The sequence below is a fragment of the Diabrotica virgifera genome, chromosome 9, assembly GCF_917563875.1.
Source record: "Diabrotica virgifera virgifera chromosome 9, PGI_DIABVI_V3a".
In the NCBI taxonomy this organism is placed as follows: Eukaryota; Metazoa; Arthropoda; class Insecta; order Coleoptera; family Chrysomelidae; genus Diabrotica; species Diabrotica virgifera.
In genome coordinates this window covers 2,625,093-2,751,197 of record NC_065451.1, presented here as the reverse complement: position 1 = coordinate 2,751,197, position 126,105 = coordinate 2,625,093, and the positions used below count along the sequence as shown (strand labels likewise).

The 126,105-nt window shown below is 33.6% G+C and overlaps 2 protein-coding genes across 2 annotated transcripts; one reads left to right on the top strand and one right to left on the bottom strand.

The window, feature by feature from the left end:
- Nucleotides 1–9,296: 9,296 nt before the first annotated feature.
- LOC114327012 (homeobox protein OTX2-A-like) lies at nucleotides 9,297–108,318 on the bottom strand. The gene is made up of 8 exons (XM_028275510.2): nucleotides 108,149–108,318; nucleotides 70,082–70,119; nucleotides 43,707–43,873; nucleotides 36,821–36,972; nucleotides 22,443–22,612; nucleotides 21,393–21,501; nucleotides 20,268–20,483; nucleotides 9,297–9,867 (listed from the first exon to the last, which is right to left on the bottom strand). Exons 2-8 carry the CDS (start codon nucleotides 70,105–70,107, stop codon nucleotides 9,787–9,789), a joined length of 921 nt encoding a protein of 306 aa, XP_028131311.1. The 5' UTR covers nucleotides 70,108–70,119; nucleotides 108,149–108,318; the 3' UTR covers nucleotides 9,297–9,786.
- Nucleotides 48,563–50,161, top strand: LOC126892939 (uncharacterized). Its single transcript, XM_050662880.1, has 2 exons — nucleotides 48,563–48,960; nucleotides 49,126–50,161. The coding sequence occupies exons 1-2, from the start codon at nucleotides 48,721–48,723 to the stop codon at nucleotides 49,666–49,668; spliced, it is 783 nt and encodes a 260-aa protein (XP_050518837.1). The 5' UTR covers nucleotides 48,563–48,720; the 3' UTR covers nucleotides 49,669–50,161.
- Nucleotides 108,319–126,105: the final 17,787 nt, after the last annotated feature.

Below are 126,105 nucleotides of genomic sequence, written 5' to 3'. Positions count from 1 at the left end.
CTTTCTTGTTTTTATCCACCTGTTAATATTTTGAATTTTGCAACGTTCTCGTATACTTCTGTTGCTTTGTCTGTCTCTTAATGATATGCCCGCTATTGATCTTAATACTTTCATTTCGATATTGTTGATTTGTTGTTTCGTCTTTCTTGTATCGGTCCTTGTCTCCGCTGCATATGTTAGGATAGGTCTTACTGTTGTCTTGTATACTTTTATTTTGCTTTCCGTGGTCAGATATTTGTTCCTCCATATGGTTTCTCGGAGGCAACCACTTACTCTTGCCGCTTTTGTTGTTTGTGTTGTGGTCTCTGTTCTTATATACCTGTCACTAGTGATCTCTACTCCTAGGTAATTGAATTTCATTACTTGTTCTACAATTTTGCCGTCTATTTCTAACTTGCATCTACGCGGCTCTTTACTTATCACTATACATTTAGTTTTTTCTACCGATATTCTCATATTAAATTTATTTGCTGTGAGATTGAAAGTGTGGAGCTGCCTTTGTAGATCATCCACGTTATCAGCAATTAGTACTGCATAATCGGCATAGCATAGTATCGTGATTTTATGCGCTCCCATGTGGTATCCATGTCGTTTTCTGACTTCGTGAATTATTTGATTCATCACCATATTGAATAACAATGGGCTGAGCGAGTCTCCTTGGCGGATTCCTCCTTTTAGTTCTATGCGTTCTGTTTCTCCTGTTGGCATTATAACTCTGGTCTTAATCAAGTATATTCAAATGGGAAATAAGCCACAATTTTACCTAAAAATGATTTTATTAACGTTTCGACGCCCAAGTCGGGTGTCGTTGTCAAAATACAAAATAATACTCAATAATACTGATAAAAATTGTGGTAAAATTGTGGCTTATTTCCCATTTGAATATACTTGATTATAAAAATGCCACAAGAAAATAGCTTCAGAACAACTCTGGTCTTGTTGTTCTTGTTAATTTCCTTAATTAGCCTTATTATCTGGTGGTCTATTTGTTCAGCTTGTAATAAATTTAAGATATCATTTCTCCTCACCCTGTCAAAAGCACTTTTTAAATCTACAAAGCACATGTATGCTGGTTTTCCATATTCAATAGACTTCTCTACTATTTGCCTGATAATAAAAAATTGCATCTATTGTGCTGCGGTTCTTCCGGAAGCCTTACTGTTCATCTGCCATATTCGCTTTTTCCTCGATTTTATCTTTTATGACTACCGTCAACAATTTTAATGTGCTGTTCATCAGACTAATGCCTCTATAATTTTCAGGATTTTTCGAGTCTCCCTTTTTGAGTATCGGTAGCAGGAGACTTTCCTTCCATTCCGCTGGTACTACTCCGATATTTATTATATCGACAAATAATTTTAGGAGCCATTTGAGTAGTGTTCTTCCTCCATATTTTAGCAGTTCATTATTTATCTTATCAGGACCAGGTGCTTTTCTATTTTTTAATTTTTTTATTCGTTCTTGTAGCTCTTCTTCTGATATTAGTACTCTATCGTGGGTTTCATTAATGTTTATTTCTCTGTTCTCTTATTCTCCTTCTCCATATAATTTCGCGAAACGCTCAGTCCATTGTGTCTCCGTAATGTTATCTATCCGTATAAATTCATTCATTTCTGTTTTTATCATCTTCCAAACCTTTTTCTGGGATCCATAGAGGTCGTATTCCATATCTTTGGTAAATTTCTCCCAGTGTTACTTTTTGATGTTATCTATTTCTTGGTTTACTCTATTCCTGATTGTCACGTAGTCGTCTCGTGCCTCCGGTGTCTTCACTCTTTTGTATGTTAGGAAAGCTTGTTTCTTTTGATTTGCTAGTGCTTTCACCCTTTCGTCGTACCATGGAGTTTTGTATTCACGTTTATTTTTGTTGACTTTTCTTTTACCTAAAGCTTCTTCTGCTGCTTGTAGGATACTTTTTCTAATAATTTTCCAGGTTTCTTCTATATCCTTTTTAGTCTCTAGGTTATGGCTGTTTAGCTTTTCTGTTAGTCTGTTTCTATACAAGTTTTGACCAAATCCCTTGGTCTTCTAAGCTTTCTATGTTTAACTTTTCTTCGACTTTTGTATTTCGTTTGCGTTGTGTGTTGATTTCTATATTTATTTTCCCTAGTACCAGGCGTTAATCGTTGTCAGCATTTTCAAAAATCAATAAAGTGAAAAATTTAGTAGTCCCATTGATTAATCTACCAGCATCAGTAGAATCAAAAAGAATGTGTTCCTCCTAAATTTACTCCAAATATTCTGCAACACAACATACAAATAAGAACACTTGTGATAAAAAAGGTTTGTAAGCTTTTAATTAAATCTTTTGTATTAAAATTTGTTAATCATATTGATTTTCGAAAATACTGACAACGATTTTAACAACTATTTATTAAAAAACCCCATTATAGCGGGGCAATAAAAAAAGCCTCAATTTTAGTTCCGCCGAAATCCACGAGAGGTCGTCGTTGTGTCTTAACATCTGCAATAACAATTCTAACTATTCGATCAAAGCTAAATAATCCTGTGAAACAGAAACACTGGATAACAGATGAAACCCTTAAAATAATTTAGAATAGAAGAAATCTTTGTCAAAGTGGTTTACGTAGTGAAAGGAAAGAAGCTAGTTTGAGAAACCTCAAAAAAGAAATAAAACGAAGATGCAAGGCTGATAAACAACAATACTATGGCAATATATGCAAAGAAATTGAGAGCCTCTATCAAAACGATCAACGAAGAGATCTATCTAGAAAAATGCGCTACATAACAAAAGAGACTAAGCAAGAACTTGGGCATTGAAGATCACACAGGAACCCTGACAACTAACAGAGAACATTATAGGAGAGATATGGAGATTATATTGCCGGGATCTACACCTTAGTTCACAAGTCTTTACCCGTGCGTCATTAATACCTGGCGAGATAAAACACATACTTTTTATCTAGCATCATTCTCTTCCACGCATGAAACTAAAGACAAATCAGCTACCGCCTGTTATTAAGTAAAATCACATGTTATTTTTATGAACGATCTAGACTCTACATTGAAAAGAGATAGGTACAGAAAAAGACGATTGGGAATGTTTTCAAATATTTTAAGTACAATTTCTGACGTTTTGGTTTGTTTACTTTTGTGGTTGTCAGTGTGTTGAATTTTTTGCTGTTATTTTGTCGAATTTTTGCAGTTTGAAGTAAACAGTTATTTTCGCAACTAATTTTATATTGAAGTTTGAAATTTTATGGTAAGTTTATGTTATTTTACGATTAATTTTGACAACGTACAAAGCTAGTCTAGAAATGCTCAAAGCCAACAGAAACATTGTCCAAAAATAAAGAACGAGGAGAAACTCGGCAGTGAAAAGAAAGCCCTAATAAAACAGAACATAAACACAAGTAAATAAACAATAAGGAACCAAGTAGGTACACACATCAATTAGAAAGGATTCGGCAAAATATAATAACGGAAATATCCAACAAACAATAGAGGCAAAAAAAGATATATAAGGTTGAGATGAATCTATATTGAAGAAAGAAAAGAATGGTATAGACAGAAAGTTGTACTGGTTGCATAACATATAGACCTTTATGGAATAACGCCCGGTTTCATAATCAACAAGTGAACATTAACTAAAGTTGACATTTACCCATATGAATTGCATTGATAAATATACCAACTTAAAATTTAAAGTCCACTTTAACTGATTATGAAACCAAGCGTAAATAAGCTAGAATTTAAAAATTGCTGATTTTTCGTTGCTAGACAAATAAAAATACTTTAATAACGATAAGTTTTGAATGACTTTATGGCACTAAAAAGTGTGTGAAACGTGAATTAAAACTCACCATTTTACCCGTACCTAATTAAAAAAAAAGAATGTGTGTGTACTTTGTACGCACGTAAGAAGTTATACTTCTATTATATGATTTCTTAAAAATAAATATACTTTAAACAGTTTGTTTTAATTTTTTTTAAACACCAAACTTATTTTGTGCTTACCGCTTTCAAAAAAATAAAAAAAAAGTATAGGATTGCTCCGGATTCGAACTCAAGACCTCTCGATATTTAACCGAATGCTATATACCAAATACGCTACGAGGACTGTGTATGTATCGGTTCGGACGTACTTAATAACAATTCACGGTAACAAAAAGACAAGGTGAAAGTATAATAAATATACAATAAAATGTTTTAATAATATTCATCTTACTCCTGAGGAAGACAAATCCAAAGACACAAAAATTATAATAAATATATTTACTAAAAACACTAATTAGTCGAGGCATTGAAGCACAAAAAAGGCCTTACTGTCGATTTTTGGCACAGTAAGACGGATTTTAATGCAGTTTGGATTCGTGAGAATGTCAGGAAATTTTGTGAAATAATGTAATGAATGAGAAATCTGAAATTGCATTTGTGCATAAGAAAATACATACATACATACATAATCGGTTGCCTCTTTTACCATTAGGTGTCGAGGATTCCTCCTTTATATAATACTCTCTGCAAATTTACGCCACTTCTTCCTATCTGCTGCTAAAACTTTTGCTTCTTGCCACGATGTTCCTCTTTTCTTGAGTATTTCGTTTACACTAGTGTTCCAGCTTTTCCTTGGTCTGCCCCTCCTGCTTTTACCCACTGCTTTGGCCTCCCATGTCATTTTTACTTGTCTCTCACCACTCATTCTTATCATGTGTCCAGCCCATTTTAACTTCTTTTCTTCAACTTTTTCGTTGAGCGATTTTACCTGTAATTCATGTCTTATATCTTCGTTTCTTCTTTTGTCTAATCTTCTTGCTCCCACCACTTTTCTTAAGTATCTCATTTCTGTAGCTTGTAATCTTTTTCTTTGTCTGTCATTAAGTACCCAGTTTTCTGCCCCATATATTGTAATTGGCATATATACAGTTTTATATACTGTCATTTTGGTTTTCCTCGATATTTCTTTTTTGTTTAGGAAATTTTTATACAGTGAATAATAAGTTCTCGTTGCCAATTTTATTCTGTTTCCAATTTCATCTTCTTGTGTACCTTTGTTGTTTAACATTATTCCCAAATACTTAAAGAGGTCTACTTGCTCGATTTTTTGCCCTTCGATTTCAATATTTACAGTTGCTTCTTTGTTGGCTATTGTCATTACTTTAGTTTTCTCCATATTTATTATTAAGTTGTAGTTTTTTAGTTCTTCAGCCCAGATTCTAATGTTATCTGCGAGAGCCTTTTCAGTTCTTGCAACTAATACAATGTCATCAGCAAATGCACAGGCTTCAATTTTTATTTGTTGCAAATTTCTATACCCTATAGCGCATTTTTTAGTTTTTTTCCAACACTTTTTAATAACTTCATCCATAACGGAAATAAATAACAGTGGGCTCAACACTCCACCTTGTCTAACCCCGTCGTTATTAGAGAATTCGCCGGAGATTAAGTTACTTGTCCTGACCTGGTTTTTTGTGTTGACATACAAACTTTTTATTACACTTACAAGTTCTTCATCTACTTCCTTGTTTATCAGGCTTTGCCATATTCCTTCTCTATTGACCATGTCAAACGCCTTTTTCATATCTAAAAACGCCAGGTACAGTGTATCGTTTTTTAACAGTGTTTTTTCAGTAATTTGCTGTAGTGTGAATATATGATCTTGTACGCTGTGTGATGGTCTAAATCCACTTTGTATATCCGCCAGTCGAGGCTCAACTATTTCTCGTAGTTTCTTTTCTAGGATAATTTCGTAGATTTTCAACGCTGAGCAGAGAAGTGATATACCCCTATAATTACTGCACTCTTTCGTGTCTCCCTTTTTGTGTATAGGCAGTATTATTGAAATGTTCCAATCCTCTGGGATTTTTTTGTTTGTCCACGCTAAATTTAGTAGGTCATGTAATTCTTGTTTACCCTGTTGTCCAAGATATTTCAATAATTCAGCATCTATTCCGTCGATCCCTGCTGCTTTACCAACTTTTAGTTTTTCTAGTGCATCTTCAACTTCTTCCATCTTTATTTTAGTTTCATAAACGTCTTCTTGCCCTCTTTCAGGTGTTTCGTCTGTTATCTGTGTGCAATTCTCTGCTGTTGTATTTTCATTGTTTAAAAGCTCCTTGAAATATTCTCTCCACCTTTCTATAATGGGCTCATCCTCAGTTATTATATTTCCGTTTCTATCTTTTATCTGCTGTAGTTTAATTTCCGTTTTACTTCTCATATTCTTTAATACTCTATAAAATAATTTTGTATTTTGGGTACTATTTTCTTCCATAGTTCTTCCAAATTCTTCCCAGGCGTTCTGCTTTTCTTGTTTTATCCTTGCTTTAACTTTGTTGCGCTGTTCCTTGTATTTATCGTATGCCTCTTGATTTCTTTTTTGTATGTACATTTTCCATAGCCTTTTCTTTTCTCTGACTTCTTTTTTAATATCGTTGTTCCACCAGCTTGTCTGCTTTTTATGATTATTTCTTCTGGTATACCCGCAAACTTGCCCTGCTGTTTCTAATAGTATTGCCTTAAATCTGATCCACTTTTCTTCCACATTTCTACTTTGTCTTCTCTTTTCAATCCTTGCAAACTGTTTTTCTGTTTTTTCTATATACTCATTTCTTGTTTGCAAGTTTCTCAGCTTATAGGTTCTTATTCTTCCGCTATAGTTTTTGTTTTGTATCTGTTTTCGGTCCTCGACTTTGTTGTTATTCTTGAATACTCCTTCTAGTAGATAATGGTCACTACCTATATCATAGCTTCTTTTCACTCTGACATCTTTAACTTTACTCCTTTTTTCCCGAGGAACAATTATGAAGTCTATTATTGATTTTTCATTTCGCTGGGGCATTGCTCTTGTTATCTTGTGTATTTCCTTGTGTTCAAAGAAAGTGTTGGCTATAACTAAATCATTATCTATACAAAACTCTAGCAATCTTTTCCCGTTTTTATTAATTGTGTGTTCTCCGTGCCTACCTATAGCTCCTTGCCATTTCATGTTTTCGTTTCCAACTCTAGCATTGAAGTCTCCCAATATTATGAGTGTTCCCTCATAATCTTCTACTGTCTGCTGTAGTTGTTCCCAAAATTGATTTTTGTCGTTTGCTTTGTCACTTTCGCCAGGTGCGTATATTACAATCAAAGTTATAATATCGCTTTTACTACAATTCATTGATACTTTCAATAGTCTCTCATTGATGAACTCCCAATTTCTTATACCTTTTACTTTATCTTTGGGTATCAAACAGGCTACTCCTGCTCTGGCCCATTCAGTTTCCTTTACACCACTGTATATTAATAGATTTCCATCTCCTATTATTTGTGTCCCAGCTCCCTTTTTTTTTGTCTCAGTGATGGCTATTGCAGCATAGTTTGTGTTGCTAAGGGTTTCTACTAATTCTAACTCTTTTCCACTTATTCCTCTAACATTCCATGTCGCTGTTCTCCATACTTCTCCTTTCTTATCTATAACTTTCAGTTCCATTTCTTTTTCCGTTTTCATTGCCGAATTTGTCGTCGTTTTGTCCGCCTCTGCTTTTATTAGTTTTTTGGATTAGCTCTGTTGCTCTCTTTTTCAATTGTGCCAGTTTCCATATTCCATTTCCATATTTCATCATTTATAATGATCTTCTGGTATTTAACTTTTACAACATTACCTTTTTGCCTCTGTTCATTTGCATATTCTCTTAGTTGTTTTTGAATCTCTCTTTCTTGGATCGTATAGTCATCATCAATAAAAAGTTTTCTTCCTTTAATATGTCTTAACTTGTTCTTATTTTTCATTATGTCTGCTTTATCACCATATGTACTCAATTCTAACTTGCACATTCTCTTATTCAGTTTCGTTATCTCTTTTATCTCACACTTTGTTCCAAGAAAAGTTTGCAACTGATTCTCTATATCTTCTTTTAGCTCTATAGTATCTCCTGCAGTTTCAAATCCGGTGATAATAATGTTATTTCGACGTTCTTTCTTTTCCATAGCTTCAAGTTTATATTCTAGCACCCTGATTTTAGTTTTCATTACTTCATTTTCTCTTCTAATCTCTTTTACTTCTTCCAAACTCTGCTTCCATTCACTTGTTAAATCTTTGACAATTTTTATTAATTCTTTACGCTCAGTTCTCATTTCTTTCATTTCATTTGCTATCTCTCTCATTCCGTTTGTTACTTCTTTAACCATCTCGCTCATTTCATCCATTCCGTATTCCTCTGATACGCCTATGGAATGTGTAATATGTGTTGCCTATCTGCTAGCGCCAACGATCATCTACAATTCAACCTTGCGGATAGATAAATCGCTACCCACAGATAAGACGCCACGTTATTTTGATTTCAGCCTACCTCGAATATTATTAGTCCTATTGTGTCACTAACACTCTCAGCACTTTGTTGTAGTATATTATTTGCTCACAGTTCACTCTTACAATTTCTAATTCTCGATATTTCCGAAATTCGGATGAAATATCAGAGCACTCAAAATTGCGTTGTTTATCAACACAGTGGCGTAACAGTCCATCTTGTGCATAAGAAAAATGCATTTCAAAAGTGCATTTTGAAATAGGCAATTATTATAAATTTGCAACTCGATAAATAGTTGGGCAACATCCCGATTAATTATTTTTAATCATTTTTTAAGTCCATATAATAGTCTAATATGTCAATAACCATTAATAATAAACAAAAAAATTTTCCTTATGGGGAATCGAAGCAAGTACTAACACGTCCGTAACTAGATACACATACCGCTAGCCTACGCAGACACTTGCTAGACACGTGCGATATTAGGTATAAAAAAACAAATAGGTAAGTAAAAATTGTAAAGAAAATTACTACATACTTAAATGTATTTTAAATTAATATATTCCTAAATTTTAGAAGAAACATTCGTAAATAGGTACATTTATACAAAACATTCGTAAACACAAAAGCATGTAGGTACCTGCACATAATAATTGCCTATTTCAAAATGCATTTTTCTTACGCACAAATGCAATTTGAGATTTCTTATTCATTACATTAGCTCACAAAATTTCCTGACATTCTCACGAAGCCAACGAACCAATCCGCATTAAAATCCGTCTTACTGCAAAAAAATCGACACTTCAATCCTTCAATGCCTCGACTAAATATATTCTTTTCACACCTTTTCTTGTACTGACATATTTATACATAACTTGAAAGATTCAGCAACTCGACGCCATACTGTCTGTGTGCGCATGCGCGCAATATTATGAAATTTTACTCTCAATCGCGCCTAAAGAAGTATAACTTCAAAAAAAATTCCCGCGGACACCCCGGTACCCTCCCCCCCCCCCCAAAATTCATGCCCCCCGAAAATCGGCGCTCCGCCCTTGGTGGCATACTTTTAAGTAAAAATAATGCAATGTTCGGAATTTTGAATCCTGAAATGGTTTTCATCCATTTCATTCATGTTCTGAACCCAGAACCTCGTAGTCCCGTCTTTCTTCTTGAACAGGATCACCGGAGAGACCCATGGGCTGGTAGAAGGTTCTATCACCTCATCTTTCTTCATTCATCATTTCCTGAACAATCAATTCAGATTCCTCTCTTCACCTGTGGTAATCGTCGAACTCTTTGACGAATTGGATTAGTGTCTCATACGTTGTTTGATAATGAGATAAAAAAGACGCAATACCACAAGCCATGTAGGCTTCTGACTCATTAACATTAGAAAGAGAAAACCGAATTTGATTCCACTTCCGGTCCGGTTGGGAATAAACTATAAAGACTCATGTAGGCTTAAAAGGACCAACAGCAGTGAGATCGAGGAAGTTTAAAAATATTTGCCTATCTTCTTGACCTTGATGCTATTTCATTTTCGATCCCAACTACTGTTGTAGAGCCACGAAGACTCGTCTCGGGATTTGCTCCAACTTGATTCCAAACTGTTCTCCTGAAAACATAATATGAGTTAGTATTATAACCCGGTCTACAGGGTGATCAACTTCTGTGACAAAGTCCAATATATCTGTTATTATACAATATATGAAAAAAAGTTGTTAATAAACGTTATAGACACCTTTAATGTACACATTTTAAAATTAGTCAGAAATATACAGGGTCATCCATAAAACGGTGCCAAACCAAAGTTATGTTTTTTTAAATAGAACACCCTATATTTTATTCAAAATCTGATGTCTCTACATTTTTCTGATTAAAAAGATATGCCACTTGTCTAGGGTTATACCGAGCGTTTGAAAGTTATGAGCACTTTTATTAAAAAATCATACTGATTTGATCGCCCTGTATGTTTCTAACGGTGTAATATAAACTGGTGTTGTGACTACTTTTGACTGTCAATATTAAAGTAGTTTTGTAGAAATGTACATTTTTTTATAATGACACAAATTGTATACAGGGTAAGTCAAAATGTAAATTAAAGATTTTCTTCATTTTTTTAAATGGAACACCCTGTATTTTATATTATCACCGAAAAGCTCTATCAATATACTTACATATCTTTTAAATATTCCCTATACCTAAAGTTATTAGTTTTCGAGATATTTTAGTTTTATTGTTGATAACAACATGTATTACTTAGTCATTAATAACAATACTTTAATTTATCAAGAAAACTAAATTAAATAAAAAAATATTCAACGTACTTCTTATATTTCTTATAAAAGTGGTTCAAAGTGACCTCCCATAACGTCTACACAGCCTGGAGACGAGTTTCGAAAGACCTACTGACGTTTGTAAGCATATGTTATGTGACACTTTGAAAGGCGTCTTTAATCCTTATTTTCACATCGTCAGCTGTTGTTGGAGATGTCCTATACACTACGTCTTTAATGTAACACCAGAAAAAGAAGTCAACTTTGTTCAATTCTGGTGATCTAGGTGGCCAATGAACTGGCCCATCTCTTCCTATCCATCTTTCAGGAAATAATTCATCGAGTTCACCGTTGACAAGTGCGTTGTAGTGAGCAGGAGCTGCAGGGTATTAAAGACGTAGTGTATAGGATACCTCCAACAACAGTTGACGATATAAAAATAAGGATTAAAAACGCCTTTCAAAGTGTCACATAACAAAAATGCTTACAAACGCGAGTAGGTCTTTCAAAACTCGTCTTCAGGCTGTGTAGACGTTATGGGAGGTCACTTTGAACAGCTTTTATAAGAAATATAAGAAGTACGTTGAACATATTTCTATTTAATTTAGTTTTCTTGATAAATTAAAGTATTGTTATTAATGACTAAGTAATACATGTTGTTATCAACAATTAAACTAAAATATCTCGAAACCTAATAACTTTAGGTATAGGGAATATTTAAAAGATATGCAAGTATACTGATAGAACTTTTCGATGGTAATATAAAATACAGGGTGTTCCATTTAAAAATATGAAGAAAATCTTGTATTTACATTTTGATTTACCCTGTATACAATTTGTGTAGTTATAAAAAAACTCTATATTTTTGCAAAACTACTTCAATATTGACAGTCAAAAGCAGTAAAAACATTAGGTTATATTACACCGTTAGAAACATACAGGGCGATCAAATCAGTATGATTTTTTAATAAAAGTGCTCATAACTTTCAAACGCTCGGTGTAACCTTAGACAAGTGCTATATCTTTTTAATCAGAAAAATATAGAGAAACCAAATTTTGAATAAAATATAGGGTATTCTATTTAAAAAAACATAACTTTGGTTTGGCACCCTGTTATGGAAGACCCTGTATATTTCTCACTAATTTTAAAATATGTACATTGAAGGTGCCTATAACTTTTATTAACAACTTTTTTTGATATATTGTATAATAACAGGTATATTGGACTTTGTCACATAAATTGATCACCCTGTATATAGACATTTCAAATAACAAAAATTGCCGGAGAGCCAAATTTTGGTGGAGAGCTAGGGTATACCGTAACAAATAAAGTTTTAAAAGTCCCCATCGATCCCATGTGTGCGTCAAAAGTTATTCGGGGTCAAAGGTCAAAATTTGAGAACTTTTGGATTTTTTTCGAAAACGGTAAGTTTTATCAAAAAAAACCTTAAACCAAAGTTGTAGATCTTAAAATTCTCTACAAAAATAGTCCTTACTATTTTTTTCCTAAGAGTTGCCATTCCTGAGATATCGCGATTCAAAGAGTCACATTATACATGATATGCACACGTTTCCACACCACCTGTGAGGTAGTGTACTCGGCGCGTTTTTTTTACCGTGGTTTCCCCTGTAGGCCTACTCCACTAACTGTTTTGACAATTTTAGGATAATTTAAGGAAACAATACCGGTCAAGTTCTAGATATTACCTTATTATTGATATTGATTATTGATATTGCTATTGATTATTAGGTTAACTATTGTTTTGATTTCTTTAGATATTTTAATCAGATTCATATTCTTGAAAGTCTACTTCAACAGTCAATCAAGTCTTCTTCGATTTCATCTTCATCCTCTTCCTCTTGCTGGATGTTCAAAAATTGTTCAAATGTGACTGAGTCATTGGTCTCTTCATTAAAATCACAGGAGTCTTCCTCTGTTGTACTAAACTGGACATTTGAGCAAGACTGACCTTGGCAGTTGGTACACAGTACACACTAGAGAACACAGCTACCCGACTTTTTTACATCCACATTTGGCACTACAACCTTTTTTGCAATTGCAAAAAATAGTGTTAAGGAGTTTTTCTGGAGCAGGTGGGAGTAAGGTTTTAATCGGTTCCAGAGTATTATCTATTAATTTCCAACCCCAGTCTTCTGGATTCAGTTCATTGCCTAGCCATGTTTGAACTTGATAATATACTCGATACAAATGTTGAAAAGCAGATGCTGATGTTGGAGGAAGACATGATAGTTGTACTTGTTTCTTGTTTCGCGTATTTTTTACAAAAGTTAAGTATCGGTATTTATCAGGACAAATAATTTTTTTTTGAGCTCCATAAACCGCAAGAAGCTGAAAGAAAGCTGAAATGTTAACTGACAAATTAATAGCTGCGAATATTGAAGTGAAACAAGCTAAAAATGACGCAGATGTCCTTATAATTGAGACAGCAATTGAAAAATTTAAGGCAACAAACACAACAATTGTAGTTGGTGAAGGTGTTGATTTGTTGGTACTGATTACTGCAAGGACTCCAGTAGATAAAGTTATTTATTTTCTGAAACCTAGAAGGGCTCAACAGCGAACAGAGATGTATTCTTCGAATAGTTTATCGGCTTATCCCAAATGCCAAAAGTACATTTTATTTTTACATGCGATAACCGGCTGCGACACTACGTCCGCAATGTACAAAAGGGGCAAAACGTCAGTACTTAAATTATTCGAAAAAAAGATTTGACTGACTGCTGTAAAGTTTTTACAGAACTTGATTCTACACCGCAAACAATAATTACGGAAGGAATTCGCTTTCTTCTTGCGGTGTATGGAGCTCCAAAAAAATTATTTGTCTTGATAAATACCGATACTTAACTTTTGTAAAAAAAATACGCGAAACAAGAAACAAGTACAAGTATCATGTCTTCCTCCAACATCAGCATCTGCTTTTCAACATTTGTATCGAGTATATTAATTATCAAGTTCAAACATGGCTAGGCAAGGAACTGAATCCAGAAGACTGGGGTTGGAAATTAATAGATAATAAAATATAAAGGAAAAGATTCCTCTCATTGGCTGTATACCATAATAAAAACTTACTAATGAAGTAAAAACCTCACATGTAGGTAGGTGGTATATAATTTATTAAAAAAAAATTTCTAAAAATGATCCAAGATGGATAAAATCACAAACGTTTTCGGACCAATCAGTCCATCATCAGGTGGTAGAAACTTCAGATCCAAAGTAGTTGGAACTAGCTACATAATTAGGTCAAAAGACCTTAATGTAATAATAATTATGCCATTTAGGCTACAAAAATGTCGACAATAAGTCGATGTCACAAGAAATTAAATTGCAACGGTATTACAAAGTGGTCTTCATCTTGGCCTCAAACTGACAGAAAAAATTTTTTAATAAATTATATACCACCTACATACATGTGAGGTTTTTACTTCATTAGTAAGTTAATAGATAATACTCTGGAACCGATTAAAACCTTACTCCCACCTGCTCCAGAAAAACTCCTTAACAGTATTTTTTGCAATTGCAAAAAAGGTTGTAGTGCCAAATGTGGATGTAAAAAAGTCGGGTTGCTGTGTTCTCTAGTGTGTACCAACTGCCAAGGTCAGTCTTGCTCAAATGTCCAGTTTAGTACAACAGAGGAAGACTCCTGTGATTTTAATGAAGAGACCAATGACTCAGTCACATTTGAACAATTTTAGAACATCCAGCAAGAGGAAGAGGAAGAAGATGAAATCGAAGAAGACTTGACTGTTGTAGTAGACTTTCAAGAATATGAATCTGATTAAAATATCTAAAGAAATCAAAACAATAGTTAACCTAATAATCAATAGCAATATCAATAATCAATATCAATAATAAGGTAATATCTAGAACTTGACCGGTATTGTTTCCTTAAATTATCCTAAAATTGTCAAAACAGTTAGTGGAGTAGGCCTACAGGGGAAACCACGGTAAAAAAAACGCGCCGAGTACACTACCTCACAGGTGGTGTGGAAACGTGTGCATATCATGTATAATGTGAATGTGACTCTTTGAATCGCGATATCTCAGGAATGGCAACTCTTAGGAAAAAAATAGTAAGGACTATTTTTGTAGAGAATTTTAAGATCTACAACTTTGGTTTAAGGTTTTTTTTTGATAAAACGTACCGTTTTCGAAAAAAATCCAAAAAATCTCAAATTTTGACCTTTGACCCCGAGTAACTTTTGACGCACACATGGGATCGATGGGGACTTTTTAAACTTTATTTGTTATGGTATACCCTAGCTCTCCACCAAAATTTGGCTCTCCGGCAATTTTTGTTATTTGCCAAGCATTTTGATGTCTAAGTTGACCGGATTATTATTATTTATTTCAGGTTATATGTTTCAAAAGCACTAAACCAGTGGAAACGTAAATGCCACGGTATGGGTATAGACCTCGTAGAGGTTTGTTTACATACCTTACAATTTGCTGATGACCAAGTCATTATAGCTAATGATAAAGACGATCTACATTATATGGCAAGAAAACTAAAGGGGGAATATGAACAGTGGGGCTTGGAAATTAATGTGGAAAAAACTAAAATACCTACCTGTAGGAGCTGAGTTATTCAATATCGAACTAGAGGATAATGAAGAAATCACATCCTGTAGTGAATACACGTACCTGGGAGTAATCTTCGATAGAACGGGAAAAGACGATGAGGAAATAAAGAATAGGGTAACACAAGCTAGAAGAACAATTGGCTGCCTAAATTAAATACTTTGGAGCTCCGAAATAGGGATACAGCGAAAATACAATATCTATGAAACACTTATTAAAAGCAGCCTACTTTACGGAGCAGAAACTTGGAGAATAACCGAGAACAACAGGAAAAAATTAGAAGCTGTAGAAATGGATGTGTTTAGAAGATCGTTAGGTATATCCCGTAGGGAAAGAGTTCGAAATGAGGAAGTAAGACGACGAATTGGAATAGATGGTTACTTAACAACAGACATTGAGAGGAAACAGTTGATTTGGTATGGTCATGTTCAAAGAATGGAAGACACAAGATTGCCCAAAAAGATTATGCAGTGGGTATCACCAAACCGCAAAAAAACGAGGAAGACCCAAAAAGACATGGTAAGAAGGGGTAACCAAAGCAATGAGTACGAGGGATCTTAGAGATGGCCAATGGGATGATAGAAGGACGTGGAAGTTAGGCATCGCACAACGTCGAAAGACGTTCTAAAACCGATACATACATACATTATTATTTATTTTATGTACACACACTTAAAGAAACAATAAATTGACTAATATAAATATATCTAAGCAAGATTACTACGACGCTCCGACTCATAACCGCCATTCTTCTCTATTTAAACAAAGATCTGGAGGTATTCCTCTTTCCCCTAGTTCTTTTTCAATTCCCTCCCTCCAGCTTCTTCCCGGCCTTCCCTTTTTCCTTCTCTCTTGTGGCGTCGACGTCAAAATCTGTTTAGGGATCCTGTCATCTGGTATTCTCTGTACCGGGTGTCCCAATAAGAATGGCTCTCGGCCATATCTCAGGAACCGTTTATAGTAGAGCTTTGAAATAAAAAATTTTATAACAAAAGTTGCCTCAGGAAAAGCCTGGAAATTATTTTCATAATTGTGGGACCACCGCTAGAGGGCGTAATTGAATATCAAAAATTAAAAAAATCTAAATTTTACAAAATTTTCCTAATGAAGGGGCACTGGAAATCCGATCGTCGTATTCTTCATAAAATTCTACGCATATTTGATTTGACAAGTTTAGGGCTACCTTTGGAAATAAGAGGTGGGGGTGAGTGGGAACCTTGTTATGAAAAACTGGCTGTGAGTCCGGTTCTGCTTAATCAAATTTTGCAAACTTGGTCTTGTTGAAGACAGATCTTTTTCGTCAATGTAAAAGTTATGATTTCCAACCAACTTACTTAGTAATATGCCAGCTAGAAGGCGTTATTTAATTTTTTTCAGAAATCTAGTGTTCCTTGGAAAATATTAAATACAAACATGCATTTTTAATACCATATTACAAAATTAGACAAAATTAGCAACAGAATAGCGAAAACCGCATGTTAATACCTTTTTTCTATCTCGAGATATCTTACAAAACGTGTAAATTAAAAAACATAACTGTTACTGTCACCGGTAAACGAAATTAATTAAAAGTAGTGTGCTATGGAAACAACAAAGAAACATTTTCCAGCTGTCAACGTATATTAGGTATTTTCAACGCTTCTCATTTGTTTCGAGCCTCGTTCATATCTCGTATATTAATATTATACACGGATTATAAGGCATATGACAGAGGCTCGAAACAAATGAGAAGCGTTGAAAAGCCCTATTACAAAGAAATAAAAACAACTATTTAGTGATGACATAAACGTTCAAATTTTTGCCCATCATTTTCGTTGCAAACATTTACTCTTTCAAGAGTAGATTGAACAGCAGTCTCAATTTCTGCTTTCGATATGCTTTGAATGGCGTTTAGTATTCTCTGGATAATGTATCCTAGAGTAGTGTATGATGGGCAACAATTTGAATATTTAGGTCGTCACTAAGTAGTTATTTTTGTTCTGTGTTATATTTAATTTTAATAGTATTGTTTCTCTTTATATTGTTGTTTTAATTAATTAAGTATATTTTTATACGTTGACATCTGGAAAATGTTATTTTGTTTTTTTCCACAGCACACTACTTTTCATTAACTTAGCTTACCGGTGATAGTAACATTTATGTATAAAATTTACACGTTTCTCGAGATATCTTGAGATAGAAAAAAGGTATCGACATGCGGTTTTCGCTATTCTATTGCTAATTTAATCTAATTTTATAAAGTATGATTAAAAATGCATACTTGTATTTAATATTTTCCAAAGAAAACTAGATTTCTGAAAAAAATTAAATAACGCCTCCCAGCTGGCTTATTACTTATTAGGATGGTTCAAAATTATCACGCTTACATTGAAGAAAAAGATCTGTCTTCAACAAGACCCAGTTTTCAAAATTTGATTTAGCAGAACCGGACTTACAGCCATTTTTTCATAACAAGGTTCCCACTCACCCCCACCTCTTATTTGCAAAGGTAGAGTTAAACTTGTTAAATCAAATATGCGCAGAATTTGATGAAGAATACAATCATCGGATTTTCAGTGCCCCTTCATTAGGAAAATTTTGTAAAATTTAGATTTTTTTATTTTTGATATTCAATTACGCCCTCTAGCGGTGGACCCACAATTATGAAAATAATTTCCAGGCTTTTCCTGAGGCAACTTTTGTTATAAAATTTTTTATTTCAAAGCTCTACTATAAACGGTTCCTGAGATATGGCCGAGAGCCATTCTTATTGGGACACCCGGTACATGGCCGTACCATATTAGTTGTTTTGTCTTGATGTCATCAATTATTGTATGCGTAACTCCCATCATTTCTCGTATTCTCTCATTTGGTATTTGATCACATCTTAATTTGTCTGCTGCTCTTCTTCAGAAGTCGATTTCTGTTCCTAGTAATATTTTCTCTGTTTTTTGTTTCATTGGCCAAACTTCACTGCCATATATGTGATTACACTTTTATGGTATGGCATATGAGCTTTTTGTTAGCTTTAGAATTTAGATCCCACAGAATGCCTTTCATCATGAATATGGCTTTTCTACCCTGTATGTTTCTGTCTTTTATAACAGCATCGAGTGTTCCATCTTGAGTTATCTTCATTGCCAGGTACTTGTATTCATCGCAGAATTAAATTTCTACCTCATCGTCTAATGTATTGGATTGCTTTGTACATACCTCCAATCCCCATGGCTTCTGTTTCCTTAATGTTGACTTCGAGACCCCATTTGTTATAGTCAAAAATAACAAAATAACAAGAAGCATATAATTTACTAATATATAACCAACATAACAAGGTTAGCCAAGGGTTAAGGAAAGAACAAAGGGTAAATGATTTAAAGCAAAAGCAACAGAAGATTGGAGAGAAGGAAGAGGCTAGAAAAAGGTATGACAGGTCTAGAACAGAGAAAGATAGGAGATATACCTACAAGGTAGCAAAGAAGGAAGCAAAGTGCGCTGTAGCTACTGCTAAGAAACGATCATCTGCACAGCTGTATGAAGAGTTGAAGGGATGAAAAGGTTACACAGCATTGCTAAAGCAAAGGACGACTCATGTACGGCAGATTAAGAAGCGATGTTGAAAGGTGGTATAAGTACTTTAGAAAGTTCCTAAATGAAGAAAACCAGACGAGAGACACAGGATACCGGATCCCAAAAGAGAGTGTAATACCGGGGATAACCAGAAATGAGGTTGCCTAGGCATTAAATAGGATGAAGAATGGTAAGGCAGTAGGACCTGATGGAATATCTGTGGAGGTCTGGAAGGCTGTAGGAGATAAAGGGTGCCCAATGCATGGAAAGAGAGTGTGATGGTATTGTATAGAGGTAAAAGGACATTCAGCACTGTGAGAAGTATAGAGGGAGAAAGTTAATGTCGCACACAATGAAAATAAGGGAGACAGCTATAGAGCCAAGGTTGGAGAGAAACATCGACAGGAAAAGAACGGTTTGGGTTTATGTCAGGAAGGACGACAACAGATGCCTTGTTCGCTTTAAGACAGTTGATAGAGAAATACATTTGGCATTTATAGATATTGAGAAGATGTACGACACAGTTCTTAGACAAGAGCTATGGAGATGTATCAGAGAGCTATGGGTTCATTAGAAGTACGTAAAGCTACTGAATATGTATGAGGGAGCTTACATCAATGCAAGGACTTGTGACATGTCGGATTGACCGAAAGTTTTCCAGTGACGGTTGCATCAAGGGTCTTCACCGAGTTCCTACCCGTTTAATCTTGTTATGGATACACTGACACAGAAGTTAAGGGAGGGGGTTCCTTGGTCAATGCTCTTTGCTGATGAAATCGTGTTAATAGAGGAGAGCATAGACATGGAGGAGAAGTTTTAGCGTTGGAGAAGGGCTATTGAAGAGGGAGAACTTAGCATTAGCAGATCGAAAAAGAAGAGCATGTGGTTGGGAGGAACAGGAGTGGTTGGGGACATAGAATATCTTGGCGAAAAAATAGGACGAGTCGGAAAATTTAAATATCTTGGCTTCTATATATGTAACCTAAAATGGGACACTAGATCGAGAAATTGTCCACAGGATGCAGGCTGGTTGGTTTACCTGGAAGCGAATGAGTAGGTGATTGAAAAATTGGGGAAGAGCTGAAAGAAAAGATATACAAGAGTATAGTGAGACCTGTGGTGGTGTACGGTAGTGAAGTGTGGTATATAAAGAAGATCCAGGAAACGAAGATGGAGGTAGCTGAAATGAAAATGTTACAGTGAATGCTGGGTGAGATTAGAAGGGAGAGGGCCAGAACGACTTGATGAGGGAAAGAATCGGGGTGACTACAATCTCTAAAAAGATTCAAGAACAAAAATGCGATGATTTGGTCACGTTATACATAGTAATGAACGCTACATGGGACGAAGGATAGAGCTGATAGACGAAGAGGAAGTTAATGGAAGGAGGGGTAAAGGAAGGCTAAGGCGAAAATGGATGGACTGTATGGCAAGGGACTTAAGAAAGAAAGGTTTAGGAGAAGAAGACACGATTGACAAAACTCAGTGGCTTAGAAGAGTAAGGAACAGCGATCACGGAAAAGGGAAAAGCTGAGAAACAAGAAGACATTTGGGTAAAAATGAGGAAAATGAGGAAAAGAGAACAATACTTACTGCAAACTGCGAGTGATTCATAGGCGCCGAACTCAGGTACTCCATGTTGGAATAGTAGGAGTAATTATTGTAGCAGTTCGTCGAGGAATTGGTGGTACTTAGTACTGAAGGTTGCGTCGATGTACACCATCTATGTTGGTCTATCGAAAAGGAATCTATCGATGCAGGAGACCAGATGCTTGAGTTCGCGCTATTTGTGTAGGTCGAACTCGCAATCTACAAATATATGAATTGTGCCGTAAATCCTGGTTTTAAGAAAGTTTGACGAATATAATGCATTGTCTAAATGTTCATTCGCAAAATATCAACCACCAAAAAGTAGATAGAACGACTAAAAAGTTCATAGACATAATATATTCGCACATATTCACTGTCACTGTCTAGGTGTCTCTTTAAGTGACTGTAATTCACCGAAAACATATTCATTGTGAACAATTCATCCCTAAAATTGTTCACAGAACTGTAATTCATCTAAAGGTGAAATTTAAAATAAATAGGTATATAAATTTTACAGTCAATATAATGTATGTTGGCACATTTTATGAAGGTCAAGAGACTATAGTTCCCTAAAGAACTGCTCATTGTGAACAATTCATCCATAAAATTGTTCACAGAACTGTAATTCATCCAAAGGTGAATTTGAAATTTAAAATTTACAAATTTTACAGTCGATAGTGTAAATTGATACATTCTATGAAGTTCAAGACTTTAGTTCTCTGAAGAACTGTTCAGTGTGATTATTTCATGGACAAAATTGTTCACAGCACTGTGGTTCATGTAAAGGTGAGTTTGAAATTTAAAATATCTAAATTTTACAGTCGTAGTGTAAGATGGCAGATTCTATAAAGTTCAAGAGACTTTAGTTCCTTAAAGAACTGTTCAGTATGAACAATTCATCGATAAAATTGTTCACATAAATAGTAATTCATCTAAAGGTGAGTCTGAAATATAAAATATATAAATTTTACAGTCAATAGTGAATTTTTCGATGAACTTCAAAACAGAGAACTTTACTTTTTATTCGATAAATTATGTCGGTGAACTTTATGATTGATGAATTTCATCCTATTGGGTACTATTCTAAAGCCTTATCATACTAAGGTGCGTTTAAGGTGAGGTACTTACTGTAGGTGAACTCGTACTACCACAGGTGGCTAACAGTTGAGGTTTGACATAATTCGGACTGTCTCGTAGATGGGGTGCTGTAGGTACTGACGATGGGCTTCCTGATGAGCTAATAATACAAAAAAGAGCATTAAAACTAATATTTCAAGCAATCGGAGTTAAAATTTATGAAAATTAATAAAACAAACGCAAAATTTGGATACGTCAATTAATTATTTGCTTTGGTAGAATCCTCAGTTTTATGCAGATTGATTCAAAACTTGTGTGGAACTATTTGGGTACCCTCTCTCAGGTTGGAACATGGACTAGATTGATACTAGTCTGACTTCCATGGAACAAAGGCTACGTAGAAAATGAGAAAGTTGTTCAATCGGCTTGAAAAGGCGCTTGTGTCCCTTTAATTGGCCCGGAGCCATACTTTCAAGTCTTTGGAATGGTGGAGAAATGCACCAAGACAAAAACAGAGCCAAGAGTTTATTAAGGGACATTCAGCCAAGTTAACAGCCGACTTACTTATCCAAAATCCCGATAAACCAAAATACTGATAGTGGGGCTGCTGACTATAACTTCAATAAGTATTTGAGTCGTATGGGTTTAATAGAAGAGGATACTTATAGGTTAAATCTAGAAGAGGAAACCGCTGTACACGTCTTATGTCAGATTCAAGGCCTATGGACCATTCTCAGGACTATGGAAGCGTATCAAAAAAGATAGGACAATATGAGGAGCTTTAAGTCAGAAAGAGAAGCACAATGTGTCAGGACAAGAGCCATCCGTTGGTAATATGCAATCTATAGCTTTGGTTTGTTGGGTTATTTATATATCTGGTAAATATTTACCAGACAACAAATCAAGTTTTGCGCATTACTGAATGAACTTTTGGGCATTTTTGAGGGCTTTACAACATAACAACATTGTAAAGTTCAATTCTTGTTCAGGTTCAATTACTGGATTGGGTTTATAAAAATTAAATATTTCATAATGGGATATAAAGCAAAAGATGACCAATTACAGGGCCTTCACATCAGATTTTGGGCCCTATTATCTTACCTGGTGCTGGTATTGTTATTGCTGGAAACAGAGACTGGTGTTGGGGATGACTTTGTTATCAGGTTGGTAGTGGTTTTGTTTTTTAATCGGGTGCTCTTCTCTACGCTCTGTTGTTGGTTGTGTTGTTTCTGTTGCTGGCGACATTTCGCTCGTCTGTTCTTAAACCAGACCTTAAAAATACACAGATAAGTACCAGGGTAAGGTGGGAAGTTCGAGAGCTATATAATAGATGGCGGTGCTATAAATGCAGCGACAAAAAAACGTATAATTCGGTCATGCTATATTATAAAGCGTAATATATTTTTGAAATGAATGTCGAGAACGATTCAAGCAAGTTGTTAGCTCAGATATATAAATATGAAACGGACGGCGCTTAGGAAAAATATTCCATCGATGCATCTCAGCTTGCCTATCCGAATCGTCATCATTTTTGTACTCGTATACTGAGTAAAATGTAAAACAAAATAATCGGTTTCGTTTTGATTCAAATTGAGTCTCTTGCCATCCTCTGACACAGTGTTTCTGGGTCTACTCGTTTTCAAAGAGGCTTTGCAAGAAGACTAATTTGAATCAAAACGCACCGAGACACCAAAAGGCTCCGGTGTAAATATTTGAATATTTACACCAATCTCTCGGTGCGTTTTGATTCAAATTGGTCTTCTTGAAAAGCCTCTTTGATAACGAGTAGACCCAGAAACACGGTGTCAGAGGATGGCAAGAGACTCGATTTGAATAAAAACGAAACCGTTTATTTTGTAATATATTTTTGCTGTATGAAGCAACATCCAACCGATTTTTTAAGTATCTATAGTTACAGTATAATAGTGCACTGACTATTTTATGTAACCTAAAAATTTATAATTAAACAGGTATTTATCATCTTCGTATCTACGACCATATCAATAATTACCAGTCCAGTCAATGCAGTGAAACCATTAACAAAAAGAAGGCTGTGCCTACATAGATCATTACCTATAGAAAACATAAACGTGTGGCAACAATATAACGCTAAATACCTACTCTAGACCGATTCAGACCAAATCGTACGGGTACGGCACAATAATAAATCAGAGTAGGAATAGAAGAACCAAGAAGGTGATCTATTCTGTTCTGCTAAATATATGAAATATACGAATAATATAGCGAACCAACACTAGCAGAATACACTAGACTGCAGAGATTACGGTGGACAGGGCACGTGGTCCGCATCCATGAGAACAGAATGACCAGAAAATTGCTAAATGCAAGGAAAAAGACCTGTTAGAAAACCAAAAATAAAATGGGAAGAGGAAGTAGATGAGGATGCTAAAACCTTCTAAAAACGAGTTCATGGAATAGAACAGCAGTAAATCAAGATGGTTGGAGAAGCCAGCTGAAGGAGGCCAAGGCCAGGTTTAGACTGTAGTGCCATTGGATGGATGGATGGAAGCGAGATCTTTTAAAAATGATATAAAGAGGTTGCTGAAAAATAGCGCCCTCTAGCTGGCTTTAATTCCGTCTTAATAAGATCATAGGGAGTTCGACCTCTAGGTTATTTAATAGAACACTGTCATATTATAGAACACTGCGTCATTTCGATGGCGAAAGGCTGAACCACTGGCGATTTGCAGATGACATAGTTCTAATAACCGACGACTTAAAGGAAGCCCACGAAATGCTGCAAGAACTAAAAAGTAGGTTTGGAAATAAACTTTGGGAAAACTAAAATGATGACCAATTTAGTACCTAGCGGACCATTGCAACTGGAGGGCTGCCATATCGAAATAGTAGAAATATGCGAATTATCTAAAAGAATAGCTTTAGGATGGGCAGAGTATGGCAAACTAAGAGACGTGTTCAAGGAAAACATTCCAATAAAGCTAAAAAAAAGCATTTAACCAGTGCGTACTTCCGGTGCTCACTTATGAAGCTGAAACACTGACCTTGACTAAAGCATCAATAAAAAAATTACAAGTAGTACAACGAAAAATGGAGAGATCCATGCTTGGCCTAACTTTGAGAGACAGAATACGAAATGATGAGTTATGGCGAAGAACTGGGTTGGAAAACATCATAAAACGCATTACGAAGTTGAAGTGAAAATGATCAGGACACGTCGCAAGAAAGAGAGACAACAGATGGACAAAGAAGATTTTGGAGTGGCGGCCATGGGCAGACAAGCGAAGTCGTGGAAGACCACCTACCAGATGGACCGACGACATTAAAAGAACAGGGACAAACTGGATTGCAGCTGCGCAGGACAGAGAAGTGTGGAGACATTTTAAGGAGGCCTATGTCCAACAGTGGACAAATTTGGCTGTGTGATGATGATGATGTGTCATTGACTAGTTTATCTAACCTATAAATTTGTAGCGAAGTATTTATCATATTCGTATATATATTCAACAATACCAATAATGACCAGTCCAGTCAATGCAGTAAACCATTAATAAAAAGAAGGTTGTACATAGATCATTACCTATAGAAAACATAAACGTGTGGCAACAATATAACGCTAAATACCTACTCTAGAAAGGCACAATAATAAATCAGAGTAGGAATAGAAGAAACAAGAAGGTGATCCATTCTGTCCTGCTCACTTGAATGCCTGGATCGTTAAGTTATTAGCCTTCTGAGAGGATGCGATGGCACGTTTCGCGATTGTTTCGCCCACGGCTATTGTGATGCTCTGGTTACATTGACACCCTCGTGTTTGGTATTTGGAATAGCGAAGTCTCGGTAGCTCCTAGGGGCGTTTTGGGACAGGAGCGGAATGAAGAATTTTGGGGGCTCGGTTTTAGGTAAAATTCGTTAAATTTACATATTATGTATATACATCACTCCTCTTCTACTGTTAGGTGCCGAGAGTAATATTTTAATGGTATAAAAACCTGTGCAAGAAGACAAGAAGAAAAAAGAGGCAACAAAATTAAAAAACATAATTTTAAAGATACATGGTTTAAACAAGAAGTACCTACCTATTTGCCGTGTGCAAGTACTCGGACAGGATATAGTCCTGTCGCCAGTGGGGGTACAACAGACTCCTTAATTCAGATGGACTTACCCAAGTTTTTTTATGTATTTTGACCCGTAGAACACGAATTTTTTGGGTAAAAGTCGATCCGGATGTCGATAAGATTGTTATAAACAAAGAACTTGAGGAATCACATAACAGCGATTTTTCGCAAAACAAAACATTGTTTTGTATTTTTTGGGTCATTCTAAGCAAAAAATGTTTTTACAAGTCTTTTCGTAGGATGCATAGTTTTCGAGGTAAACGCGGTTGAACTTTCAAAAAATCTAAAAATTGCAATTTTTGAACCCGAATAACTTTTGATTAAAAAATAAAATAGCAATTCTGCTTACCGCATTTGAAAGTTCAAGTCAAATTCTATCGGTTTTGATTACTTTCATTGCTAAAAATTAATTTTTTATTGTTAAACAAAGCTATAAACACATAGTGATTGAATGATGTTTTCAATGCATTTCCTATTTGAAATCGAACGAGTAGGCGCGCATACACACAATTTCTACGTAGATTACGTACATTAAAACGCATGCATTGGGCACGGGAAACACTATGTGTTTATGGCTTTGTTTAACAAATAAAAACTTAATTTTTAGCAATGGAAATAATCAAAACCGATAGAATTTGACTTGAACTTTCAAATGCAGTAAGCAGAATTGCTATTTTATTTTTTTAATCAAAAGTTATTCGGGTTCAAAAATTGCACTTTTTCGATTTTTTGAAAGTTCAACCGCGTTTATCTCTAAAGCTATGCATCCTACGAAAAAACTTGTAAGACTGAGAATCACCCAAAAAATACAAAAAAAAGTTTTGTTTTGCGAAAAAACGCTGTTATGTAATTCCTCAAGTTCTTTGTTTATAACAAACTTATCGACATCCGGATCAACTGTTACCCAAAAAATTCGTGTTTTACGGGTCAAAACACATAAAAAAAACTTGGGTAAGTCCATCTGAATTAAGGAGGCCCTTGTACCCCCCTGGCGACAGGACTAATACAAGAAACGATCGTGCGCTAAATCTTGTAACTTTCTTTATCATATTGTCAATTGAAATTTTCATATTGGCATATTTCATACCTACTGTCATTGAAGAAAATGGGATTTCGCAAATGCTGTGTTATAAATTGTGGAAATAAAACAAAACATTTTCAATTTAAGTTCTATTCGTTTCCAACTTCTAAGCACAAATTAATACAAAGATAAAAGTGGATTTCCATACAATGTGTACCTTTTAATAACATAAACTTAATCTTACCTTTTCTTCTTATTATTTTTGGGCTATGGCCTTGACAATTATTCAGTAACCAGGACTAATATAATTGGCCAATATAATTAAAAGTGCTAAACATGTTACTGAGCTATGAAACTAGGTGTAGCTCTTCCAAACTTGCACGGTCCAAATACCATAAATGCGTAAATACCAGAAAAAACGAGAGTAAAACGTGTATATCAGCAAGAACGTGCCAAATGCAAAACCGAAGCACAGTTTAATGCTAACAAATCTGTCAGCTCACTCTAGTCACTCTCGAAGTTTAACGGTTCCAATTTTGCAATTCACTCTTGAGAAAAAATTTTGACTGCGCCACGATAACGACCAATCACGACAAACGTAGTCTACCGTTAACTGTCATTCATCTGCGCAAAGGGCTAAAATTATTTATGAATTTGGTGACATTGTCACCAAAATGGAACATAAAGGAGTGATCCTACTGATGATTCTTTAGCATTATACTGTGACGGAAGTAGTAAACGCCAAAAATAAAAAAATGGGAAGACACATGTCAGGAGTTGGACTCGTACGTGGGAGGTTGAAAATCTAGAGAAGCAGGAGATTAATAAAGAATATAAGAACCGACACACGAGAAGACTCTGTCATAAACCCCATAGCAACAACAAGCATTACAAAACATTATTTATAAACAAACCCAAATACAGTACCGCATCACACAATTTAATCGAGGTCATCGGACAACCAAACAATCTAAACGAGGAACAGACTAAAAAGTAATAACTTTATTAAAAAAAGAATGTGTGTGTACTTTGTACGCACGTAAGAAGTTATACTTCTATTATATGATTTAAACGAAATTAATATACTTTTTATTTATATTTTGTTTAAATATTAAACTAATTTATACTTACTACTTCTCAAACATTTTTATTAGAACAGTGCCAAAAATTAAAATAACAAAAGAATAAAACACACACAAACACATTAAACAAGCCACAAATGATGTCTGAACATTAATTGTCGAAATTTTTTTTAACTAAATACGTATTTTCTGAAAATACAATTATATAATAAATATACTTACAATCATAAAATGTATTAAAAAAAAACAAAAAAGAAAGTTTCTATTGGGACTCGAACCAGCGCTGATAAGAGCGGTTGGTATTGGAATTCATTCGCCTTCTCCGCTTAGCCACGGACACTATGTGTCATTATTTACGAAGATCGACTAACTAAACGGATTAAACTTGTGATATTTTGATATTTTGAAAATTGATCAAATTATTTTAATTTTGAATTGAAATGATTTAGAATTGAAAAAATACAACAAAACATAGAGTAAAATAACAATATATTAGGTGAATATTGATAGAAATTTTGATGGTAATCAAATTATATAAATAAAAGTATTACATACTGTAGCAAAACAATGAGTCACCAGCCGCAAGGCGTAAGCCGAGAAAAGTCTAGATCGAGCACGCTATACGTGGAACCGATGCGCGGTTGTTGGAAGGTCACACGATAGTCGGAGAGCTGGCTTAGCCCGGAATGATCGAGAATAACGACTAGGATATATAAGGCATAATTTTTGTGAATAGAGTTTAGTCTTAAGCTAAAGTTGGTAAAGTAAACTTGTATAAATAAATAATAAAGTCGTATATAAATTACGAACCGCTAGTTTTATTGTAATTAGAAGTAATTACACTAATCACGTTACAGTTGGTGTCAGGTGTGGGGTTAACTTAGTGCGATATAAATAAGTGAATTACAGAGAGACTTTAAAAGACTTTTGAACTTTATTCGTCGGGAATAACCGGAGTGCGTTAATTGTTCGGTATTCGGAAAGACTTTAAAATACTTTTGGACTTTATTCGTCGGGAATAGTTAAAGTGCGTTGATTGTTCGGTATTCGGAAAGACTGTTAAAAGACATTTTGGAAAGTACGTGTGTGCCGACCAAAGATGTTGCTACAAGAACTTACAGTAAAACAGCTCCGTGAACAGCTAGAGGAACGGGATCTGGACAGCAGTGGGCTCAAGATAGTCCTACAAGCACGACTCGAGGATGTCCTCACGAAGAACGGAGAAGACCCAAAGACGTTCCACTTCCAGTCAGCAGAACAAGCAATCTTATCGAAATTAAAAACTGTTTCTGAAACGATCGATGAAACTTCTAGAAAGAACAACGAAAAACTTGAAGAAGTTAGTAGACAGAACAACGAGAAACTTGAGGAAGTTAGTAGACAGAACAACGAGAAACTTGAGGAAGTTAGTAGACAGAACAACGAGAAATTTGAAAGTGTTTCTCAAAAGATCGATGAAACTTCTAGAAAAAGCGACGAGAAATTTGAAAGTGTTTCTCAAGTAATTAAAGACGTTTGTAGACAGAATGACGAGAAATTTGAAGAAGTTTCTAGAACATTCGATAAGATGCAGAAAAGTGTAGAGACCGTAGAAGAAAAGATCAAACAACTAGAGAGCATGATAACCGATACAAAAGTACAACCATCAGTTAATGCAGCAGCGTTAGATCCTGTAGTGAAAGATGAACTACCGAGAGACGAAACGTCGCATAATATGAGATTCAAATTACCACCATTCGATGGAAAGTCCTCTTGGTCCATATATCTTAGACAATTTGAAGCTATTGCGACCGCCAATCATTGGACCGAACAGGAAAAGGCTGTTTCCTTGACTGCTGCTTTGCGAGGTGATGCTGCAGATATATTAAGATCAATTCCTAAGGGTCAAGAAAATTGTTACCAGACCTTGTTCACTTGTCTAGAAAAACGCTATGGAGATGCCCATCTACAACAAGTATACAAAGCACAACTGCGAAGTAGAAGTCAACGAGCAAGTGAGAATCTGCAAGAATTTGAAGCAGATGTGGCTCGTGTGGTGCGGTTGGCTTATCCAGAGGTGCCAGACAGCGTTTTAGAAGAAATTGCAGTAGATACCTTCGTCAATGGGCTGAAAGATAATGAACTACAGAAAGCTTTACGACTAGCAAGGCCGAAAGTTTTAGATGAAGCACTTGCTATTGCATTGGAACACGAAACGGCTAGTCAAACTTCACGAGGCCATAGAGTAAGAACCATTGAAGAAAGTGACGAACACAACGATGAACGTCTGGAGGAAATGATACGGAGAGTATTAAGTAATCAGATGCCAAAGAGACGCGAGCCTAGATGTTGGAATTGTGGAGACGTAGGCCACATTCGTCGTAATTGTAAGAAGATCGTACAGCCGTCGGAAAACTAGAGCGGGTCGACACCAAGGGGCAACTGCCGACCTCGAGAACTAGAGCCCCCATAGTAACTGTCAACCTCACGTCCTCCGGTGGAATCCACAACTTATACATCGAAGGTCGTATCAGTAATAGATGTAGATCATTTTTGGTGGATACAGGTGCAACGAGAACTATCGCACGTCCAGATGTAGTACGAGACCATAATAAATTATCACCTGCAACAGTAAAGCTTAGAACAGCGACTGGTGAGCTAATTAATACATATGGCGAGGCTAATATGTCAGTATCCATTGGCCAGACCACAGTTGAACATCAAGTATTAATTGCCGAGATCTCCGACGAATTCATATTGGGGATGGACGTACTAAGGAAAGTGGGGGCAATATTGGATGTTCAAAATGGAGTTCTCAAGATCAATGGTGAAGAGTTGCCCTTTCACGACGACAAAGAAGATGTCATCCGCTTACTTACTACATGCGACGTAACCATACCCGGTAATAGTGAGAAAATTCTGATGACCATGCTTGATGGACACTGCCGAGAGGGAAGTTTAAGGATGGTCGAAGATGTGGATAATGTCGAGTTCCTAACGGCGAAAACTTTGGTAAAAGTTCGAGATGTGATCCCTGTAAGAGTTATGAATTTAAGGGAAACTGCTATCAAGTTAAGTAGAGGAGCTTTGATCGGGCAGTGTGTTCCCGTGGCTTCAATTTGCTCTGTGAATACCAATGAGAAATCATCGAAGGCGAAGTATCCAAAGGAGCTTGTTGAGATGATCATTGAAAGATGCCAAGATCTTGATCATGAACGAACTGAAAAAGTGGCGTCTATGCTGATAGAGTATCAAGATGTTTTTGCTATTGACACGAAGGATAAGGGAAAAACAAGCATAGTGACGCATAAAATAAATACCGGAGACGCTCAGCCAATCAGACAACGGCCTAGACGACTTCCATTTGCGAAAAGAGATGAAGCCGAAGAGATTATCAAGGATATGGACAAACAAGGGGTAATTGAACCATCGAACAGTCCATGGACATCACCAGTAGTTCTGGTAAAGAAGAAAGATGGTTCAACGCGTTTTTGTATCGACTACCGCCAGCTCAATGCGGTAACAAAAAAAGATAGTTATCCTTTGCCCAGAATAGACGATACACTGGATACTCTCTCCGGTTCTCGTTGGTTTTCCACACTCGATTTAAAAAGTGGATATTGGCAAGTAGACATGGAGCCAGCCGATCGGGAGAAAACCGCATTTTCGATAGGATCAGGGCTTTGGCAGTTTACGGCTATGCCGTTTGGTTTATGTAATGCCCCTGCCACATTTGAAAGATTAATGGAGGCAGTTTTAAGAGGTCTAACATGGAAAACGTGCCTGGTTTACTTGGATGATGTAATTGTGGTTGGAAGGTCCTTTGATGAACATGCCAAGAATCTAATAGAAGTCTTTCAACGATTGAGGGCAGCGAACTTGAAGTTAAGTCCGAAGAAATGTCACATGTTTCGACGAGAAGTTAAGTATTTGGGACATATTGTATCGAGTAATGGTGTAACAGCTGATCCTGAAAAGATTGAAGCAATTAAAGATTGGCCAGTACCAAAAGATAAACATGAAATTAGAAGTTTCCTTGGCCTATGTACATATTACCGACGATTTGTCAAAGGTTTTGCCAATATCTCCAAGCCCCTAACAAAGTTGACGGAGGAGGGCAAAGAATATACATGGAGTGAGGAGTGTCAAAAAGCTTTCGAACAACTACAAAGGGCTCTGATCAGTGCACCGATATTAAGCTACCCGGGACAGGCAGGAAAATTTGTTTTGGATACCGATGCTAGCAACAGTGCCATAGGAGCTGTTCTCTCACAAATCCAGAATGGACAGGAAATAGTCATCGCTTATTTCAGCAAAGTCCTGTCGAAACCAGAAAGAAACTATTGCGTTACCAGAAGAGAACTGCTGGGTGTAGTGAAGGCTTGCGAACATTTCCATAAATACTTGTACGGCAGAAAGTTCCTTCTTCGAACAGATCACGCTGCTCTAAAATGGCTCATACAATTCCGTAATCCAGAGGGCCAGATGGCAAGATGGTTAGAACGACTGCAAGAATATGATTATGAGATAGAACACAGGGCCGGAAGAGTTCATTCAAATGCTGATGCCCTTTCGAGACGACCATGCAGTGCAAATTGTAATCACTGTGCCAAATTAGAGGAACGATTTTGCCCCGTGAGACGAACCACCGTAGTTAATGAGCAATGGCAGCCCCAACAGTTACAAAACGCCCAAGAAGATGATCCATGTATAAAAAGAGTATTGGATTGGATGCGGCAAGGTGAAAGACCTAGTTGGCAGAACATTAGTGCATGTAGTCCAGAAGTCAAGGCCTACTGGAGCCAATGGAATTGCCTGGTACTAAAAGATGATCTTCTGTACAGAACCTTTGAGAACGATGATGGTACAGAATCTAAGCTGCAGTTGATTGTACCTAAAAGTAAAGTGTCAGAAGTATTGCGTCAGTTGCATGACGGTACATCAGGTGGACACTTTGGTATTACGAAGACTCTGCAAAAGGTTCGAGAACGGTTCTATTGGGTGAACTGTAAAGATGATGTAAGAAGATGGTGCCGGAAATGTGAACTGTGTGCATCCGGTAATGGTCCAGTTGGTAAAAAGAGAGCACCCATGAGACAGTACAATGTTGGAAGTCCTATGGAAAGAGTAGCAATCGACATTGCAGGTCCATTTCCAGAAACCGATGCTGGAAATAAATACATTCTGGTAGCCATGGACTATTTTACGAAATGGACCGAGGCCTATGCATTACCGAATCAAGAAGCTGCTACCGTTGCAGAGGTACTTGTTAAAGAATTCTTCAGCCGATTTGGTGTTCCCTTGGAGATCCACTCCGACCAAGGGCGAAACTTTGAGTCAGCTCTTTTCCAAAACGTTTGTAAATTGATTGGTGCCAATAAGACCAGAACAACACCCCTGCATCCTCAATCAGATGGAATGGTCGAGAGGATGAACCGAACGATGGGTAAACACTTGTCCAAAGTTGTATCTGAACATCAGCGAGATTGGGACCAACACATTCATTTATTCCTGATGGCCTACCGCTCGGCCGGGAATGAAACTACAGGTCAAACACCAACCTGCCTGATGTTGGGTCGTGAAGTTCGTTTGCCCTGCGACCTAGAGTTTGGCTGCAGACCTTCCGAGGAATATGTTGCAGGCGAAGAATACGTAGACCGCCTGAAGTTACGAATGAACAACATTCATGAACTTGCCCGACAACACATCCAGATAGCCAGTGACAGAATGAAAGATCAATATGATTCTCGCTGTAAGAATGAAAGCTTCGAAGTAGGTGATCTTGTCTGGCTTTATAATCCACAACGTCGTCGAGGCCTGTGTCCTAAACTGCAAAGACAATGGGAAGGTCCGTATGAAGTTAAGAAGAAAATAAATGACGTAATATACAGAATTAAGAAGTTGCCAAACGGTAAACCAAAAGTTATTCACATAAATCGTCTCGCACCATATGCTGGCTCAAATGAAACAGAGGAAGCCGAGTCCTCCAACAGGAGATGAAAGATGCACCACAGCCAAGTTTTAAGGAATTTATGTCAAATTACGCAGAAAGAAAGAGTGCTAGATTCGGCGTGACCACAGAAGTTCAGCAAGATCTGTTTGGTGTTCCAGAAAACGTCTCTCTAGCCCACTGTGTTGCCCAAGACCTCGAGATGACTAAAGGAATCTCGTCCGTATTCAATAGAAAGTTCGGCCGCCTGGACGAGTTAAGAAATCAGCAGCCTAAAATTGGAAGAGTACTGCGATTGGAAGATGGTCCTCGATCTTTGCTGTATATGGTGACCAGGAAGTCTTATACGGACACGCCAAGCTATGAGAACATATGGCGTGCTCTAAGTAATTTGAAGAAAATCGTGTGTAATTATGACATCGAAGATTTGGCTTTACCAAAAATAGGCCATGCAGTAGAAAATCTGGATTGGAAGATTGTGAGAAGCATGCTTGAAGTGGTCTTCAGAGAAACTGGCGTACGAATTACTGTGTGTTGCATGAACCCGAAGATGTCGGATCCTTCAAAGACAGTAGACTGTTATTTCTTCTTGAAGGGTGTATGCAAAGCTGGAGAGTCGTGTAGATTCCGCCATCCTGGGCCTTCATCTAGAGTTGCTGATCGGGACGCTCAGATCTTAAGAGGGGAGCAATGTAGCAAAACAATGAGTTACCAGCCGCAAGGCGTAAGCCGAGAAAAGTCTAGATCGAGCACGCTATACGTGGAACCGATGCGCGGTTGTTGGAAGGTCACACGATAGTCGGAGAGCTGGCTTAGCCCGGAATGATCGAGAATAACGACTAGGATATATAAGGCATAATTTTTGTGAATAGAGTTTAATCTTAAGCTAAAGTTGGTAAAGTAAACTTGTATAAATAAATAATAAAGTCGTATATAAATTACGAACCGCTAGTTTTATTGTAATTAGAAGTAATTACACTAATCACGCTACAATACTATGTATTTTGGCAGATCAAATAGGTAGGTTTATACCCATGATACATTAACAATTATTACGTACCTGTTGCTTTTAAAAACTATTTAAAAGTCACTACAATATTATAAACTTTTTTGTTTCTGTCCTCACAACAATAAAACTAATATATAGTATTTTTACTACAAAAACGTTATTACGTAGGTCAACATTTTTGACGTAAGAGAACTGTCAAAACATTAGAATGTGACTTTTCATTATTGCCATGTTTATAATAAACATACCAATAATGAAAAGTCACATTCTAATGTTTTGACAGTTCTCTTACGTCAAAAATTTTGACCTACGTAATAACGTTTTTTTAGTAAAAATACTATATTATACATTTGTTTACCTTTACCTTTACCTCCAAACCACAGCTGCCATATCGGATAATTTTTGACATGTCATTTGAACATCCAATCAGAACAAAGTTATAATGCGCATGCGCCGGGCTGATAGGTTTTAACATATAAAAAAATCACCCTCTATCGCCGGTAAAGAAGTATAACTTCAAAAACGGCCGCGCCACAAGACCGTAAGGAATACCCGCAGAACTACATTACGGCTTACATCTGAACTTGAATAAAACCAAGTTTCTAATCTTTAGCAAGAAACTAAATAATAATGGCTAACTTATTGATAGCCAAAACATCGGACGTGTATATGTTATAGTCAAAGCCCGAATTTCAGGCACTCCTAGGTTTGACTAGGCAATCCTCAGGTCTGACTGACGCGACGGTCTTAGTCAAAGCCCGAAATAAATTACAGTTTCGGCCTTTGACTAGTCAAACCTATTAGAGACTACGTTGGTGAGGCAAAGGTTGAAATTTAATTTTATGAAATCGGGGTTTGACTAGTCAAATCCCGATCAGCTATTAAAATGTCGTAATTTGTTAGATTAGATTTAATAGAACGTCATTTTTTAATTGTAATGTTCAGTATTTTTATATTGTCGTAATTAAAAAACGTGTTAAAAAATACCTGTAAAAAATTAGTGTTTATTCTCGCATGTTGAGGCACTATGGCATTTAGAGTTGCACAATACGTTAGACCTTTTACACTTTAGAAAGATTTTAGAATGGCTGCGCAATCTCAGAGAGTGGTTTAGTTGCATGTCTAATCAGTTTTTTAGAGCAGCACCGAACAGAGGTCCCATAATCATGAGGATCGTCAATTTTCGAAAGAAGATTGGCTCAATGAGATCCATTTGAAGCTCTTCACATGTTGTTGGAGCAGATATACGACGTCTTACACGCCTTTTGAAAAGGCTCCATATATGCTCAATAGGATTAAGGTCTGGACTTTGAGCACGCGAGTCCATTTTTGGAATACCAAAATCTTCAAGATATTGTGTTACAATCCTTGCCAATAAACAGGACATCTTAAGAAGAATACGTTCCAGACTAAATAAATCGAATAATTATTTCGTGTAGAGATTGGCGATCATGAATATTTGTTTTAATTTATCTTAAAATTTAGGTAGCGATCTTTTGTAACTACCTATATTTTGTCAACTATCTACAAACCCGTACAAATTACTTAGAAATAGGTAAGAATACATACAGGCACGTATTCATAATCAATACCAGAGATTGTATACTTTACATGATATGTTCTTTGTTCTCATTTTCCACACGCATAAGGCTTCCTTTTACGCCAGAGCTAATCAAGCGGAAAGGCCATATTGATTTTCTTTTAAATAGAGAATTACCTGACATTACGACTAGAAAATTAAGGAACTAAGAATCATACGAACCAGCTGAAGTTTTCTCTATATATAACAATTATTATAATTCGCGAACTCAATCGACTATAGGTGGCAGTGCAGTTGCATGAAAATGGCCGATGTAATTGGGATATCGTATTTTTCTATAATTTATATTGTTATTGATGTAATTCATTAATATAAATAAATTACTTATTAAATGAACACATCCGAAAAGCTTTCAAACGACGTCCATACATAGGTTAACGGATGATTAGTTTATATTTTCATCCCAATTCCTCTAGTTCCAAATAAGCGGCAGCACCCTTGCTTGAGCTCGCGAATACGTAATTTTTATGTCAAAGCATCACGTTTTATGTCTAAAATTGTGTATTAAGTACGTCTATACATCAAGTCTTATGTCAGTTGTCACACAAACGTCATGTCTTACGTCTATACGTCAAGTATTATGTCAAATGTCGTATACAACGTCATGTATTACGTCTAAACGTCAAATATTATGTCAAATGTCATAGAAAACGTCAAGTATTATGTCAGGTACGTCGCGTACTCTTTTCGAGTGAACCTTAAAGAAGAATAAACAATTTTTAGTTTGGTTATATTTCTCACCTGTACTCTAGACTCGGGTAAATTAATTTTCAAGGCCACTTCTTCTCTCATGAATATATCAGGGTAACGAGTTTTTCCAAATAGAGACTCTAATATATCTAATTGAGCTCTGGTAAACGTTGTTCGTTCTCGTCTCTGTTTCCTTTGGTTACCTAAAAAAATAGACAACTTTGGATTAAGTATTATTAAACTACTATGCAGTATATAGACGATATCGTCGTTATAATGACAGACAAAGAACAATTAGAGAGAATGGTTCAACTGTCGCATTATAATTTTCTAGCTCATAAAACTTTTTGTAAGAGTTGTACTAATTCTTATTATATTTTGAGTTTTTATATCTGTAACTTGCGTGTGTTTAGTCTAGTTAGAAAAATGAGTAATAGTTATGCTCTGCAGCCACTTTTTTAAGTTGAAAACCGAAGTGTAATATAAACACATAAACTTTTATTAGTGAAAAAACCCGCAGTTTGTGGTAAGTTTAATTATTTCTCTAATTCATTTAAACATACTATTAGAAGCATTTTTCTTTTTTAAAGGGTTTTCTTATATGAAGAGTACAGGGGAAAAACAAGGAATGTCACATTTTATACATATTGAAATAAACACCAATAAACAATTCTTATGATATCTAAAAACTAAGGAGATTCTTAGCAGAATTCTAGCAATTCTTATTATATAATCTTAATATAATATGAATCTATATTAACTTATTAATTTAATAATGCACCAAAAAACTGTTATATTATATTCCTTATTTTTGTTCAGTGGCGTGCGGACAACCCTGGTCCTTCACCTGGATATAAATTCTTAGAAAATTTATACAGACTGATCTTTCTGTTTATTGTCCTGAATCGATAGCCTAGACCAGCGGCTCTCAATCTGTGGTACATGTACCACTGGTGGTACATATCATTATTTGCGATGGTACACAAAACACAAAAAAAATTAAAATAGTAGTTACTTGGTAAGTCTTGATAATACAATCTAAAAATGTAGGTGGTACCAAAAATAATGAAAAGAACTGAAGGTGGTACATGACTCAAAAAGTTTAAGAACCGCTGGCCTGATAGTACCTACTCAGTTTTTGCTACCACATGGCGAGAAAAGCCAAAATTAATGAAAAAGTGACATGCCTTGTTTTTCCACTGTACTCTTCAGCCTGTCTTTAGCAATTCAGCTCATAAATTTCCATATTAACGTTTTTTACTGTCTATCTGGAAGTTTTTTTTGAGAACTTCAAGAAGCATTAAAAATCACGGTTAAACAAAATACACATAGAAGTTAATGAATACATACATTTGGGATAGATGATAAAATTAAATAAAATTAACCAAACTATATGGTAGGGGAGCCCAAGCGAGGATTTTTGCAGTTACTCGAGTGCGTCAGATTATCACATGGGGAGAAACCTACTTATACCATATATTGGATCTTAATACAGAGAAGTTCGTTAAGGGGGGTCCGAAAAAAAAATATATTCTTGGAAAAACTCGAAATTGTCAGATTAAGGGACCGTTAAAGTATTACGTAACGCAGGTGGGGGTGGGGGGTAAAAAATCTTCAAAAATTGCGTTACGTAGGGGGAAGGGGGGGGTCAAAAATCGCGTTACGTAATACTTGAACGCTCCCTAAAATAAGGTAAGATAATTACATGCAAAACAGTGTATATTTCAAAGATCTGACGATTTGAGCGGGGCGTAAGGAAATGGGCGAGTCACAAAGTTTCAGAAAAAAAGCGAATATTTCGCGAAATTAACGTTAGATCGAAAAACTAAAAAATACGTGTTCAATATTTTTCAAAAATCTATCGAAAGATACCAAACACGACTCCCCAAGGAGAGGGGTGAGGGTAAATGTAACATTTTAAATACGAACTCCTTGATATTTCGCAAAATGAACATCAGATCGAAAAACTGAAAAATACACGTATTCAATATTTTTGAAAAATTTATCGAATTTCACCAAGCACGACCCCCACGGAGGTGGGGTGGGGGTTACTTTAAAATCTTAAATAGAAGCTCCCATTTTTTATTGCAGATTTGGATACCTTACGTAAAAATAAGTAACTTTTATTCGAGATATTTTTTTAGAATTATGGATAGATGGCGTTATAATCGGAAAAAACGATTGTTGGAAATGGAAAACTAAATTAAAAAATGGAAAGTCCCCCACTTTGTGGAAAACTTAACTTACCTTTTTTAGTTTTAGGACCTAATCTTCACAACCCAATAGGTCCCCATAACGCTCGAGTAACTGAAAATTTAGCATACTTTCCTCCCCTACTAATAGAAATAAATAGGCGAATAGCATTGGAATGACTCTCATTATGCTGAGTTGTTTTTTATTAAATATTTATAATGAATTTACAAATATATGTTTATTTTAATCATAAATACTCACGATAGATAAAAAATAATTTAATTAAATTTGAAATACGAGTATGTATATAAAAATTCTGTGGCAAAAAGACGCTTTGTCTAATGCCATCTCTTTCCACACACACACAGTATGTATATGGCATTTTCCATGGAAATTTATTAATTTGGACAATTCAAACATTCGTGTTGGGCTGGGATTACAGTTTTAATAGCTATTTGTATAACAAGGGAGGAAAGTGTAACTTTTCCTCCCGAGAATGAAGTTTACTGCCCGACGCGTAGCGGAGGGCAGTAATCATTCAAGGGAGGAAAAGGCACTTTACTCCCATGTTATACATATGGGTTTTCCACCTTCCTCAAATAACAAGTAATTTTTTCACTGTTACTTAATTTATTTATGTAACTAACCAACAAAATTTATTAGAACTAAAACAACAAGTAGGTACAATATAACTGTCAACTGTCAAATATAAGTCAAATTATTAATGTAAACATTGTTAAATCAAAATAACAATTTACTGTTTTTTACCATTCTGCAAAATACAGGATGTTTTATAAATAAACGTTAAAATGTATAGATACTTCGTAATAGAAAATAGATATTATACAGGGCGTCAATAAGTTATATTTCATGAATGAAATACCATGACGTCATTTTTACTTTTCCTCCCTAGGGAGGAAAAATATTTTCCTCCCTAGGGAGGAAAAGTACAACTTTGCTCCCTACAGTCAGGTCCGGAAAAGTATACTTTCGGTAGAGGTAGCTGGAAAAACATTTTACGGTTCGTGGTGGGAAAATTGTATTAAAAGTATCATTTCATATTGTCCAGTCAGTAGGGGAAGTTTTTCTGTTTGTGTTTCTCAGAAATCGGTTTGTTGTATGAACCCTTTTCAGATGTTATACCCACTGGATTAGTTATCAAGCGTTTTTGAAGCAATTATATACGTGGAACAAATAAGACATGAACATATTTAGGACTGTATTATAGGTGTGGTTCCAGTGGAATAGTTCGCGGCATCAATAATCGTCACATATGAAAGTTTCGCACGCGGTACTTTATCTCTGATAAAACTGATATGTCTTGTCTGTCTGTCTTTCGCGGGTACATATTGTTATGCTCTACTTTATCTCTTTATTTAGATTGATTAGCAAATTCTTAATTTAATTAATTAATCAATTACTTTAACCCATTTAAACCTACCGTCCTTTATAAAGGCCGGAAGGTTTCTTCTAGTACATTACATATTTCAACTTTTCAAATGTAGATGCCGCATTAGTTTTACAATCCTAAATTATGATATTACCCATGGAATACTATTATGAATCATTTAGTAAATGATTTCCAGTGTGTCAGGAAGTTTTTGTGTAAGAGTGATTTCAGCTACTTGAAATGGATAAAGCTAGGTAAGATATTACTGTTTTGTTTATAATTAGTGATGTCGGATCGTGATAAAATATAAAGTTTAGAGATGAAATATTTATTTAATGCATATACAAAAGAATTTTTGTCGGTAATAATATCATACCAGGTGCTCAAAGTATCATGTTCTTTTAAAAGGCCAGTAGGACAATCAGCGTCTATAGTGTTCTGTATTGCTAATATATATTTTTTTCTTTTTCTCAGTCGTTCGTACTGGAAAAAGCCCCTTACGCTAGCGGAGCTACTTGAAGAAATAGAAAAAGAAGATATTGACGTTCCGGATAGCATTGCGATTTTGCCTCCTGAAAATGCTAACGATGACGTTACCGATGAGGATTCGGGTGAAGAAGATAATGTTGATATTGAGAATTTACCTGGATGTCAACTAAGGGCAGAGTGTCAAGTTAGTGTACCAAATCAATCTGATTCAGATGATGATAAGTCATTAGCAGACTTTGTTGAACACAAACCTAAAAAATTTAAAAAATTCAAGTACTCAAAGCGAGATTTACAATCGAATTTCCCTACATGGATTCCAATTCAATCCGTAAACAATCAGCGTTCTCCAGCAACAATATTTAAATTGTTTATGGCTGATATAGTTGAGAAAATTACGGAATATAGTAATATATATGCCCAACAAAAAAATTCTGTAGGTGATATATCTACGGATGAAATGTTCTGCTTCATTGGTATATTACTGCTTAGTGGTTATTGCTCTGTTTCTAGAAGAAAAATGTATTGGCAAAATTCTGATGATACAAATAATAAAGTAGTTTGTTCAGCTATATCTAGAGATCGATTTCAATATATTATGACAAATATTCACTGCAATGATAACACCCAACTGGATAAGCAAGATAAGTTTTCTAAAATGAGACCAATCTTCGAATCTCTGAACAAAAAATTCTTCGAATATGCTCCAATAGAAGAAAACCACAGTATAGATGAAGCTATGGTGCCCTATTTTGGGCGCCATAGTTGCAAACAATTTATCCGTGGAAAGCCCATTCGCTGGGGCTACAAGTTTTGGGTTGGAGCAGCAAGACTTGGATATATCATTTATTTTGATCCATATCAGGGAGCATCTTCAACTCTACCACCAAAATATAGTCATTTAGGTTTAGGGTCAAGTGTTGTTCTCAAATACGCCGATGTTTTACAGAAGATGCCATTCGCGCCATTTCATTTGTTTTTTGATAACTACTTCACATCTTTGTCTCTCCTGAAAGAATTGAAGTTCAGAAACATAAAAGGTACAGGTACCATAAGAGTAAATAGAATTCCAGAATGTCCCCTAAAAACAACAAAAGAGATGAAAAAATTGGAGAGAGGTGCTTTTGATTATTTCATGGTAGATGATAATATGTAATTGGAATGATAATAGTGTCGTTGCTTTTGCATCGAACGTGTCTTCAGTTTTCCCCCTAAATAAAGCAAAACGATTTTCACAATCCGAGAAGAAGCATATATATGTTATAGTCAAAGCCCGAATTTCAGGCACTCCTAGGTTTGACTAGGCAATCCTCAGGTCTGACTGACGGTCTTAGTCAAAGCCCGAAATAAATTACGGTTTCGGCCTTTGACTAGTCAAACCTAGGAGAGACTAAGTTGGTCAGGCAAAGGTCGAAATTTAGTTTTATGAAATCGGGGTTTGACTAGTATTTGGTGACTAAAATAAAGAAAGAGCGGATAACGTGAGCTGGTCAACTACACAGGGCGAGGGATGAAAAATCCAATCAGAAAGTGTTTCTAGGTGGCACATGAGAAAGAAATGCAGACGAAGATGAATAATAGACGACGTGTAAGAGAACCTAAGGAGATTGAAAATCAGACTGAGCCAACAACAGAAAAAAAAATGGAGAGATATCATAAGGCAGATCCAGACCTTTTAAGGACTGTGGCTTGAAAGTTGTGTTGCAGTACATACGGGATAAGGAAAAAATTTTTACTCAAAAAACACCCCACTGACTAGACTATAACACGTATTCAAAAATAATATAATATCATATAGTTGAAAATATATATAATATTAAATTATTTAGTCAGCTATGATTCGTTTATTTGGTACACATATATATGTTTATTATTTTTATTTTAATTTGGTATTTGCAGCTGCCATTAAATATTCGATCCCTATATTTATTTAATGAAATATTTATTACAAGATTATAGAAAATGGTTATTTTTATTGATACGTATTAAATTTTCAAATAAAAGTAATTAATTAGTAAATAAAATATTCAGAGTTTATATACTATACATATAGATATTTTGGGTTTGTAGTAATTAATGGCCTTTAAGTATAAAACTCAAGGTTTGTTGAGCGTTGGTGCAACCATCTTCCCACATAAAAATATTCACAAGGTTACATAGACTACACCTGGTCATACAAGAGAAAGTCAAATAGACCACTATCACCATATTAAAAAGGTGGAGATCATCTCTTCTTGATGTACGTACTAAAAGAGGAGCAGACATCCCAAGTGACCATCATCTATCTATCCTAATCGGAACTATTTTACAATCTAGACAAACTAAAAACGCCCCTATGAAGACACATGTTTAGGGAGGAACTTCAACTTTTAACAAGAAAGCAGAGAGAAAGAGAACGACAGAAGAGAGTGGATATCAGATGAAACTTGAATTCTTATCGAGGAAAGAAAACAGCGAAAAAATATATCTGGTAAGCAAGAACTATAAAGAAAGAGCGAATATACAACAAGAATATAAAACAATAAACAAAGCAGTTGAAAGGAATGCAAGCAGAAACAAAATATACGGTGGGCTGAAGAACTACAAAACAAACAGAAACAGTGTTGCATAACACAACCGAACTAGAGGGCTATACCAAATTATTAGACTAACAAAATATGGGCCCAACAATTCGAACATTGTAAGATTCAAAACAAGGAATTACTTAAAACTATTAGACACTACAACTCCCAAGAGTCGCTTTTACGTTAGTGAATTAAAAAAAATAGAGTCGCCATTTAGATTACTTTATTTTACTCATACATTTTATGCATTTCCATTTCCAGAAATCTCACATTTCAATTAAAACAAACGTTGGTTTTTGCTTACCTCCAGGATAGCCCGCCATGGACGAGTGCAGCGAATCCACCGGTAATCCGTGGAGTCCCAGTCCGGGCACGGGATAAGGAGCCGACTTGAGGTAGGCCATGCTGGACGTGCTTCCGCCGCACCCACTTCCAAATCCCGGAAATGATAACTCGTTTTCTGGGTTGCATCTGGAAATGACAAGGAAAACGATTCGGTGAGTACGGAAGTTATAATCGGTGGTGGTGATTTTTTAATTTCTTTCTGTGTGTTCTAACTAAAATAATATATACAGCCTGACAAAAATATAGTGAATAAATATTGTTAAATAATTTTTATGGGGAGAATTTGAAAATAATTTTATGTCAAAGACCACGAGACCGTAGATTTTCATGACCCTGTATATGGTCAAATTTTGTAAATAAGATAATTTAGCCGTAAGAAGTATTTCGCCGAAGAGTAAAATTTTAGTTTCTACGAACATTTTATAAATTTCAACAGAACGGACTACAACGGTTGTTTAGAAACTTAATGTAATACGCGGTTGATTGAACAATAGACAGTGCTTTCTAAATGGTTTCCCACAAAGAAACGATAGTAAACATTTTTGTTTAGTTTAGGATAGAAGGTTTTTTTAAATTGTAAATAAAAATAATTTTAATATCTCCTAGTAATTGACAGGAAAGAAATTTTGTATACAATACTATTTTTTCTTAAGAAAAAAAAGTAGGGATATGATGTGTGGATAATGCTTGTAGTTGGCTATGAGAGCGATGGAAGGAGAATAGGGAGGTGAGTTTCAAATTTATGAGAGAAAAAGGAATTCATTGTGTATTTACCATCCAAAGCAATCAGTCCAGTTTGAAAGTAGTATATTTGTGCAAATTGTGTTGGAGAAGACAGTTGAATATAGGAAGAGCTAATCTCCTAACAAATAAATCGATACAGGTTGCCGTCTATGTTGATGACATCAGCAGTATATCTCACAGAACGGAAGACGCGGAAGAAATATATTCACAATTAAAAATAGTGGAAAAAGAGACATGATAAGAAATAAATATTCAAAAGATAAAAAATGTAGCACAGACAAGAGCTAGAGCACTAAGAATACAAAAAGAATAGTAACTGGAAACAAAGCTTATTTTACACTCTTCCGTATGATCTTCTCCAAAAATATACACCGGAAATCGAAAATCAGCGTCTACAAAACTTTTATCAGACCAAAAGACATATTTAAGATGACACTAAGTAGAGCAAGTCAAAATAATATATCAGAAAGAAAGGTATAAGATTTAAAAAATGACAAGAATAATAAAAAAGGAGTGCTGCGAAGAATTTGTAAAAAAAAAACTTAGAAGACATACGAGATTATTGCGAACTGAATGGAACCTTCTTGAATAAAATGTAATTTATGACGGTGAAAAGGGGGACAAAAACTAGAGCACTCAATATACAACTGAATAATCCATATCAGTGTAATATCACAATTAGAGATAAGGCACAATCTCACCAATTAAGCGAGAAGGAAGTATGTAAAAAAGAAACTTTAATGTATATTAACATTAGGGAAGCAAGTGGTATGGATGATATTAACAGAGAAATGTAATAAAGAAGCAGAGGTGTAAACAGGATGATCCTAAGGGGGAGGAGGTTACAACTACTTGATGGTCTCTGGGGGGTATGAAATAGTAATGGTGTTAAGCGTATAGAGCTCAAAGTACATAAAAAAGGGGGGTTATAACCCCAAGCCACCTCCCCTATTACGCCTATGTAACGAAGGCTAAATGACAAGTCGTACCAAAAAAACTCAAAGAAGAATACACAGGTTTAATTCCTTTTTAAGTCATAAGAAGCAGCTGAAAAAAGTGAAACTCACTAACATACAGAACAGAACACAAACAGAACAGAATACCACAAGAATGGAGATCAAGCATCCTTATACCTCTCTTCCAAAAGGGAGACAAATCGGAGGAGTTCGTTTATTTAACACAACACCAATTAACAACCAAAGTTATAACAAATAAATTGAATGAATTTATAACACTAGATAAATAACAACAAGGTTTTAGGTCGGGAAGATCATTTATAATGAAGCAGGTTCAAGAAAATCATAGAATACAACAAACCGGCATATTTATGTTCCGTGAACCTTAAGAAGGACGTTATCCACTTATTGTACGCAAGAAAGATACCTCTAGGAATAATCAAAACGATCGAACACAATAAAAGTAAAAGTAGAAAAAGAAGGACACGAAGTTTGATTTTTTGGTTGGCTCAATATAAAAATTACATTACTAGGAGCATGTATCGAGTAAACAATGCTGAACAATGCACCGCAAAACGATATGACTTTTTTAAAAAGTTTCCCTTTTAGAGTTGGCCCACTCGCCGCCACTGTCGAAATAAAAAAAGCCAGTGTGAACCGTCTCCATCTATGTCGCGCAAGAGTCCAGCTACTTGAGACCTAAAAACACTGCACCCCGCACATTAGTTGTTTAAAATGTATTATAATCCTACATAATCCGCCTGGGCCGTGACATTTCTCATTGTGTCCCCGGATTATGTCGGAGCTGACACCTCTTGGTAACTTTTAGAGAAATTCGATCTTACCATCAACGGGAATAAGGACCAACTTTTCTTTTACTTGTAATCGAACACCCAAATTTCGATGACAACATTCTATTATTTTTTTTAGTCGAGTTAAGCTCCAGTTTTTTCTTAGTTTCGTTTATCTTTCGTTTTTTTATTCATCTATTTTTGAAGGGGATTGTCTTGGTCAATGTCATTGAAGGATGGGAAAATTGGTAGAGTTGAGATGTTTTAAGAATAACTTTTAATAAATGTTTAACTAATCGACCGAATATTAATCAACAAAGCCAAAAGAATTTACATATTTCATATTTTGTTTGAGAATCAATGCACTGAGTTCTTTCCCATATCATAAAGGTGCCCAATTATTTAAACAATTGCTTACAGAAAAATATAGATATAAAATAGAGCTGTATATATATATATATATATATATATATATATATATATATATATATATATATATATATATGAAGGTGTATCTGGTTGTTAATATGAATAAGACTCTGGAATAGCTATTTGCATAACAAGGGAGGAAAGTGCTACTTTTCCTCCCGACTATACAGTACATGTCTATTCTTAATTCAGATATACTTTCCAGACGTCAACTTTGCAGTGTACGTCAACTTAACAAGAAAAGTTAGGTTATGTAGTTTGTTTGATTTTATTTATTATTGTTACTTATAATTTTGTTAATTCTTTTTATATTTGATTAAAGTTCTGTGTTAAAGTTTTTGACTGATTTTTTATGTTTTATAATGTTAATCAAAATTAATTGATAAACCAATGATATAAACTCAGATTAAAACAAGACATACGTAATTTTTTGCACGGCTAGGTTTGATTCCAATAATTGTGAATCGCTCGTTATTACAGGGGCGTTTGATAACGTTAACCTAGATGTTTTAACGAATAAACTGATTTCAATTGGACTTCATAAACAATTAGCCAACTTTATAACTTCTCTGTACACTAACAGAAAAATACATTTAAAAATAAATCAAGTAATCACTACACATAGAACTACAAACCTTAGGGCCGGTTGTTCGAACGCTAATCAACAATGATCATTATCAAATAATTAATTACTGTCAATGTCAACTTTGTTTGGGTTGTTAAAAAGTCTGTGGAGTCTATAATCAATTAATATAACAATAATTATTAACATAATTAATAATAAATCTCATAATTGTAATTAATTATGTTTTCAGCAACCGAAACAAAGTTGACATTGACACTTTTGGTGACAGTAATTAAATATTTGATAATGATCATTGTTGATTAGCGTTCGAACAACCGGCCCTTGGTCTTCCCCAAGGCAGTATCTTAAGTCCGCTTTTGTTTATACTATATACAATGGATGCCAGTGTTAAGCTACAAAACATACGAACAATTTTTATTATTAAACTTATTTGTTATTATTATTATTTTTTAAACCCTGTAATTTACGTAATTACTGTATATTATAATTGAAAAAAGAAAAGAACAAGAAAAAAAAAAGCAAAAAAAAGAGAAAAAAACCAAAATATGTAAACCTCCGAGATATTGAATCGGGTTTATGTCTTGCGTAGTAAAAAAAAGAATTAATAAAAAAATAAAAAAAAACAAATTAAAAATATCATAAAAAAATACAAAAAAATAAATATTTACAAAAAACTATTTACAAAACCAAAAGAGTGTATTATTTAGATAATAATTGTAATATGTTAGTTTGTTATGTATTTAGAGTTAGAAATACAGAAATAATTCCTCTGATTGAAAAAAAAATTGTTTGTTTTTAAAATAACAAAATATCTGGCTAATTGGCTCGGACAAGGCCATCAAATTCACACAAAAGAAAATGACTAAATTTATATTAATGCCATAGAAACAAAATACATGGAATGCACAGAGCAAGAATATGTAACGATCAGTGGGAAGACCACGAAAATGATGGAATGACAATTTACGGGAGGAGGTCCGTAAAGTTGGCTTGTCCACTTTTATATAACAATAAAATTTTCATGCCATAATTTAGTGCTCATTTAGTGCTAATTTTGTACCGCAGTCCCGAATTTTGTGCTCTTTATTTATTTAAAAAAGCAGGTGGACAAGCCAGCTTAACGTTAAGCTGGCTTGTCCACTCTTAGTACACAATGAAAAAATAAAATTATTCAGATTCTAAATAGGCTGTAATTTAGTGCTCATTTAGTGCTAATTTTGTACCATAAACATTATAATGAAAAGTTTGTTTAAACAATTTGTTATAAACAAAATTTTAAAAAATTAAAAAATCGAAAAATTTTTTATGCTAGAATTTAGTGCTCATTTAGTGCTAACAAAATATCCATATCCTGAATTTTGTGCTCTTTATTTATTTAAAAAATCAGGTGGGCAAGCTAGCTTTACGTTCAGTTGGCTTGTCCAGTCTTAGTACAGTTGTGCACAACAAAAAAAAGGGAGTAGTGAAATGTTGTGCAACAACTGCAATGCTGTAAACAACGTACAACAAATAATCGACTTAGGAAAAGAAGAAAATTGGCGTGGTCAAGTCACTAAGGCATCAAAAAATACAACTAAAAAATCGAGAACAAAATCTGCAAAGTTATCAAAATACTTGGATCAAAACCAAACTACTTTTGATTCACTGTTTCAAGATAATTTGCAGAAAGTGCCTATTCTGAAGAATGGAAATGCTTTAAATTTAAAGGTAAAATTAATCAGTTTATATTAAATATTACTTTGTGTTGCAAAATAGTTAATAGTGAATAATTACTTAATTTAAATGAACTCAGTTTAATCAAATTATGAATTTATTACGATAAACAAAATAATTAAAATATTTAAAATTTTATTCCGGTTTCTTTTATTCTAGGGTGTGAAAATTAAAAAACAATTGTATTCATTTTATAACACGTGTGCAATAGATTCAATTGTACAATCGTTTATTGTTGGAGCAATAGACCATTCTGAAGTCGAAAATGCATTAAAAACATTACAAAAGGATTGTCCATTTATTGCACTTGCACTATATATAAAAAAGATGGGAGTTGCACAATCTTATGTAAAACGAGGCAGAATTTTACTGGAGTTTCATGAAAGTGCTATACAGAAGACACTAAACAAAACAAATAATGAACTTCAAAAAGTAATACACGTAGACTGCAACACAAATGCTTTTGACATGATGTTAAAATTAATTGAAAAATTACCAATTAACAGAATAGTCATAAACTGTAATAATGGTTGCCCTCAAAGAACCCGAGAAACGAATTATTATTTTTTGGATAACTTACTCTTTAAGAAAGCTTTAAGCGAAGTGGAAATGCAAGAAGCATTAACAGCTGACAGAGGTTGTAGCAGAAGAGGATGCTTAGGACAATCAGAAGTGCAATATGATTCAAGTGGTACGTTTTAAATGATTAAAATCAACAAAACTATTTTATTTTTCACGTGTACACATAAATTAAAGAAAATCCATATACTTAAAATAATTTCTTTACAGGTCCAATTATCTTAATTCAATTAACGGACATCAGGACATTCACTCATCCGGATAACATCCCGATAAAATTTCCCGATGTACTTTGGACCTCTGATTATTATTTACTGGTAGGAGTAATCCGTTACATTAACAATGACCTTACGTCGACTAATGGATTAGGAAAACTGTCAATGGGACACTACACAACAATCTGTCGCAGAAATAATCTGTGGACCGAGTTTAATGATCTCAATGCAGGAACACAAAGAACTCTAACCAAAGATGTGGACAAAAAAGTCAACATAGAATTTCTAATATACATTAAAGTTGAAAAAACGTATAAATAAAATCAATTAAAACTGTATCACCATGCCTTTATATTTAGACTGTAATTCTTTTCTACATTAATAAAGAGCACCAAATTTGATCTCACGATGTCTTATTTAGTTATTTGCACACAATTTGCGCTAAATTGGATCACTAAAAATTTTCGTTTTTATTACTGTTTAAAATTTTAATGTTTTATAATAATCTTTATGGTACAAAATTAGCACCAAATGAGCACTAAATTATTGCATAAAAAATTTTCGATATTTTAATTTTTAAAAGTTTTGTTTATAACAAATTGTTTAAACAAATATTTTATTATAATATTTATGGTACAAAATTAGCACTAAATGAGCACTAAATTATAGCCTATTTAGAATCTGAATAATTTTATTTTTTCATTGTGTACTAAGAGTGGACAAGCCAGCTTAACGTTAAGCTGGCTTGTCCACCTGCTTTTTTAAATAAATAAAGAGCACAAAATTCAGGATATGGATATTTTGTTAGCACTAAATGAGCACTAAATTCTAGCATAAAAAAATTTTCTATTTTTTAATTTTTTAAAATTTTGTTTATAACAAATTGTTTAAACAAATATTTCATTATAATGTTTATGGTACAAAATTAGCACTAAATGAGCACTAAATTATAGCCTATTTAGAATCTGAATAATTTTATATTTTCATTGTGTACTAAGAGTGGACAAGCCAGCTTAACGTTAAGCTGGCTTGTCCACCTGCTTTTTTAAATAAATAAAGAGCACAAAATTCGGGACTGCGGTACAAAATTAGCACTAAATGAGCACTAAATTATGGCATGAAAATTTTATTGTTATATAAAAGTGGACAAGCCAACTTTACGGACCTTACGGGAGGCCCATTTAAAAACAGAGTCATAGCTACACAAAAAGAAGAAGAAGAGAAGAATAAATAGGTTACAGTCCGATGTTATATCGGCTTCAGAGTACTTTTTTCGACTTTATAAAGTCTCTGATACAATTTCTTTTGAAATGCTGTTTTAAAATGATATATTTCTTGCTCCTCATTATAATCACTTCACCCGTGCATCCTCATACAATAGCAAAAACACAAACAACTACAACCTCTACAGTGACAACGTCGTGGATTAATTCATCCCTTCTTTTAATTGCTTTTTTAAAGATCTATGAAGCTTAAATATACCCGATGACAGAAAAGAATCTCCGTAGACAGCATGGTCCCGTTTTAAATATGTACTAGAAAATAACAAAATTGATCATCTATGTAGAAAATACTGTTATTATGATCAGCTTAGGGCGGTATCTCTTAGAGGTAGAGTTTACAATAACTACGAAGGTCGGCCTCTTCTTTGTCAATTCGGTAACGTTAGCTTCATCCACCGTACGTGATTTAGTGAAGGAAAAATATTCTAATGGTGAAGAGGTTTATAATTTTTTATACGAGGCTTGTTCAATTGAAACTCATCTTCGATCTAGCAAAAATTTTTTTGGTAAATATATCGACAGATAATTACCACCAAAAATTAATACACACATCCCTTTCTTTCGGGTATTTTTACGGCATTTACGTGTGAAAATCACAAGACAATAAATCGGGACTGTAGCGTGGATGCTCCAATATCCTCCATGTCTTTCGTTGTAGATTTTGTTTCACTACTTTGACAACATGAGGCTGACCATGGCCGTGTAGAAGAAAGACATCATGTGAGAGCTTATCTGGATACAGGCCCGGCCCCAGGGGTGGGCGAACTGGGCGGCTGCCCAGAGCGGCAAATTTAGGGGCGGCAAATATTAGAGGACAGCCAAATTTTGAAATTGAAGAAATAATAAATTATGTTTTTAATATTATAAAAAATAAATATTATGAACAAAACCGGCAAAAATGCAGCTGTAAAAACGAGAATTAAATTAGTGAAATAATAATACATCTCCGTCTACGTCTGATGCCGCCTCCTCTCAGTCCAACGACAGCCACCTAAGACAACCATCAGCATCTACGTCAGCTACTGATGACACTACTACTGTCACAGGTAACAACCTTATTATGGATTATGATCCAGCAAATTGGCCAAATAAAATTAATGGTTTTATTTGAACAACTTTGGTAAAAAGAGACCAAAATTATCCGTTGCAGAGGCTCAGTTGTACCCGAAAGATAATTCAGATCGTAGATTCACAACTAAATACTGCAGTTACAAAATGTGCAATGGTGAAACTGTTGAGAGAAAGTGGTTAATTTATTATAAGACAAACAATTCTATTTATGGTTTTTCCGTCCAATGTCAAAATTAAATTGGGTGTTAATGGATATAATACTTAATTGGAAACATACGATTGCAGCTTTTTCCAGTCACGCTAAGTATACCTACAGCTCATCTAGAGTCACAGCCACAGTGGGTAGAACTTGCGAAGACTGAAATCGGGCAAAACCATAGACGAAGAAACACAAAAAGTTCTAAATTCAGAAACTCGTCATTGGAAGAATGTAATAGAACGACTTTTATCAATAATACAGTTCTTAGCACAACAGTGTCTGGCTAATTGGCTCTGCCAAAGCCATTTTTCAAGAAAAAAAAAACAGTGTCTTTCATTGAGGGGCGATTCTGATAAGCTTTTTGATCACAACAATGGTAATATCTTAAAGCTTGTTGAGATCTTTGGAAAATTTGATTCTCTTTTACAAGAACACATTAGGAGAACAACGAATGGTAGTAACAAGCAGCATCACTACTTGGGAAAAAGTATTCAAAACGAAATAATTTAGCTCATCCATAATGAAATCAAAAATGAAATTTTAAATTTTTTGAAATCAGCAAAGTATTATAGCGTTATTTTAGATTGTACACCTGATATTTCTAAATGACTGTTGTTGTACGTTTTATTAATTTAGGTTTCGTTCACAAAGTTTTAAAAATGCAGAATATTTTCTTGGATTTGTGACTGTACTAAAAACCAGTGGCTTGGGACTTACAGAAGTTATTTTGCAAAAACGGAATGAACTGCAAATACCTTTGTAAAATATGAGAGGGTACGATAATGGGATAAACATGTAAGAGAATAACTTGGAAGTTCAACACAGAATTTTGAAAATGAATCCTAGAGCATTTTTTTGTCCGCTGTTCTAGCCATTCACTCAACTTAGTCGTAAACAATGCTGCTAAAGCCTCACAGATTGCTGTTTCTCTTCCATAATAACAAAATTACAACTTTTTCTCAGCATCTACTCATCTTTGGGCTATATTGAAAAATCATATTGCTAGCCTAACATTGAAACCTTTGTCCGAAACTACCTTTGTGGATTGGAAAGTAGAATTGATGTAATTACTCATCAGACACCAAATTGAAGAAATCTATGATGCTCATATAGAAATCAGAGAAACACAATATGTGTTTTTAAGCGTAAATCTTTCAAATAAAGTGGAAAATGGTAATGGTATATTAAATAATTTTGCACAAAGCACACATCAATAAAAATACAATCATGATTTAAGTTGACCATCGCTGAAGGAAGGTGGTGAGTCATGGGTCTACCAATGGCGAGGCGGCGGCCGCCGGTCTTGCCCAGGGCGTCAAAATCCCTAGGGCCGGGCCTAAGATAATATAAGATAATAATGACACTTAGATTCGTTGCCAGTAATTTAATACAGTGTTGCCTTTATTCCGTGCGATGTTGCAAAGATAAACCGATACGCAAGCTTTTTTGGTCCTCTGATTGTCCTCAATATTGTCTGAAATTATGCCCTAAAACTTTAAAATCAATGTTTTAAACATTATTTTTGGCATTAAAAATTGGATATTTTTTGTAGAATTCGACATATAATTGAAGAATCTTCCACAATTTTTATTGAAAATAAGTCGTTTTTGACGTTCCGATTTCTCCCAAAAAAATGCATGATAAAAAATGTTTTTTTCTAAATTGTTATATTATAATATATTATAAGTAGCATTACGTTACACCTTCTAACGTCATTTTTAATCCCTTCTTGTTCCCTGCAGTCAGGAATTCCCATCCCCAAAAACAATAAACACAGAGACACAATGTTCTACTAATAGAGTTGTCTAGTATCTTAGTCTGATTGAAGAGAGGATAGTGGCCCTTCGGCCCTGATAGAGCCCTATCAGTGTTTGCATTCCACATGAAATAGTCTAAAGGATTCATGTCTGGTGATCGCGAGGGCCATTCGATCAAACAACGCCTTTCAATCCATTTTCTGGGAAACATATTATTTAGGTATTTCCTCATCACACGTGCTTAGTGAGTTGGAGCACCATCTTGTAGTCAAATATTGTCGTTTGGGATGTTGTTATTGTCAGAATTTCGAATAATAAAATTTCTACATGTTTCCATGTTAAAACCAAGCCAACTCTGGTAAAATACTGTTTTCTAATAAATCTAAATTCGTCGGACCATTTAATGTTTTTTTTTCAGTTGATCCGGACTACAAGGTTAATTGATATATCTGCTTTTGAACAGATTCTATAGTAATTTTAAGTCGCGACAATTTTTTAAAATTCGCAAAAAATACATGATTACCCTCGTTCTGAATGACGGCACTATTTTTTCCTTATGATTTAAGTACTACAAATCAAAGAAATTGGCCCAAAGAGTGTGCCCTCAAATTTCAAAATCAATGTTTTTAAGATCAAAAATGACTTCAAAATTGCTTCCTTAATTGCTGAAGAGAAAATAAATAGGTCGCATTCATCTAAACATAAAAAAAACATTACGTCACACCTCTTAACAGTCCTAACGTCTTTTTTAATCCCTTCTCGTTCCCTGCAGTCAGGAATTCCCATCCCCAAAAACAATAAACACAGAGACACAATGTTCTACTAATAGAGTTGTCTAGTATCTTGGTCTGATTGAAGGGAGGGTAGTGGCACTTCGGCCCTTATAGAGCCCTTATCACTGTTTGCACTCAAGTCCCTCGATGGCCATCACGGTTATTTTGCCTTTGCCGCTGTAGTCTTGAGATAACAACAAATGACTGCACACCCTTATCGGCGAGTCCGCCCTTCTGTTACGGGTTTCTTAAAGGACACATTGAGAACACTAACACGCTTTTTTTAGCGCAAAAATATTACACGTATGTGCGGGGTGGAGAAGATATACAATCTTAACAAGATTTTTAATGTTTTTATACAGAAAAAATAGTGGTTGGTTAAAATAAAAAAGAAATATCTCACAAGATTAAGAACGACTTAAAAAATATTCAAAAAAGTAACAAGAATACGAATAACGCAACCAATGGGACCAAAATCCTTTATAGGTTTAGTAGGCGGTACTGTATACAGGGTGTATCATTAAAAATGTCCATTCTTTGAGTTGTAGACTCTATACCTCAAAATATTAAGATTTAACTCGAATCAGCTAAATAAAATGTGGTTCCTTTCTGAGTTACTGAGTTATTTAAAAATTTAAAAACTATTTTAACCAGTACTTTAAAACTATTTGACGTATCCTTATAATACTTGGCAGAAAGTGTAGGTACTATACACCCTACTAAATTATGTTCAATAATCGTTTCTGGCTACTACCAGAGGCGTACGATAGGGGAAAGTGACTGGTCGGCCCTTCCCAAATTCTACGCCACTGATGGAATTGCTATTTTAGTGTAATTTTTAAATTTTCCAGTACTTTTTATGCAAATAATATACTCTTCATTCGTAACGATAAAATAATTAGTTTTCGAGATATTTGAAGTTAAATGAAGCGACACAATACATTAATTTTAACTATTTATAATGGGAAATAAGGCACAATATTATTAAAAAATGATTTTTATTAACGTTTCGACGCCCAAATCGGGTGCCGTTGTCAAAATACAAAATACTATTACCATAAACAAAAATGTTGTTGCTTAGTAAAAAAATTCTTCTAATAATTTATTTAATTTGACTCATTTATATCGGCAATTCAGATACATATGATACATTTTAAAGTAGAAGACTTTAAAATGATATTGCCAATATTTATGAGTTGCGTTCCTGGGACGACTTTACTGAAAGATAGACATGCAACGGTGACATTAAAATTCTCGCATTAGAGATCTCATAGTAAATCACGAGGGAAAACCAGGAAAAACCTCGCGATACTATCCCGACATCGTAAGTATTTGGTCTTACATTAAATTTACTCTCAAAATTAATACCAGATTCTGACTTTACTATAATTTTGTTTAAATTATAAATAATATCAATAATACATGGATATATTTAAGTAATACTAAAATATAAAATATGTACTAACTCGACTATGGACTTACTAATTGTGGTATTTTCTTTCTATTGACTTCCTCTTTCAGTATGGGTATCCACATCCTACTGCATTCCACCGAGGAATTTGCGACACAATTGGTTTCGTTTAGCATAATTAGAGCCGCTTCTTTGATTTTTCTCTTTTTACTATCTGTTTCTTTCAGGACTATACTTCAATCTCTCCACTGAACTCTATGTTCATTATCCCATGCGTGTTGACATATTTGAGATCTATCAAATTCTCTATTTTTAATATAAGATTGATGTTCACTTATTCTAACGTTTAATGGCCTTGATGTTTCACCTATATAAAACTGTTCGCATTCACAAGGTATTTTATAAATACAATTCTTTGTCCTTTCTTGTTCATTGTTAGGTTTAGTTTTAGATAGAATAGATCTCAATGTGTTGGTTGTTTTGAATGTTGTTGAAATGTTGAATTTATTTCCTATTGTTTTAAGTTTCTCGGATAGTCCTTTTATGTATGGTATTGATATTTTCCTCGTATTATTTCTTGTGAATGTTTATAAATAAGGAATTGTCAAGAATGGATCGAATAGAACAGAACAACATAGAACGGGATCCTACAACATTCACAAGAAATAATACGAGGAAAATATCAATACCATACATAAAAGGACTATCCGAGAAACTTAAAACAATAGGAAATAAATTCAACATTTCAACAACATTCAAAACAACCAACACATTGAGATCTATTCTATCTAAAACTAAACCTAACAATGAACAAGAAAGGACAAAGAATTGTATTTATAAAATACCTTGTGAATGCGAACAGTTTTATATAGGTGAAACATCAAGACCATTAAACGTTAGAATAAGTGAACATCAATCTTATATTAAAAATAGAGAATTTGATAGATCTCAAATATGTCAACACGCATGGGATAATGAACATAGAGTTCAGTGGAGAGATTGAAGTATAGTCCTGAAAGAAACAGATAGTAAAAAGAGAAAAATCAAAGAAGCGACTCTAATTATGCTAAACGAAACCAATTGTGTCGCAAATTCCTCGGTGGAATGCAGTAGGATGTGGATACCCATACTGAAAGAGGAAGTCAATAGAAAGAAAATACCACAATTAGTATGTCAATAGTCGAGTTAGTACATATTTTATATTTTAGTATTACTTAAATATATCCATGTATTATTGATATTATTTATAATTTAAACAAAATTATAGTAAAGTCAGAATTTGGTATTAATTTTGAGAGTAAACTAATGTAAGACCAAATACTTACGATGTCGGGATAGTATCGCGAGGTTTTTCCTGGTTTTCCCTCGTGATTTACTATGAGATCTCTAACGCGAGAATTTTAATGTCACCGTTGCATGTGGTTGTCTTTTTAAAGACAGATCACATGCTATGATTTTTTTGTGACGGATATTCTTGAGTTGGGGTTGATTTCATGTAATCGAATGAACTATCTTTCAGTAAAGTCGTCCCAGGAACGCAACGCATAAATATTGGCAATATCATTTTAAAGTCTTCTACTTTAAAATGTATCATATGTATCTGAATTGCCGATATAAATGAGTCAAATTAAATAGATTATTAGAAGAATTTTTTTACTAAGCAACAACATTTTTGTTTATGTTAATAGTATTTTGTATTTTGACAACGGCACCCGATTTGGGCGTCGAAACGTTAATAAAAATCATTTTTTAATAATATTGTGGCTTATTTCCCATTATAAATAGTTAAAATTGTAAAAATGCCACAAGAAAATAGCTTCGGAAATACATTAATCAAAATAACTATGCCGTTTCATTTTTAACTTCAAATACCTCGAAAACTAATGGCTTTATCGTTAACAATTAAGAGTATATTATTTACATAGAAAGTATTGGAGAATCGAAAAAATGGGCTAAAATAATAATTCCCCCAGTGGCGTAGAATTCAGGAAGGGTCAACCATTCACTATCCCCTGTCGTACGTCTTTGGTTGTAGCTAGAAACGTTTATTTATAATAATTTAGTAGGGTGTATAGTAGCCACACTTTCTGACAAGTATGATAAGGATGAGTCAAATAGTTTTAAAGTGATGGGTAAAAATAGTTTTTAAATTTTTAGATAAAACACATGGACACAAATTCAATGGACACAGGTTGGTCTGTGTCCATTGAACTGGCAAGAACCACAAGTTCTTACCGAGCAGGGAACCATTTGCCCTTTGAGCACTCCTAACACATTCAATCTTTTAATATCGACTTGGAGTCGCTATAAATATCATATAAGTATCATGTAAACCATATTTCTTGATGTCACCAATTTCATAAGGTTGCTAGTTTCATGTACTAAGCATAACGCACTGAAGATGATCTGATCTAGATCGAAAACGTTTTGCGAATCCTTTTGGATGACTTTTAATTGTTTTTAATAAACTTTTTTATACCATTGTACAAACGAAGCTTTTACTTCTGTATGATTTAATAATAATAATATTTTTAATATTATTTTATGTGCTATTAGATTGATAACTTAGTCTTTTGCTAGCAGTTGCCGCTAGGGCTCCCCTGTCATTTCGTTCGTTGCAATCCGTAACTGCACGCCGGGGTTTGTCCTGGTTGGGTCAGAGAGAGCAGCATATGTGCCTCCTGATGAGAGACTAATAAGTTTCGAAACCGGTAGAGGTGCTTGCTGCACTCTCTGATTGAACTACAATATGATGCGGCTGTAGTTTTGTGTTGCAACGAAATTGAAAATGGTTATTCATTTTTTATGTACATGTTTACGCTTAGCAGATGGGAGGTGAATTATAAATTGTAAAATTCTCTTATCTTCGTTAGTCTCAGCATCCGTTATGGCTTGCAAATTTTAGAAGCCTCGGAGGTGTAACCAGAGAAGGTTCCCATTGTTTCAATCTGGTGGGATGTAGAGTAATATTTTTAATATAATTTCATGTGCTAGTAGATTGAAAACTTAGTTTTTTAATATTATATATTATGTATATCTGTGTATGTTTGTTCATTAAAATAAGATTTCGCAATATGCTCAATCATCGTGCATAACAAATAGCAGTATAGCGCTGAAAGCTGTTTGACATCGTACCCATCAGAGTACACACATCGCAGCATAGGCCTAATTGACAAGATAGCCTATCTCGCAATCAGACTAATGGGCCGTCATTAATATTATCAAGGCGATCATCTTTATTCGATTGCCACTGCCACCCCTCCCGTTGCTCGGCGCTTAACCCTAATAAGGCTTTGCCAGTGGCAGGGACCAACTGACATCAAAAACTCTCGAATTAAATCACATCAACACTAATTGGCATACGCGACGGGATCTCGGCCTCTTAACTTTTGACAAATTAAATAATAGAGAGACCTTGGGGCGACAAACAATGATCCTGTTTTTGATTTCGGGAGAAAAAAGTGGCTCGTGAAATCTTCCGATATTTACTCGATAAAAAGTGGTTTTACGTAAAAAATTCTGTAGCACTTGTGTTATCAATTGAAAAAAATGTATTAAGTAAGGCTAACAGCTTGTTTCGTTGTCAATAAACATTTGCTAAGTGGCTTAATTTACTTTTCGTTGTGTGGTAAATAAATGTGTTGGTGGTTGGGATCATGTGCCTTTTTGGTCCAAATTAATTAAAACTCTATTTCTTGTTCTAATACATTATATTTTCAATCCACACTATCGATGACTAAACAATAACAACTTGTTTACAATAATAATATCGCGACCTAGCATAACATCGTGTCGACATCGCCTTTACGTTAATACTTAGATACTAAGTATAACTCTATATCAGCAGGGTAATGTTTATATACACCTTTGAATAATAACAAGCATGATGCTAACACGCATTTCAATCTAACTCGAGGTTACTGAATTTAAGTTGATAATACTTTGACTTTGAGTAAGATTGATATTCTTTTTTATTCAAAATCGAATGTTCAACATATTTTATGTTCATTATATTAAAGGTGGTTAATACCCTACGATAGTTGTACGTTTACGTTCGTTGTCTGAGTTGTAGATCAGTTGCTTGAGAATTTTGCTCGGATAGCCGTTGTTCAAAAATATCATAATGATGCATCAATGGAAAAATAAAAACTGGAAACTGGATCAGAAGTAATGCATAAAAAGTAGAGTTATTTGCTACATGCTTGAAAATATAGTCAAACCAAACGCATAACAAGAGGATGAAGAAAGATGGGAGGAACTTGTTCAATTAGAAGAGGAAATTTCACTAACTACTTACACCAAAACAAGTGCTTGTAGAATTGTAGAAATAAAGGAAAACATTAACTCGAAGAAAGATCCGGGCTATGATTTAATTACGGGTAAGCTGCTGAAAAATCTTCCCAGAAGAGCTATCGTAAAACTAACAAACCTAATTAATGCTGCATTCAGATTAAAATATGTACCAATGATATGGAAAATGGTCGAAGTCATTATGACTTCTATAAACCAGGAAAACCAATACATGAAGTTTCGTCATACATACCGATATCTTTGTTCCCTGTGATATCGAAGCTCTTTGAGAAACTTTTCCTCAAGAGAACTAATAGACCAATTATTGAAGCAAAAAAACATCTTCTTTTTTGGTTGATCATATCGGCCCTCAAAGGTAATCCATAAATATTATATTATATTAATACGTCGCTAAAGAGTTTTAAAAACAATTGCTTTTTATATAAAAGCAGCCTATAAATTTAAAAATTAAAGGAATAACACAGAAAACACAAAAAATCATCGATATAACTTAATTAACCTATGAAATGCCAATTGTGTCAAAATTTGATAAATGTCATTAGTGTCAAAATTTAATAAAAGTGGAGTAAACTTGCCTGCGGTTGGACCAATTACAAACAAGCATTACAGCGTGGTAAATTTGAATCACTCCTCTTGGTTTAAAAACAAATTATAGAAGAAAAGAAAGTCTATGCAACTGTCTTCCTTGATGCTGCACAGGATTTCGATAAAGTCTGACACGAAGGTTTAATACATAAATAAAAAAAATGAATGTGTGTACTTTGTACGCAAGTAAGAAGTTATACTTCTATTTCTATTATATGATTTCAACGAAATCAATATACTTTAAACAGTTTCTCTACTACTTTCCAAAAATTTTTATTAAAACAATACCAAAAATTAAAAAAATAAAAGAATAAAACACACACAAACACATTGAAAAATGCCACAAATGATTTCTGAACAATAATTGTTGCTAAAAATTTTAATCAAATACGTATTTTCTGAAAAAAATTATATAATAATATACTTACAATCATAAAATTTATAAAAAAAATAAAAAAATAACAACTTGCTTGGGGCTTGAACCCACTTCACGTCTACCGCGCCGTACGAGAGTTGAAGCGATTTCCCACTACACCACATTCGCGTATACGTCATGTGGGAATATACACAACCTAAACGTTTACACCATAAACTTTTTGACATTTTGTTTATTTATATGAATCAAATTATTAGTTTGATTTTTGTCGAATTAAAATACAACAAAATATAGAGTAAGAAAACGATATATTCGATGAAGATTTGTAAAAAGTTTGTTCGTAATCAGATTATGTAAATTAAAGCATTGCCTACTAATAGGTAACTACATTATTTTTTTACATTTTCCAAATAGATAGGTATGAAGATAATTTTTTATTGGAATACAACTGAAACATTTAGAATTACGTACCTGCGGCTTTTCAAAACTATTTAAAAAGTCACTATAATTATAAATTTGATTTTATTTCTGTCCTCACATCAATAAAAACTAATATATACAATATTTTTGTTTACCGATAACTTCCATATTGAACAATTATTGACAGATCATTTCAACACCCAATCAGAGCCCGTATAACAACGACTAATACCATACTGTCGGTGTGCGCATGCGCGCAGATCAATAAAATTTCACCCTCAATGAAATCGCGCCTAAAGAAGTATAACTTCAAAAATGTTTTGACCAAACAGTATTCACAACTTTACAGTCGTACAAAAATGAACGGTATTTTAGAATTAAGAAGACTTACTTAATTTTAAACGGAAAACCTTTGAAACCCGATTGGTCTGGCAACGTCGCGTAACCAAAGTTTTCTACCGGTCCGATCTTGGCCGTTTCATATATTTCTATCGACCTGTACCGATCATTTAGGAAAAAAATCCAAAATGGGAATTTAATATTTCAAGCAAATTTATACACTTTTGCTCGAGTATCATATCGACGATTGCTTTAATCTGTAAGCTGATTATTATTCATCAACAATAAACGCTAAATAAGTATAATTCTTTCCGTAACAACAACGACAAAGGTAAACCTCCCCCTTCATAAGAATGGGGGAAAAGAAGGTAAGAAAATCGAATGATTTAGCCATCATTAAATCAAACAAATACTGCACACGTGCGCCAGTTTGATCTGGTACCAATCATCAATGGTCCATCAACGGGCTTTTATCGTCTGCCATTAACTAGACAACCCTCTTTCCACCAACCCTTATCTGGCAGATTTTGCATAATAGTCAGAAAAATATAAATCCGCTTAACGGCTTAACGGGATGGGGGAGCTATAGTTGTTTTAGATTTATTAATTGGTGAATAAATCAGAGTGTGGAGGCACAGAGAAAGAGATGAAGAGAGAGAGAGGGAGAGGATGTCATAAATAAATTAGTTGTTTGGCTGAAAATAGAATTTGTTTCCGTTACAATGATTTTTAATTACTGTGTTAATGTCGTATCGGTTTAGTTAGGGGATCAATAATTTCAATTTGGTTATATTTTGTATACAATAAATGATACGTTCATGTCAATATCATATTTCTGTAAATGAAATTACAGGAATTGAATATTTTAGTTGGGAATAAATCACAATTTTACTTTGAAATTAACTTTATTGTAAAATTATCGCGTATTTCCAATTAAAATAGTAAATTGCATTAAGATACCACAAGAAAATAACTTTAGAACAATATAAAAATACAGGATATTATTAAAAAAGTCGAGTTTTAGCTGCACAGGTTAGGCGTCGCTCGCGTTGTTGTATACAAACGATGTATCTCAGGTAGGTACCGTTATAAACACAGCTTTAACTTCGTTTCTATGTCGAATTTCCTAATAAAATTTTACGATAGAATTTCCATGATACCTACTAAGAAATTCTTTTACGTAAAAAAAAACTTTTTTTGTTAATTCAGAAAGTAACAATCTCCTTAACACGTATAAACAAGATCTGAGAAGATGGGGGAGCTATAGTTGTTTTAGAATTTTTAATTGGTGAATAAATCAGAGTGTGGAGGCACAGAGAAAGAGAGGAAGAGAGAGAGGGAGAGGGAAAGCATGTCATAAATAAAAAGTTTGGCTGAAAATAGAATTTGTTTTCGTTACAATAATTTTTAATTACTGTGTTAATGTCGTATCGGTTTATGGAATCAATAATTTCAATTTGCTTAAATTTTATACACAACAAATAATTGGTTAATGTCAATATCATATTTCTGTAAATTAAATTACAGGAATTTACTATTTAAGTCGGGAATAAGCCACAATTTTACTTTGAAATTAACTTAATTGTAAAATTATGGCGTATTTCCAACTAAAATAGTAAATTGCGTTAAGATACCACAAGAAAATAACTTCAGAACAATATAAAAGTCGAGTGCAGCTGTACAGGTCAGGCGCCGCGCGCGTTGTTGTATTCAAACGAGTTTTAGGTCAGGTAGGTACCGTTATAAATAAAACTATAACTTCGAGTCTATTTCGAATTTCTTAATACAGTTTTAGGGCGGTATTTCTATGATACTCAGGAATGTTGGAAATCTGGTAGCAAATAATTCTAAGACATGGTTCTTAACGATTAAGGTTATCTTATTATACCTCTTAAATATCGTTATTACCTTTATATAATAAAAAATTAAAAATTAATATCAAATATAAAATAAAATAAATCATAAATCAAAAAAGAATGTGTGTGTACTTTGTACGCACGTAAGAAGTTATACTTCTATTATATGATTTAAACGAAATTAATATACTTTTTATTTATATTTTGTTTAAATATTAAACTAATTTATACTTACTACTTCTCAAACATTTTTATTAGAACAGTGCCAAAAATTAAAATAATAAAAGAATAAAACACACACAAACACATTAAACAAGCCACAAATTATGTCTGAACATTAATTGTCGAAAATTTTTTTAACTAAATACGTATTTTCTGAAAATACAATTATATAATAAATATACTTACAATCATAAAATGTTGTTCTGAAGCTATTTCCTTGTGGCATTTTTATGATTAATTATTTATATGGGAAATAAGCCACAATTAAAATGAAAAAAATGAAAAAAATAATTTTATTAACGTTTCGACGCCCAAATCGGGTGCCGTTGTCAAAATACAAAATATTACTAAAATAAACTAAAGTGTTGTTGCTAAGCAAAAAAAATTCTTCTAATAATTTATTTAATTTCACTCATTTATATTGGCAATTCAGACATATATTATACATTTTAAAGTAGAAGACTTTAAAATGATATTGCCAATATTTATGAGTTGCGTTCCTGGGACGACTTACTGAAAGATAGTTCATTCGATTACATGAAATTAACCCCAACTCAAGAATATCCGTCATAAAAAATTATAGCATGTGATATGTCTTTAAAAAGACAACCAAATGCAACGACAGTAAAATTCTCGCGTTAGAGACTTCATAGTAAATCACAAGGGAAAACCAGGAAAAAACCCTGTGATACTATCCCGACATCGTAAGTATTTGGTCTTACATTAATTTACTCTCAAAAAATAATACCAAATTCTGACTTGTAACATGTTTAAATTATAAATATTATTAATAATACTAGATATATAAGTAATACTAAAATATAAAATATGTACTAGCTCGATATTATTGACTTACTAATCTTGGTATTTTCTTTCTATTGACTTCCTCTTTCAGTATGGGTAACCACATCCTACTGCATTCTACCGAGGAATTTGCGACACAATTGGTTTCATTTAGCATAATTAGAGCCGCTTCTTTGATTTTTCTCTTTTTACTATCTGATTCTTTCAGGACTATACTTGAATCTCTCCACTGAACTCTATGTTCATTATCCCATGCGTGTTGACATATTTGAGATCTCTCAAATTCTCTATTTTTAATATAAGATTGATGTTCACTTATTCTAAAGTCTAATGGTCTTGATGTCTCACCTAAATAAAATTGTTCGCATTCACAAGGTATTTTATAAATGCAATTTTTTGTTCTTTCTTGATCATTGTTAGGTTTAGTTTTAGATAGAATAGATCTCAATGTGTTTGTTGTTTTGAATGTTGTTGAAATGTTGAATTTATTTCCTATTGTTTTAAGTTTCTCGGATAGTCCTTTTATATATGGTATTGATATTTTCCTCGTATTATTTCTGGTGAATGTTGTAGGATCCCGTTCTAAGTTGTTCTGTTCCATTCGATCCAATCTTGATATATTATATATATTATTCATACCAATATAAATGAGTGAAATTAAATAAATTATTAGAAGAATTTTTTTTGCTTAGCAACAACACTTTAGTTTATTTTAGTAATATTTTGTATTTTGACAACGGCACCCGATTTGGGCGTCGAAACGTTAATAAAATTATTTTTTTCATTTTAATTGTGGCTTATTTCCCATATAAATAATTAATCATCATAAAATGTATTAAAAAAAAAACAAAAAAGAAAGTTTCTATTGGGACTCGAACCAGCGCTGATAAGAGCGGTTGGTATTGGAATTCATTCGCCTTCTCCGCTTAGCCACGGACACTATGTGTCATTATTTACGAAGATCGACTAACTAAACGGATTAAACTTGTGATATTTTGATATTTTGAAAATTGATCAAATTATTTTAATTTTGAATTGAAATGATTTAGAATTGAAAAAATACAACAAAACATAGAGTAAAAAAACAATATATTAGGTGAATATTGATAGAAATTTTGATGGTAATCAAATTATATAAATAAAAGTATTACATACTATGTATTTTGGCAGATCAAATAGGTAGGTTTATACCCATGATACATTAACAATTATTACGTACCTGTTGTTTTTAAAAACTATTTAAAAGTCACTACAATATTATAAACTTTTTTGTTTCTGTCCTCACAACAATAAAACTAATATATTATACATTTGTTTACCTTTACCTTTACCTCCAAACCACAGCTGCCATATCGGATAATTTTTGACATGTCATTTGAACATCCAATCAGAACAAAGTTATAATGCGCATGCGCCGGGCTGATAGGTTTTAACATATAAATAAATCACCCTCTATCGCCGGTAAAGAAGTATAACTTCAAAAATTAGGTATTAATCAAACAAAAAAATATATAACTAAAAAGTGAAATTTTAAAACTCAATGGATATTTTCGGCTAAGGGTCTGAGGCTCACCGAAATACCATTAGGAATATGGAATATTATACAAGTCGAATAGACCTGCACTTACAATTATTTCTAACTATTTATATTATAAATGCTGGCATTTCTCACCTGAGAATGAGAACTGGAAGCACTATAAAAATTATATTTTCACAAAAAATAAAATAAAATCCTAAATAAAAAAAAATAATAATTATATTTTGTTTATTAGAATTGTTTAGAATTTGTTCATTAGAATTATTTTAGTTCAGAGAAATAAGAAAAAAAATATCCGGTTGGTGACACAACCCCCTCCAGGCCTAAACCAATTTTTTTGAGTAATATGGACATCTATATTAGTAACCTATATATGTTTCCTGCAGCCGATTTTGATGATATACATAGTTATAAACAAATGAAGATCAAAAAACGGTAAATTTTCGCTTTTTTCGTTTATAACCAAAAAGTTAAGTATTTTAAACAAATTTGAGAGTGAGAAACTCATAAATCGTATAAAAAACTTCAATATGGCGTTCGCTGAATATGTCTATCCTTATTGGTTGCTTAGAAAATTGCAAAATAAATCATAAATTTTGAGTTTTTATAAATATTCATAACTTATGTAAAAAATAACTTAGAACGTTCTTATTACACGGAATGCTGAGACTTCTGGTGCTTAAACCGTACCCTAAATTTCAAAGCAATTGGTCAAATAGTTTAAAAGGTATTTAATTTGTTTATCCCAAATTAATTTTTTTTTCAACGCTATAAGTCAGAAAATGATGAAGTTACACTAAAACTTTGGATAGTTTATGAAAGAAGAAGATTTATACTATTAACTTAATTAAAAAAAAATACAAAAAATATTTCTAAATACTGCAAAATTATTACTGCAAAAACATGTGAATTAAAAAAAGGGGAGGCTAACTTCGTCCCTAATTGTCCTAGGACAATGGTTTTTCTTTCTAAAATTCAGTCTTTCCAAATATGAAAAAATAATTTTTTTGCGGGTAACGGTTAAAAAGTTATTCTAATTCTTTAAAAGTAAACAAAAATTCGACGTGTTTTTGCAAAATAATTTTACACTGTTTAAAATTACTTTTTGTCATTTTTTTTAATTAAGTCAATAGTATAAATGTTCTTCTTCCATAAACTGTCAGAAGTCTTACTGTAACCTCATAATTTGCTGACTTATAGTGTTGCAAAAAAAATTAATTTGGGATAAACAAATTAAATAACTTTTAAATTATTTGACCAATTGCTTTGAAATTTAAAATATAATTTAAGCACCAGAATTCTCAGCAATTCGTGTAATAAGAAGGTTCTAAGTTAATTTTTACATAAGGTATGAATATTTATAAAAACTCAAAATTTATGCTTCCGTAGTTCTCGGTATACAATAAAACTATTTATACCGGAGTAAGGTTAGAACGCCCTCTAACGGGGAATAAGTGAAATAAATGGCGACTCGATTCTAGTTTTCTGTTGACCTAGATATCAAAATATCAAAAGGCACCGCTGGGAAAATATTCCAAAAATGCGGTTCAGAGAAACTATATGAAACGAGTCTTTGTACTCTCATACAGAGTACTCTCGCCATTTATTTCACTTATTCCCCGTTAGAGGGCGTTCTAACCTTACTCCGGTATAAATAGTTTTATTGTATACCGAGAACTACGGAAGTTTTGATTTAAATTTGTCTTCTTGCATAGCCTCCTTGACAAAAGGTAGACCTAGAAATAGCGCTATCGGGGGATGGCAGGAGACAGATTTAAATCAAAACTAAACCGTCTATTTTTGTATTTTTACTAATGCCATACTCTGTATGAGAGTACAAAGACTCGTTTCATATAGTTTCTCTGAACCGCATTTTTGGAATATTTTCCCAGCGGTGCCTTTTGATATTTTGATATCTAGGTCAACAGAAAACTAGAATCGAGTCGCCATTTATTTCACTTATTCCCCGTTAGAGGGCGTTCTAACCTTACTCCGGTATAAATAGTTTTATTGTATACCGAGAACTACGGAAGTTTTGATTTAAATTTGTCTTCTTGCATAGCCTCCTTGACAAAAGGTAGACCTAGAAATAGCGCTATCGGGGGATGGCAGGAGACAGATTTAAATCAAAACTAAACCGTCTATTTTTGTATTTTTACTAATGCCATACTCTGTATGAGAGTACAAAGACTCGTTTCATATAGTTTCTCTGAACCGCATTTTTGGAATATTTTCCCAGCGGTGCCTTTTGATATTTTGATATCTAGGTCAACAGAAAACTAGAATCGAGTCGCCATTTATTTCACTTATTCCCCGTTAGAGGGCGTTCTAACCTTACTCCGGTATAAATAGTTTTATTGTATACCGAGAACTACGGAAGTTTTGATTTAAATTTGTCTTCTTGCATAGCCTCCTTGACAAAAGGTAGACCTAGAAATAGCGCTATCGGGGGATGGCAGGAGACAGATTTAAATCAAAACTAAACCGTCTATTTTTGTATTTTTACTAATGCCATACTCTGTATGAGAGTACAAAGACTCGTTTCATATAGTTTCTCTGAACCGCATTTTTGGAATATTTTCCCAGCGGTGCCTTTTGATATTTTGATATCTAGGTCAACAGAAAACTAGAATCGAGTCGCCATTTATTTCACTCTCTCAAAATTTATGATTTATTTTGCAATTTTCTAAGCAACCAGTAAGAATAGACATATTCAGCGAACGCCATATTGAAATTTTTTAGACGATTTTTGAGTTTCTTACTCTCAAATTTGTTTAAATTGCTTAACTTTTTGGTTATACACGAAAAAAGCGAAAATTTACCGTTTTTTGATCTTCATTTGTTCATAACTATGTATATCATCAAAATCGGCTGCAGGAAACATAAAGGTTATTAATATAGATGTCCATACTACTCAAAAAATTTGGTTTCGACCTGGAGGGGGATGTGTCACGAGAAAAATCGTATTTCTTGGGACTATTTATAATTTATAATTTTCAGAGTTAGTAATAGATTAGGGCCATTGATAATTAGTTAAATTAAATTAGAAAATTGTTAAAATAAAAATTATGTAAAATCAACTGCTGTAATCCCATCAGGAAACGACCTGGATTAGTCATAAGAGACCAGGTCATTTGTATTTACTATAAATAAATAAAAAAAAATATATACATCTTAAATGTACGAGTTCAACTCGTACATAAATGTGTGTGAAATACATTGTGTATTAGTGGGACAAAACTAAAGTCATATTTGGAAAACAGAAAAAGTGTAAATAGTGTAGTAGAATTTGCATAATATAAACTTGGACCACACTCTACGACTAAAGAAATAAATAAATTATAGCTTATAAATTACAATATAAAAAAATTTCTTACCCGGCTGTGAGGCTGTTAGGCCACATCTACTTTGGACCCTGCAAATAAAAAAACATATCATTTGTGTGAACAGTAAAATACATTGATGAGCGCGCTAATAACCGGCAAAATAACGCAAAAGATGGAAAACATTAAGTTGTGAGATAAAAATTAATGAAACTAGTAGACGTAGAAAATTTAGCGATAAAAACCTATAAACTTACATTCTCTTTATTGTTTCCCACCTTTAGACGTATCAGACGAGTATGTTAACTAAAACTGTCACTCTCACAGTGGCAGTTGCCAAACTCGTCCGATACGTTTAAAGGTGGGAAACAGTAAGTAGAATGTAAATAATGTATAGGTTTTTATCGCTAGTTCTCCTACCTCCACTAGTTTCATTTCTTTTTAACTCACAACTTAATGTGTTTTCTATCTTTTGCGTTATTCTGTCGGTTATTAGCGCGCTCATCACTGTATGGGTCAAACTGGTGATAGGTGTATGTTCTCAAAAAACTTATGTAAAATTATTTCTTTCTCTCTTTTAATTTATACCAATTCAGATTAGCTTATCATTTCACAGTTCTGTCAAAGAATATATACTCTCAGGTCTCTAAGGTCTATATTCTTTGGTTCTATAGTACATTATTTCACGGTTTTTGCTCCAAATTTTAAAGAACTGCTTGGATTGATATGAAATTTGGCATACATATAGGTAATATGTCAAAGAAGAAAAGTAATATTGTGCCGATTTGTGCTTTTGCATTGTGAGTTTCACTCCTTCTCGGGGGTGAAAAACTATACGTTCGAAATAAGTCCGGAGATCGATAAACTAACTAATTCTGAGCAACTTTTGTTCTATAGCATTTTTTCACTAAGTTAATACTTTTCGAGTTATTTGCGAGTAAATGTTCATTTTTCAACAAAAAAAAACACATTTAAAGGCGGTTTTTTGCATATAACTCAAAAAGTAAGTATTTTATCGAAAAACATTCTTAGCAAAAATATAGATTCTAAAAATTTTTTGAAAAAACGGTGTATTATGAACTCTCTAGAACCAGTAGAAGCAAAGTTGTATGCAGCTAATGAAAAATAGGTTCATATCCGTCAAATTTCAAAATGGAATATTGCAACGTGAAATATCCAAACAATGATGTACTTTTTGGAAAAAACTCATTACATCTTTGTTAACGTTAAAAGAAATATTTATTTTTGTTTTTTTTTTTAATTACTAGCATCAAGAGAAAGCAAGTTACGCTCAAAATAAAGTTAATCCCTTTTTTTTTGTCAAAAAAACTCTGGAAAATCACCCCCTAATTAGCATCTTAAATAAAATTAATCGTTACCACTTTCCAAGTTACGGTACTTATGTATTATTTATATGATCTGTAAGTTTTATTCGTTCAAAAGGCTCATTTTTTTAAAATTTGGTTTTAAATTATAATATTTTTAATTAAAAAAATGCTTTTTTTTTCAAAATAACTTAAAATGTGTTAGTGATAGCAAAAATAAAGAATAAACAAATGTAGGTATAGCTTTTCTGAATATTTTGGATTTTTTTTTGTTTTTCTGTAAGACAAATTTGGTTAAGATATGGCTGTTCAAAATTTGCATAGTACACACGTAATTATTGACTCGTTCAAGCCCTTTCAATTACAGCTCCTTCAAAAATAAGCACTTTGAACCGATGAAAAATATTACTTCAAAAATTATGAATTAAAATGATCTGATTTTGTAGTTATTTTGATATCAATATGATTTTATTGTATATTTACATGTTGTTTTTTGTTACAGTTTCCTACATTATTTCGGACGCGATATTCGGCCCACTATAATTGCGTAAAGGTAGGAGTATAACTGTGGTAGAGATATGAGAAATTTTTTAATTTAAGATTAAATACAAAATAGAGAAGTTATTATAAATTTAAAATTTTTAAGTTTAAATTTAAAGAATATAAAACACATAATAAATTTCTTATACTTAAAATAACTAAAGATGAAATATTGAAAGATTTATTAAAGTTAGGGACTCCACAGAGTAGAAGTGTGAGCTTAATTTTGATAACTGTGAGATATGAGAGTGGATCACTGACAGATTCTAAGTGGTCAATAAGCGTAACTAATCTGTGAGTCTTTCGAGACCGGGGTAAGTTGTTCAAGGCTGATCCGGGTGCTGCCAAAAAGTTGTCTAAAAGAGGGATTTTGATATGAAGAAAGAAGTGAGACAAAACAAGATCAACGAAGAGGAGCAAGATGGAATTGCTAAAGTGTAAGAAACTTACATTAACAGCAGCGCAAGTGCTGTAAATTGAAGAGGAATCATCAAAATCTCTTCTTTAGACTTCTTGATGGCCAACCAATAGGAACTGTTTGGTGATGGTATGAATATATGTCAGAATGAGTTGGTCGCCGCCGGGATCAGAAGATGTCCGGAGTGTTTATGGAACCGAGAACCGTAATCGATGCAGATATTAGATATTTACGTGTTTACAAGGTATGGCACATATTGTAGCAGAGTAGCAGATTTGGTTGATTGGTGCAGTGTTCGAGAAGAAGATCTACCAAATGTAAGTTTATAACGCATTTTTTTATTTGTTTTAGATTGATTGTTTATAAATTTGGCATTTTTCTATGTGATATCTTTTTATTCATGTTATTCATGTACATATTCACTACGTTACAAAAGCAAACTTCTTTAGTATTCTTCTTTATTTCTGTCTATTGTATCGAAAGCAGCCTAGTAATCAATGAATACTAAAGAGGCCAATACCTTGTTAGGTTAGTCATTAATCACTGTAACGAGAAATTCTCCACACTGTATTTATAGGCTATTGATTATATTCAAAATAAGATAGCTAAAAGGAACTACAACGTTAACGGAGATTTATTATTTTATATGGTCAATGGACATCTATATATGAAAAAACCGCGGAGTGCTACCATTTAAAGGGGTGCGTTTTTGAGAAATGGGTGAATTAGTCCCTGGGCACAGGTTACATTAGGGTGAGTTCTATGCACTTTTGGTAGAAACACGTCTACATAAAAATTGTTCCTGGTTAAATTTTCTATCTAAATATAACTTTTTAAAGTCAAAGATACTTTTTTTTACAAAAATATATTCAAAAGCAAAAGCACAAAGAAACCCAAAAGAAAGAAATTTTGTTTTTTGTCTCATAACTTTCGTCCACGAGGATATAGGTATAGACATTGCTTTACAAAAAAAAAACTTACATATTTTCTCTTTAAAATTGTGTTTGGTAGAGGTCATTAGGATTTACAATTTTCGAAATATGATTTTTCAAAGTTCGCCACTCACAGCAATTTTGGGCAATTTTCCTTGTTATTTCGCAAATATTGTTATGTAACTTTTTTCTACGTAACTTTAGGTATATGAAGTGGTAAATGTAATAGGAATAGAAATCAATTACCTTTAAAATGGTCTATTGTATAACGTTGTACGACTTTTTTTAAAGAGATTATGGTTTTTCAAGGTTTTATGCTTTTAACGATTTTTTTATAATATAATATAAAAATAAAATAAAATTATTATATAATATATTATATATTAAATACCTAAATTATTTTTTACATTTTTTACGATTATTTTTGAAATTTCTCATTATAACTTTTTTTTTGTATATGAATATACAACATACTATCTATATATTGCGCAACAAAGAGGGCTTACTTTCTGTTCTTTTAAATGGTGTATCATCTATATTTAAATACATAATGGAAACCGAGTGATTCTTTGATATTTTTTTACCTGTATTATTTAAAATTATTTCCTTTACACAAATTGCATAAACATTAGTCTTAAAAAACATCACTTTAGTTAAAATTATTTAAACGTTGACATTTAAAAAATTTTCAAAATCAAAGTCCATCTCTTCGTTAGCATTAGCTTCAATATCTTCCTCTGACACCTCACTTATCTTAGAGTTCCCACAATTAGTACCCATTGCAGAATATTGAACAACTAATTCCTATCTTCCTACAACCGCAGTTTTTTGCATATCCTTTGGTACATTTACATGCTATTTTTTCAAGCAAAGCTTGTGGTGCAGGAGCTTTGACAGTAAATATTGGAATTAATCCATATTTTGAAGTTTGCCCGGCCGAGTCAAGTGGATCCAAAGTATTACCTATAACAAATAAGATTCAATCATAACACACAATCACATAAAAAAGTTATAATGAGGAATTTAAAACATAATCCTAAAATCAAAAATCGTTGCAAGTACTTATTACAATTTGAAAAAGCATATGTTATTCAAAAATAATCATAAAATTTTTTATAATACACCATTTTAAAGTAAACAGAATAAGCTTTCTTTTTTATTATATAATATATACCATATAGAAAAAAAGTTATAATGGGAAATTTAAAAAAGTAATCGTAAAAAGTATAAAAACTCGTTAAAAGTATAAAGTCTTGAAAAAGATAACCTCTTTAAAAGAAGTCGTACAACATTATACAGTAGACCATTTTAAAGGTAATTGATTTCTATTCCTCTTACATGTACCATTGCATATACCTAAAGTTACGTAGAAAAAAGTTACAGAACAATATTTGCGAAATAACAAGGAAAATTGCCCAAAATTGCTGTGAGTGGCGAAATTTGAAAAATCATATTTCGAAAACTGTAAATCCTAATGACCTCTACCAAACATCGTTTTAAAGAGAAAATATGTAAGTTTTTTTTCTGTGAAGCAATGTCTATACCTATATCCTCGTGGACAAAAGTTATGGGACAAAAAACAAAATTTCTTTCTTTTGGGTTTCTTTGTGGTTTTTCTTTTGAATATATTTTTGTAAAAAAAAGTATCTTTGACTTTAAAAAGTTATATTTAGATGGTAAATTTAACCAGGAACAATATTTATGTAGACGTGTTTGTACCAAAAGTGCATAGAAATCACCCTAATGTAACCTGTGCCCAGGGACTAATTCACCCATTTCTCAAAAACGCACCCCTTTAAATGGTAGCACTCCGCGGTTTTTTCATATATAGAGATTCATTGACCATATGAAATAATAAAACCCCGTTAACGTTGTAGTTCCTTTCTATAGTACATAATCAATAGCCTATTAAAGCAATCTTTAGTTATTTTAAAAAAAGAAATATAAATTGTAGAAAGCTTCACGCAAAACAAAGTAGATACTTTTAATAGAGTTCATTAAAATTATCTCAATTTCCTGCTTATCTAAGCTTCCCGTCCATCATAACAGGAAAATAACTACTTTTTATAACAAAGCTTAAGTCCTAAAACATCCAATTGGATTAATTATCGACAACTTACATCCATTCACTAACTATCTAATAATAAAAATCATCAAAAACCCCCAAAAAACCCCTTAATAGTATAAGTAATAAGTATTAAAATTAGTTTAATATGTAACAAATTATTTTACAAATCAAATAAACTGTTTAAAGTATATTTTATTTCATTAGAATCATATAATAACGTCTCACGTACGTACAAAGTACACACACATTCTTTTTTTAACTTTCATCATTTATCCATAATTAAGTTCTATAAAAATAGCTTGGACCAATAAAAAACGAAATTGCAAAAAAATGTTTTACGTTGAGCTATAAAAGTTTTGATGGAACAAGAATTGTGGCAGCGACGATGGCAGTGGATTTATCTTCAACAATTTGACCTATTGTAAATCAATAGAAATGTTACGAGAAATTCGACACTATTCTGACACTATGTACCGGGTGTCCCAATAAGAATGGCTCTCGTCCATATCTCAGGAACCGTTTATAGTATGTACAACTTTGAGTAAAAAATATTTATAACAAAAGTTGCCTCGGGAAAAGCCTGGAAATAATTTTCATAATTGTAGGTTCACCGCTAGAGGGCGTAATTGAATATCAAAAATTAAAAAATCAAAACTCTACAAAATCTGCCTAATGAAAGGGCACTGGAAATCCGATCATCATATTCTTCATAAAATTCTGCGCATACTTGATTTCACAAGTTTAAGTCTACCTTTGCAAATAAGAGGTGGGGCTGAGTGGGAACCTTGTTATGAAAAAATGGCTGTGCAAACTTGGTCTTGTTGAAAACAGCTCTTTTTCGTCAATGTAAGAGTTATAATTTCGAAACAGCCTATTAAGTAATATGCCAGCTAAGAGGCGTTATTTAATTATTTTCAGAAATCTAGTTTTGTTGGAAAATATTAAATACAAGTATCCATTTTAATCCTGTATTACAAAATTAGATCAAATTTGCAACAAAATACCGAAAACCGCATGTCGATATCTTTTTTCTATCTCGAGATATCTTAACAAACGTGTACATTTTAAACATAACTGATACTGTCACCGGTAAACGAAGTTAAGGAAAGGTAGTGTGCTATGGAAAAAACAAAGAAACATTTTTTAGATGTCAACGTGTATTAATTAAAACAACAATAGGACAAACAACACTATAAAATATAACAAAGAAATAAAAACAACTACTTAGTGACCACTTAAATGTTCAAATTATGGCCCATAATTTTCGATGCAAGTATTTACTCTAAGAGTATATTGAACAGCAGTCTCAATTTCTGCTTTCGCAATGTTTTGCATGGAGTTTCCTACTCTCTGGATCATGTTTTCTCGAGTAGTGGGCCTAGCGACAAAAACAAGGTCTTTCATCCGCCCCCATGAATAAAAGTCTAAAACAGTTCAATCTGGTGATCTGGCTAGCCAAAAAATAGGCTTCCACTCCAAAATCTCTTACTACTCTGGAAAAATGCGAGGGACAACCATCGTGCTGAAACAACATGGACCTACCAACTGCTAGCGGTACATCTTCCAGAAGAAGAGGCAATTCATTCCTTAAAAAAATTAGATAGCGTTCACCAATAATCATTATCGAAAAGAAGGGGTCCAATTATCTGACTATCACCAGATTTAACTGTTTGGTGTGGTGAAGGTTTGGTATTTCACTTTTATTTAGGTATGAGGACGGATTAAAGACCTTGTTTTTGCAGCTAGGCTTACTCGAGAAAAAATGATCCAGAGAATACGAAACCCCATTCAAAGCATTTTGAGAGCAGAAATTAAGACTGCTGTTCAATCTACTATTGAAAGAGTAAATGCTTGAATCAAAAATGATGGGCAATAATTGGAACATTTAAGTCGTCACTAAGTAGTTGTTTTTATTTCTTTGTTATATTTTTTAGTGTTGTTTGTCTTATTGTTGTTTTAATTAATTATATACGTTGAGATCTGGAAAATGTTTCTTAGTTTTTTCCACAGCACACTACCTTTCCTTAACTTCGTTTATCGGTGACAGTAACGGTTAGGTTTAAAATTTACACGTTTCTTGGTATCTCGAGACAGAAAAAAGATATCGACATGCGGTTTTCGCTATTCTGTTGCTAATTTGATCTAATTTTGTAATACAGGATTAAAAGTGCATACTTGTATTTAATATTTTCCAAAGAAAACTAGATTTCTGAAAATAATTAAATAACGCCGCCTAGCTGGCATATTACTTAATAGGCTGTTTCGAAATTATAACTCTTACATTGACGAAAAAGAGCAGTTTTCAACAAGACGAAGTTTTCAAAATTCGATTTAGCAGAACCGGACTTACAGCCATTTTTTCATATCAAGGTTCCCACTCACCCCCACCTCTTATTTGCAAAGGTAGACTTAAACTTGTAAATCAAATATGCGCAGAATTTTATGAAGAATACGATTGTTAGATTTCCAGTGCCCTTTCATTCGGCAAATTTTGTAAAATTTTGATTTTTTTAATTTTTGATATTCAATTACGCCCTCTAGCGGTGAACCTACAATTATGAAAATAATTTCCAGGCTTTTCCCGAGGCAACTTTTGTTATAAATATTTTTCTCAAAGCTGTACTATAAACGGTTCCTGAGATATGGCCGAGAGCCATTCTTATTGGGACACCCAGTACATTTGAATCAAGCTGTATTTGTTATAGATTATAGATTATTGAAACCTTCCCGTAAAACAAAATAGTTTTAATACTGTTCATTAAAGCTAACACCATTTCCTGCTTATTTAAGCTTCTCGTCCATCATCCCAGCAAAACAAATACTTTTTATAACAAAGCTTAAGTTCTAAAAACATCCTGTACCTATCAATTTATCGATAACTTACCTTCATTCACTAACTATCTGATAATAAAAATCGCCAACAATAAAAAAGTTAAATAGCTCCTTAGCCGCGTCGGCAATTCTTAAGAGATCTTTATTTAAAAGAATCAAGAATCAAGAGCAGAAGAGCAAGTTAGTTACAGTCGAGCGACTTTCCAATATAAGGCTCATTAGAAGAGGATGTAAACTTCAAAACCAATATCCGCTGGAATATCTCGACGAATATTGCTCCAAATACAAATACACCTATTCCCTCCCGCGCCCTGGCCTTTTATGTCGTCACTTCGTCATTCATGAGACCTTGCAGATGTTGAAAAATGCTTTTGTAAAATCAAACGAGCGTATGAAACGTTAGCGCAAACATTAAGTGCTTGCTCGACAGAGCAAAAATCTTTATTGGGTAGTTAACCCACTCAAAAACAATGAAGGATGTAGTTTTAATAAAAATGCAAACGATAATCGAGAACTTACAAATTACATATTATACAGTGAGGACGTTTGAGTTGTAATAAATTCATTTTTTCGAAAATTTTTTGCTCAATTAGAAATCCAATGAAATCAATTAATTTGTGGTCATCTGATTGAATACAACCAATAAAACCAACATTATACTGAAAACACATCCCATGGGCTGTTTTCACTCAATCATGTAGCTATGGATACCTACATTTCGTTTCATTTCGATTTTGACATTTCAAATATTCAATATTTCAAAATGTCACGATTTGGTTGTAATACTGATGAGAATATTAATGAAATTATCGAATCAAATATACCAAAGAATACTGTTTACAGTAAAAAATTTTCTATCCGAATAACCCTCGAACATTGATAAATGCTCAAAAATTTTTTAACAACTTTCTCAAGCTTGTTGCTTACAGGCAACAGACCTCCGCCTACGGCGTCGGTCTGTTTCCAAGCAACAAGCTTTCGAAATCTGTTATAAAATTTTTTCGAACAATTATCAATGTCCTTGGGTTATTACTACTAAAAATTTACATTTTTTCTGTTTTCTGACAGCAGTAAAATGTATTTTGCTTGCATTAAATAAATTACATACATTCTTCTTTTTGTCTCAATTAATTTAGTTATGAAGCAAAAAATAAACTTTTAGGTGGTCAAAAAAATAGTTAAAGGCTCGAGCCAAGAAATCTAATTAGTAGAGATTGTTGTATAGATTGTATCGAACTACCTTCAACTAAATTTTTAGATAATTTGAGATTGTCAGGTAAAAGTACAGTTTACAAACTACAAAAAATGTTATTTTCAAAAAACTGGTTCTTTTTAAACAGCCGTTCGCTGTTATTATAATATACAGTATGTCCCTGTAAGTTATCCATATGGAAAACTTTTTTATTATTAATTTTACCGAAAAAGTTATTCTTCATAAAAAGCTCTGCATGGTCCAAAACCTAAGATTTAACCATCAAATATCAATTTTTTTGAATATTATACGAGGTATGTCAAAAAGTTTGAATTTCACTCAAAAGTAAAGTAGCTTTATTTTTCACAATATTGAAAATTGCTATTATGAAAAGTTGTTTGGAATTAAAAACTATATTCTAATATGCAATTACATCGTTCTTATTGAAAAAAAAAATTGAAAAATTGTGGATAACTAACATTATTTTCAGTTATTTCAATTCTGATAACTCTTTTATTATTAATTTTACGAAAAAAAGTGATTCTTAATAAAAAGTTTTGGATGGTCTAAAACCTAAAATACAACTATATTATATCAAATTTTATCAATTTTATACGAGGTATGTCAAAAAAGATAAATTTAGATCAAAAGTAAAGTACCTTTATAATTAAAAAAAAAATTCAATTAGAAGGATGTAATTGCATACTAGAATATAGTCTTTAATTCCAAACAACTTTTCATAATAGCAATTTTTAATATTGTGAAAAATAAAGCTACTTTACTCTTGAGTGAAATTAAAACGTTTTGACATGCCTCGTATAATATTTAAAAAAATTGATATTTGATGGTTAAATTTTAGGTTTTGGACCAAGCAGAGCTTTTTATGAAGAATAACTTTTTTTTCGTAAAATTAATAATAAAAAAGTTTTCCATATGGATACAACTTAAGCAAGAAACTATTTATGAACGCCCAGCACGGCACGGCACAGCACAGGCCGGCACGTCCAAAAACCCATTTGTAACGGCCGGCACGGCACCGGAAAAATGATCATATATTTTAAAAACTATCGAAAAATAAAAAATTTTTAAAGACATAAACTACACAATTTTAATGAATATGCATCATGTTAAAAAAACGAATTCCTGGTTAAAAGATAATGTACGTACCTGTCCATTGATCAAAATTTTCGGATATTTGTACCCACGCATTGTCCTTTTTCTTACTATCATGATAACTTGAGTCCGATGCATCATACAAAAATGGATATTCTCTGACACGCTCAATGAAAAGTTCTTCCATATTATTTTATTTCAAAAGAAACAACGCGCTTTCAATTAAAAAATCAACAATATATCTGCTTATTACCAACAATTATGACGCACTGACGCCGACTGGCCGTTCAGGCCGTTCGACTTCAACGGATTTTATTCTCCTCGGAGAATTTTGGCCGTTCCGTTTGCGTGCTGGCCTGTGCCGGGCCGAGCCGGCCGCTCATAATGGGTTACGTTGCATTTAAAACTATACAAATGAATTTGGACTGTCCTGTGCCGGGCCGGGCTGTGCCGTGCTGTGCCGTGCGGGCCGTTCATAATGGGTTTCTTGCTTTCAAAGGATTTTATTCTCCTCGGAGAATTTTGGCCGTTCCGTTTGCGTGCTGGCCTGTGCCGGGCTGTGCCGTGCTGTGCCGTGCCGGCCGTTCATAATGGGTTTCTTGCTTAACAGGCTATATTCGCTGATATGTATATTCGACAATCCTCGAATATACATATTTCAGGTGCAGGGTCACCTAGAGAAGGGGTTCTCAACCGGTGGAACGCGTACCACTGGTGGTACGCGGAAAGATTTCAGGTGGTACGCGTCACATGTGTGAAACAAGCGATTACGCTGGGCCTCTGTCTGCGAAAGTGCTAGTGCAGTTGTTGTGCTTTCATAATTATTAAGCTATGAAGAAGTTTTTGGTGAACCCTGGGAACCCTGGTGTTAAAAAACCTAAACCGTAGGCCAATTGGAAATACCACGAAAGTTACTTACAGTGTGGTTTTATAGTGAAGTCTGGCACAGAAAATAGTGATAATTCTATTCATCAATGTCTCGCTTGTTTCGAAACGTTTTCGAACCAAAACATGAAGCCTTCTATGCTGATACGTCATCAACACACAAAGCACTGTGATGTGGTTGGTAATCTGATCAAATTGTGATGTGGTTGGTAATCTGATCAAATTTTTTTAAAAGAGAATCTACTTTTTTAAGAAAGAAAATAAAGGCATGACTAGCTTTGTAAATATGATACTAACTTAAACTTACTAAACGCATCCTATCTTGCTAGATGTAGAATTACAAAGGATGGAAAGCCTCACACAGTAGGTGAGACACTTTTACTACCGGCCGTTGTGGAAATGGCCCAAACCGTGTTAGGAGAAATGGCAGCCAAAGAAATTTAAAAAATATCATGTTGTCAAACAACACAGTGAAAAGGCGAATTACTGATATGTCTTCCAATATTGAAGAACAACTTTGTGTAAAACTTCAAGAATGGCCATATTTTGCACTTTAAGTAGACGAAAGCACCGATATAACAAACATAGCACAGCTGCTCGTATTTGTACGATTTGATTTTTATGAAGACGTTATAAAATAGTTTTTGTTCTGCAAACTACTTGAATCAAACACTATAGAGGAATTCATAGGTCAGGTAAATTGACAGGGCTAGCAGCAAAAACAAAGAAAATTGCTCCTGAATGCCGAAGTACACATTGTAGGGGGGAGCTTTTCCATTACGTCCCCCCCCCCCGGTGTTTGGTGGTTTGGTGGTACGCCAAAATCTTCAAAATATTTCAGATCTTCAGGGCTTCAAGGTTGGGAACCCCTGACCTAGAGGGCTAAGAAATAGCTACAGGCTACTTTCTTAATGTACAATAATATACATAGGTACTAAATAAATCGCTGTAAAACAAAATTAAGAGACGTCTTATATTTCAGTTCGTTCAGAGAGCATATTCTTTTACGCATATAGACTCATAGACTCACTCGAGGTTTTATTTCTCCGGAAATAAAACTAATTGTTATACGTACCTACTAAAATTTGGTATCACAAAAAAAAATTGGTTGACAAATATCACAAAAAATTCGTAGAAATAACGTAAGTGTTTAATAATGTCAAGCCTTACAGCCACATTCATAGATAGTATCGACAAGAATTCACCAGCAGGCCCATCTCTGTGGGTAAGACGAGCAATCCCTTCATCTGCCCTTCAATGGATTTTGAGTCTCTGAGATCTTATCGGTGTCGAAGGAGTCGTGTAAATCTCCGAGAAGGTCGCAAGTTTACATCAATTTTCCGGCGGTTTGCACATTTAGACGCAACCAAGTGGAAGTTCCACTTTACCAGAAACGGACCAACAATGGGTTGGTAATGGTCGACGATTCACAAAGGCGGCTGTACAATCAACTTTTTGAAATATGTTTTGGATCATTTTCTAATAACAATTTTGAGAACCGTGTCTTTTCAAATTCATTGGCAAAAGGAGGAAAGACTATCATTTTTTGTTCTTTGTGCTTTTTCTTTAAAAAGGTATAAGATAATTACATTATTGTATTTTTAAACGCTTTTCTTTAATTCAGTAGGTTGCGTCAAATCTTTAGACGTTAATTTGACTGCCTTTTCTTCAATGGAAATGAATGAAATTTTGTAGACATATGGATTCGCGGGAACAATACACGAATAGTCGATCAATTTTTTTTTTATATTTATGAATTGTTTAAATAAAAAATAACTATTTTAATGGAAAATGCTTAAATTCTCTGGTTTTTTACAATGTAGAAACTTGAAACTTTTACAGATTGTAGCCAATTATGTGAACTATACATAATTTCACTTTTTACGTTAATTGTTTACGTTATGCTTAATAAATAAACAATAAAGTTTCAAATTTTTTGCCGATTCCGACTCTTTTCATGTTTGTATATCATATTATGTTTTATACATATGTATTTTAATAAACATGACAATATACATATTTTAATTTTTGAAAAGTGTAAGACTAAAAAGTAAAAAATAAAAAAATATGGAAAAAAAATTTTAGGAAACGCTTTTCTTTAGTTCCGAGTGACTAAAATTAAAAATATTAAAAATCAACTAAAAAGCAAAAAATAAAAAAAATTGAAAAAATCTAACAAATTCGTCAAAGAAAAGCGTGGGGCGAAAACCGTTTATTCGATGAAGACGCGCCACGTTTTTCTTTGACGAATGTGTTAGATTTTTTCAATTTTTTTTCTTTTTTGCTTTTTAGTTGATTTGTTGATATTTTTAATTTTAGTCACTCGGAACTGAAGAAAAGCGTTTCCTCAAATTTTTTTTCATATTTTTTTAAGTTTTAATTCTTTTCTGTTTAGATATTTATATTTCCTGTTTTTTTGAGCTTTTTATTTCACGATTCTGAATGTTTCACTTCTTCTATCGATTTTCATTTCATCGTACATCTGCTTTGCTGAATGGAGAATGGAGATCAAGCATCCTAACACGTCTCTTCAAAAAGGGAGAAAAATCGGACCCGGAGAATTACAGAGGAATTAATTTATTAAATACAATATTAAAATTAACAACCGAAGTGATAACAAACAAACTGAATAAAATTATAATGTTAGCTGAAGAACAACAAGGATTTAGGTCGGGAAGATCATGCACCGACGCTATATTCATATTGAGGCAGGTTTAAGAGAAGTCATTAGAATAGAGAGATATTGCAAATTAAACAAAGCCTACGTTGCGCTATTTACACCGCGCTATTTTGACAGAATTGACATTTCTCAGACGTTTCATAAATGCAGATATTGCTCAACATTTTGGTTGCGGTATTTTACGGCTCGATTAAGATTAGTTGTTTATTTAATTTGTACTCAAAATCCAGAATTTAGTTTAGATGGAAGAAAGGTTTGTATTTTCTTCCAAATATCGAGCAAGAGAAATAAATTATGCTTAAATGTTCTTACAAATAAAAGATTTTCCTGTTGCACTCTTCATGTTTTCCTGAACTAACGTCCAATTTTCTGGAGAAGTCAATGGATTTTGACATAAAACTTGTTTTAAGAAACACAAATCGTCATCAGACGTAAATCTAATTCGTTTGCTACTGTCTGAGGTACCCATTTTAGCAAATTATTACGAATACATTTGGTTTAAATGAAAGATAAACAACAAACATAACCTGAAAAGAAAATAGCGCAACGAATACCGCACAGCGTAACGACTCCCCTAATAACGGCAGGCCGTATTTCCAATAACGCAGCGTAAGCCAAATATCATCTGCGCATGCTCTACTGTCAAAATAACGCGTGCAGTAATACAGCAAGTGCAAAAAAGGATCTGCAATATCTCTCTATTACAACAAACCGGCATATTACCTACTCTGAGCTAATTAGCAAAATACAAGGAAAAGTTATTTACCATCAATTTTGTTGCTGGAATCTGGAATTGAAGCTTATGATTGTATATATTAATAATGTAGGTATGCAAAGTCCACAGATAGTGTGCTACTTTTTTTATAAACAAAATGGCGCCCGAAAATCGCGTTTTTTTCAATTTTTGCTCTATAACTCTAAAAATTTGAACTTTACACCAAAAACACTCAAATAAAAATTCACCGTGATTAAATTCTGCATAGACACGTGTTTTTCCTGATTTACTTCGACGAAAATTTTCCCCGCAAAATGCGGGTTTTTTCAACAAAATCTTTAAAGCTAAAAGATTCTTCAGCTAAAATTTTAGATAAGTAATTGTTTATCAATAATTAAATAACTTGGTAATATAAAAGCCCTTTTCGTATAGATTATAATTCCAGAAGCCGATGTAAATTGAATGAACAGTTTAGCAACAATTAAATTGTTAATCAAAATTTTACGGTCCCTATAATAACCACAATAATTATGATACATAATAATAACTATGATTTTTGTATAAAAAGACACTGTACCTATCTAATATACTTTACAGAATTGAAATTATACTATTTATGCGGCCTCGGGAATATTTTAAAATTATAAACAATTTTTTGGCTTATAAACAAATAGATCATCTCGGGAAATATTAAATTAAATTAAATCATGAAAACGGTATTGAAAAAAAGCGGCAGGACGCTTCTTTTAAACGAAAAAACGTTTAATTGTGATGAGTGGTTCCTGAGATACAACCGGTCAAAGTTGACCGGCATTTACGGCAAAGATATAAACAATAAGATCATAATTTTTGAACCATCACCTTTTTATTTTTTCCTCTTTTTCCACACCAATTTTCATATCTTTAAAATAGTGATACATATATTATTATAATAAAAACTATAGATATTCCGAGTGAAAATTACCAAAAATAGCAAAATTTCAATCAAAAATTAGGTTGAAGAAAATGTAATCTCAAAGTTCAAAATCGGTATACGTTAACAAAATGCATTTTCTCGTTTTCCCATGGAGCAATTGGCTTCATTCTCTTTTTGTTTCCAAGAAACTCGAGTAGAGCCATCTAACTGACGCATTATGAAATGTCAAAATTGCTTTTGTTTTGTTATAATAGATTAATTATTTATAAGAAAAGAAAACTACATATTTTTTCCAGTTGTAGACTTATTTTAGATTAACTTACGACAAGTGTACCTTTTAACGTTAAAAACACAAATATTCTCATTTGAAAGCTTTATAATTATGTAAACAATCTTTATTTATCCAAATTAAAAATTTTTGTTATAGTAAATAAATTAATATATTATAACAATACAAAAGCAACTTTGACATTTAATAATGCGTTAGTTAGATGGCTCTACTCGAGTTATTTGGGAACAAAAAAAGAATGAAGAAAATTGCTCCAAGGGAAGCCGAGAAAATGCATTTTTTAACGTATACCGATTTTGAATTTTGACATTACATTTTCTCCAACCTAATTTTTGATTGGAATTTTGCTATATTTGGCAATTTTCAATCGTAATATCGATAGTTTTTATTATAATAATATATGTTATGAGTATTTTAAAGATACGAAAACTGGTGTGGGGAAAGAGGACAAAAATAAAAAGATGATGGTTCAAAAATTACCATCCTATTGTTTATATCTTCACCGTACATGCCGGTCAACTTTGACCGGTTGTATCTCAGGAATCACTCATCGCAATTAAACGGTTTTTCTTTTAAAAGAAGTGTTCTGTCGCTTTTTTTCCAATACCATTTTCATTATTTAATTTAATTTAATATGTTTCGAGATATTCTATTTGTTTATAAGCCAAAAAATTGTTTATAATTTTAAAATATTCCCGAGGCCGCCTAAATAGTCCAATTTCAATTATGTAAAGTATATTAGACAGGTACAGTGTTTTTTTCTACAAAAATCATAGTTATTCTTATGTATCGTAATTATTGTGGTTATTATAGCGACCGTAAATTTTTAATTACCAATTCAATTGTTGCTAAACTGTTATGTAATTTCCATCAGCTTCTGGAATTATAATCTATGCGAAAGGAGCTTTTATATTACCAAGTTATTTAATTATTAATAAATAATTACTTATCTAAAATTTTAGTTGAAAATTAAAGATTTTGTTGGAAAAACCCGGATTTTCCGGAGACAATTTTCGTCGAAGTAAATCGGGAAAAACGCGTCTCTATGCAGAATTTAATTGCGGTAAATTTTTATTTGGCTGTTTTTGGTGTAAAGTTAAAATCTTTGGAGTTATAGAGCAAAAATTGAAAAAAACACGATTTTCGGGCGCCATTTTGTTTATAAAAAAAGTAGCACATTATCTGCGGACTTTGCATACCTATATTATTAATATATAGAATCATAAGACTGGATTCCAGCAATAAAATTGCTGGTAAATAACTTTTCCCAAAAATGGCCTATTCTCCGATAAATCTGCCCAGACTGTATTTCTGTTTCGTGGACGTGAAGTCATTTGACAGTGCTTAAATTAAAGTACCGGGTGTCCCAATAAGAATGGCTCTCGGCCATATCTCAGGAACGGTTTATAGTACAGCTTTGAGAAAAAAATATTTATAACAAAAGTTGCCTCGGGAAAAGCCTGGAAAATATTTTCATAATTGTAGGTTCACCGCTAGAGGGCGTAATTGAATATCAAAAATTAAAAAATCAAAATTTTACAAAATTTGCCTAATGAAAGGGAACTGGAAATCCGATCATCGTATTCTTCATAAAATTCTGCGCATATTTGATTTTACAAGTTTAAGTCTACCTTTGCAAATAAGAGGTGGGGTGAGTGGGAACCTTGTTATGAAAAAATGGCTGTAAGTCCGGTTCTGCTAAATCGAATTTTGCAAACTTGGTCTTGTTGAAAACAGCTCTTTTTCTTCAATGTAAGAGTTATAATTTCGAAACAGCCTATTAAGTAATATGATAGCTAGGAGGCAGTATTTAATTATTTCCAGAAATCTAGTTTTCTTTGGAAAATATTAAATACAAGTATGCATTTTTAATCCTGTATTACAAAATTAGATCAAATTATCAACAGAATAGCGAAAACCGCATGTCGATAGCTTTTTTCTATCCCTAGATATCTTAACAAAAGTGTAAATTTTAAACATAACTGTTACTGTCACCGGTAAACGAAGTTAAGGAAAGGTAGTGTGCTGTGGAAAAACAAAGAAACATTTTTTAGATGTCAACGTGTATTATATTTAAAACAATAGGACAAACAACACTATAAAATATAACAAAGAAATAAAAACAACTACTAAGTGACGACTTAAATGTTCAAATTATGGCCCATAATTTTCGATGCAAGTATTTACTGTTTAAGAGTATATTGAACAGCAGTCTCAATTTCTGCTCTCGCAATGCTTTGCATGGCGTTTCCTACTCTCTGGATCATGTTTTCTCGTGTAGTGGGCCTAGCGGCAAAAACAAGTTCTTTAATCCGCCCCCATAAATAAAAGTCTAAAACAGTTAAATCTAGTGATCTGGCTAGCCAAAAAATAGGCTTCCACGTCCTATCCACCTATCAGCAAATGACTCATCTAAAAATCTCTTACTACTCTGGAAAAATGCACGGGACAACCATCGTGCTAAAACAACATAGACCTACGAATTGCTAGCGGTACATCTTCTAGAAGAAGAGGCAATTCATTCCTTAAAAAAATAGATAGTGTTCAGCAATAATAGCATTCTCGAAAAGAAAGGGTCCAGTTATCTGACTATCACCAGATTTAACTGTTTGGTGTGGGGACGGTTTGATATTTCACTTTTATTTAGGTATGGGGACGGATTAAAGACCTTGCTTTTGCAGCTAGGCCTACCCAAGAAAAAATTATCCAGAGAATACGAAACCCCATTTAAAGCATTTCGAGAGCAGAAATTAAGACTGCTGTTCAATCTACTCTTGAAATAGTAAATGCTTGAATAAAAAATGATGGGCAATAATTTGAACATTTAAGTCGTCACTAAGTAGTTGTTTTTATTTCTTTGTTATATTTTATAGTGTTGTTTGTCTTAATTAATTATAATTTTATTGTTGTTTTAATTAATTATAATATACGTTGACATCTGGAAAATGTTTCTTTGTTTCTTCCACAGCGCACTACATTTCCGTTTACCGGTGACAGTAACGGTTACGTTTAAAATTTACACGTTTCCTTTAATATCTCGAGACAGAAAAAAGGTATCGACATGCGGTTTTCGCTATTCTGTTGCTAATTTGATCTAATTTTGTAATATAGGATTAAAAATGCATACTTGTATTTAATATTTTCCAAAGAAAACTAGATTTATGAAAATAATTAAATAACGCCTTTTAGCTGGCATATTACTTAATAGGTTGTTTCGAAATTATAACTCTTACATTGACGAACAAGAGCTGTTTTCAACAAGACCAAGTTTGCAAAATTCTATTTAGCAGAACTGGACTTACAGCCATTTTTTCATAACAAGGTTCCCACTCACCCCCACCTCTTATTTGCAAAGGTAGAGTTAAACTTGCGAAATCAAATATGCGCAGAATTTTATGAAGAATACGATGATCGGATTTCCAGTGCCCTTTCATTAGGCAAATTTTGTAAAATTTTGATTTTTTAATTTTCGATATTCAATTACGCCCTCTAGCGGTGAACCTATAATTATGAAAATAATTTCCAGGCTTTTCCTGAGGCAACTTTTGTTATAAATATTTTTTTCTCAAAGCTGTACTATAAACCGTTCCTGAGATATGGCCGAGAGCCATTCTTATTGGGACACCCGGTACATAATCCACTTATTATACACAACAGAGATACCTCTAAGAATAATCAAAACGATCGAAAATATCTGCTAGAATAACACAATACAACTAAAAGTAGAAGACTAAAAGTAGAAAACTAACTGGCCCAATTGAAGAACAGAATGGGATAAGACAGGAGGATCCCCTGAGCCCTATATTACGAGTATTCAACCTTATCATGGTGGAAATATTAAAAAAGTAAGAACGAAAAGATGATTAGGGATGGACTCGAGACTCGAGCCCAGCCGGGCTTTTGAAAACTTTCAACTTCTTGAATAAAGATAAAGATGAAGGAAAAAAAGCTCATTTGCATATTATGTTGTTTTGTATTCCAAGTTTTTCGGGTTGGTCATATTGTCTTTGTACATTCCTCTACAAATATGAGAAAAGAAGGTACCTACCGATGTTTATAAACTTTCTAATTTGAACGCTTCGGCATGTTTTTACTTAAAAACTGCTCTCAAGCATTTCCAAATCGAGTATAACTATCATAGAGTATTATGAGAAAGGGGTGAATGAGTACCTACTAAGATATTAAAAGATCGCTTGTATGCCGTAAAACTTTACGACACTTTAAAAACCTTAAAGCTGTGGGTGCTTGTCCATGTGTTCGTTACACCAGCTAATAAAACCGCGCAAATGAGCACGTTAACGTACTACAAAACTCACCCCGCTGGAAGATTTTTGTTCATAAACTTCGAGTGAGGCACTTGTGCTTCGTAATAACATAAAAACGCAATTTTAACCTTCAAGGAGTGTTTTGGATATAATAAGAAGACACGGTTTAAAATATTTTAGTGCTTCTCTATTTTTTTGCTGTTTTTTTTTTGTTATTTCTTACTATTTATTTGGCTATGACAACCGAGAGGTACGAATTAATTAAATCAAAGAATGAAAAGTATAAAACACATAGGACACATCAAGTAAGAAAAGAAATGAGCATACATATCATTTGGAAAATTGGAGCGTGGAAGATAAAGAGCGTAAATGGTAAAGAAATATAACTACCAAAAATGAATAACCATTTTCAATTTCGTTGCAACACGAAACTGCAGCCGCATCACTATTTCAGTTCAGTCAAAGAGTGCACATCTGCATGGAACAGGCGCGAACCTATTAAGGAAGCAGAAAGAAGAAGAAGAGTTTGAGACAATAGAATTAAGTATACTAGCAATATCAGAGATCAAGAAAAAGGACAAGGAATAAAAATGGAATAGAATCAGAAGCAGTTGTAGGATGTATAATACATAAAAGACTGGAAAAGCAGATATACTTCTGGAAAAATTCGGAGATAAAATGGAAGAAGATAGCGAAAGTAACCAAAAGCTATTCTACAGAACCCTGTAGACGATAAGAACACAAAAAAGATGAAATATACAGCATTAAAGATAAAAATAGAGAATTAATAACAGAAACAAAAGAAATAGTAAAAAGTTTGTCACAACACTTTGAAGAACTATTAACGGATATGCACCAAGACGAAAGACGATATTAACAAAGAATAAAACAATATTTGGAAGACAAAACAGAAAACTCAATAAACGAGGAAGAACTAGGAGACGCAATAAAACTTTGACGTATGGGAAAGCTCCTGGAGTGGATAGAGTAACAAAAGGAACTATAAAAAACATGGAGAAAAATGGGGAACAAAATTACTCAATATAATGAATAAAATATGGTAAAATGAAGATATCCTGAAAGATTGGAAGCAGTGGCGGCCGGTCAGGGTCGGCAGTGCCGACCCACACATTTATATAGATAGATTTTTTTAATATTTGTATCTGTGAAGTAAAAAAAATCTGTCAGATAATACAGACTAAATTTTATTCATGGTTTTTAAAAGGATTTGATCAATCCGAGCGTTAAGTGATCCCTGCGCATAACAGACTTCTCAAAAAATGAATGATCCGAGCCATTCATCTAACTTTTCGGCTAGCCGTACCCAACGCATCCGCAGCTGATGATTTACACGTAAAACTCAACGAAATAACAAGTCGATGAGCAAGCGAAAATACATTCTCTCCGTAGGCAGGTACGGCATATTTAAATCTGCCGGTCGGTAGTGCATCGCCAGATCGCATCGGCAGAAATTGTCAAAAATAATCACGCCGTTTTACGTCGTTTAATTGATACTGTAATTTTTTTAAGTTGTCAGGAATTATCATGTAGTGGACATGATGGATCGAAGCATTTGTTAAAAATCAAAGTAATTATAGAGAAAATAATAAAATTGTTTTAGAAATATTTACTTTCTTATTCGAAGTGTATTCGTAATACAGAATGAACTAATACATATAATCAGATAGTTACATTTTGAACAACGTTATTGAATCTGAGATTTAGAAAACCATTTTCTTTTCGCTGGAAGTAGATGAAACTTCTGATTATCATGTCATTCACAATAATTATCAATTATTGTTGTTCGATACGCGTTACGTCGTTACGTGGTAATATTTATGAGAGGTTTTTAGGTTTTAGAAACGTGAGTAAAAGCAATAAGGCAGAATATATTTTTGATGCTTTAAAGAATTTTTAAAAATTTTTTGATATCAAAAATAAATTGGTAGGGCAAACTGGGGCAATCTTATGACGGCGTTGCTGTGATGTGTGGTGAATTGCATGGTCTCCAGGCAAAAGTTAAAACTACATATTGCATCACAAACTTTATTTACTCACTATTATGCGCATATAATGAATTTAGTTTTGCATGATACGTCTAAAAAATAAAGAATATCGTCTTTTCTTGCCAGTTTAGCTCACCTAAACGGATTACTGCTTTAGAACAAATTTGTTTCGAAAAAAAAGCGAACAGTTTGTCAGACGCGATGAAATTTTAAATCTCGGTTAGTTTTATCTAAGCAGATTATCTCTGGTAGTTTTAGTATCTGTAGCAGATTTTCGTGAACAGCTTTTGGAAGTTTTTGATTTTATTATTGATTTTTATTTTGATTTTGAAATTGGCGATACCTCGATCCGTGAAGCAATCGATTTGAGAACTTTCTTTTAAATTTAAATTCTTTTAAATATTTTTAAGACAGAGTTTGCCCAAGATATTCATTATTGTTCAAAATCAGTCAACTGATATTATTTATTCAGAAAATAGAATACGAAAGCTGGTGCAAAATTTTAGAGATTTTCGTAATGATAGTAGTTTCTAATATATACGCAATGACATTTTGGACTCGCTTGATATTTCCGAACCATTCCAAAAAAGACAACAACATGATACATATCTCGAAAAACGAATAGGTATATCTTGAAATTTTGGATACCTACTAATATATGTAAATAGATACTCGTTTTTCGAATTTTGAAGATTTGCAAATTTTTGACCTCTTTTCCAAAGAATTTCCAAGATATTTATTATAACAAGTTAGGTACTTAAAAATTATGCCGATCCAAATATTTTCAGACAGTGGGATAAGTTACAAAATATGTATGTATAATTCTATGTAGTAAGTACTGCAATTCATTATAACAAACTGTTCATCAATTATCTTATCACCACTACCACCAATTTCTGCCTCAAATAAACGGGATTTATCTTGTCTCAAAAGAATCAACACGTATGGTCGAGACACTATGAAACAAGAGAGAATGGCAAGTACATCAAATAAAAAAAACAAAAAATAACAAAATCTCCTATGATGATTTAAGCCTTTTAGTTTGATGGTATACCTATATGAGGAGACAAAAAACCTTGCCGACCCTGTCTCCAAGGCCACGAGCCGCCACTGATTGGAAGATGTCACTAATACTAGGTACCCACATTCCACATACAAAAAAGGAGATAAGAGAGAATGCAATAACTACCAAGGATTGACGTTTGCTATCTACAAATCTACATGTATGAATCTCTTAGAAAAGATAATAAATAAACGATTAAGAATAATAACAGACCACACATTAGACGAAGCCCAAAGTGGAACCATCAGTGGGAAGACCACGAAAACGATGGAACGGCAATTTACTGGGGGCACATTGAAAAACAGACATAGTTAGTTATGTCTACAAAAACAAATGAAGAAGAAAGAGCAAAATTATTAATGTATATGGAGTCTAACTTTAAACTGCAGACTATATTATTCATAAATAGGTATAAAACTAATTTCATTGTTGCAAAACATGAAGATAATGGGGGATATATTATGTCCCACACGTATTTCATACGAGTCATTTTCGGTAGGTATTCACATGCAGGAGAGACTTAGACAAGACAAACAACAAACTACATGCTGCATGAGAGAAGCCCATTTTTTTTAAATATGTTTATTTAGACGTTTCGTTCGATTTCCTCGATATTTCTTTCGGTTACATGAAAACAACTTTTAACTAATAGGGGAGTGCAATTAGAACGAAAACATGCATTGTTTCGGAAAAATTCAAACAAGCTTATATTTTTCTAAAACTTTTTTTGTTAGTTTATATACTTGTTAAAGTAAAAAGTTCTACTCGCAGATTTGGCCGCTAATTGTTTAAACAATAACAATTGTTTTGTAAAAATAATCTTAAAAATATCGTTAAATTCATCATTTTACTTTGATCAAATATGTTTCTATTTTGTTTTTGATTATACTGAATCCGAATATGGCATTGCAATTTGAAAATTCTTATACAGAAGCTCTTATACAGTGTGTCTGCGTAGCTAGGAACCACAGGGAAAACATTTTTATTATCAATCTTACGAAAAAAAGTTATTCTTAATAAAATGTTCTGGATAGTCAAAAATCTAAAACTCAACCATCAGATATTAAATTTTATCAATTTTATACGAGTTATGTCAAAAATATGAATTTCGAGTAAAGTACCTTTATATTCCAGAATATCAAAAAATGCTATTATGAAAAGTTGTTTGAAATTAGAAATTATGTCTAAATATACAATTACATCATTCTGATCAAAAAAATTTTTTCTCAATTTACGGATACTTATCATTTTATTTCAATTATGATAACTATTTTATTATCACTTTTACGAAAAAAAGTTATTCTTCATAAAATGCTCTCCCTGGTATAAAATCTAAGACACAATCATCAGATATCAAACTTTTTTAATTTTATACGAGGTATATAAAAAATATGAATTTTTCTTAAGAGTTAAGTGTCTTTATTATTCACAATATTTTAATTAGAAGGATGTAATTGAACACTAAAAAAAATTTTTTAATTCCAAACAACTTTTCTTAATAATACTTTTCGATATTGTGATATGTAAAGGTACTTTACTCTTGAGTGAAATTCATATTTTTTGACATACCTCGTATAACATTAATTAAATTTGATATTTGATGATTGCATCTTAGATTATATACGATGCAGAGTATTTTATAAAGAATAACTTTTTTTCGTAAAACTGATAATAAAAAAGTTATCAATAGGTTCCAAGTTACGCAGACATACTGTATAAGAGCTAAAAAAATTTTTTTTGCTGAACATTTATTATTGTTGAAGCTTATTATTAAATGTATTTGAGGTAAGTTTTACTAAAAAAAGTTTTGATCACTTTGTATAAACATATTTTTAGCTGTAATTTTCGGTTTTTGTATTACATTTTTGTTATCTTTCCTAATTTTCTTAAAAAGAAATAGTTTATTTCATTTCTAAAGTGAAATAATTTAGTGCATTTTAATGATTACATCCTAAGCTTTAAAAAAGCACTTATAAAACTGTAATAGATCTGTTCAAACTTGAGTAATCAATACCGTCTTAAAGTGGTGGTAATTCTATAAAACTACGAAGATTTCAAAAATTACATTTTTTGAGACGTCAAATCATTTGAATTAAATTTTTGGAATTTTTTTTGAATAAAACATCATTTAGTAAGATGCTTGAAAGGTAAGTTGTGCAAAATTGAGAGTTTTATAAGAAAAATTTTATTAGTTACACATTTTTAAATCATTTTTAAACAAAATTCATGTAAGGCTCACTTTCCGCCCACACCGTAGTTATGCCCATACATTTTATTTCTTTCTATTATAACTATAAGATAGCTTAATTATTTTTCGTTCATGTTCAATTTGTAAAATTTCATTTGGTCCATTAGTTAAAGAATTACATTAAAATAACTCAACCGTGCACTTCGCTGTACGTTAGTTTACAGTGCGCCTGTTTGTGAGAAGGGTGACTTTAGCGTTATATAAACAATTATAGAAGATACAGATTTAATTTTAGAAAATTCTTTTTATAAGGTTTTTTTTTGTAAAATTTTCTGAATTTTTCAATGGTGTCAGTTTTTTTCTAAAATTTATATTTTCGGAGTTATTTAAAAAAACATCTAATTTCGTAGTTCATTTGTTTAATAAAAAATGAAGCACCCACTTCTCGAGTAGAACTTTTTGATATGTTGTGTATGAAACATTTCTTAATGAAATTACAAAAAGTTCTATCTTGTTTGATTTTTTCCGAAATGAAAATCTATATGCACTCCCATATAAACAAAATTTATAATTTAATGTTTGGAAGTTTGGTTTAAGAGTTTGATATACGGGGACTATGAAGTACCTATAATTTGGAGTATGATAAGGAGTATGAATACTTGTGCATTGGAGGATAACAAAAAGACCTCATGTTAAAGACCTATATAACTACGTTAAAGCACTGCCATGACTACAAATATCTATATATTAATATTTCGCACGATGAAACATTACACAAAGCTATAAGAGAAAGATGTATGGCAGATAGAAAAGCCATCACAATTTTAAACAATATTTTATGGGACCAATCCCAAGTATCACTCTATACAGCTGCGAGGTACGGCCACTGAAAGAAAGAACATTGGCAACGCTGAGAGCAACGGAAATGGATTTTTGAAGAAGTGCAGCAAGAAATAATGGCAATCAAACGAACAGTCACAGATGACATCAACAACACAACTTATCTGGTTCGGACATATACAAAGAATGGATGAACAACTAATACCAAAAGAAATACTAAAATGACAACCAGAAGGAAAGAGAAAACGAGGTAGACCGAGAAAAAGTTGGAGCAAAGGAATAGACAAAGAGTTGAGATAAAGAATCACAGAAGATGACCTATGGAACAACCAACCGGACTAAGTGGCTATTGGAAATCGGAAAACAAAGGAGAATGTTATAAACTCACATGTAGTATTAAGTTGGATTTATTTAACAGATCTTCCAAAATTCTTACACAACTCACGAACTTATTTCTCCAAGAGAAAATGTCGAAACTTTAAAGAAATATTTTAAAGTATATGTTAACTTACATATTTAGAATATTTGTCCTGAATGGCATCTGTCATCAATCACTGTGTTTTCAACTGAACAACACGCCCCACTACTTATACATGTAGGTCAGAGTGTTAACCACGAACCTCTTTACCACTTTTTTTTTTCATCTTGCGTAGACAACACATGCACAACACAAGCAAAACCAATGCACCTCGCAAATTTCCAACTAATTGGTACTATCTCAAGTACTCTTAATATTTATTCGATTTACCACGCTTTTGGCCGTGTCTTTCCCGTATAAAAGACGAGCATGCACTGAATTACAACCCGCTATTTCGAAACGGCACAACTAAATCCAATATAATCATAATATAATGATAATGCTCTTTACTCAAATCCCTGGATTTAGTAGCTAACTAACTAATCGTCTTATGTGTGAATTTTGCCTCTTTTTCTAATCCGATTCCCCAGGATCAAAGTTGTGAGGCGGTTCAGTTCGGTCATAGTTATGTAGTTGTGTGTTTTGTTAGTTTGTTGGATATTTCATAGACGTGCCAATGTCGTACCGAAACTGTACAAATAAAGTTTTCAAACTGAGATTATGCAAATGTCAAATATTGGATCTTTGAATCAACGAATGAATAATGAGATTTTTTTCGTTTATTTATGACTACTATCGGGCCATAGTGGATCAATAAGCAATTTTAATCTATCCTAAATTACTATGATCAATATGATCATCATCTAGCCTTTTGAGTCCAAATTTCAACATATGCCTACCCTACTTTCTTCCACTTCTTTTGGTCCTGAGCTTCCTGCAGCCAATTTCCAGCGATCCTTTTGACGTCGTCTGTCCATCGTGTAGGTGGTTTACCTCTACTTCTTCTGTCTGCTCTTGGTCTCCACATAGTAATTTTTTGGGTATAATATAAATAGTGGTAGTATTTGTTTATAAAGTAAAAGCTTATAATAAATAATAAATGATGGTTTTGCTTGTTTTCGATTCAGAGGGTTGCACACCCGCTGGACAGGCTGTTTCTACCATTTCTCTTCAATTTGTTATGAGATGTCGCTGTATCGCGTCCTAATGGGGAATTTGAATTATCTTTCAGATTCCCTTTAAATTGATGGTCCAGCTATTTTTCGATTCAGAGGAGTGCACGCTAACGAACGCTGCTGAGGACGTCTGAAATGGTAGAAACAGCCTATCCAGCGGGTGTGTGCAACCCTCTGAATCGAAAACAAGCAAAACCATCATTTATTATTTTTATTTCCTTTACTCGGATTTGAGTACTGAAAGTTCCTCTTCTGTCCTTTTTTCCTAGACGAATGAAAGCGGAATGTGATGGTTTCCTATTCGTTTTCTATATTCGTCGTCTGCGGTCTTATTAATTGAAAAAGTCGCAGATTAAGGATGTACCAGAAAGAACTTTCAACACGAAAAGTCTCAGTTTTAAATTACTATTTACCATTTTAATTTTTTATTAAATTAGGAAATGGTTGAATGCTCGAATATATGAATTTTAAAAGTCAAAAGGCAGATATCGAGCACTGAATTTATTAAATCTTGCCCAAGTATACTTTCGCTATCTAGAGCATCCTCAGGGGCATTTCGTCAATAAAAGAAGGTATTCTCGAATGTCATTTAATTAAAATAAATAATTTGTTGGCAAACTTAAATTAACATCTAACTAAACACTGAACAAGGGACAAAACAGATAAATTAAAGTGCCAGTAGGTACTACATTTTGCAATATGGAGGCAGAATGAAGTATGAAGTAATGGAGTATTACTTTTCTTGACGGAAATGATCCAGTGATGGCTGACAGATGACAACTTGGTGAGAGAGTGACTGTGTAATATGTACAGTCACTACACATTGGGCTGCACATTCAAAAAAACTGTAAACGATCAAAGGCCTCAAGCAACACAAAACAGTATCAGTAGCAAACGGTGAAATGAGAGGTTATTAAAAAATTTTTTGTTAAATTATTTATTTGTATACAAATAAATAATTTAACAAAAAATTTTAACGGTGAAATGAGAAAACCTCTCATTTCACCGTTTGCTACTGATACTGTTTTGTCTTGCTTGAGGCCTTTGATCGTTTACAGTTTTTTTGAATGTGCAGCCCAATGTGTAGTGACTGTACATATCACACAGTCACAGTCTCACCAAGTTGTCATCTGTCAGCAATCACTGGATCATTTCCGTCAAGAAAAGTAATACTCCATTACTTCATACTTCATTCTGCCTCCATATTGCAAAATGTAGTACCTACTGGCACTTTAATTTATCTGTTTTGTCCCTTGTTCAGTGTTTAGTTAGATGTTAATTTAAGTTTGCCAACAAATTATTTATTTTAATTAAATGACATTCGAGGATACCTTCTTTTATTGACGAAGTAAGTCTAGAAACGTTTTTGTACTTTTTATCACATCACCTTCGATTTTTTGTCGAAGTGTCTAACTTTTTTCCTCTTCTACAATGGCGTTTTCTTTACTTATTTCAGATGCCCCTGAGGATGCTCTAGATAGCGAAAGTATACTTGGGCAAGATTTAATAAATTCAGTGTTCGATATCTGCCTTTTGACTTTTTTTTTAATTTTTATTAAATTGGTGGATTCTGCATCTGAGACTCTTCAATTTGTTAAAAGCTTATAGTCCAGGGCGCATATGTTTTGAGATTGACGTTGAGAGGTGACTCAAATTTTTTTGCAGAATTTGCTTGAAAATAACTCAAATAATAATATTTGAGTTATCCTCCCACTCAACATGGTCCAGAACATTGTTTAAAAAATCAAAATATCAAAATATGAAGGAAAAATTCGATTTTTTTATTGGTTTTTTGATTATAACTTTAAAACTATTCATTTCTGAGAAAAGTTGTACTGACATAAAAGTTGCATAATTAAATTTCCTACAATAGAAAATTGGTTAACAATTTAAAAAATAGTCACCCTTGTTGCAAAATAGCAATAATTGCGAAAAAAACCATACAAAAACAAGTATTCGCATTTTACGTTTTTCAACCATTTAAGCTACACTAACGACCTTCATATTTTACCCAGAAAAACTTTATGATATATTAAAACAACACTGTAAATTTCGTTAAGATAGGTTTAATAGATTTTGCAAAATAAATTTTGCAATCCAGCTTTCGCAAAAAAAAAATTCATTTTTTTTAAATGTTGCAGGACAAAAAATAAAGCAGATAGCCAGTTGATTTTTTTTTTGCTTATAGAAGTGTACTGTACCTTTCATTTGCAATTTGCAAAATTAAAATCGATTAATTACCACGGCGTCAGGAAATTTTTTAAATAAACATTAATTTTTGGTGTTACGCGCAGGGCAGCGATGTTCGATTCACCGATGTTGAATCGGTTGATTGATTTCCACAAAAATTTCTTCCAATCTTTATCTAATATATTATTTTTTTACTCTATATTTTGTTTTATTGTAATATTTTAATTCCACAAAAATCAAACTAATTTTATTATTGTTTGTGAAATATTGTTTAAACAATTGCATATGTTTAAAAATAATAAACTTTTATTCTCTAAGTTAAAATATATGAACAAACAAAGTTTTTGCTAAAACAAGTGTTATTTCAAAAGATAGAGTATGTGTTTTTATTTTGCAATAAACAAATTTATTATTTATATCGAAATGTAATAAAAATTAAAATGTATCAATCATTATCAAAGGTCATTGGAATGCCCAATCAGGGCAAACTATCCGCTGTCCTGCGCGTAGCACCAATAATTAATGTTTATTTAAAAAAATTCCTGACGCCGTGGTAGTTAATCGATTTTAATTTTGCAAATTTCAAATGAAAGTTACAGTACACTTCTATATGAAAAAAAAAAAATTCAACTTGCTATCTGCTTTATTTTCAGTCCTGTAACATTTTGAAAAAATGAATTTTTTTTACGAAAGCTGGATTGCAAAATTTATTTTGCAAAATCTATTAAACCGATCTTAATGAAATTTACAGTATTGTTTTACTGTATCATAAAATTTTTCTGGGTTAAATATGAATTTATTAGGTATAGCATAAATGGTTGAAAAACGTAAAATGCTAGTACTTGTCTTTGTATGGTTTTTTTCGCAATTATTGCTATTTTGCAACAAGGGTGACTATTTTTTAAACTTTTAACCAATTCTATGTTGTAGGAAATTTAATTGTGCAACTTTTATGTCTGTGCAATTTTTCTCGGAAATGAATACTTTTAAAGTTATAATCAAAAAAACGAAGAAAAAAATCGAATTTTTCCTTCATTTTTTGACATTTGAATTATTTAAACAATGTTCCGGACCTTTTTGAGAGGAAGGATAACTCAAATATTATTATTTGAATTATTTTCAAGCAATTTCTGCAAAATAATTTGAGTCACCTCTCAACGTCCAAATGTACTAATATTTTTACGGATGCTCCCTGGTCTATTGTATATAGGTAGAGAGGAGTTTTTTGTAAACATTCAATACATTTTTTTGTATCTTATACCAAAATTTTCCCTTTTTTCTTAAAGTGAACTTTCTAGCGTAGTTGTATAGGTATCTAACGTTATATCTATATATTGTTTATTTTAAATCATTTAAAGTCATCTAACACTAATATTAAAACACCACGAATCTATGACGTTTATTTATTTAACGGTACAAATCTATTAGACTCACTTCTAAAATTTAATTGCTCTTTTATAATATATTATTTTTCATTCTTCGAAATATTTCTAGAATGCAGTGGAAAGTCATGCAGTGGAAAGTCATGATGTAAAAATAGCTGTAAATCTCGATAAAATGCCGAAATTTTCGACTCAGGGCGAAGCAAGGGCTGGCGTAACATTGCCCCCTTCTTAGGAGATGGTTCCTCCTGGGAGTTATCGGGACTGCAACTGGAGACTGATATAGATAGGTAACTGGACCCTCTTTTACGAATTCAAGTTGTATAAAATAACAATGGTCGATTTTCGCTCTGCATTGGTCACCGTGAGGATTAGTACCTGGACTTCAGTGTTTATGAAAATTCCCTCCATCATATTTCGTATGCATCCTGCAATCCAATTGACAACATGATAGGGTTCTCGCTCTGCAGCACGCGCTCTCTCAGTTGAAATAATATTTCCCATACATCTTGATAGGTCTGTTGGTCATGAGCAGTATTTTTGTTATCAGATAGAGAAGGTAACGTTCCAAAGCTTTTCTAGGAGCTGGTAGTTTGGATTGAAGTTTTGCAACTCGACCAAACTTCCTTCGAAAGATGGACACCAATCCTTGTGCGTATTTAATACTGGCCATATCTAGGAGACATAATGCGCCATATGGAATTTGAGCAAAAAGGTGTGGAAGAATGGAAGAAGAAAAAATATTTGCTACGAAACATCAGAGATTGATCCCACACAACAGGACTTAATTCATCAAGCCCATAACAGAGAGAAATTTGCCATATTGATCGCCAACCTCAATAGAGAAGGCACTTAGGAGGAGGAGGTACCTAATGGTATGGGCCAGTGGGTAGGTAGTTACTTATTTGTGTAGGTACTATCATGGGTTATGGTGTACTATCATCGGTTTTCCTTTAGAATCTTGCTTATCCCGTAGACATCTTTAATCTTCTACATCTTTTACAATTCTAATTTTAGTGCACCTTTCTGGGTTAATCCGTTCTAGTTAATTCCGTTGATGTGGCAATCATAGTTGTTGTAATTAAAATAATAATTTTTTGCAATCATGCAATCATCTTTTATGGTAGTGTTTTTTTTTGTCTGCTATTAATTGTTCCAAATTTACTGAAAAGCTATAATAATATACTAAATAAAATATTTTTTTAATAATTTTCTAGATATATTATATCCTCGGTATTATTAAACAACTCTACTTATATCCCTATTACTTATGTTTAGATTGATGGATAGCTAAGGTTCTTACGATCAATTTCTATATTATATTCAACTGCACGTGTCACTTTTTTGTCTAATCCAACGCATAAATTATGCAAATCCGCTTAAATTTGCAAACACGCAACATAACACTTCTGGTGTCTAAATTTATTATAATGTTAGGTCATAACCATCAAATGCAATGTCAAACGTCAAGATTTGGCGGTATATGAAGTCGTAAGAGTGTGCTTTTTAAAATAAATTTAGTTACTCTTAGTATGATAAAATTGATCCAAATAATGGCATAACCCAGACATCCAAAGTGAAAGTTATCCTCCAACACCAAATTGTTCTATATGGTCCACATAATGTTCAGAAAAAAGTCACACCATTTTGAGCGTCGGGTTTGGGGAGGAGAGGGGGGAGAAATCGGTAAATTCGTAGTTTTTTAGGTTTTTCGTCAACATTTCTAAAACTATGCGGTTTAGCATGAATAACCTCCTATACAAAAATGTTCTACATTAAATTTGAAATAAAAAGGTCCTATACATAATCCTTCTAAAATGAACGGTTTCAAAGTTACCGAGGTAGTATAGTATAATTGGTCCAAAAAAGGCCTAACCCAGACATCCAAAGTAAAAGTTTTCCTCCAACGCCAAATTGTTCTATATGGTCCACATATTGTTAAGTAAAAAGTTATACCATTTTGAGCGTCCGGTTTGGGGGGGAGATGGGGGAGAAGTCGGTAAATTAGTAGTTGTTTTACGTTTTTCGTCATTATTTCTAAAATTATGCTTAAGCGTAAACAATGTTCTATACAAAAATGTTCTACATAAAATTTAAAACAAAAAAGGTTCTATACATACCTAATTGTTATAAAATCAACGGTTCCAGAGTTACGGAGGGTGAAAAGTGGAGGTTTTCGATACTTTTTATATTATTTGTGCAATTGATGATGATTTTGGTTGGTGAGGTTGATGTCTCTTCAAGGGCTTATCATCAACATACCATCGGCCACGGAAATAGCAAATTTTATTTACAAAAACCAATCCTGTTAAAGAAAATTTCTATAAATTGCCCAAAGAATATAAAAAGTATCGAAAACCTCCACTTTTCACCCTCCGTAACTCTGGAACCGTTGATTTTATAGCAATTATGTATAGGATCTTTTTTGTTTTAAATTCTATGTAGAACATTTTTGTATAGTACATTGTTTAGTAGCATTCATATATCAGATGCAGCATGATACTGGTTATAGACAGGGGTTAATATATAAACTGGCATGTATTATTTTCTGCAGAAAGATTAACCTCATTGATGACATGCTGACAAACAGAACCTTCCAGGTAATAATGGGAAAAAAGATGAACAGTCAGATAAAACTTGATCATGACCTTCCACAGCGTTCTGTTCTTGCACCTTTACTTTTCAGCCTCCATATTGCTAACATCCCTGGAACTTAATCTCGCAAAGTTTGGATATACTGACGACTGGCCCCTTGCAACAAGCCAACAAGCTTTAGAAACTACAGAAATCACTATCACGAATGACCTATCCCTCGTCAGCGAATACTTTAAGAAATGGAGAATACAACCAAGCACTACAAAAACTGAAGTATCAACTTTTCACCTAAACAATACACGAATAAAAAATTTTAATAACAAACTATTGAAACATAATAAATACACGAAATACCTTGGGGTTACTCTAGCTAGACTAGACAGAATGCTCATATTCAGAGAACATCTGATGAAAACAATAGTGAAACTAAAAACACATAACAATATAATACAGAAACTCTGCGGCAATACTTGATAACAGGCACAATTATGCCACCCCCACAATGTGGCTACCCATCCTTAGTAACCAACCTACGCCGCGAACATGTGTTGGTTAAAGAATACAACAAAATTAAAGATAGTCATCAACTTCTAGTCTACAACGACATTCCCGATATTCTTGGAAACCATTTCTGATCTAGGCTACCTTTCCTGAAATCCGTTCAAGCGCTACATCCTACATCACTCCAATTTTGACTCCAATGGAGAAAAGGAACGGGAAAGTATGACAGATACGCATTACTACAGCTTGTGTGCCAGTTTCTTATTGTCTTGTAGTTATCTTATACCTCATGTGTCTCGTCTGACAAGTACTTCAAGTAAGCGGTTTTCTTTTCTTTACATTTCTCCTTCACTTATGTACAAAACCATTGCTTGCCTTTATTTTATTTTATATTGTTTTGGCCAAGTTCCATGAACTACTAGTTCATGGAACTTCTTGGCCAAAACAATATAAGGGACTGTCCATTAATCACGTGAGGCTCGAAAGGGGGGGGGGTGGGGTCCATAAAAACTACCAGTATTTACACTAACAAAATATTACATCTACTTGGTGAACATGGTAGATTATGAATCACATACGCATGCTTCAACTTCATCTCTTTTATCGCCGACACCAATTATCATCCGATAAATCATAAAACTCATTTTATTCACTAGCGCATTCCGTTGCTTCGTCTATGAATCGAATTACGAACATTCTCGGAATTTGGAATATCCATCTAATCCTCAGAGATTTATGGGGATTTTCTATATTATTGTTTTCATGACCTCATGTATGTCGTTGATCCAATGTCTAGCGGCTTCTCGCTCCTGGTGTTACGTAATGAGAAATTTTTTCGTAGATTAGGCATATTTTGGTTAGTTTATTATGACACGGTTGTTGAAATTTCGTGGTTTGGAATGTAAGGTTGAAGGTTTAGATAGGTACTTATAAGAAAAGAAAAGATGCGTTTGGAGATGACAGAACTTCATCATCTCTTTATAAATCGAATTACTGTTTTACCACATACATATTACAAGAACATACTCTTCAATACATTTTAAACATAATGCACAAATTTTATAAAATAGACACTTAAATGCAACGAAGCTTAATATGTAGAAAGTCTTGAAAGGTCCACAATTTTCTGTTATTCATCCATGTGTTGCAAAATGAGACAGAATTAGTTCAGTGGAGAAAATGTCTCAATATTAACCAAACCACTAAAAAGAAGAATATGGAGTACTATGTAAAATTTAATTGGAAAGGTCTAAAAAAATTTAACAGAACATAAGCAAAAAGAAAATATAAGCTGTAAAAATTAAAAAAAAAATGATGACTATAATTATCCTACCAGCGAATGGGGGAAATCCAAATGTTCAGCATTAAAGACCTAATAACAAAAGGATCTTATACCAAATTAACAAAGGATCAAACGAAGCCTTTAGAAAACAGGATATATATGTGTACTTAATTGCTGGAAATGTGTACTTAAATCAACAAGGGATCTTTGCATAAAACATATATTCCTTTTTAATAGAATTTCAAACCTCGAAGAATAGCATCCCGCTCAGCTGAATATTAATGAATCCCTTAGTTCGATTGCAGAACTATACAGATTTTTATTTAAGTTTAAGAAATTATCTAATAAATTATAAAAAAAAATTATCTGATAATTTATTATTTGAAGACGCTTGTTGAAGAAAAAGACACGTCATTTTTATGGAGTACCGAAAGTTCATAAAGCAAATACATCACTTAGACCTATTTGTAGTAGGTATGTACCATGAATTCTACTTGTAGTGAATTATCAAAATTTTTATTCAATATTATACAATCATTTCTTCTTCTTCAGGTGCCATCTCCGCTACGGAGGTTGGCAATCATCATAGCTATTTTAATTTTTGAGGCAGTAGCTCTAAATAGTTGTTTTGAGCTGCATCCAAACCATTCTCGCAGGTCAACAATCATTTGCAAATATGTAATAGATACTGAGACATTTTTAAACCTTGCACATTTTTTTAGTAAATTATCGAATATTGTATAATAGAAAATTTAAATGCAAACAAACATCCTTTCAAAATTCTTCTAGTTTCTTCTTGATATGTACATACCAAACTTTGATAGAGATTAAGCCTGAAATGAAATATTTAGCAAGGAATGCTAGAGGGTTCAACACAAAATATTAATAAACACACGGTAGAAATTCAGATTTTGAATAAAACGAAAACATTATCACTTTTGCAAAAAAATCTATCTACTAAAAAAAAACAGAAACCAATACTTGATCTCTATCAAAGTTTGGTATCAAGAAGAAACATATGAATTTGGACAGAATGTTTGTTTGGAAGAAATGAAATTAATAACTTATTCAGGGATTGCAGAAACTCAAAAAAATATTGAAGCAAGAGCTGGGGAGAGTGTCCCAGTTGAAGTTGTTATTGAACTTCAATCGAAAATATTCCCAAAATTTTGACAGAAATTTGTAAAATATAAAATCTATTCTAAGATTTACAATAAGAATGAGTGTGTATGAAATAGCGATTGAATTGAAGTTACTTTGAGTGTATATTTGTAAAGTAGGTGTAAATATTGGATATAATTAAAGTCAAATCATTAATCAGTTCAATAATATATTAAAAAAGTGGGGGAAAGTGGTGGGATCAAACGCCCACATTTTTAAAAACATTTTTGGATTGCTTCTACTCCATTCATCACTGGAACCACTAGCACAGCTAATCAAGAACCCATGATATGTAGAAAGTGAAGACTCACCTTTGTTGTTACAAAAAAAAAGCAGTGGCAGAGAGCTCAGAAGAAAAGATATCGTTGGCACAATGAAAAGTCAATATATATCACCACTCCATCTATTTGTTCACTTAGTCAAACACAATGCCGTGCTAAGCTTCAGTACTTAGTGTAGATAAAACCCGAGTTTAAGCTCAAATCGGTTTACTAACTATATACAGGCTTTTAATATGAAAGCTGTATTAAATTCTTTCCAAATTATTATAGTTTATTCGTGATACTTATGTATCAAATTTTGATATAGATCAAGCACTGGAATAAAATATTTACCAAAATATTAACAAACATACGCTAGAAATTCAGTTTTTCAAAAGAAATGATTATCTCTTTTTCATAAAAATCTAAAAGAAAAACAGAAACAGTGATTGATCTCTATCAAAGTTTAGTACGTATCCAAATAATTTGAAAGAAGTTGGAAAAAATGTTTGTTTGGTAGAAATTAAATTAATAACTTATTCAAGCATTGCTCAAAAACCTAAAGATATTGAAGCAGGATCAGGGGAGCTTGTCCCAGTGGAAGTTTTTATTGAAATGCAAGCTTCAATCGAAAATATTCCCAAAATTTTGACAGAAATTTGTAAAATACAAAATCTATTATAAGATTTACAATATTATGAATGAATATGAAATAGCTATTGAATTGAAGTTACTTTGAGTCTATATTTGTCAAGTAGGTGTAAATATTGGAGATAATTAAAGTTAAATCATTAATCAGTTCAATAATCTATTAAAAAAGTGGGGGAAAGTGGTGGGATCGAACGCCCACGTCTTTAAAAACATTTTTGGATCGCTCCTACTCCATTCATCACTGGAACCACTAATACAGCTAATCAAAAACCCATGATATATAGAAAGTGAAGACTCACCTTTGTTGTTACAAAAAAAAGCAGTGGCAGAGAGCTCAGAAGAAAAGATATCGTTGGCACAATGAAAAGTCAATATATATCACCACTCCATCTATTTGTTCACTTAGTCAAACACAATGCCGTGCTAAGCTTCAGTACTTAGTGTAGATAAAACCCGAGTTTAAGCTCAAATCGGTTTACTAACTATATACACGCTCCTAATACGAAAGCTGTATTAAATAAGTAGAATTGATCCTCACTTTTCGTGGCTCGCAACATAAGCCACGCCCCGCCCCCCTGGCGGCGGGTATGTGTCGGGGAAGCTCGGCCTGTTGTGCCGCTGCCGCCGGTGGCGAGGTGCACCGATGCCGAGCGAGGCTGCCGCCTTTCGACGCTTCGCGGCGAGCGTCGGTCGGAGAAATGACGAGCGTCGGAAAGCGATATGACAAAACTTCACAGACCCTACTATTCAAACGTTTCTAGCAGTTAATATAGTTTTCCAAATATTGGTCATCCAATTGAAGACCTTAATGCCACATAATGATAAGCCACAAAATAAGAAAGCTTAAATGTTAAGGTTTAAAAAAATCCCAAAAATATTCATTCAACTTATAGATATAGAAAACCAAACCATATAGTCCTGTCGCCAGTGGGGGTACAACGGCCTCCTTAATTCAGATGGACTTAACCAAGTTTTTTTTATGTATTTTGACCCGTAGAACACGAATTTTTTGGGTAACATTCGATCCGGATGTCGATAAGATTGTTATAAACAAAGAACTTGAGGAATCACATACCAGCGATTTTTTGCAAAACAAAACATTTTTTGTATTTTTTGGGTCATTCTAAGCAAAAAATGTTTTTACAAATTTTTTCGTAGGATGCATAGTTTTCGACATAAACGCGGTTGAACTTTCAAAATATCAAAAAATTGCAATTTTTTAACCCGAATAACTTTTGATTGAAAAATAAAATAGCAATTCTGCTTACCGAATTTGACAGTTCAAGTCAAATTTTATCGGTTTTGATTACTTTAATTGCTAAAAATTAATTTTTTTATTATTAAATAAAGCTATAAACACATAGTGATTGAATGATGTTTTCAATGCATTTCTCATTTGAAATCGAACGAGTAGGCGCGCATACAGACAATTTCTACGTAGATTACGTACATTAAAACGCATGCATTGGGCACGGGAAACACTATGTGTTTATGTCTTTGTTTAACAAATAAAAACTTAATTTTTAGCGATGCAAATAATCAAAACCGATAGAATTTGACTTGAACTTTCAAATGCAGTAAGCAGAATTGCTATTTTATTTTTTAATCAAGAGTTATTCGGGTTCAAAAATTGCACTTTTTCGTTTTCTTGAAAGTTCAACCGCGTTTATCTCGAAAACTATGCATCCTACGAAAAAACTTGTAAGACCATTTTTTGCTGAGAATCACCCAAAAAATACAAAAAAACGTTTTGTGTTGCGAAAAATCGCTGTTATGTAATTCCTCAAGTTCTTTGTTTATAACAACCTTATCGACATCCGGATCAACTGCTACCCAAAAAATTCGTGTTCTACGGATCAAAATACATAAAAAAACTTGGGTAAGTCCATCTGAATTAAGGAGGCCTTTGTACCCCCCTGGCGACAGGACTAATAACTCTCGTTATTTGATTGGAGTAATCATTAAAATTAATAAGCATTTATTATTTTACCAAAAAAACACATATTTGTAAGAAAAATTTAAAGAAACATAATATTACATTAAAAAAGTGTTTTAATTAAGGAAATTTCATTTTTATTTTTATCTCAATAACAAAATGCCTTAAAAATCATATTTTTCTTCCAAAAACTTGAATATTTCCCAATTTAAAATTAAAGCCCATAGTTTGGTAAACACAGTATCATTCTGACTTGTGACAAGAAGGTGCGCTAGTTTCCGGTGAAAAACATTAAAAAAAGTATTAATTCTCAAAGCGACCATATAGCACCAGTATGTTTTAAAACGCTTCTTTCGGGAAAAAGTGTCGTAAATCAAATTTTTGGAGTAAAACTGTGTTATTTCGAATCAAAATGTTATTTATAGTTGTTATTTTCCTTTAACATACATACATAATACATACATATTTTGAATTGTTACAGTTTAGAACAGAATGTGCGACAGGATCTAATATTAAATAATCTTAAATGTTTCTATCATTTAATATCATTTCTCAAACGTTTGTTCATACAATTCATTGTTTTTCGACTATTTTAAAAGGTTAAATTAACAGCCTGTTTTGTTTTCTATTCGGTCCATTCGTTCATATAACAATTTGCTGACATAAAATCATTATGCAATTTACTTTTTTAGTTGGAACCAAACGACGATGTTATATTGAAATTAAGTTTATTTGAGGTTTCTATTTCCACTTCGGAAATCGTTATCAAAATACAAAACATTGATAGATTAAACAAATTTTGTTTTGGTTGCTCGGTAAAATTTTTAAATAAAAGCAGTTTAAATCAAAATGTCAAATAAACTTGCTTTCAAAGTAAAATTGCGGCTTATTCCCAATAAAAATAGTAGGTAAATTGTATTGAGATGCCACAAGAAAATGGCTTCAGAACAATATTAAAAAAATCCTTAATGGAGCCAAAATTACTTCATCTAAAGAAAATTATTTTTCGCAGGCCAAACATATATAAATATATTTCACTGAAAAGTTATTATCTTGTGCCTATTATAATCATCCCCAGGTCTTCTTTATTCTTCTTTTCCCACCCTTTCCTGATACGTACAAATCAGGAATTCTTCATTTTAGGTGATTAACATTTAGACGTTGAACATGTTTGAATCAGAATTGTACCAGATTTGTTATGTATCTATTGTGTCTTTTCAAAATTTATGTTAAAACCAATTTTCTTCTAACTTAGTAATCATAAGGTTTGTTCCAACATAACCAGAAACCGTCCATGTAACGATCACCGTCCTGCGCAGTACCACGGAATGTATTATTTCGTTCCCATGGAATAAAAAAATAAAAATAAAAATAAAAATAAAAACATTTATTGCCATTAATAATTACAGATTATAAACTTAAGATATTTTAGCCTTCTTTCTTCATGGATGTTCCGCGTAGCACCATCCCCTCTTGGCTGTCTCCTTGGTCGGTTCTTGGTCCTGGCTGTGGGTGGCGTCCTCGTCTTCTTCTGTAGGCACTTTTTTCCGGCTAAGTGCCTACTTCCCTGGTCCGGTTCTTATCTTAGTTGTTGATCGCCCAGTCGATCAGTCGGTGTTTTTCTCGAAACATCCTCTGGGCCTGGTTGTCTGCGAGGATGTTTCTGGTTTTCCTGAGTCTTCTGGTGGCTGTGTTGAAGAAGTGCCTGGTCCTGTTCACGGCGACTTCTCTAAGTGGGGTGTATTGCAGTCTGTCCTTGATTGTCTCGTTGCTGATCCGGTCCTGCCATGATGATCCCTCGATGAGTCTGTAGCATGATGTTTCGGTCCTTTCCAGTCTTCTCCAATTGGTTTCGGCCGTGGAACTCCAGATTGGTGCGGCATACAACATCACTGGTCGTACGTATGCCTGGTACAGTTGTATCTTCTTTTTCCTGGAAAGTGGAGATGTCCTGTAAATAAAAGGTTGTATCAGTCTTTTTACCTGAGCTGCCCTGGATTTAATTTGCTTTGTATGCGTATGAAATGTCAGCCCCTTATCCAGGTGGACGCCTAGGTATTTGATGGATGGGCTGGCCTGGATGATGTTGTCTCTCATTGTTAGTGGTGGAGCTGGCAGGTTGTTCTTCGTGAAGATGGTGTACTGCGTCTTTTCCCTGTTGATCCTTATTTTCCATTTGTCCGTGAATTGGTGGATCCTTTCTAGGTGGTCTTCTAATCTTTCGATTATCCTCCCCTCGTCCTTTCCTGATGTATAAATGGCTGTATCATCCGCATACAAAGCAGTATTAGTTCTGGCGTCCGTTGGCATATCTGAAACGAAAATATTATATAAAGCTGGGGATAAAATGCTGCCTTGTGGCATCCCCTCCTGGACTTCTTGCATCCTAGACATCTTTCTGTCGGCAGAGACCTGAAATGTTCTATTACTAAGGTAACTGTTACAAATATTAGTAATGTAATGAGGTAAACCAGCCCTGTTCATCTTGAAGATTAGTGCTTTTTTCCAGACTGTGTCGTAGGCTTTCTCGATGTCCAAGATGGCCATTGCTGTTTTGTTGTTCCTGTTGAACTGGATTTTGGCGTCGCTGACTACTCTGGCTAGTTGTAGTTCGCAGTTCCTTCCTTTTCGGAATCCAAATTGGTCGTCTTGGATAACTCTTCTTCTTTCTGCGTGTTTCATCAGTCGCTTGAAAATGATCTTCTCCAGTATTTTCCCCAATGGTTCCAGGAGGGATATTGGCCTGTAGTTTTCTGGTCTTCTTCCATCCTTCTTTGGCTTTAGGAGAGGTATCGTCTTGGCATGCTTCCAGTTGTTCGGGAAGTGGGCTTTTTGCAGACAGAACCGGAAGATGTAGAACAGTTGGACCATCATCTTCCTTGGTAGTTCCTTGAGGACTATGTTGTGAATTCCTTCTTGGCCTGGGGCTCTGGAACCTTTGAGCTTTTTAATGATTTTGATGACTTCCTGTGGGTGTAGTTGGTCTTCATCTTCAAGTTGGAACTCGTCTCTTGCTGTGATTCTCTCGTACTCTCTGTTGACTTGACGGATGGTCCTCGGGTCCGACATTTCCCTGTTCTGTCCATGGATGGCGGCTAGCCTTCTAGCTATGGCGTCTACCTTTCCTTGTGCTTCGAAGTGGATTCCCTCTTCGTCTATGATTTGTGGCATTCTCTGTTTTCCTCTCTTCTTGGATTTGATCATCTTCCATACGTTGCCGTGGTTTTCTTCTGCTTTTCGGATGAGGCTGTGCCACTTTGCTTCGTTGAGGGTGCTGAGTCGTAGTCTTATCTCCGTTGATAGTTCGTCAGCATATGTCTTGTATTCTTCCCTCCTGGTTCTTTGGTAGGTTCGTCTGGCTCTGTTTCTGTCTTTGATGATGTCCTGGACTTCAGCTGGTACGACTATCCCTTTGTGGTTGGTCCTTTCCTTTGGGATGTGGTCTTCCATGGCTTGTTTGATCCTTCTGGTGATGTCTTCTACCGTTCCTTCTATGTCTTCCGTGGTTTCGAAGTCTCTCTTCATCTGGAATTGGTTGAGTTGTTGTCTGTAGTTGGTCCAGTTTGCTTCTTTCCATTTCCATCTTTCTTCTGGTTCTACTGTTGGGAGGTCCACCGTTGTCGTCAGGGTTCCGGTGACTGGTTTGTGGTCCGAGCTGCACTCGTAGTGGGTCCTGGTGTCCTCTATAATGGCCTCCTTGGTGATGAAGAGGTCCAGGGTGTTGTCTCGTTGTCCTCTGATTGGATTTATTCTGGTTGGTTCATCTGGTGCGAAGATCATCCATTCTCTGTCTTCGCAATGTCTTAATAGTGCTTCTCCTTGGCGGTTGGATTCTGGGCATCCCCATGCTGTGTGGTGGCAGTTGAAGTCTCCGGCTAGCACTACACTCTCTGAGGTATTCATTAAAGCAACTAATTCTCCAAGATCTGGTAACTCAATCTGACGCTTCCTATAGCAAGAGAAAATATTAGTATCACCTATTCTAACACCAACATTTTCAAAATTGTGAGATACAACCTCTACCTGATACCATACCAGGCTATTTCTGATGTAAATAGCTACTCCTCTATCGGTGTGAGCATCCCTCTTTCCAAATCCCTCGTAGTTGGTAATCCTAGGGAGCTGAGTTGTCGTCATGTAGTTTGTTTCTGACAGGCAGATGACATCTGGTTGGAGTCGGATAACCACTTCCCTCAATTCGTTGATTCTTAGCTTCAGGGACGCTATGTTGAACTGCAGGATCTTCAACTTCTTATGGGGCATTGTAGAGAGCTTCGTATTTGGCGAAGATGGCTCCTCGCGTCCTTAGGTCCTTGTTGCATCTTAGCTCGTCCCTCATGGCGGTCAGCAGCTGGATCATCCTGTCGTAATCAACCATGTCGTTGATTTCAGCCCATAGGTCGTTGATTTGGTCCATCTTGGATGGTTGGCTTCCTGATGTCTTCGGTTGGTTCGTCCTCGGTGGGTTGAAGGGCATCCTGGTCTGCTGTGGTACACTCCTTGACGCCTGGGCATAGGACATCCCTCCTGCTGATGTTCTGTGGACTGAGGGGTGGACTGGTCTTGGGGCTTGTGGCACTGGAATGCTCCTTTGGTTCCTCTTTACCTGAGAATCAAGAAAGTCGATGTGCTTGGGGCACATCGAATAATTACTAGTGTGGTTACCTCCACAGTTGCAGCATACCACCGTATTGACCACGTTCTTGGGAAGTGGGCAATCCCTTGTAGCATGTCCTCTGGCGCACTTCATACATCTTGGTGCTCTGAAACAGTTCCTGGCGCTATGTCCGAAATTTTGGCAGTTGAAGCACTGCGTAGCTCTGGATGGTCTGCTGTAGGAGTCCCATCTGACTCTCACGTTCTGGACTCCTGTGATCCTTTTCACCTCTTTGATGTCCTGGTCCTTGGGCATCTGTAGTAGGTATGACACTCCTGTACCTCCTTTTTTGGGCTTCATGGCTGTGACCGTGGCTTCGATCCCTTCTGCTTTTAGTTCAGCCTCCATCTCTGCTGTATCCATGTTGGGGGCTGCTCTCATGACGATCTTCTTCTTGATTTCTTCTCTCCTGGCGAAGGTGTGGAATGGTTCCTGCTTCTGTTTGAGTCCTTCCTGGAGCTTTTTGAAGTCATCTAGGCTGTAGGTGTAGACCCTTGTCGTTTTTCCAGCAGGTGCAATCTGGAATTGCTTGTGCCCTAGAATAGTAGAAATATTTGATACAACATTCTTAAACTCGCCTATGTTACCTTCAAGGATTACGGGAGGAATCCTTTCTTTCTTCACCACTTTCGTGGTTGGGTCCTCGTTTCCGCTATTCCTTTGGTCTGGTTTGGCCAACCTCTCGAACCTGTTGCTTGTGGGCACCGTCGATGTTCCTGGTTGTTGTTCGTCGGGTTTCTGGGTCCTGACCTTCTTTACTGGTACCTCTATCATCGGTTCATTACTGGTAGTGTCCATTTCGTCCCTGTCTTCGCTGGTGTCCCTGGTTTTCCTTTCTATGCTCTGTGCCCTCATCTTGTATGTTTGCAAGGTAATTCTTTTCTTGTCCTGAGTTGGTTTGCTGGTCTTACTAAATGGCTTCTTTTTGTGGACCTTGTTTGTAACGAACTTCGTCAACTTCGTGATAATTTTTTCTTTCAAAATTGGATCTGAAACATTCCTTAATTTTGGTTTAGATAATGTAGTTTCTGCATTAGTCTTGAAAAAGACTAAAGAAGAAATATCTGAAACGGTTTTCACCGCTTCCACTGATTCTACACTCGTTTTTTCGTTTTCTGACAGTGCAACTATCCGTCCGCCAAAAGACTTAGGAAAATTCCACCGCAAAATTCAAAAGTATACACGTCAAACGTGGAGGTTGCCCACCAAATTCTCAGAGTATACTGTTCCCATGGAACCCATGGAACGTTAATTAAATAGTAACGTGATCGTTACATGACGGTTATTCGTTGTGTTGGAACCAGGGGCGGCCCGTCGGGGTAGGCAAGGTAGGCGCCGCCTACCCTCTTCAAATGTAGTACAATAATATACTACAAACCACGATGTTATATTGAAATTAAGTTTATTTGAGGTTTCTATTTCCACTTCGGAAATCGTTATCAAAATACAAAACATTGATAGATTAAATAAATTTTGTTTTGGTTGCTTGGTAAAATTTTTAAATAAAAGCAGTTTAAATCAAAATGTCAAATAAATTTCCTTTCAAAGTAAAATTGCGGCTTATTCCCAATAAAAATAGTAGGTAAATTGTATTAAGATGCCACAAGAAAATGGCTTAAGAACAATATTGAAAAAATCCTTAACCTTTAACTACACGCGCTGGCGTACTTTGTACGCCAGATATAAGAATTCTACTGGAAATATATTTAAAAATTTAATTTTTGACCTTGCTTATTTTTCTAACCTATCACTGGAATGTGCTTTACAATTTGGTTTTAGTTTCGTTATAATCGGCGTTCTGGAAAGATCGTAATTTACATTTTATTATTTGTTGTATTTGGTGGACAATATACCCCAGGATTATATTACTATAAGTCGTAATATAAGTACATATTTTAATTGTTTTTTAGTCATTATGGCAAAAAATATATTTTTCTTTGGAAACAATACTTTTTCTCCTGTAAAAAATCACATTTAAAAAAATTTTTTATTAGTAATTTTATTTATCATGGAATCCAGTTATTCCATGATTCCAGTTATAAATCCCAATTGACTTACTGAAAAGGAACTCCAAGTATTCACTGATGCCGAATAAGGCTTATAACAAACAACTAAGTGTATTTTTTCAAAAAAAATTAAACAAAATCCGCTGTTTTTAAGTGTATTTTCTTGTGGCGTACAAAGTACGCCACGCGTGTAGTTATGTTATAACGTGATGCGCGGGTAGTTAAAGGTTAATGGAGCCAAAATTACTTCATCTAAAGAAAATTATTTTTCGCAGGCCAAACATATATAAATATATTTCACTGAAAAGTTATTATCTTGTGCCTATTATAATCATCCCCAGGTCTTCTTTATTCTTCTTTTCCCACCCTTTCCTGATACGTACAAATCAGGAATTCTTCATTTTAGGTGATTAACATTTAGACGTTGAACATGTTTGAATCAGAATTGTACCAGATTTGTTATGTATCTATTGTGTCTGTTCAAAATTTATGTTAAAACCAATTTTCTTCTAACTTAGTAATCATAAGGTTTGTTCCAACATAACCAGAAACCGTCCATGTAACGATCACCGTCCTGCGCAGTACCACGGAATGTATTATTTCGTTCCCATGGAACCCATGGAACGTTAATTAAATAGTAACGTGATCGTTACATGACGGTTATTCGTTGTGTTGGAACCAGGGGCGGCCCGTCGGGGTAGGCAAGGTAGGCGCCGCCTACCCTCTTCAAATGTAGTACAATAATATAAATTATTAATATAAATTACTTATTTCAAAATTGTAATTTATAAATTTTGCAAAAGTTATCCAAATTATTTTTAAAAATATCCAAAAAATTTTCTCCGTAGTTATAATTATTGTATGCAGGCACTTGAAAACGTAGCCTGAAATAGAACGACGCGACGCCAACACCGAATTGACGTGCGATCTCTCTCTGTTTACGCGAGCAGGCCTGCTGCAGGTCTCGCGTATTCTACGATTTTGAAAGGGCGCATAGGCACAGAGTCTTATAGCCGGACCACAGTATATAGAGGTTACACAGTAAAACCACTCCTCTGTCGGCGCTTTGATCTCAAGAAGTAATACCGGCAGTACGCAATTGGTAATTCACCAGTGGTGGATGCGGGTTATCCCTGTTAAAACCCGTACGTTTCTATGCGACTAGCAATGCAAGAGTGGGGCAAAAGCGACTAAGAACATTGCGCGGTCGCCATGCGCGACTACAGATTTTACTTCCAATTTTTCGGAGAGTGGTTCTACTGTCCCTCTTTATACTGTGGCCGGACCTCCAAAATTTTAGCAGTTGCTTCTCTTGTGTCTTGTGAAACTGTTTTAAATAATTTTGTTTTTTGATTTTGGCTGTTATTAGTAGGTTAAGTATTGAATAAAACTAGGTAGGACAAATTAAATTTGTTTATGAAAACTGAATAATAAACAGGTAAAGAGATCGGTCTATTGAAGGGCATTTTAATTTTATATTAATTTAGTAATAATTCACTAACGACAAATAAATCTGTGAATAGTTATTTGTCAGTCGTCCATTATATTTTATAGATATAGATAGAAGTGTTATTAGAATTTATAGATAATTAAAAATTTATAGCGAGGTTAATTGTTAACTTATCAATTTATTCGAAGAGTAAATTATTATTTGATACAAAAATAAAATAAGTAATATTTGACGTTGTTTAAACGTGGGTGTGTTAATTTTATTGGTGGAAAAACTTTAGTCATCGAATATGAATATTTTAAACGATGTAATATGCAGTTTGATCGAGACGCCTTATTCAAGGCGCCAAAATCAAGAAAGGTCAGAAATTATTTCAATGGGCCGGCCTTTATCAAATTTAACAATTTTATCCACAGATAAGACAAAAGACAATCGACCATTTTCGAGATCGTTTAAAACAATATGGTATGAAAATCATAAATGGCTAAGCGGAAGTTATTTTAAAAATTCACTTTTCTGTTGGCCTTGTCTGTTGCTCTCAAATTTGAAGCAAAATGTTTGGGTGAGTCAGGGATATTCAGATTTGAAAAATTTATCAGCTAGTGTAAAAAAACATGAATCTTCGAAAAAACATGTAAACAATTGCTTAGGTTTAAAACGGTTAGAAAAAAATAAACAAACTATTGACAGTGCTTTAGCTGGACAAATTTCTCTATCTAATAAGATATATAATGAAGAAGTTGAAAAAGATTGAAGAAGTTGAAGAAATTGATGTTACAATTCTGTTAGTAAAACAAGAACCTGCATTTCGCGGTCGTGATGAGAGCCATAATTCTTCAAACATGGGTAATTTTAAAGAAATTTTTAATTTAGTAGTTAAACGCGATCAGGAAATCCAGGATCATGTTAAAAAATAGAAGGGGTGTTCACGGGTTTGTCAAAAACAATACAAAATGATTTAATAGATTGCCTTGCCGATTACGTAAAAAATGAAATTTCAACAGAAATTAATGAAAGTCAATTTTTTTCTATACTAGCGGACTATACTACTGATATAACCGAAAAATCACAGTGTACTTTAACAATCCGTTTTGTTAAAAAAGTTGGTCAGGTAACAGAAAGATTTTTAGGGTTTTTTGATGTTAGCGAGAATAGATCTGCAGACGCTCTATATAGTTTAATTTCAAACGTTCTTGAGCCATATGATTACAAAAATAAATAAATTGCTCAATTTTACGATGGTGCAAGTGTAATGGCTGGCTCTTTAAACGGATTACAATCAAAAATTAAAGTAGATGCTCCAAAAGAAATTTTTACACATTGTTGCGCTCATAGATTACATTTAGTATTGCAAGACGGCTCAAAATGTATTACAAATTGTAGGATATTTTTTGTCGCCTACCCGAAGTATATATGTAGCCTACCCGCATACTGAGGTCGCGAGCCGCCACTGGTTGGAACAAACCTATAATTCCCAGTTCCCATCTCTTAAATTATCTGTTATCAGAGCAATATTGTCCTTAAATCGTAGGTAATGGAGCATTTCGCCGTCGACCTGGATTCCTTTTGCGTTTTATTCCAATTGGTTGAAAGCATATTCCAAAACTCCCGTATTAAATAGTTTGGGAGATAACGTGTCTCATTGTGTTATTCCTCTTTTGATTTTTATACGTTTTTTATCTGTGTAATCTTATTTTCTTGATTGCATTATAATATAGGTATGTTCGCGATCAGTTTGGAGTACAGGTAATTATCTATACGACCTTCTTCCAACATTCATTCCGCCGTTTCCGCTAGTTTCTATCGTATCGAATGTTTTGCGAAAGTCAACTGATGCTAGGACCAATGGTTGGTTGTATTCGATGGATTTTTCTATAGTCCCTTTTATGCAGTGGAGGTGGTCGTTACTGCCAAAGATTTTCCTAAAACCTGCCTGTTCCCTAGGTTGGTAAACATCTAATTTTGTTTTCAGTCGATTTGATATTATTCTTGTGAATATCTTGAGATCTATTGGATTGCCCTTTTTGTATAATAAAATGTTACTTACATGCACTGTGCCATCTTGTAGGTGTTTCACTTTGGTTCAGACATAAGTTGAACAGTTCCTTTATTTATATTCTCTAAAAGTCTGTCTCCTTCAATCTTTGCGACTTCAATAACGATATTATCTTCTTTTTTTGGCTTTATCTCTTTTAAATTTTCTTCATTGCATTCCTATATTTATTCTGTTGATATGTCATCAATTTCGATCATTTGTCGACTAATCTTTCTCCTGAGTTTTCTAACTTTTCAGTTAGTTGTTCTTCTGTATAATTCTTCTACTACTCTTAGTAATTTATCTCTGTTGGTGATGATATTTCTATCTTAATCTTCTCCTTAGGATAAAAGATTTTCTCTTGAGGAGATCAAAAGATGTACCTATAAACATAATAAATGATGGATCAGAAGTACAAAAGGTACCCCCGTTAAGATAGGCAATAATTGCCCTCACTCCCAGAATTCAACTTTTTTTATTTTTACGTTTTATGTGATTAAAAAATAAGACTCAGAGCAATTTTAAGATTCTGAGAGGGTTTCTAAAAGAGAATCTGTGGTGAGCACTCAATAAGAAAATAAATGGCTCAAGTTAAAGTTAAACCCAAAGGATAGGTACAAAGCTATCACAGGAAAGGTTAATGTATGTTAGTTCCTTATAGCACAACAGATGAAGAAGAATCAACCTTAATGATTTACCTGTATTTTTCATTTTGTTTTGTTCGGAGTATTAATTTTTAGTTCATCTCTCGTCATTTAATGTACAAATCTTAAGAGGATGGGTACGTATTTTCGGCTGCAATGCTATTCAAATGGGGATTCATTTTTTTCGAATCCTGAGAAAACTAATAAGTATTTTTGAAAAATTTAAACGCAGAATGAAAGATTACGTTATTAGCGAGGGCCGACAGTCTCTGAGAACTTCTATAATGTTTATTTTAATAAGAGACAGGGGTGAAAAACTAAGAGAAAATTTAGTGTGATTTTTAATTTCAAATATCTGATTCAAAATAAACTTTTTATTTATTCTAAGCTAAGGGACTTTCGGCCCTCGGTAATAATTTAGTCTTTCATTCTGCGTTTAAATTTTTCAAAAATATTTATTGGTTTTTTCAGGATTCTAAAAAAATGAACACAATATCGTGGTAATATTTTCCAAATCTATCTTTGTCTTACAAAGCACTCAGCCGAATAGAATATTGTCAGCATATTGTCAGTCAGACACTTACAATCAGTGACAATTTTAAATATTTGACATGGCATCGGGAATATTTTGAGTTGTTGGTTAAATACTATTGATATATAGTGTATTTGATAAATAATTGATTTAAGACGTGAACTTAATAAAAAGTTATTTATTGTGTATTATTTGTGGAAGATCCAAGCGGAGAATACATCAGGATAATAAATATATTCTGTGATCCAAGTATTTTGTTGTTAAAGATGTTCAAAATTGTAAGCGTTCCATAGTAACAATATATTATTAGAAAAACACTTTTCCTCTTTTCTCTATTGAGTATTAGTTTTTGTTGTACAAATAAATTATTACAATCACTGAATACATAGATAGTGGAAAAATTATCACATTTATTGTGAATTAATAATTTGCAATTATACAAAAATAACAGTTATCCAAGAACATTCAAAAGCCATCTCTTTAAGTTAATCAAGACATTTTCAAGTAGAATGACATTCTAGTAATGTTTACATATCCATACCAGTGTGAATTTTACTACACGTAATTTGCCGTGTAAAGACAGAAAAAGTAGGATAGCCGTAAAGTATTTGCGAATTATGTACCGATGCCCTTAATAAATAACTAATTTCGCCACAATGAAGAAAATGGCGAATGCGACAATATATTTACAACTTGTTCGCCATAATTTTAAATATTGAAGTTTGAAAATTAAGCATTTCTATTATTTATAAATTAATCCTTCCACATTCCTATCATTTGTGTTTTTCTTGTACTTTTATTCTCATTTTATTTTGTGTTGGAATGCCCTTTCTTGTATAATCCCCTACTCTTCTTCTGCCTTCTGCTCATACAACATAATATCATAATAAGTATGGATCTACATATATATGGTTGTCGTAGTCTTTCCGTAAATTCTTCCGGTTTTCCAATTTTAAAGAGAATAAGTTTTTCTCCATTCACAATTTCTGTAACTTTCCAGTTACGGTTTTAAAAGACTGTGCACTTGGTATAGTCTTCTTTGGTTTCTTCCACTTTTCATCCAGGGTTTGGACATGTTTTATCGTGTATCTTCTACTTGATTTTTATTTTTCTATTTTTGGGTATTGCATTTATGTAATTGTTTTTATTGCCGTTTTTATCAATTAAATAATATTTCCCACTGTGGATATTGAAGGTTCCGTTTGAATTTTTCTTCAAATACTAATTCACAAATAGTCAATTGCACTTAATAGCTCTTGCAGTTGGACTAGTAGATGATATTCCTGGGGAAGTGTGGAAAGCACTTGGAGAGACTGAAACAAGTTGACTAACGGATTAAAAGAATTTCTGATCTGCAGGTTCCTGGAAGGAATTGGAGAAGGAGACCAAAGAAGACCTGGGTGAGACGCTTAGGTAGGACATGTCAGTAAAGGGGAATTATGGAGAAATGTAACTAGGGAAGCCGACCCCGGATAGGGATAAAGCCAAAGATAACAATTATGATGATAAGGATTTGAATTTGTTTTTCATTGATCATTTCTTTAATGTAAAAGTTAGGATTTTAGAATACGGGATACCTACTTTGTTATACTCTCTATTTTTCGTTTAAAAACAGTACGAGACATTTATCAAAAAGGAACTAAATAAAAACGGACCGTGCAAGTTCAGAAAAGCGACACCTATTTCTACGCCTGAACCTTTATTCGCACTTTTAATTATATTGGCCAATCATATGGTCCTGGTTACTGGAAAATTGTCAAGGCCATAGGCCAAAAAAAATATAAGAAGAAAAAGTAAGTAATATTAAGGTTATGTTATTAAAAGGTAAACAATTGTATGTAGCAAATAAAATTAATTATTAAAATGCACTAAGTACTACAAGCAAAATACAATTAATTAAATTTACTTTTATATAATAATTACATATCATATCAATATTGTGGAGCAATATATAATTTTTCTTCTTCATTGACAGTAGATATGAAATATACGTCAATTTGACAATTTCAATTGACAAATTATTTAAGAAAGTTGCAAGATTTCTCCGCTATTCGCGCACGATTGTTTCCCATATCTCCTCCAAGTACTTGCACACGGCGAATACTAGAATAAAAAAAGAATGTGTGTGTACTTTGTACGCACGTAAGAAGTTATACTTCTACTACATATTATGTGATTTTTAAGACAATACCAAAAATTTAAAAAAATAAAAGAATAAAACGCACACAAACACATTGAAAAATGCCACAAAGAAAAAATGATTTCTGAACGATAATAATTGTTGGCAAAAATTTTAAATACGCATTTTCTGAAAAAAAAAATTATATAACAAATATACTTACAATCATAAATGCATAAAAAAAATAAAAAAATAAAAACTTGCATCGGGAATCGAACCCGTGAATTTCGGGGTGCTTTGATTCGTAATCGAAGCCTAGACTCACTCGTCCAATTCCACATTATTTGTCATGTGGAAAAATACGGTAACTGAACGTTTTACTGTTTGACAGTTGTCTTGAATATAATTAAATTATGTAGTTTAAATTTTGTGGAAGAAAATATTAAAATATAACAAAACAGTAAGAAAACAATATATTAGATGAAGATTGGTAGAACTTTTGTTGGTAATCAAATTAAGTATGTAAATCAAAGCATTACATACCTACTAGATAAATAAATCTACGCCAAAAAATCATAATTTTAAAATAAAAATCGGACCTAATTTGGGATTTCTCTCTAAAATCCCCATTCTTGAGAAAATAAATGTACAGTAGAGCGTCGATTATACGAACGTCGATCAACCGAACGACCGCTTATTCGAACTATCGACTCCCGCGTCCCGCACTCGAATACCGAGCAAGCGTTAGTAATTGACGCTTAAAATATCTTCAATTTTCTTCAATATTGTATCCAAAAATAATTATGTTGTTGCAAAGACTGCACTTTTTTGTTTAGTTGCTAGTTGTCATTATCAAGATATAAATAAATATGTAGGTATATAAATATGGCTTTTATTCAATTGTGGATAAATATGTATGACTATAAATATGTATCAATATATTGTAGTTCGATTATCCGAACAAATCGGTTTTCCGAACACCTACGTCCCCCAATTAGTTCGGATAATCGACGCTGTACTGTATTTCAACCTAATCCAAATGTATAATTACAATATGATTATAATAAAAACTACTTACCAAATTAGAATGAGTTTTCCTTGTCCAAAATAGTTCAAAAGTCCAAAAATATAGGTATATGAAAACTATTTAAAAAGGCAGTATAACTATTAACTAACTTTTGTTTGTTGTTTCTTTTCACACAAATTTTAAAACGCAACAACCATAAATAATCTAACTACAGCTGTGCCACAGCCGCCATATTGAATAATTTTTGACATGTCATTTGAACATCCAATCAGAACAAAGTTATAATGCGCATGCGCCGGGATCATAGGTTTTAACATATAAAAATTCACCCTCATATCGCCGGTAAAGAAGTATAACTTCAAAAACGATCTAGAATATGATCTTTAAATTAAATGATAATCACCAGATTGGTGATTACCTGACGACCTGACCTACCAGATATAAGAGTCCAGGTTTCAGATTGATTATTTTCAGATTCAGAAATTGTAATGAGGGTTTTGTAGGTTAATATTGTAGAAATAGAGTTGTAGAATAATAAAGTATTCTGTAGGTATTTCTAAAATTTACAGATAGGTATATCTATGCTGGAAAAATTTAAAGAACTGCCAAAACAACGAACTAAAATAAAGGGAGACATTGTACCAAGCGAAATAATGTCAAAGGGCCGATAATATAAAAACGTCTAAAAGCTAATTTGCCCCAACTTTCCTCTAACTAAAACACATAGAAAGAAGCTTTCTGATCCCAAGTCTCGTTTCTGAATACTCCCAACGAGCCATCATAAAACAAGAATTCTTTTATGCTACTATTTACTAAGTTATAAGATATATAGGACTACGAAGCACTATTACATAATACTTAAATGGAATCCTCCAATTTTCAATAAACCTCCAGCAATGTTCGATCATAAAAAGTTGATCATCGTCTAATAGACTGTAAGGCGAATATATCGGGTGTGGGGCTTTTTCACCACCGGTTGTCTGTAGTTAAATGAATGTTTACTGATGAAGATGTAGATACCGACATAGAGCTTTAGATCAACAGTAACTTTGTATATGAGGATTTTGTCTACTAAAGTTGGTTTTCTTACAACAGATAATAATTTGTAGTACCCTTCTTAGGACTTAAAGTTCTTAGTTCTTACAAAAAGTTCTTAGACTCTTCAGCGATGTCTGATAGGTAGGTACCTACATAGTCATTTTATTTATCTTAAATTAATCCTTTTCAGTTTTTTACTTTATCGTACTACATACGCAGTATGAGTATAATAAAGTTATAGGATCGTGCAAAAAATTTTTTTTCAGATTTCACTTTTTTTCGACGTTTTGAGTCCCCCTGAGTCTAAAAAGCAAATAAAAAAACGCTGGACGGAAGGGCCGCCCGAGAACTTTATCGTACCGATCTATTATCGTTATCGTACTAGATACTGGCATTTTATAAAAATAACAAAGTTACTCGTTATTTTGATATTTTAAAAACACCTTGTATACTTGAAAATATTTTATGGTTCTACGCATCATTAATTCCCGCATTTGAGAAAATGTTCGGGGACACACTATAGATTATTGCATAAATCAATAGAATATTAGTCATATTTTCATTTCAAATTAGTCCATTTTTCTGAGAAATTAATAGTTTACAATATTTGCATTTTACTGCATGGATTGTAATGAAATTTTGGGAGTAGCCCAAAGTCCAATCTCCTAATTCAAAGTCTATTCTATATACTATGGCGCTTTTATCATGGGGGCGGTTCTCACCACTTCTCGGGGATAGAACATTTTTATTTTCGAATTGCATGGAGCAAAAGGAAGAATTTTAAGAAAATTTAAAAATGCGCTCTATAATTT

Coding starts and splice junctions, on each gene's coding strand:
- LOC126892939 (XM_050662880.1), top strand. CDS start 48,721: ATGTTGTGCAACAACTGCAATGCTGTAAACAACGTACAACAAATAATC. Junction 48,961..49,125: donor GAAATGCTTTAAATTTAAAG/GTAAAATTAATC, acceptor CTTTTATTCTAG/GGTGTGAAAATTAAAAAACA.
- LOC114327012 (XM_028275510.2), bottom strand. CDS start 70,107: ATGTGGCCTAACAGCCTCACAGCCGG. Junction 43,874..70,081: donor CCTAACAGCCTCACAGCCGG/GTAAGAAATTTT, acceptor TGTCATTTCCAG/ATGCAACCCAGAAAACGAGT. Junction 20,484..21,392: donor GTAGTACGAGTTCACCTACA/GTAAGTACCTCA, acceptor ATATATTTGTAG/ATTGCGAGTTCGACCTACAC.